Below are 144,179 nucleotides of genomic sequence, written 5' to 3'. Positions count from 1 at the left end.
TCAAAATGGTAACAAAATCGTTTTCGAAATGCAAAAGACAAATCGAAAATTCCCGTGAAGATTGAATACATGTAGTAATGTATATGATAAGAAACATGGACAATGTATCGTATGTTAACAACCAAAGCAAGCTAGCGTCAAGCATAAGTTGATATAGTAAATGGGGAACCAAGGCAAACGTTTACTATCATGGTTAATCAAGGATGGTCGAAATGAGCTTTGTGCAAGATTCGTTTTAAAGTTATTTTAGTGGCTGATCCGTCTAAGGTTATTTGTTTTTCAGCCATAAAATATTCCTATGATAAACGGTCTTCTTGTTAAGTTAATGATAGTCGTATTTGTTAGTCAGATTAATCAACCGGATTTACTTGATACATTATTCGCTATCAATGCATACATATTTGTAAATTTTGGTCAAGTAATATCTTACCAGTACTTGCAAGACACATCGAAACAAACAAGATCCCTGTTAGAATCGGAGTCATTATAATTGTCTTTGAAGTTGATAAGCTTATCTGCAAGAAAGAACATTACCTAAATAATATGTATATGATTCCTAAATAGATAAATGTCACAAGGAACACATCGTACATGCATATGTTTAAACATGCATTCATCTTATTCAGTAAAAAAGTATAAACAAAAATATCGAACTCAAAAATAAATTTCAAAATGAAAAGTTCGTAAAACCTAACCGAATCAAACCCTCGATTATATCAAACAATGGAACAAACGTAAACGATATTTCAACTCTTCGACTTAAGGCGTTCCAAATGAATATAAATCCAATCTATCAATGTCAATCTAATGTAAAGGAAAAACAGATAAAGGTCAACAAACTTTGTTTTATACAACTTATTTTCTGAAATAATTAGTTTTGCTAAATCACTGAATATGTACATGATGTAAGTCCTTTTAATTTCAACTTTAGCAATTATTGAAGGAAACACAAACACTTACCTTTATAATTAATATTAGGCTTTAATGCAACAACTCTGAAGTTGAAGTTTTGTCAATCAAAGGTGTATGGATATTTGTATAAGAAGCAACAGTTTATATACCCTAAATCAATGTCATTCTGTACATATTCATTTTTCTTAGACGTCAAATGAAAAAAAAAACCAGGATGCAATTATTTGAAATTAAAAAATGTAATAGATAGGTTAATGCGTAGGAAGGATTTTAAGATGTTTATCGGTAAGATTGTCTTTTCTTCTAAACCAAGTGAAAAGCATTGCTTTACACCAGAAGATGTTATCATGAATCATAAAAATGCATAAATGAACATTTAAAGGGATAGATGTTCTAACATAAAGTATATTTAGATTTTCAAATAGAGAAGGGGTATTAACTTTGATTGATATCTAAATGTACCCTGTTTAAATTTGTGGTAATGTTTTTTTTTATTTGAATTACAGTGTTTTTTCTGCTTTAACTTTATGTTCTTTTGAAAAAGACATCATCAAAACATCTCGATCAATGGAAACATTTTCTAAAATTAATGATACAATACAGTTTTTAATAATGACCAGTTTATACGATACAAAAATCCAAATCGTTGAGTCTCTCTTAAGATTTTCAAATTGAATGCGAATTTTAGCAATATAACATAATCGTTAACTTATTGATGATTTTTTTAATGATGGTTTGCTTGAAAATAATCAACGGTATATACCTTGAAAATATTTCAAACTTATAAACCGAGATAAACAGGGAACATAGCGACATACAAGTAACAGCGTCAAAAGCCCAAACAAGTTATAAAAAGTATAGAGGAAACTTAATATTCAGCAAAACAAACCCTACTAAGTAAAAGGCGGATGTGGATAAAGAGCCTGTTAATATTAAAAGACAACTAAATTAAAACAAATCTTTTTTTAAGTTTAAAGGTGTATCACTCATCAATCTGATCTGCGTTTTTAAAGGTCAAACTCAATTCTAAAATGCAGCTCCAGAATCGGGTGGCCCGCTCTGTATTGATTCATTTTTTTTTTTAAAATACAAACAATAACAATTGTCCATGTATAAGGTTTCAGTATTAATACTCATTTACATATACTTTGATCCTCGAAATTGAATACATATTATTATGATGATATTCATTTAACAAGAACTAAATTTAGATTATTTACTACTAGAATAAGTTTGAGTATTCCAAATGAGAATTTAGATTACAATTGCTTGTCAGTTAAGTAAGAACTTTCTATATGTTTGTTAAAATTAGAGCATATACATTTTGTAAATAAATCTACGTCATCGGGGTCCACCTATTTGTGAAGAGTTTTTTGTATAACACTGAAGTCATATGCTCCTCTTGTCTGTTTATAACGTTGGCAATATATATTGTTTGATAGATGGACAAACACTGATTAAAGGGCGAATTGAACGATGACCCTATGATAGTTATAAATATATTTAAGAGATTTTTGCCTTCTCCTCCCCACCTCCTCCTCCTTCTCCTCTCCTCTTCCACGTGCTACTCGTCATCATCTCAATGTAAGTATATATTATTATGATTATAAATATAATATTTAAAGTTGCGTTGATAAACTTGTTGGTACTCTTCTTATGTAAGCTATCATGCAAATATGCATTGATTTCAACGTGGACACCATTATAAGTACCTGTAGGTCTTACTACCCTTGAATTCTAGTTTGAACATATATTTTCCTATTTAAATATTTCCCAGGTTTTAATGAAACCCTCTCATCCGCCTAAAAAAACTTTCAAAAGAAAGGATACCTTATAACAACCTATATCTTTTTGTTGAGGATCATACATTTTTTATACCATTGGTGGTTTATGTTTATAATTGAAAAATATAGTCCCCTAAGCACATTATACTTTCGCACAATCAAACATGTACAATTCGTTTGTCAAAATATAATCATCAACAATCCTTTGAAGCAAATCATTACGTTAATTGGGCATTATTTAGTATCTTGTTAATAATATAAATACATTTATTTTATTACTTATATTGAATATATCACAAATTTTCTACTATGGTTGGTCATATAAAGAATTCGATCCTTGCTCAGATTAACGAATAGTTTTTCTGTGTGAAGAAACGAATGTTTGGAATACCTGAAGTAAAGGTATTATTATTATTGATGATTAATTGTAAATTTTAGAGAATTGTCCGCAGAACAGCTACGAAACAACAGTTAAAAACCCCAACCAACACGATACGATGAACTATCATTCAGACGTAAATCACCTAATGTTCTGTCTGTCATTACAATATTTTGATGTATAATAGGCACATTAATAACTATACCAATATTCATGTATAATCACCCAAATAGTTTATGTAATTTGTAACATTTGTTCATTTATAACAAAAACCAAAGCCGTTAATACACCTATGATGTAATTCAAGTCACGAAATACTAAGAACATATTACGAAAGCAATACACAGTACACAACTTTCCTTGGACAGTATGGTGGTTTAGTTGCGGATAATAGGTTGCACTCCACTAGATATAGAAAATGTCCTGAAGGAACTCGTTTTACTTCTAAGACATAAGACCGGTTTTATTAAAACATGAATTGTGTCAACGAGAATATACTTTTGTTTCAAACGATATTGAAAAGATATGTAATACCATTTCCTGCGCTCTTTGGTTATATTTATTTACATTCAAAATTTAACTTTACAACTTTACATTAAATCTCATATTTTTTACATTTATAGAAATGCCTAATCGACAATGAGCTATTGTATACTCATATGTGTTACATTTGAAGGTTAACTTTTTGCTGTTAGTAAGAGCGTTTATCATTTAGATACATGTATCAATAAACTTATTTTCCATTGATAATAAACATTCTATGTATATATGAGAGCTTTCTTGAAAACTTTGCACTTAATCACCCTCTTCTATTTTTTTTGGCACCGGATTGATACGTAACTCCGATATTCGATTCATAACTTTACACCCACCACCCTCCGCATCGCTATTTCCTTGCCACCTAAATACCATCCCCCATCCGTCGTAACTCTTAATTTATCATGCATGGATACTTGCCAATGTTAAAACATCACATATAAAGCCAATAGTAAACTTTGAATTGATAAACACTGCTATGTATGTAATATTTGTTTAGGGTGACGTGACTAAAATCAATTCAACTCCTTCAATTTCCATAAAATTTATACATAATATTTACTTTAACCCTTTGACAAAAATCGTTAAATTTCAAGAAAACTACATACTATAACGAGATGAAAATCAGGATTTAAGTAAACAAACATTTGTCAGGACTTTCTTTTATTTCAAAATAAAATTAAAGACCAAATCAAATAAGCATAATAAACTTAGCTGAGTATGAAATAGCATATTGTTATTGATTCCACGAGGGTATAATCATACTTGCACTATATATTTCTATATTTATGACAAAAACACAGTTATGCCCCATAGTGTAATTAAATTATGTAAGGACGAAGTACTGAGATATTATGGCATTATGTGTTTTTGAATCATTACATATATATTTATTGTTATTGTAAAGTTCATAATAAAATAGTGTTGACCAAGAGATGCAGGGCGATATCAATTTAACAATAAATCAAAAAAGAAATGTTCTTCTGAGAGTCAAAAAGAATATAACCAAATTCATAAGACAGAACTCACATCAAGAAATGACGCATGGATTTATAGTTAATGCAGTTACCCATTTCACATTTTCTTTTATATTTATCAAGAACCTTCGGTTAACTTCGATATTTTTTTTTACTAAAACTGTTATTCCCTCAAAATGATAGGCCATAATTTGTCATATTTTCCGATAATTAGTTACTAATTTAAATTGCAAAAAAAAACAACCTTATTCCAAAAATAAGTGAGCTATTCATTTAATCGTTATTTCAATAAAACCTCTTCTTTTGAAGGCTTTTGCAGAAATTCTACACAAATATGTATTCATAATACGTAGTAGATTATTTACTTATACGATCAAAACTTGACCGATTTTCTTTTGAATGACTAAGTTCTGTAAAATGAGGCAGTCATTAAAATAGTTTGTAATTGCAATCCAACTATACTGTCTCTGATACATGTCAAAAATGAGACTAGTACCAAAAACTTCTTCAGTCTTATTTTGATGTAATTTTCAATTTTTGTCTTAAAACTGATCGTATCACACGAAACCATACATGTAAAGAAAATGAAAAGAACATAAAAGTTTGTTTTTCTTTTAAGCAGATTATAAGTGTTAAAATGTACGTGTCATTTTGAATGTCTGGAAGTACCTATCAGCCACGTCTGCCTATTCTCCAGGACCCAACACATCGTGTTTCTGCAGTACAGAATAGGACAAACTCTATAATATTCCGTGGCTCATATGAAGAGTGGGTGCTTCATCAGGGGTCCTGACCCAATCCTTCATATTGTACTAAGCTTTGACTACCGATCTAGTCAGTATTTCTTTTAAGTTCCGATGTCTACTTTACGCCACCATTGGTGGTTTTGGAAATAGCTCCCTACATTTCACATTGCTAACTAGTTTTCTATAATGTTTTCGTAAAGCTTTATTTATATTTCATAACGAGAAGTGATATTTAGTTAGGTTTGGTGTAGCTCTTACATGTAATATCAAGGATACCGGTATTCCTGAACCTCAACCCTTTATGTACGACTGTATCGAGAAAAATTATTTCTTCGATTGAAATTTCAAACGTAAACTTTATTAAGGGTGATGATCATTTGCTATTTAAAAAAAACTCCTCAATTTCTTCTCGTGATGAATGAGCTATTATAAACGCATCATCCCTATACCTTCCGTAAAATAAGATTTTTTTTTATACTTATATAATTCAATAATTTCATTGATAAATTAGAATGCTCTAATATCGCAAATTTCTGGGCTGTATTTACTTCCCATACTTGCGTACATGTTTTATTATTTAAATATTTCTTTTACATTATAGTATATATTTTTTTCAGTTGAAAAAGGATGAAAGTGTCTCATATGTCTTAAAGGCATGAATCTAATATGGTTTTAAAGATTTTTTATATTGTATATGATGATATATATTGGATCGTGACACTATAATAAATTATTTGCTTACTTACTTACTTACTTACTGTATAATGTCAAGATAAGTGTTATGTTACATAATGTACATGTATCTACCCAAACAAGTGAAATATAAAAATTCTTGACTTCTGATCGTTATTTAAATCTTATCACTCTATGTCGATGCTGTGTGAAAAATAAAGTAATTTAACTTATCAGTATGCTTCCATCCATAGATGATTAGTTGATTTATTATTAATTATTGTGCTTTGCATACACCTTATTGCTATAATATGAATATCTCCGCCATTACTAACTGTACATCACAAATGTTCCATGTAAAAATTTATTTTATGATACAAAAAATCTGATGCAACACTGGAAAATTAATTGTTGTATAACGTCAACAGTTGAAGAGGGACAGACTCTTAGGTCAGCTGGGACAATTAGGGGGGGGGGGGGGGGCGACTTCTCCAGTAATGCTTTAGTTACTCCCTACATAATACATTAATCAACCAAAAAGTAATTATCATCACCAAAAAAAAAGAAAATTGTAGGACCTGATGATGTGAATAAATTGAAATCAGACATATCAAATGCAACTCTTAGTGCTGTTGATATATCAATTGATAATGACTGCTGATCGCCACTGTTTTCAAACTGGGACTCTTATACTATGATAGTCCCAGGTCCAACAACCAGTGGCAGATCAACCAAATATTCCCAGAAAAAGGGTGTGGGGCGGGGCCCTCTTAATTCGCCTCTGACTACAGAATCAATCATCATGTACGAGTACATCAAACTGTCTACCTCACATGCGAACATCTTTTTGGAGCTCGCTATATTTCAAGTATTTGGTTTTGAAGGAAATATATAAATTGCTGCCTTCAATAATAATATCATCTATAGTTGTGGACGTCCAGCTAGACATGCTAGAGGGGTCATGAACTGTACATTGTAAAAAGCTATTATTGAAACAGCTGACACTTTTGTGAATTGAAACCCTTACCAATAAATATACCGTGATACTTGGTGTAGGCTTCTTTGCATACAAGAAACCATATTGCTCACCTAGTAGGTTTTGTATTCTTCTAATCTGTCAGTTGTTTTGTATTGTAGGATTTGTTTATTTACACCAGAAATCAACCAAGCGGTGAAAGCGTAAGAAACGAATTGACATCTTCGGAAATTCCGTGATTTTAACATTTTCTAATCAATATGTCCAAGCAATAAAAATAAATGGTTATCATTTTTATTCATAGAGCATACGGTTTGTGTATTTTCTATTTTAAATCTGAGATAACGAGGAAAATCTAACACCAAAGTATCCCAATCATACAACCGTTTGAATACACATTGTTAAGTGTAGACAATGTGTATTAGTGTTTTATTTTTGCAGAATATCAATGATACATAAATATACAGACTCGTAACAAATTTACAACATAATTATAGAATATTGCATTATTTCATTATCGCACAGGTATATTGTTGTAATTAATTGCACCCACATTGACAGTGCTTCGTTAATTAACATTAAAGCTCTTTACGAGAGCAAATGAACACTTCTTTATAATTTATATACCCTTCCGGATTACCCTGCTTACCCTTCCGGAGCACCTGAGGTAACCCCTAGTTTCTGGTTGGGTTCGTGTTGATTATTCTTTAATGTATGTTGTGTCATGTTTACTATTGTTTTACTGTTTGTCTGTTTCATTTTTATTCATGGCGTTGTCAGTTTGTTTTGGATTTATGAGTTTGACTGTCCCTTTGGTATCTTTCGTCCCTCTTTTATATCGATGACCTACATCATGATTTGTATCCGACACGACATATGGACGCGTTGACATATAATGGATATCACTCAACAAAAGCCAATCAAACGTTAATAAGGCCTTCATTTCCCCCAGAATCATACTGGAAGGAACCACGAAGCAGTCATTAAATAGTATTTATAACCAATGAAATACCGTTAACAGATTTACCACATTGCACATGTCCAGTGTCTGACTAATCAGACTGTATCACCTTATATGATAAAGGGTATGATAAAGGGTGCGCATCAAAGTTGCGCGATATGGATTAAACAGCAGGCTATTTATCAAATATTCAAAACTACTGTATTTACTACTAAATGTATGATAAATGTATATATTATATGAACAAATTTCTTGAAATACAATTGTACAACATTTTATTGCATTATGTTTTAATCAATTCAACCGTCTAGACTTCTTTTTATCGACTACTATGGATTGTATTTCATTGTTCTGTTTTCGTTATATCTTTTAATGTATTATTGACGAAAAAAATTATCAACATTTATATTTATCAATTTCTGATTATATACACAGTATGATTTGTATATAGCAAAACCTAAAATTGTTAGTAAATAAATCAAACCAAAATAATTTTTGTCAATTTTTTTTAATCGTAGGGTTAGTTGCTTTGACGTTACTGTAACATTTAAATTTGATTTATCAAAAACTCATAAATTCTTTTCCAAATTTAGAAAAAAAACTTATAAGATATAAGATATCTTATAAACTTTATAGATATCTTCTAAAGATTAAAAGATATCTTAAAAAGTATTTGAGATATCTTATAGACAATTTCTATATACGATATCTTATATAGTTTATAAGATATCTTATATAGTTTATAAGATATCTAAAAAAGTTTATAAGATATCTTATATAGTTTATGAGATATCTTATAAAGACAACTATATAATTTATCTGATAAATCATATGAGATATCTTATGAATTATATAAGATATCTTATAAACTATATAAGATATCTTATAAAAATCAATATAAGATATCTTATAAACTATATAAGCTTTCTTATAAACTATATGAGATATCTCATAAACTATATAAGATATCTTATATATTATATGAGAAATCTTATATATTATATGAGATATCTTATATATTATATAAGATATCTTATAAACTATATAAGATATCTTATAAAGTTAATGAGATATCTTTAAGTACGAATAAATAACAAAACGGCTTGCCATGTACTTTACATAGACCGTATGTATTATTCTGTTTCCATTTAAAAAATAAGTGTTTTTGGTTATATGAATTGTTAAAGTTTACATCTATATATTTTCAACTTATATCTCGTAAATAAATTTGGTTAATACTAAGGTTCTCGTTAATTTGTAAACTACATATCCATTTACTAACAACATTTGATGGTTCAGTTTTATCTTTACTAATTGACTTATTCAATAAATGTGTTGGAAAGCTTGACCCCTCAATGTAATTACATTTCCAGATTAGTTTATGTTATGAATATTAACAATGCTTTTAATAGAACTTTCAGACTTACATCTGAAGCCAGTATTTTGGGAATACCTTTTTCAAAAATTTATTACTGCAATCAAATTAATCTTGCAGTCTAGTTTTTGCCAAACAAATGTTGAGATATATTATTAGTGACATTTTTTTATTTACAAATATCAAACAACTATCTTATCATTATTTCATACCATCCACACTACTATATTTTACATATAGTCATCAATCATAAATATAAAGTCGCCCTTGTATCATGTTGAACAATCGTACGTCCATTTTGCGTGCATATGTTTTCATCTCGAATGAAAAGTACATTTTAAACAATCATAAACAGCTTAAAAAAAACTGATATGCCCTTTTTATTTTCTTTGCTTCGTGTGATACGATCAGTTTTAAGATGCAAATGAATAAAACATAAAATTAAGAAGGAAGTAGTGTTTGGTAGTGGTATCTTTCGACAATTTTGTGTGATGGCATTTAACAACTTTATTTTTCATTACTTAGTCCTTCAAAGGTAAATCCGGTTATGATTTGTTCGTTAACATATTTTTATTCTAGAACTTGATGTGACTGTCGTTAAATTAAGATTTTTAGCGCTAAAAAAACAGGTACAATTCATCATTTTCTTTATTTGACCATCTCTGTACCTAGTCAGTAATATGACTATTGTTGTCAATTCGTTTCAAGTATATATCATTTGATTTTGCCATGGATTAGGGATATCCGATTGAATTTTCCTCGGAGTTTAGTATTTTTATATTTTTACTTTTTTCTTCATGCCTTAAATATATCAATGTTTTTTAACTTGCGTGAACGCCTTCAACATGATAGATTAAAACGAAATTATTACTTACATGAAAAGCTGACTTATTTTTGTAATAACTTTATTTTGCAATTTAAATTAGTTACTTCGGAAAACATGAAAAAATATGGCCTCCCCAATGTAATTCGTTATCTTCATTTCAAATGATTTTTCGAAAACCAGTCCTCAAAATTCTACTTGAATGGCAAGGAAATAGCGATGTGGAGGATGATTGGTGTAAAGTTATGAATCGCATATCGAATTAACGTAACAATCCTGTGTCAAAAACAAAAACAAAAGGGTGTGATTAAGTGCAAAGTATGCAAGAACTCTCATATACACATATAGTTTTTGTTACTAATTGAAAATAAGTTTATTGATACCTAAATGATAAACGTTCTTACATATACTACCGGCAAATAGTCAAATTTACCATTTATTTGTCTATAATAGCTCATTGTCGATAAGGGCATTTCTGTAAAAAATATGAGATGTGATGTAAAATTGTAAAATTATATTATGAATGTAAATAAATATTACCAAAAAGGGCAGGAAAGGGTATTATACAGATTTCCTTAGTTTTCAATATCATTTGAAACAAAAGTATATTTCGTTGACACACTTCATGTTTTAATAAAACCGGCCTTATATATTAGAAGTAAAACGAGTTCCTATCAGACATTTTCTATATCTAGTCGAATGCAACCTATAATCAGAAAATAAACCACCCTAAAGTCCAAGTAAAGTTGGGCACTGTGTATTGCTTTCGTAATATGTTCTTAGTATTCCGTGACGTGAATTATATCATAGGCGTATTAATCAGCTTTGGTTTTTGTTAAACATGCACAAATATTAAAAAACTATATACAATATTGGGGTGATAAAACATGTATGTTGGTATGGTTATTAATTGCCTCTAATACATCAAAATCTTGTAATGAAAGAAAGATAATTGGGAGGTTTATTTTTTTTTGAATGATAGTTCATCGAATCGTATGATTTTTTTTAACTGTTGTTTTGTAGCTGTTCTGCGGACAATTCTCTAAAATTTTCGTTTAATCATCAATAATAATAATGTTTTTACCTCAGTTATTCCAAACATTTGTTTCTTCACATAGAAACAACTGTTCGTTAATCTGAGCAACGAATTCTTTAAATGACGAACCATATTAGAAAATATGTGATATATTAATTAAATACAATCAATGTATTTAGAGTACACATAATAATATCCACTGAACATAATGATTTGCTTCAAAGGATTGCTTTTGTTTATTTTTTTAACAGAAGTATTGTTCATGTATGATTGTGCGAAAGTAAAATGTGTTTAGGGGACTATATTTTTCAGTTATAAACATAAACCACAATGATATAAAAATGTAAGATAATAAAAAAAAACATATAGGTTGTTATACGGGTATCCTTTCTTTTTTGAATTTTTTTTTGGGGGGAGTGAGAGGGTTTCATTTAACCTGAGGAATAATATGAAAATATTTGCCTTTGAGCACATCATGATTTTCAAGCTAGAATTCACAGGCAAGTAAAACCTACAAGTACTTATGATGGTGTTCACGTTGAAATCAATGCACATTTGCATAGCTTACATTAGGGGTACCAACAAGTTTATAAACAGAACTTTTAATTATTATATTCGTATTCAGATTAATATACTCTAACATTGCGATAATGACGAAGAAGAGTAGGAGCGGAGTAGGAGGTGGAGGTGGCGAAGAGGGGGAGAAAAAATCTCTTAAATATATTTATAACTATCATAGTGTCTTCGTTCAATTAGCCCTTTAATCAGTGTTGGTCCATCTATCAATCAATATATATTGCCAACGTTAAAAACCAATAAGAGGAGCATATGACTTTCGTGTTTTACAAAAAGCTCTTCACAAATAGGTGGTCCTTGATGAGGTAGATTGATTAAAATAATTTAACCCCTGTTGAAAGTGTTTTTATCCTACTTGCTCCAACTTCAACAAACGTATAGAAAGTTCTCACTTAATTGTCAAACAATTCTTATCTAAATTTTCATTTGTAATACTCACGATAAATCTTGAAGTAAATATTCTAAATTTAGTTCTTGCCATTTAAATATCATCATAATAATATGTGTTCATTTTTCGATGATTAAAGTATATATGAATGAGTAAACCCTTAATGCTGATACCTTATACATGGACAATTGTTATTGTTTGTATTTTTTTTAAATACTATGTTTAACTTTGAAAAATACTATACATTTCATAAAGGAATATTGCAAAAAGAAGACTTGAAGTATTGTTTAAGGAAATTTTTTTTTTTTTAATTTTTGTGTTTTTTTTTCATTTTTTTTAAATAAATCAAAACAAAAGGGGGCCATCCGTTTCTGGAGCTGCAGTTTAGAATTGAGGTTCACCTTTAAAAATAAAATGCGGATCAGATTGATGAGTGATAAACCTATAAATTTATGAATGTAGTTATCTTTTTATATTAACAGGCTCTTTACCCAGATCAGCCTTTTACTTAGTAGGGCTTGTTTTGCTCAGTCTTAAGTTTCCTCTATACTTTTTATAACTTGTTCGTGCTTTTGACGCTGTTAATTGTATGTCGCTAAGTTCCCTGTGTATCACGGTTTATGAGTTTGAAATGTCTTCAATTACCGTTGATTCTTTTTGAACAAATCATAATTAAAAAAAATCATCAATTAGTAAACGATATTGTTATATTGCTAAACTTCGCATTAAATTTGATAATCTAATTAGGTGAGACTCCACGACCTGGATTTTTGTATCGTATGAACTGGTCATTATTAAGAATTTTATTTTATCATTAACCATAAGAAAAGTGTTTATTGATCGAGATGTTTTGATGATGTCTTTTTCAAAAGAAGATAAAGGTAAAACAGGAAGAATACTGCGATTCAAAAAAACAACAACATTACTACAAATTAAACAGGGCACATTAAGATGTCAATCAAAGGTATTACCCCTTCTCTATTTGAAAATCTACATATAATTTATGTTAGAACATCTTTACCTTTAAATGTTCATTTGTGGTATTTTCAAGATACATGATAGCATCGTTTGGTGTAAAGCAATGCTTTTCACTTGGTTTAGAAGAAAAGACAACTTTACTGATAAACATCTTAAAATGCTTCCTATGCATTAACATTTCTATAACATTTTTTTAATTGTAAACAATTGCATCCTGTTTGTTTCATTTGATGTGTACGAAAAATGAATATTTATGACAGCGATTTAGGGTATATAAACTGTTGCTTCTTAAACATATTTCCATACACCTTTGATTGACAAAACTTCAACTTCAGAGTTGTAACAGCAGAGCCGTATATTCATCATAAAGGTAAGTGTTTGTGTTTCCTTTAATAGTTGCTACAGTTGAAATTACAAGGACTTACATATTGAGTGAGTATTTATTTCAGAAAATAAGTTGTATTAAACAATATTTTGTTCACCTTTACTTGTTTTTTCCTTTACATTAGATTTACATTGATAGATTTGGCACATCTATTTAAAATTTTGAATTAACTTCATTTCGAACGTCTTAAATCGAAGAGTTGACATATAGTTTACGCTTGTTCCGTTGTTTGATATAACCAAGTTTTTGATTTGGTAAGGTTTTACGAACTTCTTTATTTTTCTAAATTTATTTTTTAGTTCGATATTTGTGTTTATACTTTTTTACTGACTGTGATGAATGCATGTTTAAACATATGCATGTACGATGGTTTCCTTGTGACATTTATCTATTTAAGAATCATATACATATTATTTATGTAATTTTCTTTCTTGCAGATAAGTTATCAACTTCAAAGACAATTATAATGACTACTATTCTAACAGGGATCTTGTTTGTGTCGATGTGTCTTGCAAGTACTGGTAAGAATTTAATTGACAAAAATTTACAAATATGTATACATTGATAGCGAAAAGTGTTTCAAGAAGATCCAGTTGCTTAATCTGACTAAAAAATACGACTCTCATTAACGTAACAAGAAGACAGCTTGTCATAGGATTATTTTGTGGCTGCAAAACAAATAACTTTAGACGGATCAGCCACTAAAATAACTTTAAAACGAGTCTTGCACAAAGTTCACTTCGACCATCCTTGTTAAACCATGATAGTTAACGTTTGCCTTGGTTCACCATTTTCTCCATCAACTAATGCATGGCGCTAGATTTCATTGGTTGTTCATACGATAAATTGTTAATGTTTTTTAACATATACATTACTACATGTATTCAATCTTCACGGGAATATTCGATTTGTCTTTTGTATTTCGAAAACGGGTTTGTTACAAGTTTAAAATAAGTTTACGTACATTGCGTAATTAAACAAAGACCATATTATTCAAGTCATAAAATCTTTTGGTCGAAGGCAAAGGTCGAAACCGTTTTATCATGTAGCAGCCTGTAAATATTCATAAGCTTACAGTTTCGTTATGATAGCATCGAATAACAATGATGTCATACGTATTATAAATAGGAATATAGTTACGGCAATAATTAACATTTGATTACGGTGTTATATAAACAGCTAAATGACAGTAATGTAAATGTATAACAATAAAACTGATGGTCGTCTTTAATTTAGAGTCCTATTATTTCTTCTTGGTGTAAAAACAAAAATGAACCTGCATTAGGAATCCGTAGTTCTGATATGCCAGGATAGTTTTGTTCGCATTTATAAAAATCAAAAATGTATATGTCGGTATTACCAATCAACAAATATAGTATGATGTTTTGACTAATATACTAATTAGTTTATAATTACACAATTATGTCGACTTTAAGATCTAACTTTACACAATTATGTTGGCTTTACGATCTAACTTTACACAATTATGTCGGCTTTACGATCCAACTTTACACAATTATGTTGGCTTTACGATCTAACTTTACACAATTATGTTGGCTTTACGATCTAACTTTACACAATTATGTCGGCTTTACGATCCAACTTTACACAATTATGTTGGCTTTACGATCTAACTTTACACAATTATGTCGGCTTTACGATCCAACTTTACACAATTATGTTGGCTTTACGATCTAACTTTACACAATTATGTTGGCTTTACGATCTAACTTTACACAATTATGTCGGCTTTACGATCCAACTTTACACAATTATGTTGGCTTTACGATCTAACTTTACACAATTATGTCGGCTTTACGATCCAACTTTACACAATTATGTTGGCTTTACGATCTAACTTTACACAATTATGTCGACGTAAAGATCTAATTTTACATAATTATGTCGACGTAAAGATCTAACTTTACACAATCATGTCGACGTAAAGATCTAATTTTACATAATTATGTTGGCTTTACGATCTAACTTTACACAATTATGTCGGCTTTACAATCCAACTTTACACAATTATGTTGGCTTTACGATCTAACTTTACACAATTATGTCGTCTTTACGATCCAACTTTACACAATTATGTTGGCTTTACGATCTAACTTTACACAATTATGTCGACGTAAAGATCTAATTTTACATAATTATGTCGGCTTTACGATCCAACTTTACACAATTATGTTGGCTTTAAGATCTAACTTTACACAATTATGTTGGCTTTACGATCTAACTTTACACAATTATGTCGGCTTTACGATCCAACTTTACACAATTATGTTGGCTTTACGATCTAATTTTACACAATTATGTCGGCTTTACGATCCAACTTTACACAATTATGTTGGCTTTACGATCTAACTTTACACAATTATGTCGACGTAAAGATCTAATTTTACATAATTATGTCGGCGTAAAGATCTAACTCTACATAATTATGTCGGCGTAAAGATCTAATTTTACATAATTATGTTGACGTAAAGATCTAATTTTACACAATTATGTCGGCGTAAAGATCTAATTTAATAATTCAATTCATATTGCTGAATCGACACTAAAAATAGAAGTTTTGATATCTTAACTTGTTTTATAATGACAACGTTTGTCCCCCATAGACAAAATTTGTGCTCATAATTAAACTATATGCAATTATCATAAATTTATACATTTTGTAACTTAGATAGCCAAGCTTTCTTCCCAGAATATATAAAACATATATACTAAACAAATTGCCTGACGAGAGCTTCAAAGTTTTTCTTTTATCATTTTAAAGATTAACTTCGTCTATTGATCCTTATATTAGCATTACAAAAATGTAACGGTAACCAATTCCTTCTATACTTACTTTACAAACAGATTTTGAAATATTTGTTTTGAAGAGAAAGAATAAAGTTCATATTGCTAGCACAATCATGTACAACTCTAAACACAAAAGCTTTGAAATGCAGCAAAATGGATTTACTGTAATGAACTCGTTAAATATGTATATAATTTCAAAATTTCTTATAACGTGTTGCTAAATGGTATCAATCGGTAATTAATCTGACATGAAATAACAGATTTTGATTGGTTAATACGAAGGAGAACGTTTGCCCTACCTATAAGGGTTTACATGAATAACACACATCTCGTCACTTTTGTCACATTTCTTATTATTTTTAAAAGTAACGGATGAAAATATTGTCTATGTTGACTCGCCCTGGTTGACAATGCTATTTCGAAGCGGCTATCACACTCTCTCTGATTTATAAATTATTTAAGGTCAAATGATTTTTAAAAGGCATACTATATGTTCGTTAATGTATGTGTATACTTTTTCCTTTCTCATAATGTATTGTAAATCTTTTTCAGCTGCATTTTCGCTGTCATTACAATCAGGCATCATACCAGTGAGCGCAGGAACTAATGTGAAATACAACAAGGACATTAATCTTCCCGCAAATAGTGGATATGATAAGGCTACGGGTGTTTTTACTGTTCCAACTACTAACGGAGCTGGTACTTACATAATATCTGTTACCATGATGTCTGGCTTTAAATCCGCTCACCTTAATGTAATGAAGGGAACAACTATTTTGGGGTGGCTTTTCACTGATAAAACTTATAACATGGCATCACTAACTATCGACGCTGTTCTGGCAGCCAACGAGCAGATTTCTGTACAGATGAAGTTTGGATCGGAGTTGTTTGATGTTTATAACACTTTCAGCGTAACTAAGATAGCCTAAATATGAGACAATAGTTTACCATATCACCCTACAACATACCGTGGACCAAAACATATAATAAGCAGTGAATACTATTAATAAAAGTTTACCATTTTTATATTGTTATACTTTTTTTTATCGAGTTTTGGATATCAAGTGCATTTAAGGTGATATGGGTGTCTTCCTCCATCTTGGATTGTAAAAAAACAGAGAACCAAAGGTTCATATTTTCTATCAAGTTAGCAAAATTTGATGCAGGAATACAGATATTTATTGCGAATTTTCATTTAAAACAACCAATTTATAAGAATATAACTTATAAATATTAATATTTTTCCAGACGTTGATTATTTTCGGTTGTTTTTAATTTTTTTTTAAAATTGGCATTTTCAGGGAAGATAACTCTAAAACAGTGCATTTTCTGAAAGATTTATTCATGGAATATTTCTGTTTTGTATTTTAGCCTGAAAAAACTTACGGTGACCCTATCTTTTCTTTTGAAATTCTCAAAGCATTGTCTGAAAGCTATCTTTTCCAAAAGTATTTAACAATTCTATCATTTTGTTTAGTTTCTAATTACAAAATGATGTTTTTTTGCTGTATAATTCATACAAAAGGGGTAATTTTGTCACGTCCTGTATCTTGAGAAAATGCGCGGTGACTTAACCTTTTTTATTATATTTTTCAACAAATAGCAATAGATACTAAGTTTTGGAAAAGTATGAACAAATCAATCATTTTTATTTTAGACTCCCATACCACCTTAAGGATGTATTCTTCTGACTTTTCAGTCTCGTTCAGTCTCGTTGAAATCTCGTTCTTAAATTATTTCCAAAACATATGATAGAAGTGGAAAATATCAATGAACTTTAAAAATATTATAATCAAACATAACTCTGTGAAAAAATTGTGTATTTACCATGAACGGTTTTTGAATAATCCAGTTTTCAAATTTTACGACCATTCAAGTCAGTATTTTTAGTCAAAATTTTGAGAAAATGGATGAGGGATACAAAAAATGATTTTACAAGAATAATATACATCCCATCTCATTTTGGTCTTTTCTAATTTCTTAGATATGTATTTTTTCAATCATTTATAACAAAAAAGTTGAATTAATATGCATTTTGTTCTTTAAAATGAGAAAAATCATAAAAATACAAAATTGGCAGTATGGTAAATTTTACACAAAAAAGCATCAAAATATGATAAAACTTTCTTATATTAACACCTACCTATAGTTTTTGTAAGTTAAATTTATTCAGATTGGTCCACTTCATCTTTATGGAAAGTATGAAAAAAAGTTTAATTGTGGAACTGTGATTTTTTTCACGATAATAGCCCAAAAATAGGTAAAAATCAATGAAAAGTGAGAAAATCATCAAAATTGGGCATTTTCAAAGGGCCGTAGCAAAAAAAGAAGCACACCACCATATGATTTTTTCTTCACCAATTGTTTTGTTACAGTCTTATAAACCTAAAAATCAGGTTAAGAAAAAAAGTTTAATTCTAGAAATTTTTGGCTCCTCAGAGGTGTACATCCTTAAAGCAAAAAAAAATCTTCCAAGTATGTATTATTAATGAATTGTAACTTATTAATGAATTGTAACTTATTAAGTGATTTAAGTTTCCGCTTTGTAATAAATATATTTTTCTTATTCTCACACGATTCATCCTTTTTCTGGTTTTATCTCACTACTGCCTTAGTAAAAATTCGCTTATGTTGTCAAATTTTCTTGCCTTTTCTTTGAATTTTCTATTACCACAAAAAGAAAAAAGGCGACCATGCTTGTCGATGTCTCTATATAGAGAGAGGAAGGATTGAATTTGTCAGCATATTGTTTACAAATCATTAGTAAGTGCAGTACGATATTTATCCACTTTTTACAGTTAGTTTTAAAGTATTCAAAACGCTCGGAGACCCTTTTTGTACAATTATATAATCATCATGTACTAGCCTGCACCCGTGTACTATAATGCCGATGTGTTAAGGAGTGAATCCTACAGTTTTCACAATATAACAACACGAAAACCATACAACAACATTTCAACGTACAACTATACTATGAAATTTCGTGCACTTCATAGATATACACCGAGGGATAGGTATGCCTAGATAGGAATTACCGTCAGCCGGACGCCGGAGGTGTTTCTAATCCAGAAACGCCGTATCCCGAGGTGTATAACTCACTTACACCCCATCATTACCCCTATATTTGTAAACATTGATTTTGAAATAAAAACAAAACCGACTAACAGACACACTTTACATACAAAAATACAATTTAATATTTAAGAATTCCCTTTTTAGGAGCAATCATGTACTGATCCATCCGGGGGTTTCCAACTCGAAGGAAAGGGGGGTCCAACCATTCAAATACATTGGTCTTCCAAACAAAAGTCGGATCCAACACGCAGAACCCCCAATGTCGAATGGTCACTGGGTAACTGGGGTGGGGGTCTAGAAAGACCGCTCGTCACACCGTCAAAATCGTCAAAATCCATTGTTATTCGCAACAACAGATCAGTTCAATTTAATCTTGTTTCAGAGATAGAAACTATGAGGTATAACAAGAGAAGAGAACCTAGATGTAAGATACCGTTAAACGTCTGTCCAAACTAGCATCTATGATATAACGTGAAGCAATCTGAATAGACGAATTACCATCAGCTATTTGGACATTAAATTGGGCTTAACTACATTTATGATAGTTTGGACATTAAATTATCTAATTGTTTTTCTAATTGTTTTGTTTGATTAATAAATAATTCATTTCTTCTGACAGTTGATTATTTGCTCGTAAAAACAAACACTGAGAGACTTCTTTGTTCATACGTCCGTGACAATAACTATTTTCTAGCTTCATAAATTTGTCGTCTATTTTTACTGAATATGAACAAGAATATGAACAAGAAAATTGCCATTGAGACAACTTTCCACAAGAGACAAAATGACGCGGAAATTAGAAATATAGGTTACCCTACGAATTTAAACAATGATAAAACAAATACCCCATTGTCGGCTTTAAAAGGTACCAAAACGACACATGTAAAACAAGTCAGAAAGAGAATAACAACTACCTAATTTATGAAGGAAAAAAATTAACGAAAATCAAATATATGCCGCATGAACATACGGCAATCAGTGAATTACAGGCTCCTTACTTGAGACAGGCACACAAATCCATACATAATGTAGCGGGCTTAAGCATGTTAGCGGAACCCTAACCCTTTACTTACCCGGGACAGTGATATCAGAGTTGTTTATATCTTATTATAAACTATTTAATTTTTTTTTTGTTAGGAATATTCATGGCTGTATGTGGAAATTAATTCATCATAGAACCCAGGATTAAGATTTTATATTTTTCGTCTACAAAAAGTTAAAGAGCATTGAATTCCTAAAATAAAATTCAAAATACAGCTAAGGTAGTATATGGCTGACGTAGAAAAGCCTTAGTATTTTCAAAAAAATCAAATTTTAGTAAACAGTTGAGTTATAATTATGAATCAATGAAATGTCAAGTCAACACAGAAGTTCTGACTACTCGGCTGGTGATATATTCGGGGAACTGTACTAGCATTGACCTAGACCCAGTGGTTGTAAATAAAATCAGTATAGATATAAGGATTGAAAGTTTTGGTTTGGGACAGATGCGCGCTTCCATGTCTAGAAAAGACAGACGAAATTTATATATACCAGAGGGACAGTCACTCATATATCGAGAATAAACTGACAACGCCTAGGCTGAAAATGAACAAGACACATGTCATATCATAGAAAAACTAAAGACTTCACAACACGATCAACACCAAAAACTCGGTATGATCTCAGTTGCTCGGGAAGGGTAAACAGATAATGCTTCACATGTGGCACCTGAAGTGTTTTTTATGTTATAACAAACCCGGTAAAAAGTCTAATTTAGTAGGTTCATTGTAGTTTCGACGTAAGAAACACATACGATATCACCTGTGAAACGGTTATTCCATAACGTTCAATCAACCCGTGATGGCGTCCGTAAAATTTACGTTTGGAACTTCAACATTTGGAACTCTTGATTAAAAGCTTTCTTGTTAGCAGCAACCCTCTATCGATGAAATCATGATCTGAAATACAGGTACGGGAATATCGTATCAATTATGAGATAGATACTCCGTTTGAAGGCGCTGCTACTTAGACATGGAAAGTTAACAATTGGCAAGCTTAACTCATCTCTTATGTCGTAAAGTATACAAAGACCCCCCCAGTGAACCTAGAATAAAAAGAAGATCAAATAAAGTACGAAGTTGAAGAACATTTGGACCAAAAATTCCTAAAAGATTTGCCGATTCCAGCACATTAAAAATGTTAAAAATCCCTCAATAAATTGTGTTTTTAAGAACATCTCTTTATCCTATCAGGTTTTCGATACAGTGATAGAACATCTAGGATTGCACTTATTGTGAGTGTATATGGTGTTTGTTGCTATTGGCATTGTCCTTTTAATATCCATTTGCTTTGACATTACCATACAGTCGAGTACGGTTAAGACTGGGGTCAATTAATTCCTAGTAAAATTCAAACCAATTCAGACTGGTCGAGTGAAAACCAGAACGAACAGTCGAGTACGGATATAGGCCATTTTAGACTGTTACATTGTCCTTTTTTTTATTCACGTGCTTTGACATGCCAATCAAGGAAATGTCAGCTTGGTCAGAAGTCATGTTTCGAGACTTATTCAGTTGTTGAATTATTAAATGAATTGCAACAAGAGATTATAGTAAAGGTTATTGTCCGTCTCTGGACGTAGAAAGCAAATGTAAGTATTATTTACTACCGGATAGATCTTGTAGCCGGTCAATATCTACTCTTGTAGCTTTTCACCAGCACCATGTATCCAGTGATGACATTTTGCAAATGAGACCCCACTTGTAAGAACTTTGCTTTTACGTTTGAAGCAGTTTTTATTATGATATGATGTAAATAATCAACATCGTGCAGAGTGTTGGAGTTTTATCTAGCTTTGGCTTTAATGAACTAGCCATTTATACATGCATGTTTTTTTGTCAGATTAGTGGTAATGCTTTAGCATTTTACAGTCATTCATTTCTTTTTGTTACGTTTATAAAGGAGTTCTCTTTTATAAGGTTCAGTTTTTGGAGCTTGGCTTTGGTGTCCAATAAAACAAACTGATGATGGTTACGCCCGTTAGTTTCTTCTCTAAATGTTTTAGCATACAGATTATTTCTGTAGATTTTCCTTCGATTTTGTTCGTTTTTTTCATTAATTGATTTAGATGATTGTTCAAAAATTTTAAGTTGAAAACCTTGGTCTGAATTCTATCCCTCCTGACCTCAATGCTGTAAATGAATTCGATATGGATTTAGTCAGAGTTATCCACCAAAAGTCAGTCAAACTTAGGTTGTGATAGAGCTAAGAGAAACATTTTTGAGTCCAAACAGTAAAGGATGGTAAAACTACGGAATCCGATAAGGGCCATTCAAAAAAAAATAGCATGTCGTAATTTCGACATAACATGTCGTTACACATGTTATAACGACATAGCTTTGTCGTAATTTCGACATATCATGTCGTTATAACGACATCACTTTGTCGTTTTACCGACATAGTGTTGTCGTAATAACGACATCGCTATATATAAAAGAATATGTATTATGATTAGCAAAAAACTAAATGACACAAAAATTAACAACTATAGGTCAACATAATGCCCCCAATAATTAGAAAAGCCCCCGCATTGTCAGCTATAAAAGAGGGAGGAAAGATACCAGAGGGAGAGTCCCCGAAATGCTGTGTTGCAGACAGTGTTATTATTTAATTAATAGCTCCCTTGGTAAAACTCCAAATTTCATATTTAATGTATTTTATTGTTAAATGATTTACATGAAGCTTAATAAGTATATATTTGTTAATTGCATAGCTTTTGTTATTTGAATTCATTGGTTAAATATTTCTATTTATATTTTAAAGTTTAATATTTGCATCGTCGCAAAATCTTTGGGTACTTTCTTTGGTAACCTTCAGTGAGAAGCATATATATTTTATAGATCCCAATATCGGTCGTAAAAAAGATTTACTGCAAGACATGATAGATATATATGTGATTATACTTAAAACATTGCCTTGTGATATTTTTGTGTAATATGTAATATATCTGTTGTATATATATGTTGAAGAATTGAATACAGATAAAAAAAAAAATGATAGACACAAACATTGCCAAGTTGTCGATATTGAAATTTTATTAGAGAAGTGGACTCGTCCTTCCGAGGCAAGCCATTCTTTCTATCTCCTTATAAATAATCGTAAACTACATGGCTTCTTGTAATGAGGGTGAAATGAAGTATTGTTTGCTCTATTTCTACTTTCAAACGTAGGGCACGATGATTCTACAACCCCTAGGTTTTAATACAGAATCTTCTCAATTTCGTCCGCAAAAACAAAATAAAAATGTAAGAAAACACGAACCAATATTAAATCAAATTTAATATATGTTTTGAATTATGTTTTTACAGCTCTTGATCATATTCTAAGTAATATCTAGTATATTTGAGGATTAAAATAAGAAAGCAATCGTGAAAAAAACCCGGATGTCCAACGGTACATTTATGAAAAACTGTTTTAACTCTCATGTATTGTGATCCTATTTCTTATTCTCCGATCTTTTTTATTTTTGTCAGGATCAACGACATGTGTCGATTCTTTTTGGCGTTAAAGCACTTATTTTACCTAATTTCATTTGACTCGCTGGCTGCATATTAAGCTGGAATAAAACAAAAATGTCCGACGTTTTTCGTTAACTCAACGACTAAACGTAGATATAGCAGAAAATGAAAAAAAGAGTAAGACAATAATAATAACTAACAAAAGTACAAATATTTGCCTCATGTGAGTGCAAATATTGCTGATTCAATACAATCCTCTCTACATAGTCGTTTTTCAAAAGGTAGTCATTTTGTCCAAGTTAATATTTCATTTTTCAAAGCAAATATTGCGTATTTTTTTATAATTGATCAAAACAAAAGTTTGATACACGAGGAGTAAACAATGCCAAGTTATCAACTACATATTCGGGTCTTAAAGGAATAAAATGCTTCTATACATTACTAAACGGTAGCCAATTCGTCCAAACATCTTAAAACGTCTAAGATCCTAAAGACGCTAATTTCTGACGTTACATATGCATGTGCTTAAGTTTCAATTAAATGTTCATGAGAATTAAAAGAAATCGTTTATGAAATTCGGAAAAAGAGGTTGATGATTGCTGCCGGAAACAAAAGTGCATGTTGCTATAGACTCCGCCCGAGAACATAGGTTCGACACAGGTTAAATTTTGCATTTTTTATTAATCGAAAAACTATAAAGCTTTTAACGAGTTATTTAAAAAAAAATGAAATTGGGAAAAAATACCATTACATGAACTTCGTCCAACTTCTGCAAAGACAAATTTGAGACACCAAGACAGTCCTCTAAATGTAAAACGCGAAAGGAAATTTATGTTACGGAAGTACTCCGAAATAGATCATTTAAATGCGTCACTTCAGTAAGGTGCAATCATCAGTTTTAAAAGACTAAATACCAGTTAACGGAAATTCAATGATTTACCCCGCGATTTGTCCTGCTATTCATGGTATAAATGTCTTGATGAAAGCAATTCCTGTACTAGCGCAAGCCGGAACTTTTCGTCCGAATATAAACTTGTGAATGAAATGGAGGTAATTGAAAAACAAATCCCAAACAGCGACGAAAACCGTTTCATTGAATTAATAAAAACCCAGGATAATATTTGCCGTTTTCGCGGACGATCCAGGAGTTGATTTCTATATTTTAAAATGTATATATCTGGAGTCAAGATGACTAACTTGGGAAATAATTCTCAAGCTAAGGTTCAAGTAATCGAAGGGGTGTATTTCGACAACATATGTGCCAGGGAAATACAATTCTATTCAAATTTAACCAAGGGTAAAAATGTTCAATATATTTGTATTAGGGTTGAATTAAGATATAGAAAATATACAATGACAGATGATATCACACTGAATGCTATGCACCTTGAAAGTTAAACATCCTATGATAAAAAAAACCATGGAAAACCGTTTACATGTACTTCCATCCCATCTTTCCTTCTTGCATTAATTGCGACAGTACTGCATTTTTAGTTCAAAAAACTTTAAAAAGCGTAAACATTATCAAATCGATTTCCACAACCCGAGGTAATTTTTGATAAAATGACATCACAAAACGAACAGAACAAGAATTAACCAACAATGTAAAACCCTCTTCGACACCGCATTTTAAGTGTAACGTGTTGTAGGAGCATGGTGCCCAACGTTTGAAAGTAAATTAGAGCAATCAACACTTCAATTTACCCTAATTACAAAGAGACATGTAGTTTGCGCTTATTAAAAGGGAGATGAAATGCTTAGCTTGCAGTAGAGGTAAACTATAATAAAATAAACGGTACCAATTTTCTTGCACCAGATGCGCATTTCGACAATACATGTCTCTTCAGTGATGCTCGTGGCCAAAATATTTGCAATCCAAAGCTAATATAAAAGATGAAGAGCTATAATCCAAAAGGTCCAAAAAGTATAGCCAAATCCGTGAAAGGAATCAGAGCTTTGCATGAGGGAGATACATTCCTTAATTTATAATAATTTCTTATATTTTGTAACAGCAAATTTTAATAACACAGTAAATCCGTATTTTCATGCCAGTACTAATATTATTACTTATATTATAAATATTATCTATGTCGTTATAACGACATGTTATGTCGAAATTACGACATAGCGATGTCGTAATAACGACTTGATTCCAAAGAATTAGAATCGTAATAACGACATGATATGTCAAAATTACGACATGCTATGTCGTAATTACGACATAAATTGTTTTTTTGAATGGCCCTTATCGGCTTCCGTATAAAACGATGTACTACCACATTTACCATAGATATCTATGTATGTGTACATAAAGTTATGACGGAACTTAGCGATAATTTTTTTTCGTTACATATTTTAGGTAGTAAGATATGATACAGCGAGTTAACTCCCACACGGACAAGTTATCCGACTTGGTATATTGCTACTAAGTTTGAGTAAATTGTTTTTTTTACAAAATTGAAATCATCTCGTTTGACACAGATTCTGTGAGATGAATGCGTATGTCAAATTTGAGGTATAAGTGCTATAATGAGGCAGAGGAAGCCGTGACTATCTTTTCTATAATTTATTCTGAATGAGATATTAACAGAACCCAATCAGATCATTTTGGATTATTAATGGAAAAAAACATCATAAAGTTAAGTTGTTACGGAGCTCCCACATATACCAATTATCCAACCAGTTATAGTATAAAATGAATTGTAAAGGAGTCACTGATGATTCTCATGTAGACGAAACGCGCGTCTAGCGTACTAAATAACAATGGTTTCTTTGATAATTATGAACACCACTGGGTCGATGACAATGATTGTGGACATTTAGTCCCTGAGGGTATCACCAGCCAAGAAATCAGCACCCCGGTGTTGACATGAATATCAATTACAAGTTATGTTTGATAAATTTACGGTTAACAAAACTTTTTACAAAGTATTTTCTTATTCCAGGAATAAATTACTTTAGAAGTATTTGGCACAACTTTTTTGAAATTATGAGTTCTCAGTGCTCTTCAACTTTGTACTATTATTTCAAATAGTTATCAAAGGTACGAGGATTATAATTTAGTACGCCAGACGCGCGTTTCGTCTACATAAGACTCATCAGTGACGCTTATATCGAAATATGTATAAAGCCAAACAAGAACAAAGTTGAAGAGCATTTAAATCCAAAACATATTTTATTGTCTACAACATTGACAATAAAATAGTTACGGAGGTAAGATGTACAGATTTTGATAACAGGCAGGAAATAAACTCATCATAGATAAATCTCACCCAGAAGTGGCATCGACGCAGTGGTAGTGAATTAACTCACCAGAGATACCAAGACTAAATTTTGTATCTACGCCAGACGCACGTTTCGTCTACAAAAGACCAATCAGTGACGAAATCCAAAAAAGTTAAAAAGGTCAAATAAAGTATGAAGTTAAAAAGTATTTAGGACCGAAGTTCCTAAAATTAAGCTAAGGTAGTCTATGTCTGAGGTAGAAAAGCCTTAGTATGTCAAAAATTCAAAATGTTGTGAACAGTAAATTTATAGATATAACCATATCAATGATAATTCATGTCAGAACAAAAGTGCTGACTACTGGGCTGGTGATACCCTAATGGAAATAAATCTCAACCAGCAGTACCGTCACTCCAACACATACCAGGTGTATTCATCAAATGTCAATATAAATAAAATTGAACATGTATTATGCAGTACAGATGTTTGATTTTTTGGCAGTAAAAGATGGTTAGGTGTGGTCACTCCCATATATTTATCATAATTTCAGTATAAAAAAAGGAGTGAACGAGCAAATAATGAGTTGTATATCGTGATAACGCCCCTGCTTACTAGTAAATAATTCTTTTGGTACAGATGGGAGTTACAATCCTTCCAATCCTACTACTATGTACCATGGTATATTAATATATATATATATATACTAGAACACACCCGTCATATCGCAGGTCTGTGACTGAATTAAAAAAAAAGTATATAACTATGCGCAAGCCTTTTTTTAGTATTAGTACTATAGTATTGTAATCTGATAAAGTCATGCCGATTATAAGATACAGTTTTCTCTTCTTTCAAATCTTTTTGTTTGAATCCGTCGAACTGGAACTTATCAATTATTGGTAATATTAATTATTTGGAAAACAAAAACTCGCTGTTTTACGTCATACCCGCTAACAAATTGAAAACTGTACCTATACGCCTTATTTTTTGTCAAGATTTTTAGTATTCGTACTGTTATCTTAGAAAGTCTTACTGATTGAAATACTACAATAGGTAACAATTTTACAATTTAGTAGTGTCAACCCTGTGATTATGACCCGTTTATATAGCATATTAATTCTGAATACACTGTTTTGTGGTGCGCCTGTCAGATGCAACACGTACAAATAAGGTAAAAGGTAACAGGTGAATATACTATTGGTATCGGTATCGGACTCGACCCGGATTTTTAATTATTGGCAATATTAATTACATGGAAAATAAAAAGGCCTGGAGTGGTGTAATTTTTAATCTACATTAAATGTGCTGGTGAGTCTTTAGATATAGGAAGATGTGGTGTGAGTGCCAATGAGACAACTCTCCATCCAAATAACAATTTAAAAAATAAACCATTATAGGTTAAAGTTCGGCCTTCAACACGGAGCCTTGGCTCACAACGAACAACAAGCTATAAAGGGCCCCAAAATTATTAGTGTAAAACCATTCAAACGGGAAAACCAACGGTCTAATATATATAAACAAAACGAGAAACGAGAAACACGTATATATTACATAAACAAAAGACAACTACTGTACATCAGATTCCTGACTTTGTATACTTTATGACAAAAGAGATGATTTTAGCTTGCCAATTGTGAACTTACATATCTGAGAAGCAACATTGCAGCAGCGCCTACATACGGAGTATATATCTCCAGATTGATACGATATCCCCGTCTTTGTATTTCAAATCATGATTATCTTAATAGAGGTTTGCTACTTACAAGGAGACTGTTAAACAAGAGTTCCAAATTGTGAATTTCCCAACGTAATTGTTACGGACGCCATCATGGGTTGGTTGAACGTTATGGAATTACCGTTTCACAGATGATATCGTATGTGTTTCTAACGTCGTAAATACAATTGAACCTAACAAATTAGACTTTTTATACTGGGTTTGTCATAACATAAACAACACTTCAGGTGCCACATGTTGAGCAGGATCAGTTTATTATTCCCGAGCAAAAAGTAAAATCACAAAAATACTGAACTCAGAGGAAAATCAATACGGAAAGTCCATAATCACATGGCAAAATCAAATAACAAAACGCATCAAAAACGAACAGAGATCACCCCGAATTTTTGGTGTTGATCGTGTTGTGAAGTCTTTAGTTTTTCTATGATATGACATGTGTCTTGTTCATTTTCAACCTAGGCAGTGTCAGTTTATTCTCGATATATGAGTGACTGTCCCTCTGGTATATATATCTTTCGCCTGTCTTTTGTAGACAACAGAAACGCGTATCTGTCCCAAACATAAGATTTCAATCCTGATATCTATAATGATTTTCTTTACAACCACTTGGTCTATGTCAGTGTAAGTAGAGTTCACCGAGTGTATCACCTGCCGAGTAGTCAGAACTTTTGTGTTGACTTGAATTATCATCCATATATTCATAATTATAAATTAGCTGTTTACTAAACTTTGATTTTGTTTTGAAAATACTTTTCTACGTCAGCCATATATTGTCTTAGCTGTATTTGGAAAAAAAATTAGGAATTCAATGCTCTTCAATTTTTTTTGTAGACGAAACGTGCATCTGTTCCAAATATAAAAGTTTAACCCTGGTGTTTATTATGAGTTAATTTCCACATCCAGCCATGAATATTCATAACAACCAAAAAAAAATAAAATCAAATAGTTCAAAAAAAGAACTAAAAAAACTTTGACACCACTGTCCCAGAATAGTAGAGGGTTATGGTTCCGCTAACATGCTTAACCCCGCTGCATTCTGTATGGATTTGTGTGCCTGTCCCAAGTAAGGACAGTCTGAAACCAGGTTACAATAGAACAAAATAAATGAATTTTGTATTGTTTACTACTAAGCATAGTGACAACATTTTTAAAAGTTGATAGACACAAACAAAATTGCAGTTTTCTTCTCAATTACGAGGTGTTTTATTTTAAAAACACCATGTGCATAAGTTTTTAATTTATCTAGTACATAGTTAAGCAGAACAATTATATATCAAGTCGACGAAATGGGTATCTTTCAAGTTAGATGAAAAAAATGCATAACCTCCGATTTTCTTTGGAAAAAACTACCACGGACAGAAAACATATCAATCTATTAGTTCAGTAATTTTCGTGTCTGACCTGCCATTATGTGACTGAATTAAACAATCACAAATGGGTAACAATTGTATCGAAAAGAGAAAATCTAGTGCACCTTTTTATGTTACGGCGTGTTTGAGTTGAGTATTTTGTCTTGAAATCGTACAAAGTAAGAATATTTCATACATCGTCTCGCTTCAGATTCTATCATTTATTTATATTAAAGCTACAGGTTGGCTTTATAACACAAAAAAATCACAGCACTAAAAGATGAAGTATATGGGTCAAGTAAAATCCCTATCTAATGAGTCACAAAAACAGAGAAGGTGTGTTAGAAAAGCTATTTTTTACTGAAACTACTTGACGACAGTCTTTCAAGTTGGATGATGAAAATGCATATCTTCGAAAAATTCTATTTTTTTTGTGTGTGATAACTAGAGTTTATAGTCTTCATACACTAAACAAATCTAGTCTGCCCTTCCAGGAAATATTTAATTCCACCAGACAACCGATCAGACAAAAGTTTTAAGTTGAATAAATGCAGACAAGATTATTAACTGATGCTCATTAACTAGTTGATACATTTGTCTTTAAAAATACAACTGACATATAAGGATCGTAATGGTGCAATGTGGATAAATTTATCGGTTTCCAAAAGCAAAATTGGTAGCGCGTTATCCCTACAATGGCTTCCGTTTTAACGATTTTGAAAATGAACTTGCGTAATGGGGAGATAATTTTGACGAAGTAGAATCCTGACTGAGGAGCCTGTAATTAACTGATTGTCGTATGTTCATGCGGCACATATTTGATTTTCGTTCATTTTGTCCTTCATTAATTAGAAGTTGTTATTCTCTTTGTGACTTGTTTTGCTAGTGTCATTTTGGTGCCTTTTCGAGCCGACTATGGAGTATTAGTTTTATTATTGTTTAAAGCCGTAGAGTAAACTATATTTCCAATTTCCATGTCATTTTGTTTCTTGTGAAGAGTTGTCTAAATGGCAATGATACCGCATTTTATTGTTTATATTCAGTAAAAATAGACGACAAACTTATGATGCTATAAACTAGAAATTGAATATTGCGTATGGCATTGTCAAAGACGAACGGACGAAGAATTGTCTCAGTGATTTGTTCTTAATAACTAGCACATAATCAACTAAAAGAAGAAATAAATTATTTATTAATCAATAGAAAACAATAAGAAGAAAAAAACCAACAAACTATCAAAATGTATTTAAGCCCAAATAAATGTCCAAATAGCTGCTGGTAATTCGTCTATTCAGATTGCTTCACGTTATATCATAGATGCTAGAGTAAATTGAACTGATGCGTTGTTACGAATCAGCACCTGATTTCTCACAAAAAGAAAGTTCTCAAATATTAGATTTGCGTGTCTGTTAGTCGTTTTTTTTTAATTTCATAATCAATGTTTACAAATATAGGGTTAAGAATAGGGTTTAACCCCTCCACATTATTTATGTATGTTTCTGTCCCAAGTCGGGAGCCTGTAATTCAGTGGTTGTCGTTTTTTTATGTGTTACATATTTGTTTTTCATTCATTTTTTTTTACATAAATAAGGCCGTTAGTTTTCTCGTTTGAATTGTTTAAATTTGTCTTCTCGGGGCCTTTTATAGCTGACTGCGGTATGGGCTTTGCTCATTGTTGAAGAACGTACGGTGACCTATAGTTGTTCATGTTTGTGTCATTTTGGTCTTCATGTGGATAGTTGTCTCATATATGTAAGTAAGTTATACACCTCGTGATACGGCATTTCTTGATAAGAAACCATTCCGGCCTCCGGCTGACGGGAATTCTTATTTAGACATACCTATCCCTCGGTATATATCTATGATGTACACGACATTTCACAGCATAGTTGTACGTATATATGTTGCTGTATGGTATTCATGTTATTATATTGTTAAAACTGTAAGATTCACTTCTTCTCAAAGCAGCATTATGGTACTTGTGTGCAGGCTAGAACATGATAATTATTTAATTGTACCAAAAGAGTCGCCGAGCGTTTTGAATACTTTATAACTAACTGTCAAAAGTGGATAAACATCGTATTGCACTTACTAATGATTTTTAAACAATATGCAGACAAACTCAATCCTTCCTCTTTCTATGTGACATCATCAAGCATGGTCGCCTTTTTCTCTTTGTGGTAGTAGGAAATTTAAAGGAGGGGCAAGAAAATTTGACGACACAATCGAATATTTACTGAAACAGTAGTGAGATTAAACAAGGAAAAGGATGAATCGTGTAAGAATAAGAAAAATATTTGTATTACAAAACGGAAATTCAGATAACTAAATAAGTTACAATTCATTTATAATAAAATTGAGAATGGAAATGGGAAATGTGTCAAAGAGACAACAACCCGACTAAATAAAAAAAACAACAGCAGAAGGTCACCAACAGGTCTTTAATGTAGCGAGAAATTCCCGCACCCGGAGTCGTCCTTCAGCTGACCCCTAAACAAATATATACTAGTTCAGTGATAATCAACGCCATACTAATTTCCAAATTGTACACAAGAAACTAAAATTTAAATAATACAAGACTAACAAAGGCCAGACATACATGCAATATATTTTTTTGTTTTAGTCATAAGGTAATCAAAAGTCTAAATAGCGCTTTAAATGCATTTGATAGCTTATTACTCGATAAAAAACTGTAGCAATATAAAAATGGTAAACTTTGTTCAATAGTATTCACTTCAAATATGTTTTGGTCCACTGTATGGCGTAGGGTGATATTGCCTGATTGTAATGACAGTGAAAATGCAGCTGAAAAAAAGATTTAAAACATATTTTGAAACAGGTAAAATATACACATACATAAACGAACATACAGTTTGCCTTTTAAAAATAAATTGACTTTAAATAATTTTAATCAGAAAGGGTTGGATAGCAGCTTCTTTCTTCGAAATAAGATTGTCAACCAAGGCGAGGCAATATAGACAATATTTTCCGATGGGTGACCATTTGCTCTATCATCCGTTACTTTAAAATTGATAAGAAATGTGACAAAAGTGACGAGATGTATGTTATTTATGCTAACCCTCATGGCCAGCGAGAGAGAAAATGTTCTCCCCTCGTATTAACCAATCAGAATCTGGTATTTCATCGTAAGATTTATTACACAATTTATACCATTTAACATTTATACGTTATAAGAAATTTTGAACTTAGATAGCTATTTTGCGAGTTCTTCACAGTAATTAAATTTTCCTGCATTTCAAAGCTTTTTTGTTTAGAGTTGTACATGATTGTGCTAGCAATATGAACTTTATCCCTTCTCTTAAAAAAACCAATCAAAGTATGTGTTTAAAGTAAGTATACAATGAACTGGTTGCAGTTTTACTTTTGTAAGGCTAATTATATAATGATCAATAGATGAAGTTAATCTTTAAAACGATAAAAGAAAAATTACGAAGCTCTCGTTAGGCGATTTTTCTTTAGTATGGATGTTTTATATATTTCAGGGAAAAAATATTGGCCATCAAAGTAGCAAAATGTATTAATTAATGATATCGGCACATAGTTAAATTATGAGTACAAATTGTCTATGGGGGACAAACGTTGTCACTAAAAAACAAGTTAAAATATCAAAACTTCTATTTTGAGTATCGGTTCAGCATTATGAATTGAAATATGTAAAGTTAAATCTTAACGTCGACATAATTGTGTAAAGTTATATCGTAAAGACAACATAACTGTGTCAAAGTGGATCTTTTAGCCGACATAATTGTGTAATTTAAAACTAATTATTATATTAGTCAATACATCAAACTATATTTGTTGATTGGTAATACCAACATCTACATTTTTGTTTTTGATTAATGCGAGCAAAACTATCCTGACATATTAAAACTACGGAATCTTAATGCAGGTTCATTTTTGTTTTAATAACAAGAAGAAATAATAAGACTCTAAACCTAAGACGACCATCAGTTTTTTTGTTGTACATCCACATTACTGTCATTAAGCATGTTTATATCACCCCGTAAGTAAATGTTAAATATTGCCATAGATACATTTCTTTTTAGAATACGTACGATAACCTTGTTATGCGATGCTATTGTAATTAAACTGTAAGCTTATGAATATTTACGGACTGCTACATGATAGAACTGTTTAAAACTTTGCCTTTGACCAAAATCTTTTATGACTTGAAGAATATGGTCTTCGTTTCATTATGCAATGTACGTAAACTTATTTTTAAAGAGTAACAAAATCGTTTTCGATATGCAAAAGGCAAATCGGAAATTTCAGTTAAGATTGAATGCATATTGTAATGTATTTGAGAAGAAACATGGACAATTAATTGTATGTTTACAACCAATGCAAGCTAGCCCCAGACAGAAGTTGAAATAGTAAATGGTGGACCAAGGCAAATGTTAACTCTCATTGTTTAAACAAGGATGGTCGAAGTGAACTCTGTGCAAGACTCGTTTTAACATTATTTTAGTGGCTGATCTGTCTAAAGTTAAATGTTTTGCAATCATAAAATAATCCTATGACAAGCAATCTTTTTGTTTAGTAAATGATAGTCGTAATTTTTAGTCAGATTAAGCAACAGGATTTTCTTGAAACACTATTTATATAAATTAAAATCTGACCAGTACTATCAAGACACATCCACGCAAACAAGAACCCGGTTAGAATAGAAGTCATTATAATTGTCTTTGAAGTTGATAAGCGTATCTGCAAGAAAGAAAATTACCTGAATAATATGTATATACATATGATTCTTAAAGAGATAAAAATCCATAAGGGAACATCGTACATGCATACATTTAAACATATGTTTAAACATGCATTCATCTTTTTCAGTAAAAAAGTATCAACACAAATATAGGCCTCAAAAATAAATTTAAAAAATGAAAAAGTAAAACCTAACCAAATCAATCCCTCGATTATATCCAAGAAGTAAAAACACCATATGGCTTTGAACACTACGTGTGGTTAATAAACAGAAAAATATACCGGGAGTGAGTGTATCAATATTAGTTTATGTCAACGCGGGAGCTCTGACACTTTGCTTTAGACAAATCAAAACAATTTGAAAGCTTAGTATATTACATCATTAACGACATTTATGATGTAACAAAAGAAGATGTGGGATGTTTGCCAATGAGACAACTCTCCACAAGAGATGTTGGTTGATTATTTTATACTGAACTTACAAAATAAATGAATGTATGAAAAAGAATTCAGTATAATATTTGTGTAAACAAAACAGCGCAATACTACAAAATGTAAAGGAAAAAACAAAAAAGGTTGAACAATTTTTTGTTTTATACAACTTATTTTCTGAAAAGAATAGTTTTGCTAAATCACTTATGTAAGTCCTTTTAATTTCAACTGTAGCAATTATTGAAGAAAATACTTACGAAAACACAAACACTTACCTTTATAAATAATATAAGGCTCTGCTGCTACAACTCTGACGTTGAAGTTTTTTCAATCAAAGGTGTGTGGATAAATGTATAATGGAACAACAGTTTATATTCTCTAAATCAATGTCATGTATATTCATTTTTCTTCCACATCAAATGAAAAAAAGGACGCAATTGTTTGCAGTTAAAAATGTAATAGAAATGTTAATGCATAGAAAGCATTTTAAGATGTTTATCGGTAAAATTGTCTTTTTTTCTAAACCAAGTGAAAAGCATTGCTTTAGACCAACAGATGTTATCATGATCTTGAAAATACCAGAAATGAACATTTAAAGGTAAAGATGTTCTAACATAAAGTATATGTAGATTTTCAAATAGAGAAGGGGTAATAACTTTGATTGACATCTTAATGTGCACTGATTAAATTTGTGGTAATGTTTTCTTATTTGAATCGCAGTGTTCTTCCTGTTTTACCTATATCTCCTTTTGAAAAAGACATCCACAAAACATCTCGAGCTATGGCAACCTTTCTAATGTTAATGATACATTACGGTTTTTAATAATGACCAGTTCATACGATACAAAAATCCAAATCGTTGAGTCTCTCAAATTGAATGCGAATTTTAGCAATATAACATAGTCGTTTACTTATTGATGATTTTTTGTAATTATTATTTGCTTGAAAAGGATCAGCGGTATATACCTTGAAGACATTTCAAATTTATTAACCGAGATAAACAGGGAACAACGAGACACACAATAAACGGCGTCAAAAGCATGAACAAGTTTTACAAAGTATGTAGGACACTTAAGTCTATCAAAACAAACCCTACTAAGTAAAAAGCAATACATATTGTTGGATAGAGAATTGAATTATGACATAACGATAGTTATAGATATATTTATTCGTCATATAAAGAATTCGTTGCTCAGAGTAACGAATAGTTGTTTCTATGTGAAGAAACGAATGTTTGGAATACCAGAAGTAAAGGCATTATTTTTATTGATGATTAAACGAAAATTTAGATAATTGTCCGCAGAACAGCTACAAAACAACAGTTAAAAACCCGAGCTTATACGATACGATGAACTATCATTCAGACGTAAACCTTCCAATTTTCTTTCTGTCATTACAAGATTTTGATGTATAAGGGGCAAATGAATAACTATACCAACATTCATGTATAATCATCCCAATAGTGGTTGTAATATTTTAGTATTTGTGCATGCATAACAAAAACCAAAGCCGATTAATACACCTACGATGTAATTCAAGTCACGGAATACTAAGATAATATTACGAAAGCAATACACAGTGCACACATTTCCTTGGACATTAAGGTTTTTTATTTGCGGATAATAGGTTGCACTGCACTAGGTATAGAAAATGTCCTATAGGAACTCGTTTAACTTCTAAGATATAACACCGGTTTTATTAACACATGCAGTGTGTCAATGAGAATATACTTTTTTTTCATATGATAATGAGAAAATATGTAAATCTGTAATACCCTTTCCTTCCCTTTTTGGTTATATTTATTTATACATTCATAATATAATTGTAACATTTATATAAATGCCCTAATCGACAATGCGCTATTATAGACATGAGTATGGTTAATTAAAAGGTTAACTTTTTGCCGGTAGTAAAAGCGTTTATCATTTAGATATCAATAAACTTATTTTCAATTAATAACAAAAATTATGTGTTCATATGGGAGCTTTCTTGAATCATTTGCACTTAATCATCCCCTTTTTTTTGCTTTTGGCACAAGATTGAGCCGGAAATTCGATATGCGATTCATAACTCCACATCGACCACCCTCCGCATCGCTATTTCCTTGCCATCCAAACAGAATTTTGAGGGTTTTCGAGGATTATTTGAAATGAAAACAACACATTTCATTTTGGAGTTCGAAGTGTATTGCTTAAATTTCGCGCATTTAATTTTACCAATGATGCTTGACAAAATCAAATTAACAATAAATCAACAAGACATGTTGTGAGAGTCAAAAAGAAAAAAAAGATTTCATAAGGAAATAGAGGGGAATCTGGACATTTTGAGAGACGTCCGGATGGGGTGTTTTTTAAACTCGAGATTGATCCTTCGGGATTCGGAAAATCTTTTTTGCGAATTTCAGGATGTCGGATTTAAATTTTTTTAAATTCCAAACCTCGGGATTTCAAGTTTTTTAAGCTCAGGATTTCGAAACTAGGACTTGTTCTACTCCCCCCCTCCTCCCCCAAAAAATTGAAAAAATATATACACCACACACACACTGCAGAAATGATACCGGGATTTATAGTAAATGCATTTACCCATTTCACATTCTTTTATAATTATTTAGAACCTTACGTTAACTTGAAGTTCTTTCATAAAACATATTAAATATGTTGCCCCTAAAAAAATGAATTGTCATGTTTCCCGGTAAGTAACTAATTTAAATTGCAAAATAACTGTATTCCAAAAATAAGTAAGCTGTTCATCTAATTATCAATTTTGATCAAATCTATCATTTTGAAGGCGCTAAGGCATGATACAAAACACTGATATATTTAAGGTATGAAGTGGAAAGTAAATCACAATAATACTGAACTCCGAAGAAAATTCAATCGGATATCCCTAATCTAATGGCAAAATCAAATGAAAAAACATATCAATCGAATGGACAACATCAGTCATATTCCTTACTAGGGACAGACAATTTCAAATGTAGAAAATGGTGGATTGAACCTGATTTTATAGGGCTAATCCACTCAATTTAACGACAGTCTCATCAATCAAATTCTATAAAAATAGATTATTTAATATACGAACGAAACATAACCGGATTTACATTTGAAGGTCTAAGTAATGTAAAATAAAGCAGTAATTACAAAAATGTCAAGTGCCATCACAATAAAAAGTCGAAAGATTACACTACCAAACACTACTTCCTCCTTTATTTTATGTTTTATTTTGTTTGCGTCTTAAAACTGATCGTATCACACGAAGCAATAAACGTAAAAAATAAATAAAAAGGGCATAAAAGTTTTTTTTAATGCTGAGTATGATTGTTTTAAATGTACTTTTCATTAAGGGTGAAAACATATGCACCAAAAATGGACGTAAGATTGTCCAACATGATAACAAGGGCGACTTTATATTTATTATTGATGACTATATGCAATATATAGTAGTGTGTAGATGTGCACCCTATATCATACCCTTTATTACCGTATCACCATGGTGATACGGTCTGATTAGTCATAGGCTGGACGTCTGGAATGTGGTAAATCTGTAAACGGTATTTCATTGGTTATTAATACTATTTCATGACTGCTTAACTCAGTAGAATCAATTTGTGTAGACCTATTTGTCAATAATAGAAAATGGCTAATAACAGGGTTATATAGACCACCATCCCAGGACAAAGGGGAGGTTCCAACTATATGTCCCCATTCAATTGCATTGATCACCAAAAATAAAGGGGGTTTCATCCCCCCCCCATGGATCAGCCAATGATATAAGCTCTAATCTATAGAACTTCCATAAAAAATTGAAATTGAAAACGAAAACGAATGAACAAAATAAATTATGTAAAAACTATATATCTTTGAATGATGTTATGTTATTACAAATCATAACACTGAAAATGTAGACAGTAGAAAAAGGAAAATTGTAATTTCTGATGAAAATTGTTATAATGATAATGTTTAGGCTGTTTGTCAGACTGAAATGAATGATGTCATCTCTTTGTGTGAAGTAAATGATACAGGGAGAGATGAGCATATAGATCATAAAAAGGTGAGAAGAGAAGCCTCTCAATCTGGTGAAAAAATTGATACAGGAGGGGAGGATAATGACACTTGCGGTGATAACGCCTCGGCCTCTGTCTGTGATGAAGATGAAAGCTCGGACGGAGGAGGTTTTGTTAAGAATAATGAGGTAGAGGTAGTATAAAAACACAAAGGCCTTAACTGCCAAGCAATTATGAAGAGTTCGATTAAAAGCAAGATGGAAGGACAGGTTAAAGTCAAAATTAGATTGGAAACAAAATGCTGGTAAAAAGGCCTCAGATACTTAAAATGATGGCAATGTTTAAATTTATATTACTTATCTTACTTTGAAAAATGGTATTAATATGTACACATAATTGTAATGGTCTGAAAAATGTAAATAATTTTCAGAATTATATATCTGTATTATACGATAGGCATATTAGTTTTTCTCTGTTAGAGGAAACAATTCGGGAAGATGTCTATGTCAATGGAATTAGACATATTTATGAAGGTGTAATATATGAAAGTAATGGTAACAATTGTCGACAAGGTGTAGCTATTATGATAAGTAATAACTGTAAAGAAAGTGTTAAGTTAGTTTTTAAAGATGACAATGGTCGTTTTATACATGTTACATATTATTATCTATTAAAAGTGACTAATTTAGTTTCTTTATATGCTCCAAATAATTATTACGAAAGGACAGATTTTTTTATGTTTGTTAGAGAATATATATTAAGTTTAGAACACCTCATTGTTGGAGGTGATTTTAGTACCACTTTCCCTTTTGTATATTTCGTCACTCTTTTAAGTAGTTTAGATAGAGGTGGTTTATCAAAACATATTTGTGATGAAGCTTATAAAGAGTTATTTGAAAAATTCATTCATGTAATGTATATGTTGTATGGAGTAGTAGAAATGAAAATAAAAAGATATTTTCTTGGAAAAGAATTACAAATGGTATGTTACAACAAAGTCGTATTGACTATTTTCTTATTAGTCGAATATTGTCATCTAATTTACAAAATGTGACTTATAACGAAACTAGTTTTAGTGACCATAATATGTTATAATACATTTCAATGTTTGTACTGTTGAAAAAGGACATGGACTATGGGTTTTAAATAACATTTTAATACATAATGATGAACATGTTCAAAAAGCAAGGAATATAATTAATGAAGCTGTTCAAAGTTCATTGTATACTGTTTAACCTCTTGTATGATGGGATAATCTTAAGTTTAGAATCAAAAAGTTCTCACAAGTTTTTTCCGTTAATTTGGAAAAAGAAAAAAAGAAAGATTTTTTTAACTTGCAAAATAAAATCCAAAGTATATGTGCCATGCAAGCAGACGGTATTGCTATAGATTTTACGAAATTAGAAAACTTAAAGCGTGAGTTAAATAATTATGAATTAGAAAAATTCAGTTCTATGATCCAAAGCAATATGGGCTTCTGAAAGTGATAAGAATACTAATTTTTTTTCAACTTAGAAAAATACAAGCAAGAAAATAATGCTGTAAAAGAGCTTATAAATGACAAGGGTGATGTCATTAGTGATCCTGATGATATACTAGATATTGAATATTCTTTTTATAAGAATTTATATTCTTGTGTTAAAGTAGATAATGTGAAAATGGAAGAATTCATTAGTTCTATTGATGTAAAAATAAATCAGTACGATAAAGACATGTGTGATGCAGAATTATTATATGATGAAATTACTGATGCTTTGGTGGATATGTCAAAAAACAAAAGTCCCGGTACAGATGGGCTTACAACGGAGTTTTACAGTAACTTTTATGATTGTTTAAGAAATATATAATGTCATGTTTATAATAGTATTTATGATGAAAATATTTTGTCAAGGTCTATGAGAGCAGGTGTTTTAAGCCTAATTTATAAGAAAGAAGGTGATAGAAGAATTTTGAAAAATTATAAACCAATATCTTTGTTAGAAGTTGACTATAAAATAATGGCAAGAATAATGGCAAATAGATTTAAAAAAGTATTACCAACTATTATAGCAGAAAACCAAACTTGCTGTATTATTGGTAGAGATATTAGTAATAATATTGCTAATGTAAGAGATATAATTACTTTAGTTGAAAATGATGAACTTGAAGGCTATATTGTTAAAATTGACCAAGAGAAAGCTTTTGACAGAGACAGTCATGAGTTTAATTTTTAAAACATTTAAGCAATTTAGGTTTGGTGATGTATTGATCAAGTGGATAGAGATTTTCTATACAAGAATTAATAACTGTGTAAAATGCAATGGATTTTTGACACCCTATTTTGTGTTGATAATGGGATAAGACAAGGATGTCCAATAAGTGCCCTTCTCTATGTTTTAGCAGCTGGAACTGGAAAAAATGTGAATATATCTGGTATTCAAATTCCAAATACTTCTGATGAAGCTCTTTTTTTTTTCAGCACGCAGATGACACTACTTTAACTGTGTCTGACAAATGTTCTGTTGATGCAATTTTACGAGTTTTTGAAATGAATGAGGCCAGTTTAGGCGCCAAAATAAATAGGCAAAAATCAGAGACATTGCCAATTGGCAAAGGTAGCATTACTGATAATGAAAAAACAAATATAATTTGCAAGTTTGTGTAAACAATATTTTATTGTTAGGAGTGTATGTTGGAAAAGACAAAACTGTTTGTGATCATTTAAATTGGAGTGGCAAAGTTATTAAAATTAAGTCCTTATTAAATATGTGGATGCAGAGGCAATTGAAAATACAGGGTAGAGTGAATGTGGTGATTTCCTCATTATTTAAGTCAATATTGTGGTATTCTTTGTTTGTAACATCGATGCCAGATCATGTTTTACGAGATATTAAAAATGCATGTGTTAGTTTTGTGTGGAATAATGGTGCACACTTAATAAAATATAACACCATCATTGATCAAAACTATCATGGAGGTTTACATTTACCTGATATTGAATTAAAGATGTATGCATTTAGATTAAAATTTGTTGCCAGGTTTTAAGACAAGAATTATAAAGTGCTATGAAAGTCTACATTTAGATATTTTATTTCAAAAATTTTAAATATGAACTTATCAGAAGGTATGATTTTATAAATGCTGGAATTGTTCAAGTAAAAGATATATGTTATGAAGTTATGGGGTTGGTTTTCTTTACCAGAAATGGCTATAGTTGAGATGATACAAAATGTAACTAATCGTTGTGATATTAACAGTATTGTAAAGAGATATAATACTTTAAAAGTTGTTTTGCCTAAATAATGGACAGAAATTATTCATAAAATTATTCATAGGAAACATGTTTCTCGCTCTACAAATATTAATGACATTTTCAAAGTTTTCTATGTGTTCCACTGAAGAATTGTATTTATAACTTACTAGTAAACTATTTCAGCATCCTATTTGCTATCAAAGTGGACGGAAGTTTTTGCGATTGAAGAGAATATTATTTATAAAGTATGGAAAAACGTGAATTTTTATTGGAAACCATCTATATTAATGGATCTTGATTTCAAAATAGCAAAAAATTGTATTTTCACAGATTCTAAACTTATGACTATGAAACTTATGAATTACAAAGTATGTGATGTATGTGAAAAGAAAGTTCTTTTATGTTCTGAAGTAGTAGAATTTCATCTGTTTATGCAACAAAAGTTGTCAGTTTTATTTGATTATGTTGATTCTGACAAAATTGATAATTTAGTGTATAAAGAGGTACTTATGTTTGGTTTATTTGGATCTATCAAAGACCTAAATGTAAGTTTTGTCAATTTTATATTATCTATAGCCAGTCAAAGTTGTTAAAAACTTCCATTTGTTGTTATAGAATTGATGATGTATTAGAGTGTTGTACAAAATAATTCCATATCACAAACAATGAAAAGAAGATGCAAGGGCCAGCTTTTTTTTTAAATAAAACAACTCTGGCACATGTATGCTTAACTATGAGATGTTTGGTTTATGTTGTTACTTTGGAATAAATGGGAAGGGAATAGTAAGTTTATTTTGCATCTTTTCGTTAATAGTGATGTGATGTATGCAAATTTTAGGGAATAAATAATCAAAACAATAACTTATGCATCTTTATTAACAACAAATATAGTAAAAGAAAAAGAATGTGAACTCGTGATACACACAGAAACGAAGACAAACGAAACGAGTAGTACCTTTTCCACTCATAAAAGGTGCCCTGCCTCCAATGGCACCCTGCCCCTTTTGATTACTAGCTGGAGCACTGTACAGTATATCAACTTTATGTGGTAGTTTGTATATATATATATATATATATAAACGAGTCTAAATTGAAAACTACGTTCAAACCTATGACTGCGTTGGATAAAAACCGCAGTTTTTATACGTGTGCATGTCAAACAAATTTCGTTGTAGAAGGGTCTAAAAACAGCACAAACAACATTTTCCAAAAGACCAAAAGAGTGAAAAAGTATATTTAAACAAAACGCATTTGACTAACAGGTCGAACAACTGATGTTCTTTAACCCTGCTGACTGCCATTGGCGATTGCCAAATAAAATTGATCACAAGATGTTACAAAATGGATCCTAATATAAATTTAATACGTCACAGAAAAAAAAAAATTGTTAACTTGTGGACAGGATGTTGTGCCACAAACATTCGGTGTCAATATTTCTTTAGTACACCATATCCGGATTTCGACAATAAATGTCTCTTCAGTGATGTTAGGGATCGAAACGGTATTTGGAAGGCCATATAAAAAGTACCCTCATTTTTATGATCCGTTCATCCTATATATTGACTCTTAAAATTCAAGAGTTAATCTAAAAATGAGGGTACTTTCTCTAAAAATGAGGGTACTTTTTATATGGCCTTCCAAATACCGTTTCGATCCCTAACATCACTGAAGAGACATTTATTGTCGAAATCCGGATATGGTGTACTAAAGAAATATTGACACCGAATGTTTGTGGCACAACATCCTGTCCACAAGTTAACAATTTTTTTTTTCTGTGACGTATTAAATTTATATTAGGATCCATTTTGTAACATCTTGTGATCAATTTTATTTGGCAATCGCCAATGGCAGTCAGCAGGGTTAAAGAACATCAGTTGTTCGACCTGTTAGTCAAATGCGTTTTGTTTAAATATACTTTTTCACTCTTTTGGTCTTTTGGAAAATGTTATATATATATATATATATAAACATTCAACACTGACCATATCCAACTTAAAATAACGGGTAGCTATCACTCAAATGTTTATCTTCTTACAAAGATTTTATTTTATTTTAAGTATTATAATTGCATCTTTTAAGCACTTCTTTTGGACTTTTTTGTGGCTGCCAGTTGGAGAAACCAATGTGCCTGAAGAACACCTTCGATTGGAAAACTGACAATACTTGTCAATTAAGATTGTAGTCAAGTGCACCCTTCACGACCACTCGTCAACCTAGGCAGACCCCTAATCTTACAAATAATAGTGATCGCTATGATGTAAGTAACAACATATTTTTAGCTCACCTGACCCGAAGGTGTCCATCTTCTGTCGTCGTCCGTCGTCTTTCATTGTTCGTCGTCCTTCGTCGTCAACTTTTACAAAAATCTTCTCATCTGAAACTGCTGGGCAAAATTTAACCAATCTTGGTGGGGGTATCTAGTTTAACAAATGTGTTAAAAATAGAACATTGTGTGTACAGTGTGTTACGATTCTGTCAAAAAAATTCAAGACTCCCTAACCATAAAATTGTCCATATTTTGAGTTCGAGCAGATGAGGTTTTCTATAACTTTGATATAATTTGTCCCAAAAATAGTACAACACAATAAACAAATATTATTGAAAAAGTGCTGTGTGGTGCTGAGATGTTTTTAAATTTTCATTTAATGTATCAAAGAAATGCACTACAAAATAACTGTGCAATAGGGCCTTAAATTTTATTTCTCATTAACTACAAATTACATAGTTACAGAACATATATATGTATTAACAATTACATTAAATAATAAAGCACATGTGAACAATACAAACATACACATTAAATTACAAAGTAACCAGGAGGAGTGTCCCTCACATTTATATTTTTTATAAATCTACAAAGTTTTTCAAGAACAATATAATTATTAGAGCTCAACAATTGATGATATCTATAGATATTCGGACGTGTTTGGATGTTAAACAAGCTTATTACAATTAAATGAGAACACTGAAATAAATTACATTTATAAACAAATACTAATATTCAGATAGGAATCAAAAAAATCTGATTTTGAAAAAATATTTATTAAATATCTTTGCCCAATTTTGTAAACAGATGGTATTAAGTTGCAGGGATATACAAAAAATAATTTTGAATTTTATATTGATTTTGTCTTTTTTTCACAGCATCAGAGTGCTGTTGGAGAACAGTAATGTTATAATTTGTACCCTACATAATTTATTAGATACGCTAAAAGGTTCTATGCACACAATTATCGTCCCTTAATTTTCTACAAATATAGTAGGGGTCAATCATACTCGAGACTATATTATATATAGTGAGAATATCGATTGTAGATAAAAAAAAAATAATGCACAATTGTTTATTTCCCTGACAGTGATCATGACGGCGTGGCAATTTCTATAAACATCATCGAACCAGAAAGAGGCCCGGGTTATTGGAAAATGAACAAACGTGTAATTAAAACCGACATTTTCAAAAATGCTTTTGAAACATTCTGGAAATCTTGGAAACAGAAATAAGTTTAAAGATAACTAGAGGCTCTAAAGAGCCTGTGTCGCTCACCTTGTTGGTCTATGTGAATATTAAACAAGGAAGCAGATGTATTCATGACAAAATTGTGCTTTGGTGATGGTGATGGGATTGTACATCTTTCTTTACTAAACAGTCTTGCTGCTCACAATTATCTCTATCTATAATGAACTTGGCCCAGTAGTTTCAGTGGAAAATGTTGATAAAATTTTTTAAAATTTACGAAAATTGTTAAAAATTTACTATAAAGGACACTAACTCCTTTGGGGGTCGATTGACCATTTCGGTCGTATTGACAAATTTGTTAATCTTACTTTGCTGAACATTATTGCTGTTTACAGTTTATCTTTATCTATAAAAGTATTCAAGATAATAACCAAAAACGGCAAAATTTCCTTAAAATTACCGATTCAGGGGCAGCAACCCAACAACCGATTCTCCTATTCATCTGAAAATTGTAGGGCAGATAGATGTTGACCTGATAAACAATTAAATCTGTCATATTTGTTCTAAATGCTTTGGTTTTTGAGTTATAAGCCAAAAACTGCATTTACCCCATATGTTCTTTTTTTGGCTGTAGCGGCCATCTTGATTTGATGGCCGGGTCACCGGACACATTTTTTAAATTAGATACCCCCAAACATGATTGTTGCCAAGTTTGGATTAATTTGGCCCAGTAGTTTCAGAGGAGAAGATTTTTGTAAAAGATAACTAAGATTTACGAAAAATTATTAAAAATGGACTATAAAGGGCAATAACTCCGAAAGAGGTCAACTGACAATTTCGGTCATGTTGACTTATTTGTAAATCCTACTTTGCTGAACATTATTGCTGTTGACAGTTTATCTCTATCTATAATAATATTTAAGATAATAACCAAAAACAGCAAAATTTCCTTAAAATTACCAATTCAGGGGCAGCAACCCAGCAACGGATTGTCTGATTTGTCTGAAAATTTCAGGGCAGATAGATCTTGACCTGATTAACAATGTTTCCGCTGTCAGATTTGCCCTTAATGCTTTGGTTTTTGAGTTATAAGCCAAAAACTGTAGTTTACCCTTATGTCCTATTTTAGCCATGGCGGTCATCTTGGTTGGTTAGTCGGGTCACCGGACACATTTTGTAAACTAAATACCCCAATGATGATTGTGGCAAAGTTTGGTTTAATTTGGCCAAGTAGTTTCAGAGGAGAATATTGTTGTAAAAGTTAACGACGACGGACGGATTTCTAAAATAATGCAAAGCTCTGATTAATTGTCTGAATTTGATTTACTTCAGGTTTGTTTACTACTATCTTTTCTTCAACGTTTGTGTTAGATTTTGGACTTTTTAAATATCTTGGCCTCAATAATAAGTTAAGGTGCAGTAAAACTTATTCCCTTTATTTAACTACTACAATTAGAATATATTCTCTGTAAGTAAGGTTAATCCCTGAGGGTATCACAACCCAATAGCCGGAGTCTCGGTTATGGCACGACAATAATGCTACTAATTGATTGTATTCTGCTGTTTTTGAAATTTTTGGAAATCGTTGTTGCTTAAGAAATATTTCTCCCTAATCTAACAATTTTACCACTGTCAGATTTGCCCTTAATGCTTTGGTTTTTGAGTTATAAGCCAAAAACTGTAGTTTACCCTTATGTTCTATTTTATCCATGGCGGTCATCTTGGTTGGTTAGTTGGGTCACCGGACACATTTTGTAAACTAAATACCCCAATGATGATTGTGGCAAAGTTTGGTTTAATTTGGCCAAGTAGTTTCAGAGGAGAATATTGTTGTAAAAGTTAACGACGACGGACGACGACGACGACAGACGACAAAGGACGACGACGACGACGGAGGACGACGATGATGGACGACGACGATGACGGACGACGATGGACGACGACGATGACGGACGACGACGGACGACGACGACGGACGACGCCGGACGCCGGACGCCAAGTGATAGGAAAAGCTCACTTGGCCCTTTGGGCTAGGTGAGCTAAAAAGGAGTTCTGGGACTTAACAAGAACTAAAATAAAGGACATTACATTAACTCTTTAAAAAAAGCTAAGGTTCAATAAAAATAATGCTAGTGGATGCTAAAATGTAAATGCAGGGTTGTCATTTCTATTTATCATGACTGCACGATCTCTATATCTAAGAAGTAATTATAAGTAGTAGCTTTTACTTTAATATTTACAATTTTATTTCATGTGCTTCTTTTTTTCAGTTTTTATTTCACTCACAGTGCTTTTATGTTCAGACTCCATACCCCTACCCTTTTATCACCAGGGCTCTTAAATTATAATATGTCAATAACATTATCTAAATAATGAACAATATTGAATTACTTTATTGTTATTGTCATTTTGATTGCTTTATTTCTATGATGAGAGAAAAAAATATTTTATCATTCATTATCAGTGATTATATGTGTTCTCTTATTTAGAATATAGTATAAAGGGGCATAACTCTGACGGGAAATTTAAAACCGGCAGAGGAAGAATCATATAAAGCTTAAAGTGCTGGAGTGACGCTTTTGAAATTTTCACACTAAATTGTCTATCTTAATGGCTCATTAGACATCCATGGATAAGGATAACTTTAACACCTCTTTATATTAAAAAAAATATATTTCAGTGAAAGGTCGCTTTTGCCATGTTTAATATTTACTTAAAATAAATAAATGCATGGTTCTTTTAATACATAGATTTCAAAATAATACATATTTGGTATGTACGTTTTTATTTCTACCAATCTCTTAATTTCTTCTTCGTTACAAAACGTAATATAGCAGCACCACTTGTCAATTTCTTCTTGGTATCGTGCAGCACACAACCGAATCACACTTCCGGTATACATAAGAGTTATCTTTTCTTTTCCGGCAATCGTCAAGTAGAAACGATACAATGTATGACTGATCGACAGGTGTAGTTGTGTCTCAGTTTTGTGAACAAGAATATTTGAAGATTTAAGCGTAGCCAATAATTGATGTTATTTTCGATATATGTTTAATATGAAGTCGAATATATGAATACAGTATAATAAATTCATGAATCTAACATTTGTGCTTTCGTAAGCCAGTTTTATTGTTTTCGGAGGTTACAAAAATGGCGTCATCGACAGGATAACTAAATATATATATAAAATTGGCAACGTTGGTTAGTCAATATTTTCTAGGGTATAGAAATAACAAGCAAGATTTAAACTAAAGAAGATAAGTTACAGAAAGTAGACGAATTGAGTAAGAAATTATACCATATGCACAAAGAAAAAGGTAAAAACTTACAATTAAAGCAATACCAGAAGAAAAAGCCTAAATTGATTTGCTTATGCAAAATCTAATATCTCCAGCAAAAGATGAGATAAAACTAAGACCGTCATTAGAAAGAGATTATGTTGCCAAAATTTTGCTTGTGATTAAAAGTATATATGATGGTTATGATTCAGTAAGTCAATTACAACAGCTATTTTTTCACAAAGAAACCAAAAAGATGATGAAACTTTGCAAGACTATTCTATGAATCTGATGGCAATTGAAAAGAGAAGTAAAACGATTCAGTTATGAGCACAAAACAATGAAATTTCTTGAGTTTAGACATGAAGTGTTACTTTGAGTGATTGAAAATGCACAAAGTTGGAAATTAAAACTACAAATACAAGATGCTGAACTTGTTAGCAATCAAGCAATAAAATCCGAACACACATCGAAAGATAACTCCGAGATATTTAAACTTCTTACAAACAGGAAATGTTAGAAAAGCAACAACAGCAAATTGATAGGTTGTCCAACAGGTATAATGTTAAAACATATAGTGATTCAACAAACAATGATGTATATTATAGCCATAAACCAATTAATTGTTATAATTGTGGTGGTAAGGGTCATAAACGTCCGGAATGTCCATCAACTTTTCAAGCACAAAGAATTGACAAAGATACACAGAAAACGCATACGCGTGGACAGTTTAGAGGTAGAGGAAGAGGTTTTCGTGGTAGATATAACCAAAGAGGTAACATATATCAAGGTCGAGTTGGTGTTGTTCCTAATGACATTGAGGTAAAAGGGTAGCTTCTACTGCGGTGAGTCGATCAGTAGAAGATACTACAGTACAAGTAGACGCCAATTCATTTCATAGTAATATATTAAAAACATTGCTAGTAAAAGTCCAGAGACAGAAATTGTTGTTGAAAATCAATCAGTTATAGATCTTATAGATACTGGTTCTCAGGTTTCAACAGTTACTGAAACATATTTTAAAACATTATTACAAAAGAAACCAATACTACATGATAAAACAAAATGGACGAAAGACACAGAGCCAATGATTTACCAATCCCCTATTTAGGTTATATTGAACTCAATATTTCAGTAGCAAAAACAATGATTCCGAATGTTGGGTTTCTTGTTGTGAAAGACACTGATAACATTAGTAAATTACCATTTTTACTAGGAAATTATTTATTTATGAAGATGAAAGAAGCTTTTAGAAGATTATAATGGAAGCGAAACAAACAGACTTATTGGGAAGCAATTTTAAGGTATCTTAACTGTATACAATAATTCTTTTGACTGTGAAATAGATTCTCGAAAAATGTCTTTTGTAAAGATAGCAGGTAGCAATCCAGTACATATACCGGGAAATTCAATGAAGACAGTAATGTGTACAACCAGAAAAAAAGACAATAATAAAAGTATTGTGCAGTTGTTCAGCCATTACAAGGTAACCAAGGCTCTTTACCGAGAGAAACATTATGGTAGTTGATAGTTATGCTGAGATAAGTCAAGGACCAGTACCGGTACGTATGATTAATATAGGATTAGAAGATGTATGGATTAATCAGAAAACAAGAGTTGGTACATTACATTCAGCTTCACTGATACACGAGGTGTCACAAGACAATATTGACATTAATATAGATCAGACTCAAATTAATGTTTAGATAAAGAAAATAGATATTGCTGTTGGTAAGCAAACTACAACAAATACAGAGAACAATAAGAAAATACAATTGAGTGACCTCGACATACAAAAGAAAAACCTTACCGATGAACAAATAGAAAAAGTTAAAGATTCGTTAAACAAGAACACCGATATATTTTGTAAAAACGATTTAGATTTAGGATACACAGACATTGTAAAGCATAGATTTCTTACAACAGACGAGACACCAATTGCGATTCCGCATAGACGTATTCCACCTAATCAAATGGAAGAAGTTGGAGCACACATCAAACAATTGTTAAATCAAAACATTATTCGTACGAGTATTAGTCCTTATGCAGCGCCCGTAGTAACAGTTCGTAAGCATGACAAGTCTATTAGACTTTGTGTAGAATACAGATTCCTGAATAAAAAGACAATACGTGACGCTTATCCACTTCAAAGAATCGAGGAGGCATTAGACACCTTGCACGGAACGACGTTTGATACCACGCTAGACTCATCCCAAGGTTATTATCAGGTAGCGACCGATGAAAAAGATATACATAAGACTGCATTTCGCGTTGGAACGGGAGGTCTGTATGAGTACATTAGAATTCCAATGGGATTTTCTAATAGTGCGGCTTCATTCCAAAAAATAATGGAATCATGTTTAATGACAAAATTTTTGAAATATAACTGATTTATTTAGATGATATTTTTATCTTTTCAAAGACAGCAGAAGAACAGTTAGAACGCCTGGAGTTTTTATTTCAACGACTAAGACAGCATGGTTTGAAATTAAAATTGTCAAAATGTCATTTCTTCAAGAAGGAGGTAAGATATTTAGGACATAAAAAAACAAACCCAGACAAAACAAAATCAATCCAAGATTGGAAAGTACTTACCACAGAAAAAGAACTCCGGTCATTCCTTGGACTATGTAGAAACGTTACTATAGGAAGTTTGATCCAAAGTTCATGCACTCATTACAAAAACAAATGGAAAGGATGGGAAATCCAAGCAATTTAAATTACTAAGTGCTAAAGAATTTCAAGAAAAATGGGATGCGAAGTGTTCAGAGTCGTTTGAAGAGCTAAAACAGAAGTTAGTAAGTTCACCAATTTTAGGCTTTCCTGATTTCAAAAAGCTATTTCGTTTAGAAACCGATGCGTGTATTCAATGTTTAGGCGCTGTTCTATCGCAAGACCAAGAACAGGAACTGTTGTAATAGCGTACGCATCACGCAGCTTATATCCGAATGAAAAGAACATGGAAAACTACAGTTCTATGAAACTTGAATTATTGGCTCTAAAATGGGCTGTGACCGAAAAATTCAGAGACTATTTGATAGGAAGAAAATTCATAGTTTATACCGATAACAATCCTTTATGTTACCTGCAAACTGCAAAACTGAGTGCGACTGAAATGACATAGGTTTCTCAACTTGCACAATTTGACTATGAGGTCAAATATAGATCCGGACGATCTAATGTCAAAGCAGATGTATTGAGCAGGAATGCATTAGATGTTGAGCAACTTGCGAATGTTTTAAAAACAATGATGTACAAAACATGCATATAAACTAAATAAATTTGACTGATCAGATAGAAACAATGTCAACATTTCCAGAGTATACTGCAGACGATATAAACAATTGCAAAGTAGTGATAATGTTCTCTCTGTTGTTTTAAATTTTGTAGAGCAGGGTTAACTGTCAACACATGTACAGATGATGACGAGACAAACGAAACAAGTGAAGAAGTTACTGAGGAAATTTGATTCATTGGTGATAGACAATGGTATTTTATACAGAAAGATAAATGACATAGAATGTGGTGAGTGTAAACAGTTAGTAATACCAGAAACATTCTAACACCACGTTCTTGAAACACTACACAATTTATCCGGACATCAAGGTACAGAACGAACATTAGCACTATTGCATAAACAATGTTACTAGTCAGATATGGTAAACGATGTAAAACATTGTATCAAAACATGTGAACGTTGTTCAGTTGCTAAAAATCCGTTACCAACAGTTGTTCGTCCATCAATAGGTTCGTTAATAGCATGTAAACCATTAGATGTTTTAGCTATGGATTTTACAGTTTTGGAGAAATCTTCAGATGGTAGAGATTTAAATACTAAAGTTTTAGTTAAGGATTGGTTTTTGAAACTAAGGATACCTAAACGGTTACACGGTGAACAGGGTAGGAATTTCGAGGATGTAGTGATACGTGAACTCTGTAGAATATATGACATTAAAAAATCACGGACAACACCGTACAAACCAGAAGGAAACGCCCAAACTGAAAGATTAAATAGGACCATGCATGACAGATTAAGAACATTGATGCCCGAAAGGAAAGCTGAATGGCCGGAATATATGCCAGAACTAACTTTTATATACAATGCAACTCCGCATTCTTCAACTGGATATACTCCATATTTTGTTATGTTTGGTCATGAGCCGAGCCTCCCTATTAACAATCTTTTTCATATAATGGAATGACGGAGATAGACACCGATTTAGACACTTATTCAGCTTACCATCAGAAGCGAATGACCGAAGCCTTGAGTTAATTAAGACAGTTAATGAGAACTTTTACAAGAAAGCGTGTGAAAGACAAGAAATTATGAACAGAGGAATAGATGACAAGTCTATAGAAATTGGTTCCAACATCTTACTGAAGAAACATGTACAAGGACGAAACAAAAGGCAGGAAAATTGGCATCCAACGAGGTACAGAGTTGTTCACCGTTTAAGGACAATGTGTACGGAATTCAGTTAGCGGATGGTAGTGGCCAGGTTAGGAATGTTTTCTGTGACACAGGATAAGTAGAAATGATGCAAAACTCAAGTTCAGATATTACTGAGGACAGCATTCGAGTTTTGGAGGATTGAATGTGACCATAGTCAACCCGAATTTGTTACCAGTTTAAATTGACCATCAGGAATCTGGCGAAGATGAACAAGATGTAACTACAGCTAGCGTAGATGATGACAATTCAAAAAGGAGATCAAAACGAACAAACGCTGGAAAACATTCAAATCCTTTTAACTTGCCAAAGTCTGTCTTGTTAAAAGAAACATCTGTTCATGGAAACAAAGAACTAGTGCAATTTTAACAATTGGGCAAAGCAATAGCTGCATTAGGAACTAGTCTTGGACAGAGTTTAGGACAAACACTCCAAGAAGGATGGTTTAAGCATAATATGACTAACAATTAGATTTATGTTGAAAATGTTAATTATGCGAGAAAGTTTATTTTATTTGTATAGTCAAATGATCAGAATATTTTCATGTACATCATTATAATAACAAAGATGATGATATTGCATAAATTGTTGTGTAGTTGTGTATTTTTATTTTGTTTGTTGAGGGCAAATAAAGAAAACATGCCAAAAATTGTAACATTTGAAATTTTTGAATTATCTCTCTTTGTATAGAGTTCAGCGATTGAAATTTTGTAACATGTCAAATTTTACATTAACAATTCTTGAGTAATCTTTCTTTGGATAGAGTAAGGCAAATGAAGTGAAATTTGGAAATTAAATAAAATTGAAAAAAAAAGAGAAAAGATAATTTTTATATTAGCATTTATATATTTTATTAAATCATATGTATGATACAGTTTGATTATTTTGTCTAAATATTATCTAAAGGTATTTCAAAAGAGTATTTACTTAATTCTAGTTATTAGTGTACAAGTAAAAACTGTTCACTACATTGTACGCTTTTACTATTGATAAATGACTGATCGACAGGTGTTGTTGTGTCTCAGAATATTTCAAAATTTAAGCGTTGCCAATAATCAATGTTATTTTCGATATATGTATAATGTGAATTCGAATATATGAATACAGTATAATAAATTTATGAACTTAACATGTGTGCTTTCGTAAGCCAGTTTTATCGTTTTTGGAGGTTACAAGTATACCAATCATGGGCCCTTGTCAGGCAAGATACAAAAACATCATAATACAATGATTATATAAACATTATTGAAAAACACAATACGTAATACACAAATAATAAATTGATAAAATGAGCAATGTAGGATACAATTATGGTAAGAGGCATTGAGTTTAATGAGGCCAATTTAATATTAAAAGAATATGATATAAAGTTTATGAATAGGAAAACGTAAGAAGTAAAAATAGAACCAGGAATGTAGTATCTCATTCTGCAGTAGTTCTCCTCATGACCAGTGCACAGTAGTGAGGGACTTTTACATCACAACAATGCAAAGGTCATCAAGGGGAGATCCTTCAGAACTAGCTACATATACATGAGATTACATGTACATCAATAGTGATTCTCCTCATGAGTAATGCACAGCAGCAAGGGTTGACATTGCTACTGGGCAATATTCATCAAGGGACGGTGCTCTAGAACTCACTATAGAGAAAACATAAAGTTCAAATTACAAGTAGTAGAGGGAGATAAATCCCATTAAACCTTTTCATATTTTTTAATGAACATGCATAATTCTGATAATAAATTCTCATGTCTGACATTATTCATTCACCATATCAGTTTTTGGTTAGGGTCAAGATTTTTTTTAAATTTGCAGCAATTATTTATCATTGATATCATGTCTTTCCTTTGGTCCGATAAACTATCACAGTTGAAAAGAAAATGTGTTTCATCTTCAACCTCATTACTACAACATCTCTTAAATATTCTATTGTGTCAGGGAGTATTACTATATCTACTTCTCTCTATAAGTAAATGGTGAGCAGATATGCGAAATCTTGTTAGACTCCGTCTATCTTCAAATTATGTGGTCATTTTTTTGATACAAAACTTTGATTTTTCGAAAAACTAAAGATTTTCTTGTCCCAGGAATAGATTACCTTAACCGTATTTGGCACAACTTTTTTTGGAATTTTGGATCCTCAATGCTCTTCAACTTTGTACTTGTTTGGCTTTATAACTATCTTGATTCGAGCGTCACTGATGAGTCTTATGTAAACGAAACGCGCGTCTGGTGTACTAAATTGTAATCCTGGTACTTTTGATAACTATTTTACAATATTAAGATATTTTTCATAACCAAATTTGATTTAAAGGTAACATCTGTGCATAGTTTTCCTTCTGAGAAAGTTTTGAGATTTTTCCCGATCTTTCAACATAACATTTCTTAGTTTTTTGTTGTCAATTGGTTTAGCCGTGTCTGAGGATATTTGATAATTATTAATCAGTGAAAGAAGTTTTTCAGATGACATATACGAAACGCGCGTCTGGCGTACTGAATTATAATCCTGGTACCTTTGATAACTGTTTACACCACTGGGTCGATGCCACTGCTGGTGGACGTTTCGTCCCCGAGGGTATCACCAGCCCAGTATAGTCAACACTTCGGTGTTGACATGAATATCATTAATGTGGTCATTTTTATAAATTTCCTGTTTACAAAAGTTTGAATTTTTCGAAAAACTTATGATTTTCTTATCCCAGGCATAGATTACCTTAGCCGTATTTGGCACAACTGTTTGGAGTTTTGGGTCCTCAATGCTCTTCAACTTTGTACTTGTTTGGCATTATAAATATTTTGATAGGAGCGTCACTGATGAGTCTTATGTAGACGAAACGCGCGTCTGGCGTACTAAATTATAATCCTGGTACCTTTGATAACTATACCACGATGGTTTCTTTGATTCATACAATTTCTTTGATTATGTAAATGCATTATATAACAATGGAAAGTTAGTGTCTGATTTTTCTAGTCTGTAATAGTATTTAGCCATTGCTTTAATCATGTTAAAATATATTGATAGTCTTCCCAACTCAGTTAGTACTGCAAAATTGGTGCTTTTTTTTGGAGCTCCAAGAATAAATTTACAGAATTTAGTATAAAGATTTTCAGCAGGTAATCTAGAGTAAATATGATCAAATCAAAAAATCTCATTTCTATAATTAGACCACATTTTGGGTTAAAGACACCCCATATCTCACAGCTGTATAATAGGATGGATTTGATGGTATGATCCAAAACATGCATGCTTGTTTTGACTAAAGGATACAAGGATAAAAAATCTTTAGATAACTTATAATAGGCTTTTAGTGCCTTTTTATACAATTCATCCTGGGCAACTGTAAAGGAGCCAGATGCACAAAAATGTTTACCGAAATATTTATATGTATTAGCACACTCTAGTTTTACACCATTTAGCATAAAATCATATTGTATATCAATATACCTGTCTTGTTGAATATAAGAACCTTTGTTTTGTTTGTTTTCACACTTAAGGTGGTATGGGTGTCTTCCTCCATCTTGGATTGTAAAAAATTGAGAACCAAAGGTCCAGATTTTCTATCAAGTCAGCAAAATTTGATACAGAATGCAAATATTTAATGTGAATTTTCGTTTAAAAGAACCAATTTATAAGAATATACCTCATAAATATTAATAATTTGGCAAATGTTGTTTAATTTTGGTTTTTTTTATTTTTTAAATTGGCATTTTAAGGAGAGTTAACTCTAAAACAGTGCATTTTTTTAAGGAATCTACATGGAATTTTCCTATTTTGAATTTTAGCCGGGAAAAACGTACGGTGACCATATCTTTTCTATTGATATTCTCAAAGCATTGTCTGAAATAAACTCATCATAGATACCAGGACTAAATTTAGTAAATACGCCAGACGCGCGGAAAGCTATCTTTTCCTTAAGTATTTAACAATTCTATCATTTGGTTTAGTTTCTAATCTGAAAACGGTGTTTTTTTCTGTATAATCCATACAAAATGTGTCATTTTTTCACGTCCTGTAGCTTGAGAAAATGCGCGGTGACCTATCATTTTTATTATATTTTTCAACATGTATCAATTATAGATACTACGTTTGGGTTAAAGGCACCCCATATCTCACAGCTGTATAATAGGATGGATTTGATGGTATGATCCAAAACATGCATGCTTGTTTTGACTAAAGGATACAAGGATAAAAAATCTTTAGATAACTTATAATAGGCTTTTAGTGCCTTTTTATACAATTCATCCTGGGCATTGTTATATTATTGTTCGTTTCTCTGTGTATTGCATTTTAACGTTGAGTCGTTTGTGTTTTCTCTTATTTTTGAGATATTGAGATAAGACGTGGCACGGTACTTGTCTATCCCAAATTCATGTATTTGGTTTTCATGTTATATTTGTTATTCTCGTGGTGTTTTGTCTGATGATTGGTCAGTTTCTGTGTATGTTGCGTTTCGGTGTTGTGTCGTTGTTCTCCTCTTATATTTAATGCGTTTCGCTCGGTTTTGGTTTGTTACCCCGATTTTGTTTTTTGTCCATGGATTTATGAGTTTTGAACAGCGGTATACTACTGTTGCCTTTATTTGTCAAAGTATGAACAAATTCTATCATTTCTATTTTAGACTACTATACCACCTTAAGTACCAATCCTTGCAGTAATTTTGCAAATGTCCATTTTTTTTTTGTAAACCATTCGGAGAGCTTAGAAATTAACTTTCATGAACAGAAAGGGCTTTATCTTTGGCAATATTATCGAAACTCTAAAAACCAATGAAAAAGTCGTGCGTGTCCTTCAAAGTCTGTTGGATAGTTTGTTTACCTACTCCAAGCAGAGAGAAAGTTGTGTTGCATCCGGTAGGGCATGTACAGCAGTTAGTAGTTTACAAATTGTTGGGAAAACATACACATAGTTAGTGAATGGGTGAAAATCGCCGTTCATCCTTTACACTGCTAATGCTCCCCATCTGCACCCACAATTCGCTTGAATGTGTCATATATTTATAGTAGTGAACACATAGAACAAACACATTTAAATAAGATGTTTGTATACATATTCTTCCGATCTTACCAATTTCTCTAAACTTCGCGTCAAAGTTTAAGGCATTAAGTATCAGCCTAGGTCTCCTCTTGAGTGCTAAGCAAGTTACAACAGCCATTAACAGTGTTGGTATAAATAACTTGGACAATTTCGAAATTTACATTTAAAAAAAACCGTTCTGGCTATGTAAAGCTCACATCAGGGGGAATCATAAGGGATTTGTCAAGGTATTGCCATCAGGAGTACTTCTCACCTCAATAATCTTATACACTTTGGTGGAAGCTGTAGTCTTTGTGCAGCGTTCCCTTTCGTCAGACGTTATAGAGTTGTTCATGTCGTAGCGGTCAAAACATCTGCTACTGTGTGCGCTATAGAAATTCATCAGAACATATGTTTTAATAGTCAGAATTTGGAATGGAACCTACAGAGTGCGACAGCACACGTTCTATGGTAACAGCATCTCTACATTTTGCCAAAATCAGTTCACGTCTAAATACAAGTTATGGATTTATGTGAGATAAAAGTATTTCCCCCGATTTATATCTTTTGTTTGCTTTTGTGGTCATGTTGTAAAACTTTTTTAGTTTTGACTTTGATATTGGACTATAAAGACTCCTTGCCTGGATCTAAAGACAGAGCACTAGTGATAAAATGTTTAGACATTCTCAAGCCTTCAAGACATGGAGGATGTGATTCCACATCAAACGGATTATTCATGGATCATTCAGATCAACAATGGCAATAACATGTTCTTCATCTCTTTTCATTGCTTTTAGCTTTATTTCCCCTTGTGATAATGCATTATTTGCAGCAGTTCCAGCCCTTTTCTGCGTTACACGTCTAAGAGATTCTTAGAAATGTCTAGAAAAGGTCCATCTTACAAGCGCAGACTTTTGATTTGTTATGCCTACAGTGCCACCTGATCCACGCGAGGCTTCTAGAATGGTCTTTCTGTTGCCATGTCTTTCCATGAACCGCTGAAATGCCAAGGAGTCTGTCTGAAGGTAACGTAACAATCTATCAAATTCTCAGAAGGTTGAAGCATACCGAGTATGTAAACTGGCGTACGCCTTCAGTAATTAGTACGGTTGGTTACAAAAACATGAGGTTACATTTGAGATGACGATCTCAAGGAAGTGACCAATTTCCCTTTCGTTCTACTCTAACATTTGACAGTAAATATCAACTGCTTCAAGGAACACATCCTAGTTTTTGAAGGCAGTTGATACAGCACATTCCCAATTGCTTATATGTATCTATAATAGGCTGTACATTATCTTCGACTAGCTCCGTCGTATGAGGGTTACAACTTATATTTGGCTTGAATTGCTAAAATAATGCTTCTGATATAAATGAATTTGATATTATTGATAAATAAAGGTATTAAATATCATAAAACTGTGAATTATTTTACAATTTGTGTTAAAAAAAATGATGAAATTAAATTGAAACGTACTCTGTTCAATGCAAAATATTCGTAGTGTTAATCTTTTACATAAACTCTAAATATCGCATTAATTTTGCTAAACTTTATTTGAAATCGTTGAAATAAGGTGTAACAACAAAGTATATAATAACAGAAATCATATCACGGATGTTATTTTACAATTTAGAGCTAAAAACATTTCTACGTCGATTTTGCGTTCAAGTTAACTAACGTATTTCAAAGCCCAATTTACAAAAATTGCACTGTACGATTTTTTGCCGACAAGTCATAATGTTTAGAATAATATTTCAACTACCAATACTGTGATTTATAGCCGCTTACTCCGAATGACAATTAAACTCCTTAAATAAGCGACTTTTCCTTACTCGGTCACCGTACTAAAGCACTGACTACTAAAAATACCCGTACTTGTACTATATGCAGTTCCATGTCCAAAAATCAATCTGCTATATATAACTAAACCTCCTATACTCACTGATTCAATACATGAAGGTGATGTTGCTGTAAACGCAGCTGAAAAGTATTTGATATAATGTTTTTAAAGTATCATTTGCATATACACATATATGGGGGGGGGGGGGTCGAACCTGGTATTACAGCTAGCTAAACCTCTGACTTGTATGACAGTCGCATCAAATTCCATTATATTGGCAACGATGAGTGAACAAGTCAAATAGACAAAATTGTCAAATATAGGGGAACAGCAGTCAATATTATATCATAATCTTAACCACTTTGCAGCAGCACCTGCATACGGGGTATATATCTCCCAATTGATAAGATATTTTCGTGATTGCATTTTCTATCATGATTTTCTTGATAGAGAGTTGCTGCTCACAAGGAAGCTATCAAACCAAGAGTTCCAAATGGTGAAGATGAAATCATCCCTTCGTAAATTTTACGGACGCAATCACGAGTTGGTTAACCATTTTGAAATAACCGTTTCACAAATGATATCGAATTTGTTCCTTACGTCGAAACTATATTCCCTTCCCTTTCATGAATGTGATCTACCTAATAAGACTATTTTCCGGATTTGTTATGTTGTCATGTGGAGCAGAATCTGCTGACCCTGTCCGATGCATCCCTAGTTTTTCGAGGGGTTCGTGTTGTTTATTTTTTAGTTTTCTATTTTGTGTCATGTGTACTATTGTTTGTCTGTTTGTTCTTTTCATTTTAGCAATGACGTTATCAGTTTATTATCGATTAATGAGTTTGACTGTCCCTCTGGTATCTTTTGTCCCTCTTTCTTAAGTTCACTGATAAAGGATTGAACTATTTTAAGCACCGGAACTGAATCTATACCCTGACCGGCACATGGTAAAGTTAACATTAACTCTGACGAAGAATCGCGCATTTGACGTCACACAGGTAGATATCTACTAAATTTGTCGTTTAAAGTAAAAAACAGGCTATAGTCTATTTCTTTTAGGCATATTCTTTGCAAAATCTAAATTAGAAGTTTCCCTTGTCCTTCTTGTCGCTTGTCTATATGCTAATTGTGGGTTTTTTTTCTATGAAAGAGCCAAGAAACACAAAAGGGCTTATTATAAACAAAGCAGATCAGCAAAAATGAAAGACAATAATACAAAAATTATCATAGAAAATAACACAACGGCGGACTGTACAGAGCCACGTCATATGTATCAAAGAAACAAAACAAAAGCCATTTAGACGAAGCACATTAACATATATAAAAGATAAGAAGACAAAAAAATTTAAGAACAATAACACGTCAAACATTGTCAAATGGATATCACCAAAAACAGACTTAACATTTAAAAATACTATAACACGTTATTAAGATGATAAACCACGTTAGTACACAGAATCTATACTTTAAGACCATCGTGTAATATTTGTGAGATTGATATGGAATATCTATCAACAAGGTCTTGGTACCTTCCGATGAATTTTTTTTTAGAAAAAAATGTACAGTCGTCTTATCTATAACATTACTCACATAACCAACCGACATTGTGTGATGGTAATGACAATGTTAATTTAAACAAAAATTAACAGAAAACGTGTGTAGTATTATGTTTTTTTCCCCTCATAATTCGATGTTGTTTTCTAAAACACGAGTTAGAAAAGTGATCCGTTAAAGGGATATTTAAATGTACTTGGGATGAGTCTGTAAGAATATAGATTCGATCTTAAGCAATAACAGAACGAAAGAAATGATAGAAATAAGAAGATGTGGTTTTAGTGGATGAGTGCCAATACAAAAATCTCCATCCAAGTCACAATGTTTAAAAAGTTGATAATTTTTGGTTTGAGAACGATGATATATGGTTTCTCCAAAAGAAAGGCAAGGGGTACTAGATACGAATTGCTGCACAATTCAACCTTTTTAACATGCTTCACAAATACGACGAAAAATATCGAGTCCAGTCGTTTGATGTGTCTGAGTTTTTGGTTTTGTCATTTGATTAGGGATTTTTCGATTCTCTTTTTATATCTTCTATACTTGCTGTGCTTGCCAACACCGCTCTTTTCGTTATCGTGTAAAAACGAAGTTTCCGAATAATATAACCAAAATTATCTTAAATATAATGGAATACTTTTTATATCCATATAAAACCAATATACATTCTAGGTTTGATTACTTCATTAAATTACTATATCGGCGCAAATAAAAGTTCGATTTTTTTTTAAATCAACGCAAATCTGTACGCCCATGGAACTTTATACTGAAAAATTCTAATGACTTGCACTAAGGATTTGAACTTATGTGATTTTAAAAGTCGAGTTGTTAGAAGTTTAGGCCAGCAAATAATACTTTCGAGAAGTTTCGATATACTGGCAACGTATGCATGTTTAGATAAACGTATGGAGCTGGCATGTCGGTTAACTGCTAATAGTCTGTTGTTATTTTTGTATTATTGTCATTTTATTATTTTATTTATTTTCTTTTGATACATCTTCTGACATTATGGATATCAGATTCGGACTTCTCTTAAATTGAATTTTAATGTGCGTATTGTTAAGCGTTTACTTTTCTACATTGACTTGAGGTATAGAAGGAGGGTTAAGACCTCATAAACATGTTTAACCCCGTCGCAATTTTGAGTCTGTCCTAAATCATGAGCCTCTAGCCTTTGTTAGTCTTATACAATTTTTAGTTTTAATTTCTTGTGTATAATTCCTAGTTTAGTATGACGTCCATGATCACTGTACTACTAGTATACATATTTTTAAGGGACCAGCTGAAGGACGCCTACGGGTTTGAGCGTTTCTCGCTGCATTGAAGACCCATTCGTGCCCTTCGGCTGTTGTCTGCTCTATGGTCGAGATGTTGTCGCTTTGACACATTCCCCATTTTTTTTCTCAATTTTGTATTTCTGGATGATTCTCGTCAGCTTTTTATATAATAAGATAAAAATTATAAGTAATCAATACTTCGTGATTGTGAATTGAAATAAAAAATTACAGTGTTTAAAACTAAAGTATTTGTAAATTTAAGTTATGACAAAAATAATTGCTTAAAGAATAAGATCCAACATAAAATTTCTCACTATCAAGAAACTACAATAACCAAAACAAATTTCAATGTTCAATGCCGGCAATCTATACAACATGTACAAACCATATAATGATATAAATATGTCCGTCCATGCTAGTGTCTATATGTCTGTCAATAGTGACAAAAACTGCAATAGGGCAAACTTCTGAAATTGCCGAGACCAAACAAAATCTTCACATCTAGTCTAGTATAGTCAAATAGTCTATAAGTTAGCCAGTGTCATCTCTCATTTCACATTATATTTTCAATGATTTTGCATATGACAGGGTGTGGACAAAAAACAGACTTTCCTTTCGAAAGCGGCATAAATGGTTATTTCGAACAGATTTTAATGTGAATATGGTTGTTATTCTTGAAAATTGGAATATGGGTTAACATCGTCCAATGTGCCATTTTTTTCTCGAGTATTGCGCTTGTAAGGACAACTTTTACTGTGACGTCAGATTCAATGTTCTGAAGTTCTGAAGAAAGACAACTATTCTCCCAAAAACGAGAGAGAGAGAGAGAGAGAAAAAAAAACCATGAGAATCACTCAGAACTTTTCGGAATGGTCGGTGACAAATACTTTTTTGTTTTATGTTAATGAGAATACATGCCACTTTCCATCTTGAAATTATTATAAAGAAATCACTCGTAAATACCAGAAACATTTTTCATTCTTACATTTTTGTTTGCGGGAATGAAATAAATCATCTTTTTTTTAAGATCGAAATAATAAGTCTCAGATTCTAAAACTCTTGAATCTGTATTTAATAGGCGCAAATCTACACTTTAACGTGAAACAAGAATTACTCTATATGCTTGTAGGTTTGATATAGTGGAATTATTTAATTGTTTGTATAACAAGCAAATATCATGTGAATTTTTGGGAAAAAAAGAAACTTAGGTTGCTATTGTGACAAAACTAGGTCGCCCCCCCCCCCCCATTTTTATACGACCGCAAAACTCATTTTTTCTTATTGTAAATTGTATTACAATGTCGTTGTCGTCGTCAGCTTCGTCCGAAGACAGGAAGATTGTGATTGATTTTCGTATTTATAGTCCCAACTGTCTAAGAATTACGGGCCAAAAAAGGGGCCCATATAAGCATTGTTTTAGTTTCAAGACAATAACTTGTGTTAAAGTGTATCAATCTCTCTGAAATTATACCACAAGTGTCCATACTACACAGGGATGGTTAGGATCGGGATTATGGCGCAAACCATTATGAAATTATGGGGGAAAGGAAAACAAGAGGTTTTCTGGTTAAAGGACAATTGAGACAATTTAAAAGCAGTGTAAGGGAGGTAATCAAAATCAATTAAAAGAACACTGTTTGATTACCTCCCTTATACTGCTTGTTAATTATATTTTAATTAACGATGATTATCTTCAGATGATAAGCTGTTAATTTATTTCTATTAATTACTATTAATTAATATTAATTTTAGCCATGATTATGTATGTCATTTTATATTTAAAAACTTTTATGATGTATTTAAATGTGTAATTGTGGTTGCGAACACCATTACAATTTGAATAGCGATACTATCCATATCATGAGGGAAAGAGATTTCTTTTGGGAATCAGGGAAAGTGGATAGGGGTAAAAATAAAATGGGGACACATTTTTTTATATCAGATTTCAGAAATTAAAGGAAAATTTCTTCAAATATTTGTTTTTGGTGTTTCATATTCAACAGCGAAATGTATTACACAAAAGCAAAGAAAAATGGGATAAAAAACGTTTTTCTACATTGGCTACAGGTATAGGGGGAGGGTTGAGATCTCATAAACATGGTTAACCCCGCCGCATTGTTGCGCCTGTCCCAAGTCAGGAGCCTCTGGTCTTGTATTTTTTTTAATTTTAGTTTCTTGTGTACAATTTGGAAATTAGTATGGCGTTATTATCACTGAATTAGTATATATTTGTTTAGGGGCCAGCTGAAGGACGCCTCCGGGAGCGGGAATTTCTCGTTACATTGAAGACCTGTTGGTGACCTTCTGCTGTTGTTTTTTTCTATTGTCGGGTTGTTGTCTCTTTGATACATTCTCCATTTCCATTCTTATTTTTATTGCAACCGAATAGTGTATTGCACAAAAGCAAAAGGTTGAATATAAATCGAAATCATATAACTAATTTGAAGTTCTTTGAGTACAGTTTTATTTGTCACAAACCTATTATGTGTCAAAACTTAAAATACATTCCAAATTCAGACCTGCATCAAACGTGAATTTTGTGTCCAGTTTAGCCCCAACTTTTCAAGGTTGGACTTCTGCAGTCGTATCCAGCTACGCTCAGCAAAGCAATTTATTATCTTTTTATTTGTTCCAGAAATTTTGAAATACCTTCACACAAACAGGAAAATTCACTTGTAGAATTGAATAGACTGTTTGGTTTTTAACATGTTGTCGTAAGGAATCTTGTTGTATTTCAAACTGATATGCAACAATATGAGTTGACCATTATTTTGTTTAGATATTTAAGATCAGTATGTTGTATGTGTCGTTTTGTTCTCTTATTCACGAATTCCTCATTTTCTTATATATATCATATCCGTCTTAGATATAGATATTATACTACTGTATCGAGTGTGAAACGATATTTATCCAGTCAAGACAATTAAATTTTCAAAATTGTAAACGAGACGATCGCCGAGCGTTTTGAATACTTCAAAACAAACTGTCAAGGGTGGATAAGTATCGTTTTGCACAATATTTGGTGTTTCGCTAATAATTTTTATTTTAAACAATATGCAGACACATTTTATCATTCCTTTCAAAAAATGTGTAGAAAGGTGTGTCCTTTCTATGTGACATCATCAGGTCTGGTCTACTTTTAACTCGTGATAACAGGATACTAGTATTCAGAAGAAAGGCATGAAAACTTAACGACATTGTCGAATTTTGATCAAGGAAGTAGTGTGATCTATGAAACAAAATCAACATGCCAGGGTAAAGATAAATCATGTAATAATTAGAAAATAAAACTAAGAAAAGAAATGGGGAATGTGTCAAAGCGACAACAACCCGACCATATAGCAGACAACAGTCGAAGGCCTTTATTCCTAAAGTATTGAACATAGAGATGTTCTCGGTCGGACACAAATTCCATAATCTAGTATAATATAAGATTATATGTTTATCGCAAAGTTAAGGTTGTGATAAAATGCATAACAATATACTAATAATACAATAATGGAATACTTTTTTTGTTTTACGTATAAAGTCTAAACAATACTTTGAATGTGTTTGGTAGCTTATTACTCGATCAAAAAAGTGTAACAATATAAGAATGGTAAACTTTATTTGACAGCATTCACTGCTTACATTTTTAGTCCATTTTATGTTTTAGGCTGATTCGATAAATTTGTTCTCTCATATTTATGCTACCTTAGCTACGCTGAAAGTATTGTAAACATCAAACAGGTCTGCCCCGCTATTCATTTGTACAGAAATCATATCACCTGCTACCAAATTAACATTTACAGTTTGAGATGCCATGTTATAATCTTTATTAGTGTATAGCCATGCCAAAACTGTTGTACCCTTCCTTAGAGTGAGGTGAGCGGATTGAGTACCAGACATCATGGACACAGACAGTGAGTAAACACCATTTCCAGCTCCAGTTCCAGTTGCTGGTACAGTAAAAATACCCGTAGTGGTACTATATCCGCTAGTTGCGGGGTTGTCGACGGCCGTGTTGTATTTGACTTTATTTCCTACACCCACTGTTGTTTTACCTGAAGGTAATGTGACTGTAAAGTGAGCTGAAAAAAAGATTTGAAAAAAAGATTTAAAAAAATGATAAATACGTACGTACAAACGCATACATAAACAAACATAAAGTATGCAATTAAAAATCCTGTGACATTGAATAATGTATAAATAGGACATATGAAGACGATCTCACACGTTATTTTCCTTAGAAATGTAACAAAAGTGACGAGAAGATTGATACTTAAGCTGTATTTGGTAAATATTTTAGGCATTTTTGATCCTCAATGCTCTTTAGCTTTGTGCCTTATTTGTCCTTTTAAACATTTTTTTGATTCGAGACTTTTGTAGACGACTCGCGCGTCTGGTGTAAGTGTAATTTTATTCCTGGTATCTATGATGAGTTTATTAATGTAAAACAGTCTATGAAAAAGACCTGAGGTCAAAACGATAAACTTTAAAGTCACAAGAAACATCAAATTAAAAACAATTATGCATATGTTTTTTTTATAACTAAATAGATAGTTTTCATTATACAACTTATGTACATATACTTTTTTCTGATGAACATTCTTTACTTTATCCACATTTAGAAGAAGTTTTCTTATTTTTAATTGCTTTCTTCCAGGAAGCAATTCGCTGACATAATTTCCGTATGCATAGTGACTTGAGCGTAACCCTCCTAGTAAATATCCAGTGATCGCAATACGCATGGATCTGTCATTGAAATAAACAATTATCTGATTGTACATGATAAACACGTACTCAATACCCATGCTTTTTGTTATTTGTTTACTATAAGGTGACAATCGGTGAACATCGGCTTCAAAACACGGCATTTAATGAGCAGCCATATTTGTTAAATCATCACAGACAGAGAGAAACAAATTGACAATTAAACGATATATTTGCGTAAAAAATGATAAATTCGTGCACCGAGGACTAAGTTTAAGATATATACATGCATTGGTTCACGAATTGGATAAACATTATTTTTCACCACTCACTCGTTTCATATGACTTTAAAATGTGTTATAGAATTATGTACAATGTATGTAGATTCAATTCATTGTCTCCAAAACATTGATTTTTTATTAGTCTGAATAATAGGGTGACATTCAAAATCCTCAAAGTCAGAAATAAGGCAAACGGTCTCTCTCGTTATAACCAATCAAAAACTGGCATTTCATCATAAGCTTATTACACATACTTATAACATGACTTAATATACAAATATGTAACAAACTGTTTTTCTCTTAGAATATATGCATATGCGTATGCAATTTTGAAATTTGACGTTGCGCACGATGTTGGTACTATTTACACGACGTTCCTCAAATTAAGCCGATTTCGACGATTATAAAGAACGCTTTAGGCGTTCAAGTGTATAAGTGACGATGTTAATTTACGGTCGTGAATATGGTAACCGATTTTGGTTTGTCTGAAAATGCATAGTTTTACAAATAAAAATCAAAGTGGTCGTATAGACATTTTTAATGAATATTCATTTACAGGCGTTGTCAGTCTTTCCAGGCCAAAATTGATAACTCTCTTTTGCAGATGTTCGCATTGTTGAAGCATACATTCATTACTCATTTACACAGATTCTAATATAGATTAGATTTTGAATATTATCTTAATAGTTATCAAAGGTACCAGGATTATAATTTAGTACGCCAGGGGAGTATTTCGTCTACATACATGTAAGACTCATCCGTGACGCTCAATTCTTACATTTTTGTCATTTATACATACTCCTTTTGTTCATTTCTTTCCGCTTTAGTTTCCTTTTTATTTTGTAGCATTTCCCGATGATTTCTTTATCGCAAAATATCATGGTAGTTTAACATTTGGGATTGTTTTTCTCATTTCCGTATTTTGTGGCAATATGTATATCCTTTATTAAAAGGAAGATATGGTATGATTGCCAATGAGACAACTGTCCACAAGAGACCAAAATGACACAGACATTAACAACTATTGGTCACTGTACGGCCTTCAACAATGTGCAAATCCCTTATCACACAGTCAGCTATAAAAGGCCCCGATAAGACAATGTTAAACAATTCAAACGAGAAAACTAACAGCCTTATTTATATAAAAAAACAAATATGTAACACATTAACAAACGACAACCACTAAATTACAGGCTCCTGACTTGGAACAGGCACATATATAAATAATGTGGCGGGGTTAAACGTGTTAGCGGGATCCCAACCCTCCCCTAACGTGTAACAGTGGTATAACAGTACAACATAAGAACGAACTATAGGAATCGGTTGAAAAAGGCTTAATTCATCAGATGGACAAAAATACAAGTGGACATGGCCGTGTTCTTATACATCCCGACATAAAAAGACACAATGGACGGATCTGAGAGTACTCGGAGTTATCTGACAGCTAGTTCAAAGCCATAAACAACTAATAAAAAACATCGTGCATCTAAGACTAAACTATCAATCCGTACATTCAATATCCAATGGAATTAATATAAAGACGTCATAAACAGCCAGAGAAAAACATGACCTTGTGCACTGCCAAGTTACAGGTATCGACAGATTGTAGATCCATGAATATGTATATGTAGATAACATACTAGTTATATTTAGTTAGCTTTTGATTAACTGACAACAAAATCAATATCTATACCAATAAAAACAATATTCAATGATCTTAGTACAGTGTTGAATAGGTACAACCAAACTTCAAAACCAAATCTTTAAATCTATGGAAAAATTTAGTAAAGGTTTTAAGTAATTTATGGTAACGATATCCCTGGTTTAATAATTTACATGGCCAGTAATACATAGACTACGTTCTTTAAAATCAAAAACGTCACAACAGACACGAGTATAGCACATGAGCTGTGAAATATAAACACCGTAAGATGGTGTCAAAGGAACATCACCATCTTGAAATGGAAAATTAACAATAGGGAACGAAAAATCGTCTCTTTTGTCGTTAACTTTAGGTTGGAGTTTCCCGTTCAAAACCGAAATATCTAAATCCAGGAAAGGACAGTTATAACCGATTAGATTTGATGTATTCAAAGTAAGTTCCTTGGGGTAAATTTCAGTAGTATATTGAGAAAATTCTTGATTATTTAACAAAAAAATATCATCAAGATACATTGTAACGGTAAGTGTTGTTGAATATATCAATTAAATGCAATTTCGACGGGTCTTTACTGATTTAAGTAATAAACTTTGAATCGTAACAGTACAAAAAAAGTCTTCTATTAAAGAGGCACAATTTTAGGGCCCATGGGGATACCTACAACCTGTCGCTAAGCTTTGTTGCCGAAACGTACATACATATTATCAAGGAGAAAATTAACAGCTTCAATCATCTCATCACACCTCCAGTAAGTATATCTAGCATATTTACCTTTCTCATTAGAGAAGAAGGCTTCAAATGAGTTTCAGCAAATAGTTTGTATTCACCTGAACCAAACGATCATTTAATTTAATCGGAAAACCTTTTTTTAATAAAATATAGTGTGGAAGTGTAGTGTAAAGAGTAGAAAAATCAAAATTGTCAACAGTGTCAAAAGGACCATGAAAAGCACGTAATTTATGTAAAACATAGTTTAGGTAGTCAGTATATAGTAGAAACCTTCAAATTTGCAGAAGAATCTTTAAGCATTATTTTTTTGTTATAATTGCCAGTAATGCCTTTTCTCTATTTTATTCTTTTACGAAAAAAAATATACATGCTGCTGTTTTTAAAAAAAAAACAAGAACTAAAGCCATTCCCAATCCCTTCTCTTCTAAACATAATATATCAAAATCTGAGTGTAAAGTAATATGGAATAACTTGATTTCAGTTACACGTTTGTAATTCTTAGATAATGATCAATAAATGAAGATATTCTTTAAAACCTTTGAAGCTCTTGTCCGGCAATTGTCATGAGTCTTGGTGATTTGTATATTTTGAGGGGAAATTATTGGAACTTAAGTCATCTTACGTAACCATTTATACTGATTTATGATAACGGCATATAGTTTAAACTACGAAGTGAAAATATTGCCTTTCGTTCGTACAAACTTTGGCTTCATAAAACAAGATAAGATATCAAACTACTTTTTTTTAGTGTCGGTTTAGCAATTTGAACTAAAAGATATAAAGTCACATCTTAAAGCCGACATAATTGTGTTATCATTATATTTGTCAATCTATCATGCGTAACTTTATTTTTTGATGAGTAATTCCGACATAAATTTTTCTGGTTTTTTTTAGAAATGCGGGGGAATTAGATTGTTTTACTAACAATAGTGGTGTATCAAAACTACGGATTAATAATGCAAGTAAATAACACGAAGTTATATAAGTTATCTGAAATAAAGACGACCATAAGTTTTGTTGTTCAATAATATTGCTGTCATATAGCATTTTTATATTACCCTGACCAAATGTTTAATATCATCAATATATTTCTATTTAAAATACGTATGTTATCATTGGTTATAGATGCCATTATAACCAATTTGTAAACTGATGAATATTTACGGGCTGGTACACCAAAAACGGATTTGAACTTTGCCTTCAATTAAAACGTTGTATGACTTGCAGAATATTGTTTCCGTATATAAGTACACTATACGTACATTTTTGTCATTCAAATGTGCAACCAAGTCGATTTCGATTTGCAATATACAAATCTGAAATATTTCTAGTCCAGTGAAATTGAATACCTATTGTAATATTTATAACAGAAAAGGACATTCTATCATAACTTAAAATCGTGATTAGCATTTAATCTTACCAGTACATGCTCGGCACATCAACACAAACAAAATGGATGTAATAATAGGTTTCATAATCATTGCTATTGACAGGTGATAAGCGTATCTGAAATTAAGAAAAATACTCAAATATAATATATATGTATACCTTTCGAATAAATGCAAACAAATCGTACACATATACATTTATTTCTGTAAAAAGGTATCAACAGAAACACAGATATCAAATATAAATTTAAAAAGGGGGTATCATAAAACATGACCAAATCTAAACAATATATAAAAAAAAAACAGACAAAGAAGTGTCAAATGTTCAGTGTGAACGTTCAAAATGAAGCTAAACCTAGAACGACATTTAAAACGAATGTTTTCTTTTATTTGCAATAAAATTACGTAGAACACTATCACGAAATAATGATATCGTAATGTCATAAAATACTAAAATTTATTTTAGAACATGAGTTCTACATTATAAATGATAACAATACTCTTTTAGACATTTGATAGTCTGACACATCTTTTGTCTGTTTCTATGATTCAACTTGCGGTCTGTTGAAGAAGATGTTTGATTTTCATATTGCTTTTTTCTCGTTCAAATATGTCCGGATTAACTAAATAATTTTTGTCTGTCTATGATATAATATACAAGCATTCCAAACCAATTTTAAAGTTAAAAGATAGCAAAGAGGTTTAAATCAATAACAGTTTGCAGCAACACGCAAAACTACGACATATTTTTACTGTATTATCAAAACCTTAACGTAGAATTTGATTGTAGAAAAAATATTTAATTTTCCTTCTTTATTTAAATTGGTAACGTGCAACACTCATCGAAGACATAAGACTAATAATATTAAACCTAATGGATTTGTCATTCCTGTACAACACTTACCATTTATACATAAAACAAAAGAGTTGCAAAAAATACATTCGAAGATGAAGCTGAACAAACAAATTTAGAGAGATGTGCAACATCTAGCAAATTGAATCAGAGACCAGGGGTACAATAACAAAAATCCTTGCAATACATAAACACTCACCATGCTAACTGTTGGTAATAATTTATTCAATTCCTACTAAAACACTAACACTTACTAGTGTCTATAGTTTATGGAATTTTTATCAACACTCAAACACTCACCTTTGTCAGTAATCAATGCCGCTGTGTGCTGTACAACTATGAAGTTGAAGTTTCGTCAATCAAATGGATGTTGATATATGTTAAAAGGATCAACAGTTTATATATCCTAAATCCCTGTCATGCATATTCATTTTTCAAACACATCAAACGAATAAAAAAAGGACGTAAATGTAAGCAATTAAAAAAACTGTAATTTATATTTTAATGGATAGGAAGTATTTCAGATTTTTATCTGTAAATTTTGTCACTTAAAAAACAAGTGCAAAAACATTGCTTTTCGCCAAAAGATGTAATCATGAACACACGAAAATGCATAAATGAACATTAAAAGAGTTTGATGTATGAACATCAAGTATATGTTGATTTTCAATTTTAAAAGGGGTAATAAAGTTGATTGATATCTTAATTTTCGCTGACTTATGAAAATGTTTCTCTCATGAATTGCACCTATTAAAAGACAAAAATCGTATTGAGTGTTACTCCTGGTTCAACTATGTCTTCTTTTGAAAAGGACATCATCAAATACTCTCAATCATTGGATCCTTGTTCCAAGTGTAATAAGAACTATCCATTTTTATGATAATAGCCATAATCAAAATAACCAGTATAATCAGGTGTCACATTTCTGGATTTTTTTTTAATGAAATCTCTCTTTAAAACATGAGAAATGAAAATGCGAATTTTTGGCAATATTAGAATTAATTAATTACATAATCATTTGATTGATGACTTTTGATTTTGGTCTGCTGAAACAAATAAAAAGGGAGATATATTGAAAATATTTCAAACTTATGAACCATGATGGGTATTCAGTCGATAGTAATAGTAAATGTGGATGATATTACAAAACCATCACCGATAAAAGTAATACACAATATCAGAATGTTTAGGCTTAATCTTAATCTGCATTTGGATAAGTTGATGCAAGCATACGATCTGTATTGCGTCTTTTACTATGAGAAGCAAATATTTTTTAATTAATATATCATATTTTTGCGTAAATAGTTATCAAAAGTACCAGGATTATAATTTTATACGCCAGACGCGCGTTTCGTCAACATAAGACTCATCAGTGACGCTCAGATCAAAATGGTTAAAAAGCCAAAACAAATACAAAGTTTAGGAGCATTGAGGACCAAAAATTCCAAAAAGTTGTGCCAAATACGGCTAAGGTAATCTACTCCTGGGGTAAGAAAATCCTTAGTTTTTCGAAAAATTCAATGTTTTGTAAACAGAAAATCTATAAAAATTACCATATAATATTCATGTCAACACCGAAGTATAATATTCATGTCAACACCGAAGTGCTGACTACTGGGTTGGTGATACCCTCGGGGACGAAAACACATTAATTTTTACCTATGGAAGTCAAGTAATTCGAGCTTTATTCTGCGTTAGTATGAAAAAGTTTCAAACAAGTATTATTAACTGTTGCCATCTAATGTAATTCCGTTTCAGCATATCAACATTCGGTTTTACTTTTTTAACAAATTCGAAGTTCAGAATAAAAAAGGTATATAAGTAACTTTTTTAATGTAGATGTTATTATTATAGATCATCGACCATTTTATTTAATGAAGTTTGTAATAATAAGTCTTTGGTCTGTTTTATCTTTCCTCATAACATGTAAGTGTTTTTTGATACCATTCATTTTATGTCACTATGTTACCTGTATATCACGGTTTATGAGTTTGGAATTTCTGCAATGTATCTCCCGTTGTTTTTGTTTTAGCGAATCACAATCAAAATTCATCAATCAGTAAACGATAGTAAAATTGCTTAATTGTAATATTGGTAAAATTTGCCTTTACATTTTACAGAGAGATTTCATGGCTTTTATTATGAAAATTGATTGTTTTAATTACCCTTGGAACAAGGATCCCATGATTGAGATTATTTGATGATGTTCTCTTCATGTTATTACATCGGAGCCTTTGCTGACAAAACTTCAAACTTCAGAGTTGTAGAGTTATAGAGCACACAGCGCAGTTCATACATTATTGACAAAGGTAAGTGTTGGGTATTTCATACAGTATTTGCTAGCAGTTGAAACTAAAAGGACATTTGTAATGAAGCAAAACTAACTATTGAACAATATGTAAAAGACAAAAATTATATTGACTTTGCAAGATATGACACCTCTCTTTGATTTTTTTTGTTTTGAGTGATCTTTCTCTTCGTAAGTAATTGTGTCTTGTAATGATGCGTCTTGAACAAAGATGACTCATGCATTGTGTACTATAAGCCCGATATTTTCTATGAGTGGTACACGTAAAAAAATTGAAAACAAAAGGAAAGGGATATGTGTTTTCCATGATCGTTCACCTTTTTGTTTATCCTTTACATTTTATATCATCGCTCAATCTTTTTTTTAAATAATGTTTTTATCATACATAAGTTTAGTAGAAGATGGTAATCAACAAGTATCATCGACAAGGTAACATTTTTCTATTTATAATTATGCATTTAAAAGACTTTCAATTGTTGTTTAAAATGCCTTTGTAATACATTTAGCTTTCACACTGTTTTGATTTGTCTCAAGCAAAATGTCAGAGCTTCTACGTTGACATGAAATATCATTGATACGCTCATTGCTGGTATATTTTCTGTTGATAAATCGCACGTAGTTGTCAAAACCATATCGTGTTTGTACCCTTGGCTTAAATTGACCTTGCCACATTTGGCACATCTCTTTGAAATATTTGGATTTCGTTGCTTTTTATCTTCGTAAGTAATTTTGTCTAACACTGATGAGTCTTGTACAGAGATGACGCATGCGTTGTGTATTATAAGCCTGGTATCTTCGATGAGTGTGACAAATTTGAATAAATAGGAAAAGGATATGTTTTTCCATTATCCAAATCCCAGTCAAGGTATATGATTATACTGGTTAAAATAAGTCGTAATTGTGTAACTTATATTTTTCACATTTTTGTTCTTTCATTTATCATTTTTAAAAATTGGTTTAGAATGCCAGTATATTTAACTTATGCCATTACGCTGGATATATTTGTATTGAAACAAGACAGAAATATGAATGTAAAACATATTTTTTCAAAAGACCGCAATATAAATTATAGGAGCAGTCATAAGATGTGTTAGAATTTGAAATTTCTAATAAAATATTAACTAAGTTAAACTCATGGCCTTAATAAATGTCAACTTCTTTTTAAATACCGATATTTGTATTTCGTGAGATTGTTCGAAATAATTTTATTTTAAATACAGAAAAAACTTCATGCGTCGGAAACGTTCTTGATTTAATTTCAATTGTAATGCCAAAAGTCGAAAGTTGACATTTCATTTACGTTTGTTACTTTGGTTGATATAATCATGAGTTTGATTTGGTTACGTTTTATGGACTTCTCATTTTTTAAATTTGTTTTTGATTTCGTTGCTTTTGTATAAAACGTTTTACCGATAAGATGAATGCATGTTTGAATATATTCATGTACAATGCTTTCCATATGTCATTTATTTATATTAGAACTATATACATACCATTTTGGGTAATTTTCTTTCTTGCAGATACGCTTATCAACTGTCAAAGCAATTAAAATGATACCTATTTTAACCAGCATCTTGTTTGTGTTGATGTGCCGTGCAAGTTCTGGTAAGTTTTTACGTTCAACACGATTTTTAATTACCAAAAAATACAAATACGTATGTAATGATAGCGCATTGTATTTCTAGAAAATTGTGATCATCAGTCTGACTAAACAAATAACACTATCATGGACTTAAAACAAGCAGACTGCCGAAAAAGTTAACCTAGGTGGTTAAGCTACCAAAGTAATACAAAAACCACTTCTGCAAACAGTTCACTTCGATCATTTTTTTTAAACCTTATAATACTTGTTAACTTTTTGCGTAGTCAACCCTATACGAATTAAACTTTTGCCAGGTTCTGGCTTGCATCGGTTGAATGATAACAAATGATAAATTGTCCATGTTTCTTATTATACACATTACAATAAGTATTCAATTTCACGGGAATAAAAATATTTTAGCCTTGCAATTTGCAAATCGACATCGATTACGCTTTTGAATGACAAATACGTACATTGCATATTTAAACGAAGACCATATTCTGCAAATCCTATAACGTTGTGGTCGAAGCCAAAGTTCTAAAAGTTTTATAATGTAGCAGCCCGTAAAATTCATAAGCCTACACATTGGTTATGATAGCATCGATTAACAATGGTTACATACGCAATTTAAATAGAAATATGTTTATAACGGTATTTAACATTTGGTCTCTCATGGTAATATAAAACTGCTAAATGACAGCAATATTGGTGTACAATAAAAAGTAAAATCACAAAAATCCTGAACTTAGAGGAAAATCAATTCGAAAAGTCCATAATCACATGGCAAAATTAAAAAAACCAAAACACATAAATAACGAATGGACAAGCACTGTCATATTCCTGACTTGGTACAGTCATTGATAACAGTCTCATCAAATTCCGTTTTATTTTTAATGATGCGTGAACTAAACAGAGACAATAATTAAAATAGTCAAAATATGGGTACAGCAGCCATCATCGTGTAACAATTGTAAAAGGGACAATCTAACAGAACACAAAAACATCTATCTACAAATGCGTATCTGACGTCAGAACATTGTATACGTCACATATAATTGTCGTTCAATGTACATACAAACCATTTTAAAATTTCACATAGGCAATGTTAGCACAAAGGTTTAAGATCAAAAGTATGGATCAATTAATTTCAGAAATAGACCGAGATTTAAAATAGTCCAAAAGTTATAAAGAATTTATTTAAATCCACAAAAATTTAATAGCTGGGGATCGGTTTTTGTTGAGAGTGCCAATTGATTACAAAGAATGTAACGTAAGGGTACCCAAATTGCACCGAGTACCCAAATTGCACCTATTTAGAAAAAATAGCAACGGTAATCTTACAAGATTTCCTAGAGACTAAACAATTTGTATTTTTATGATTTGATACTATGCACGTCTTTTAACATACTAGGTAAACATATTTAGATATACACAAAACGTTCACAGTATTTATCAACAGATGGACTGTTTACTGAAAAAGCAAAACGTACGAAAACGTCACCATGCGACGTCATCAAAACATCATCTTTTTAAAATTAGAAAATACAACATATTATGAGTATCCATTATGTAAGATATGAAGAGTTAGCATGGACTAATATCCAATCGTTCAAAATATTTGAAGAAATTAAACAAAAGCTCGGTTATTAGACTTTTGACGATGTGAATTTAAGCATGGATGCAATTTGGGTACTCCTCATTACAGAATCATGGACAGTTTGGAGTGTTATTCAAACCCATTTTTTTATGACTCAATATGGATTAAAAATTAAATTGGTGTACCTATACAATAACGAAGGATAGTGCTACAAAATAAACACACAGTATGAACTTTTTTTTCTTGATCATAAAAAAAGTAGGTAAAAAAACTGTCAAAATAGGTGCAATTTGGGTATCGTCACGTTACCTGTATTATAAAGTATTATAAAACCCTGGTTTTGAAATACTAGGAAGGTTACTATAGCAAATAAATAAGCCCGTATTGATTAAAAATACATTGAATTGTCAGTATTACCAATCAACAGATATAGTAACGCATGCAGGAATGACTAACTTGATGATTAACTAAATATATCGGCTTAAAGATATGACTTTACATCTTTTAATTCAAAATAATAACGGCACTAAAAACAGTAGTTTCGATATCGCATAAACTATAAACAACAGAGTATTAACGTCTTAATATACATATCTTTGAAATAAGATTAAACACTTTTTATCTTCATTTCGAATGCAAAGTTTAAGTTTGAAAACGACAGAAAATTCTTGTAAAAATTGTCACTGAAATGAACGCAGTTTTATTCTGTTTGAATTTTATTATACATCATAAAAGTTTTTCATTAACGTGTCATTTTCTCGCTAGATTTTTGTGGTAATGTGGCATTTTATGAAAAAAAAACAGATTTTTCATTTTAATTAAAAGATTTGTATCATTCATCATCAATTGGAATATTTTGACAAAATCGGTTGATTTGACTTGCAGCCAATACAACATATGCATCTATACGAACAGAACATATAAAGTAAATATTTAAGAATTAGGATTTTTTTACAGTGAACATTTAATTTACAATAGATAGCTGACCGCAAGATAACGTGTCCTAGAGATTCAGTCGTTTCTATTAATTCTGAAGAACTGTATTGATGTTTATATATGTGCATGGGTATATTATTATACATTTTTAAAAACTTGTTTACAATCTTTTTTCAGCTTCATTTACAGTGACATTATCTGCAGTTACCACAACAGTGGGTGTAGGAAATAAAGTAAAATACAACACGGTCGTTGACAATCCTGGAGGTAGTGGATATGATATCACTACGGGTATTTTTACTGTTCCAACAGGTCAAGGTGGTGTTTATTCACTATCTGTTTCCATGATGTCAGGCCTTACAAAAACCTCGCACCTTACTTTAAGGAAGAATGGGGTAATTTTGGTGTGGCTATTCACTAATAAAGATTATGATATGGCATCTCAAACTATCAATGTTAATCTGGCACAGGACGACCTAATTTTTGTACAAATGAACAGCGGGTCGAGCCTGTTTAGTGTTTATAACACTTTCAGCGCAGCTAAGGTAGCCTAAACATATAGGTTGGCCCAAAAATATAGGCAGTGAATGCTCTTAAATAAAGTTTACCATTTTGATATTGTCATTCTTTTTTTTATCAAGTAATAAGATAACAATCGCATTCTAAGAGTTGTTTAGACTTGTGTGTACTTTATATCATAAACAAACAGTGTATTCGATGTATGTATCATTAGTATAAGGTAATACTTTCTGTTATGACTTCAAAGTTGTCATAAATATATATCTAAGACGGATTGGATTAAGATATGAGGTTGTACTACCAATTTGGAAATACAACATAAAGATTCATTTCGATAGCAAGCTAATATGATATGAAACTGCCTTGATAAGTATTAAAGAGTAAAATCGAAAAAAATTGGAACTCCGAGGAAAATTGATAACAGAAAGTTCAAAATAAAATGGCAAAACCAAAAAGGTACGATAAAAGAATGGACCCAAAATGTTTCTTCGTGTTTTTGAAGCAGTTTCAAATGGTCCAATTGTGCAACCAAATGTAACAAGTTATATTTTGACTTTAGTTTGAAGAAATATCTGTTATCCTACTCACACCTATAATTGTTTACATTTTACAAATTATGACTTGGATGGATAAAGTTTTCATTGCCATTCGTACCTCATCTTCTTATTTCTATTCTTTCTTTATAAAGAATAAAAAGGTATTGCTTAAGATCAAACCAACCATCTTACAGACTCCATTCAAATACATTGAAATATCCACCAAAGAGATCACTTCTTTCGGTAGTGCGTTAAAACACAAATGTTGTTGTGTTTAGTTGCTTAATATATATTTTAAAACTAGCTTTGTTATTACCATCACACAATGGCCGTTTGTTATCAGAGTAGTGTAATATATTACCTTCACACAATAACCGGCTGTTATCAGAATTGTTTCATAGATTACCATCACACAGTGGCCGTTTGTTATCAGAGAAGTGTAATATATGTAATATATTACCTTCACACAATGACCAGCTGTTATCAGAGTTGTCTCATAGATTACCATCACAAAATGGACGTTTGTTATCAGAGTAGTATCATATATTACCATCAAACAATAACCGTGTCTTATCAGAGTAGTGTCATATATTTCCTTTACAAAATGGCCGTTAGTTATCAACGTAGTGTCATATATTACTTTAACACAAAGGCCGTTTGTTATCAAAGTAGTGTCATATATTACCTTCACAAAATGACCGTTAGTTATCAAAGTAGTGTCATATATTACCTTCACCAAATGACCGTTAGTTATCAAAGTAGTGTCATATATTACCTTCACAAAATGACCGTTAGTTATCAAAGTAGTGTCATATATTACCTTCACAAAATGACCGTTAGTTATCAAAGAAGTGTCATATATTACCTTCTCTAATTCTCCGTGAATTGATACCTTTCTGCACCCGTTGTATAAAAAAATGTAATCAACGTGTGGTTGCCGGTGATCTCAACAGATGATTGGTTAAGCTAAAGGTCACAACCCGCCGGGACTACTTTTCAGTTCGGATTTCTCGGAATTTATCAATAACAACATAGCAACATATAAACAAACTCACGAAATCGTCTGCTTCAACAATAAAAATAAATATGGCTTCAGAAATCAACAATGACCCGCATATAGGTGCTAGAGTAAATCTTGTAGGCGGGATAAAAGGGGTAATTTTAAGAAAAACTACAAATTTCGATTTCCCACTTTGGGAAATTAAATTTGATTCTGGGAAAGTTGTCACAGAGGCCAGATATCGTTTTGATATTTTAGAAGACGGTTTTCAAACATTGAACCAGAAATAATTGTAACAAAAACTAACACTAAACAGAAAATGTCATCTCTAGCTCCAGCAAAAGACATTGCCACACTGATGAGTTCAGTGATAGTAATTTTATGTATTTAGCTGAACCTATACATGAATCTAACAAAGATTTGACCCTCCCTAAACTGTCTTCCAAAACCAAAAAAAGACAGTGTGTGACCATTACTGAAGACTGTATCGACACATTTGTACTAGACCAGGAAAATAAGAATATCGCTAGAAAAACACAAAGTGACATACAATCATTACAGCAATTCTTGATTACAAAATTGGAAACAAGAGAAATATATTCAATCCCACCCCCTGAAATAATCAAATTTTATGTCAATTCCTCATATCCGTACGAAAAGATTATGGAAACCAATATGAACCAGCATCCCTTAATGGTATGCTCTAAAGTTTTGATAGATACTTAAGACACCATAACTATGGCTACCAAATTAGTAAAAGTGCAGAGTTTTCCAAAGTCAAAGATGTCCTGACAGCAAAGCAATTGGAACTTAAAAATATGGGAAAAGGGAACGGTCATAAAAAGGCAGAGCCACTTTGTGGTGAGGATATCGAGAAGCTATTTTAGTCGGGAGAAATTGGAGATGATAATCCTACAACACTTCTACACACCGTATGGGTTTTAACACTATATATTTTGGTCTAAGGGGAGTCACAGATAATAACCAAATGACATGGGGTGATGTCAACATTGTAAGGGACACTTCGTTCGGACTATAATATCTCCAAATGAATGAAAGAAACACAAAGACCAGAACAGGCAAAATAGTCCAGTCAATCTAGCACAAATTTGACCATAACCCGAAAGTAATTGCAACAGAAGATTTTAAAGTTTTAATCTTTAGCATTATGCCCCAAATATACACAGAAAAAAGTCCCATAAAATCTAACTTGAAGACAACTAAAAATATCACAATTTAAAATTCCTATGGAGATTTATATTGAAAAGGGAGATAACTCTTGCAAAAAAGACAGAAATATCAATAAAATTTGTTAAAAAATTATAACTGTACCGCTTCTAACCATCAGAATATATTGATTCTTGATTTTTTAGCGGTCTGCAGAGTATAACAAACAACTCTAAAGGTGTTTTCATATCTTTTATCAAGCTGTAATCTAGATTTCGTAATTCATTAGTTGACCTTTTTTTTTTATTTTTCAACATGTCAAGGTAAAGAATCTCAAATTTAATAAAAATACAGCATGTATTCTTCTTTTTGTGTTTTAAAGTTTCTTTGGATTAGTAAGTTGCTGAAAAAATATAATATACAGATATAAACAATACCAAATTTTCACATTATTTTTTCAAAATGGTTACAAAGCTTCAAAGCAATTTCTTTTAAGAAAAATGCATGAAAAAAATAAAACTACCCATAACAATTCGGTTTTGTACATTTCATGACCAGAAGATTATATAATTTAATCAAATATAAACTTATAACCCCATCAAAGTATCATACTTTACATATATTTCAAGAAAAACAAACAAAAACTGACCAAAAAAGACTATTTTTTGCAAGAGTCATCTCCCATTCCAATGTTAATTTCCATAGGAAATTAAAAATGTTGATTTTGAGTTTTCCTCAAGTTAGATTTTATGGGACTTTTTTCTGTGTATATAAAGTGTATAATGCTATAGATTAGAACTTAAACATTTTCTGTTGCAATTAGTTTGAGGTTAAATCTTAGTTTGACTGGACTAAAAGCCTAAGAGACCAGAGAGACATCCCACAAATGGCATGGGCAAATCAAGAAAACAAGTTAAAATGTCCTGTACATGCATATAAACTGTATGAATCAAAACGCTCACTCAAGTATTCAAATCCAAGTGATCCCTTTTATATTCAAGAAAAAGTAAATATAGCGAAACTGGCCTTTGGTACAAGAGCCAACCCATAGGCATAAACAAATTGGGAAAATTTATGGAAAAGATGGCAACTGCTGCAGATAAATTTATTTGCATTCGTGTATTAAACTGGTCATTTTATATTACTGCATGTACATGTACATTGTATTATACTGAATTTACCTACTTTTCATACAAATTATATATCAATTCCACCACTACATTGAGTTCGATAAAATATTTATTTACTGAAGACAGTAAAATTTTTAAATTCAAAACATGAGCCTTGCCGAGTGTTTAAAACATTTGAAATTTAACTGTCGAGAGGGAAGAATTATCAAACATGTATTTATTAACATATATTAACAACATTATCTGGCATTGTCTGTTTATGAAATGATATTTTGTGACATAACACACAGAGAAAATCTGTATTTCTTTTACATTCTGTAAAAATAAGTGTACTTTCTATATGGTTTTCTCTTTTTATGACGTCACAATAGATAAATAAAAAAAATGAACTTTATAATACCTGTATTGAATTTTCACCAATCAAAAAATGAGTGCACATACCATATTGATAAATAACTACATATCTTGCATATATATTTGCACACTTTAAGACTTTAGATATTAATATAATAATATTAGATATTAGACTGTATTAGACTGTTAAATTATAAATAAAATTTAAATAAATTAACATGATTAAAGCACTGTTATATATTAATAAAACATTTATCACATTTAAAAAGTAAAAATTTGTTCTCAGCTTAACAGAAGCAGGATCTCATATAAAGTCTTAACTTTTTGATTTCAAAAACAATCAGTTGAAAATATTAACAAAAAGGTTAAGGTAATGAATAAAACAATTATTGTAAGTACATGTATAGAACATGTATTTGTTTCAAATTTTTATATGTTTTTGATCATACATGTATAATAGTGATAATTCAAAGTAAAGAAGATGATGACAATGATGAAAGTGAAAATCACTCAGGAAATAGACGCCTTACAAACCATTCTACAAGAAGATGTGTGCTACAAAAAACTTGACGACGCAGGATTTGAGCATAATCACATTAAACAGGTTAATACTAAATATGTATGTCTATGATACGACATAATACATGTACATTGTACTTAAAACTGCAAATTCTCTGATGTACAATATAGATAAAATTGAGAATGGAAATGGGGAATGTGTCAAGGAGACAACAACCCGACCAAACAAAACAAAAGCAGAAGGTCACCAACAGGTATTGTTAAAATTCTGATGAAAGCAAGTGCTCCAAAACAGCACATTATATGTACTGGCATGTAAATAAAACGCGCAGCACAATATGACATACCAGACAGGTACACCCTTTTTTCTTTTATCATCTGAGAAATATTTCTATAATATGTATTAAAAATAAATTGAAGTTAGTTAATATCCTACACATCAATATACAATAAAATTCAGAAACATAAATACATGAAATATATACAATACAAACGTAAATATAAAATTTATTAATACCATTTTAAAAACAGACAAAACGCAAGGATGGTTAAACTTTTCCATTGTTTCGTAGCGAAGTATACATACCTTTGTACATGTGCAGATATTGTTTTTATCCTTAATGTGTATTGACAAGTACTTGAGCCTTAATTCATTGAATTCAATTCATCGCCTCTGAATACAAATAAATTGAAACGAAACGGGACCGTGAGAACCCCAATATATACTGTTGCCAACAAAAAATATCCATATTACTGCTTGATCAACATTGTCCTTTTGAATGTTGGCAGCACAAACAGAACTTTATTTGTACATGTTGTAAATGTTGCAAATATTTATCTGTGCACCCATTACTTCAACAATAGTTGGCCGTTAGCAGGATAAAAAAAAATATAAAGAGAAGTGATATGATATCAACGAGATAGCGATGCAAGGCTCCGACTTTATAAAAATTCAATTTTTCAACTATTTCGATTGAATAAATCCGATAATTCACTGGTTTCAATGTAATAATCTATATATAGTCAATTGTACAGCCTCCAATGATGAGAAGAATCAAAACCATACAGCCTACCATTATTTAAAAAATGGTCCAGACAAGAAAAATATACAAAGATTCAATTGAAAAATTATGGCCTTATTTATATTAAAAACAATTAACTAAAAAAAATATGTGATGAACTGTAACGGCTTGTACAGAAACCTATTCCTATAAGATGTGATTTGTAACCTCTGGTTATTAATACGACAGCTTAGTAATAGTGCACTCACCTCTATACAATGGGATGGTCTTTCTTTTGAAGCATTCATTATACAACTAGGAGTTAGACGGGTGATATTTTCAGTACTTAACTGTAAAAGCTGGAGGAATTGGTTTAGGAAAGTATATTGGAGATATTTACTGTGGAGCACCCACATGTACTAACGATAATGCCTTGATAGCCAACTCACCAACAGAATTCAAACTACTGATCTCGTCTGTGAAAAGTTATAACAAATGCGAAAAATATATTTTCTGACCAACACCGTGTTATCCTTAAAAAAAATTTATCAAAGATACCAGGACTAAATTTAGTATATAAGCCAGACGCGCGTTTCGTCTACAAAAGACTCACCAGTGACGTTCGAATTAAAAAAAGTTAAAAAGGCAAAATAAAGTACGAAATTGAAGATCATTGAGGACCAAAATTCCTACAGGTTTTGCCAAATACAGCTCAGGTAATCCATGCCTGAGGTAGAAAAGCCTTAGTTTGCAAACAATTCAAAATTTTGTAAACAGTAAATTTATAAATATATTCATATCAATGGCAAGTCTACAAAAGACTCATCAGTGACGCTCGAATCCAAAAAAAATAAAAAGGCCAAATAAAGTACGAGATTGAAGTAAAGGACGGTAGTGCCACGCATATATGATAACATCAACAAAGGAACACTAAGTATATATGTATAATTCAGTTAGAGGAAAAACGCAATGATATAACTAATCTGCATCGAAGCATAATGAAATAAAGTTCAATGCAACTGTCATACAAGTGGGAGGTTTAGAGCTATAACACCAGGTTCGATTCATCATTTTCTACATTTAAAAATTTATGTACCAAGTCAGGAATACGACAGCTGTTTGATGTTTTTTCTCATTGATTTTGCCATTTGATGAGGGACTTTCTGTTTTGAATTTTCTTCGGAGCTCAGTTTTTTTTGGATTGGAACTGCAACATGTACATACAAAATGATAAAAGTTATCTAAAATCAATGAGACTGTTACCTGTACACTTTTTACAGAAGTGTGTATATATGCAAAGAGGGTGTGTTAATATCTGCAGTTTTAAGATAGTAAGCAAGCCCTGTCAACTGATATCTTGTGTTATACAGACATTTCCATTTTCAATTTTATTTGTAATAATTGTTAATGTATCAATTAGTATTAACTGGACAAACAAACCTATGCCAGTGATTAATATATCTAGTCTTCGGAATTTTTATTGGTAGTACAGGCATAGCACGAAAATGAAAATTGTTTATTCATTGGGTAATATAAATAAGAAATCAAATGATGTATAGTTTAGGATTCATGTTCACATTACACGGACTTTATAAATAGGGGTTAGCTCCGGACACAAAATCTTCTCAAAATGGGTCACGCTGAAGAACGACAGAAGAAGAAACTATATAAATATACAACATCATCATGAATTGGTCTCCCGATACAGAGGTGCAGCAGTCAATATTGCGTTTCAATCTTAATCACTATAAAAACAAACAAATATGTAACAAAAAAGTACAAAAAACCATATATCAAATTTAACGTAAAGCTGGTTTTTTTCGCAATCTTAGACTTTAAAAAAGAACAAACACAAAAATACTGAACACCGACGAAAACTAACGGGAAATCCTTAATCAAATGGTAAAATCAAAAGCTCAAAAAAATGGGGGGGGGGTGTCGATCCTGGTTTTATAGCTAGCTAAACCTCTGACTTTTATGACAGCCGCATCAAATTCCATTATATTGGCAACGATGAGTGTACAAATCAAATAGACAAAATTGTCAAAAATAGGGGAACAGCAGTCAATATTATATTACAATCTTAACCACTATGAAAACAAATTAAACAAATATGAAACAAAGAAGTACAACATGTACAAAAAGTTATAGATCAAATTTAATTTGTTTTTTTATTGTACGATTTTTTTTATCTATGTTATATTCATTTCTAATTAAGTAGCAACTTTCAAGCAGCACCTGCATACGTGGTATATATCTCCCAATTGATACGATATTTTCGTGATTGCATTTTCTATCATGATTTTCTTGATAGAGGGTTGCTGCTCACAAGGAAGCTATCAAACCAAGAGTTCCAACATGGTGAAGATGAAATCACCCCTTCGTAAATTTTACGGACGCAATCACGAGTTGGTTAACCATTTTGAAATAACCGTTTCACAAATGATATCGGATTTGTTCCTTACGTCGAAACTATATTTCCTTCCCTTTCATTGATGTAATCTACCGAATAAGACTATTTACCGGATTTGTTATGTTGTTGCCACATGTGGAGCAGAATCTGCTGACCCTTTCCGATGCATCCCTAGTTTTTCGAGGGGTTCGTGTTGTTTATTTTTTAGTTTTCTAAGTTGTGTCATGTGTCCTATTGTTTGTCTGTTTGTTCTTTTCATTTTAGCTATGGCGTTGTCAGTTTATTATCGATTAATGAGTTTGACTGTCCCTCTGGTATCTTTTGTCCCTATTTCTTAAGTTCACTTGTAAAGGATTGAACGAATTTAAGCACCGGAACTGAATCTATACCCTGACTGGCACATGGTTAAGTTAATATTAACGAAAACAGATATGGTATACCGGAAATTTTAACATGAAGTGCACAAATTAGTACACCATATCCAAATTTCGATAATTATTGTCTCGTCAGCGATGTTAATAATCGAAACGGTATTTGGAATGCCGTGGCAATATAGTTTACCTCAATTTAGGGTACATTCTGGAATTAAGAAAGAGCTGAAATAGGATAGATGAATAATGTAAACCCGTAGGAAAATATAATACAAGCCCAAACGAAAACATATCAACAAGTCTTAACTGCAAACAACGTTCAAACATATGATTGCGTTGGATATATATAGACTGCAATTTTTATAAGTGAGCATGCCAAAAAAAATCTTGGTAGAGGGTTCGAAATACATCACAAACAACATTTTCCGTAAGACAAAAAAGGGAAAAAGTATATTCAAATAAAACGAATTTGACTAGCATGTCGAAAATAGATGTTCACCAGATTTTACAAAATGAATCATAATCATTGATCAAATACCAAACAGAAAAAAATATTCTTGCAGAAAGGATGGTATACGTAATATTTTCCACAAGATCTAAAGAATGAAAAGGTATTTTTCAGCAAAACGAATTTGACTAGCAGGTCGAAAGTATGTAGTATACCATCTTTTCCGCAAGAATGCTGTTTTCTGTTGGTAACCAATTGATAATGATTCATTTTGTTAAATCTGCTGACTGTCATTGCGATTACAAACAAGGATCTTAATCATTTATTTATCGGGGATCGCGGGTTCAAATTTTCGCGCCAACTGCGCATGAAGTTGCGCATCGATATCGCCAGTCATCCAATTGTCGTAATTGTCAGTGAGAATTAATATTGATTATTATAAATAATCTATTTGATTTTAAAAATATATAAAAAAAAGAATGTTATTATTGAAAACTGTAATTCTAGAATTTTATAGAATTTGTTATTGCTATTTTCATTGTTGCAAATGCACTTCCGTTTTGTGTTAATGGCATGTCCTTGCCGGCGAGAGGAGATAAACACAAGATCTAACACAATAATCAAAAACGTGGGCTGTTTTTCATGAATACTGAAACGCAGATCGTAAATATTAGAACATGATCTTCATTTTAGTAGCTGATGAAGCAGTTTCACACTTGTTTTACACTAGAAAAGGACCCGGAAATATGCGTAAAATGTATGTTATATTTTTTAAACAAATGAATAATATGAGTAATTTTTCTTTAAGTTTCTAGCGATCCTTCATCTATTGAAGATTCTTCGCCATATATTTTATATCGTCTGCGAATGGTCCCAGCACAACAGTGAATAATAACATAAAATCCACAAGGGGGGGGGGAGTCTCAAAATGGGTTTTTGGGTACAGATGTGAAGCTAGAATTTCAAAAACAGCCCCATTCATATATTCAGATAATACAGTATTTATACAAAAATATAATCAAAAGATGAAAAGTATTGACCCATTGACATATTACCTTGGTGAAATAGCAACACATTGATATATTTGATGTGAGAAAAAGGGACCCATTTCACCAGCACTTCTAGATATACCTTCATATAGGAAGAGACTCCCCCTCTCCCCCGTGATAAAATCATTTTAAAGTTAGTTTTCTAAACAAAATAGAACAAAAAAGCAAAAACAGGCACACACATTAATGTGTATTCTAAATTTTGTAAAATTGAGAATGAAAACGGGGAAAACATATGTCAGGACGTCAATGAAACCAAATAGCCGAAAATGACCCAATTCCAACCATGGGCATGATGGGTCTTCAACACAGCAAGACAATCTAGCCCCTGAAGGCAAATTCCAGATGACCCCTTAACAAGAATGTATTATCCAGGGAAATTGTTCGTCACACTTAATGTCAAAACTTGTAAATGACTCAAAAAATAAAATACTGAAAAGACTAAAAAACAGAATTTCACGACTTAGGACAGGGTGAAGCGCAAACAATATTTCAGCGAGGTTTAACATATTACCAATATGGAATCAGCCAACACACAGCAATACCCACACTAAAATGAGTGATGTTCATTGTACAATTGTACTTAGGGTAAATGTTAGGATACGTTATTTACAGACCACTTAGGGTCTAGAAGTCGCTTTCACATTAATCTTACATTAGACATTAGACATTAATGTTGTATGTAACATGCCAAAAGTTATTACATTTGAAATTTTGGAATTATCTCTCTTTGTATACAGTTCAGCGATTGAAATTTTGTAACATTTCAAACTTTACATTAGAAATTCTTGAGTGATCTTTCTTTGTATAAATTAAATAAAATTGGAAAAAAAGAGAAAACTTAAAGATAATTTTTATATTAGCATTTATATATTTTATCAAATCATATGTATGATACAGTTTGATTATTTTGTCTAAATATTATTTAAAAGTATTTCAAAATATTATTCACTTCATTCTTGTGATTAGTGTACAGGTAAAAACTGTTCACTGCATTGTATGTTTGTACTATTTATAAATGACTGATCGACAAGTGTGGTGTGTCTCAGTTTTGTGAACAAGGATATTTGAAGATTTAAGCGTTGCCAAAATTAATGTTATCTTCGATATATGTATAATATGAAGTCGAATATATGAATGCAGTATAATAAATTTATGAATCTAACATTTGTGCTTTCGTAAGCCAGTTTTATCGTTTTCGGAGGTTACAAAAATGGCGTCATCGACAGGATAACTAAATATATATATAAAATTGGCAACGTTGGTTAGACAATATTTTCTAGGGTTAAAGTACTAGAAATAACAAGCAAGATTGAAACTAAAGAAGAAAAGTTAGAGAAAGAAGTAGACGAATTGAATAAGAAATTATACCATATGCACAAAGAAAAAGGTGAAAACTTACATTTAAAGCATCAATTAGAACATAATAACAAAATCATTGAACAATTACAAAAATCAGCAAAAAACTGTATATTAAAGAGAGACCGTTTATACAATTATCCGGTAGACCCGAAAAAGACAAAGATCCGGTAATAAGTTATTGGTTGGAAGATTCCCGAGAACATTTCGTTACAATACCAGAAGAAAAAGCCAAAATTGACCTACTTATGCAAAATCTAATATCTCCAGCAAAAGATGAGATAAAACTAAGACCGTCATTAGAAAAACATTTGCTTTTGATTAAAAGTATTTATGATGGTTATGATTCAGTAAGTTAATTACAACAGCTATTTTTTCAAAGAAACCAAAAAGATGATAAAACTTTGCAAGACTATTCTTTGAATCTGATTAAAATTGAAAAGAGAAGTAAAACGATTCAGTTATGAGCACAAAACAATGAAATTTCTTGAGTTTAGAAATGAAGTGTTTCTTTGAGTGATTGAAAATGCACAAAGTTGGAAAGTAAAACTACAAAAACAAGATGCTGAAGTTGTTAGCAATCAAGCAATTAAATCCGAACACACATTGAAAGACAACTCCGAGATATTAAAACTTCTCACAAAACATCAGTAAATGTTAGAAAAGCAACAACAGCAAATTGATAGGTTGTCTAACAGGTCTAATGTTAAAACATATAGTGATTCAACAAACAATGATGTATAGTATAGCCATAAACCAATTAATTGTTATAATTGTGGTGGTAAGGGTCATAAACGTCCGGAATTTCCATCAACTTTTCAAGCACAAAGAATTGACGAAGATACACAGAAAACGTATACGCGTGGACAGTTTAGAAGTAGAGGAAGAGATTTTCGTTGTAGATATGACCAAAGAGGTAACATATATCAATGTCGAGTTGGTGTTGTTCCTAATGACTCCGACGAGGTAATAGGGTAGTTTCTACTGCGGTGAGTCGATCAGTAGAAGATACTACAGTACAAGTAGGCTACAATTCATTTCAGAGTAATATTTTTTAAAACATTGCTAGTAAAAGTCCAAAGACAGAAATTGTTGTTGAAAATCAATCAGTTATAGATCTTACAGATACTGGTTCTCAGGTTTCAACAGTTACTGAAACATATTTTAAAACATTATTACAAAAGAAACCAATACTGCATGATATATCAAAATGGATGAAAGTCACTAGAGCCTATGATTTACCAATCCCATATTTAGGTTATATTGAATTCAATATTTCAGTAGCAAAAACAATAATTCAGAATGTTGGTTTTCTTGTTGTGAAAGACACTGATAACATTAGTAAATTACCATTTTCACTAGAAAGTAATTTTTTTATGAAGATGAAAGAAGCTTTAGAAGTTTATAATGGAACCGAAGCAAACAGTCTTATTGGGAGGCAATTGTCAGGTATCTTAACTGTATACGATAATTCTTTTGACTGTGAAATATATTCTCAAAAAATATCTTTTGTTAATATAGCAGGTTGCAATCCAGTACATATACCGGGAAATTCAATGAAGACAGTTATGTGTACAACCTGACAAAAAGACAATAATAAAAAGTATTGTGCAGTTGTTCAGTTATTACAATGTAACCAAGGCTCTTTACCGATAAACATTATGGTAGTTGATAGTTATGCTGAGATAAGCCAAGGAACAGTACCAGTACGTATGATTAATATAGGATTAGAAGATGTATTGATTTATGAGAAAACAAGAGTTGGTACATTACATTCAGCTTCACTGATACACGAGGTGTTACAAGACACTATTGACATTGATATAAATCAGACTCAAATTAATGTTTTGATAAAGAACATAGATATTGCTGTTTGTAAGCAAACTACAACAAATACAGAGAGCAATAAGAAAATACAATTGAGTGACCTCGACATAGAAAGGAAAAAACCTTACCGATGAACAAATAGAAAAAGTTAAAGATTCTTTAAACAAGAACACCGATATATTTTGTAAAAACGATTTAGATTTAGGATACACAGACATTGTAAAGCATAGAATTCTTACAACAGACGAGAAACCAATTGCGATTCCGCATAGACGTATTCCACCTAATCAAATGGAAGAAGTTAGAGCACACATCAAACAATTGTTAAATCAAAACATTATTCGTATTAGTCCTTATGCTGCGTCCGTAGTAACAGTTCGTAAGCATGACAAGTCTATTAGACTGTGTGTAGAATACAGATTACTGAATAAAAAGACAATACGTGACGCTTATCCTCTTCCAAGAATTGAGGAGGCATTAGACACCTTGCACGGAACGACGTTTTATACCACGCTAGACTCATCCAAGGTTATTATCAGGTAGCGATGAAAGAGATACATATAAGACTGCATTTTGCTTTGGAACGGGAGTCTGTATGAGTACATTAGAATTCCAATGGGATTTTCTAAAAGTGCGGCTTCATTCCAAAAAATAATGGAAGCATGTTTAATGACAAAATTTTTGAAATATTACTGATTTATTTAGATGATATTTTTATCTTTTCAAAGACAGTAGAAGAACAGTTAGAAAGCCTGGAGTTTTATTTCAACGACTAAGACAGCATGGTTTGAAATTAAAATTGTCAAAATGTCATTTCTTCAAGAAGGAGGTAAGATATTTAGGACAAAAAAAAACAAACCCAGACAAAACAAAATCAATCAAAGATTGGAAAGTACTTACCACAGAAAAAGAACTCCGGTCATTCCTAGGACTATGTAGAAACGTTACTATAGGAAGTTTGATCCAAAGTTCATGCACTCATATCAAAAACAAATGGAAAGGATGGGAAATCAAAGCAATTTAAATTACGAAGTGCTAAAGAATTTCAAGAAAAATGGGATGCGAAGTGTTTAGAGTCGTTTGAAGAACTAAAATAGAAGTTAGTAAGTTCACCAATTTTAGGCTTTCCTGATTTCAAAAGCTATTTCGTTTAGAAACCGATGCGTGTATATAATGTTTAGGCGCTGTTCTATCACAAGACCAAGAACAAGGAACTGTTGTAATAGCGTACGCATCACGCAGCTTACACCCGAATGAAAAGAACAAGGAAAACTACAGTTCTATGAAACTTGAATTATTGGCTCTTAAATGGGCTCTGACCGATTTGATAGGAAGTAAATTCATAGTTTATACCGATAACAATCCTTTATGCTACCTACAAACTGCAAAACTGGGTGCAACTGAAATGAGATAGGTTTCTCAACTTGCACAATTTGACTATGAGGTCAAATATAGATCCGGACGATCTAATGTCAATGCAGATGTATTGAGCAGGAATGCATAAGATGTTGAGCAAATTGCGAATGTGTAAAAACAATGCTGTACAAAACATGCATATAAACTAAATAAACTTGACTGATCAGATAGAAACAATGTCAACATTTCCAGAGTATACTGCAGACGATATAAAACAATTACAAAGTAGTGATAATGTTCTATCTGTTGTTATTTTGTAGAGCAGGGTTAACTGACAACACATGTACAGATGATGACGAGACAAACGAAACCAGTAGAGAAGCTACTAAGGAAATTTGATTCATTGGTGATAGACAATGGTATTTTATACAGAAAGATAAATGACATAGAATGTGGTGAGTGTAAACAGTTAGTAATACCAGAAGCATTCTAACACCACGTTTTTGAAACACTACACAGGACACCAAGATATAGTAAGAACATTAGCACTATTGCATAAACGATGTTACTAATCAGATATGGTAAATGATGTAAAAATTGGATTAAAACCTGTGAACGTTGTTTAGTTGCTAAAAATCCGTTACCAAAATTTGTTCGTCCATCAATAGGTTCGTTAATAGCATGAAAACCATTAGATATTTTAGCTATGGATTTTACACTTTTGGAGAAATCTTCAGATGGTAGAGATGTGTTTCCTTAATTCACACAAGCAACATGCAACAACTGTCGCTAAAGTATTAGTTAAGGATTGGTTTTTGAAACTAGGGATACCAAAACGGTTACACAGTGATCAGGGTAGGAATTTCGAGGATGTAGTGATACGTGAACTCTGTAGAATATATGACATTAAAAAATCACGGACAACACCGTACAAACCAGAAGGAAACGCCCAAACTGAGAGATTCAATAGGACCATGCATGACAGATTAAGAACATTGATGCCCGAAAGGAAAGCTGAATGGCCCGAATATATGCCAGAACTAACTTTTATATACAATGCAACTCCGCATTCTTCAACTGGATATACTCCATATTTTGTTATGTTTGGTCATGAGCCGATTCTCCCTATTGACAATCTTTTTCATAATGGAATGACGGAAATAGACACCGATTTAGACACTTATTCAGCTAACCATCAGAAGCGAATGACCGAAGCCTTGAAGACAGCTAATGAGAACATTCACAAGAAAGCGAGTGAAAGACAAAAAATTATGAACAGAGGAACAGATGACAAGTCTATAGAAATTGGTTCCAACATCTTTCTGAAGAAACATGTACAAGGACGAAACAAAAGGCAGGACAATTGACATCCAGCACCGTACAGAGTTGTTCACCGTCTAAGGACAATGTGTATGGAATTCGGTTAGCGGATTGTAGTGACCTCGTTAGGAATGTCACTAGAAGAGAAATCTGTGACACAGGAAAAGTAGACATGATGCAAAACTCAAGTCTAGATATTACTGAGGACAGCATTCGAGTTTTGGAGGATTGAATGTGACCATTGTCAACCCGAATTCGTTACTAGTTTAAATTGACCATCAGGAATCTGGCGAAGATGAACAAGATGTAACTACAGCTAGCGTAGATGATGACAATTCAAAAAGGAGATCAAAACGAACAAACGCTGGAAAACATTCAAATCCTTTTAACTTGCCAAAGTCTGTCTTGTTAAAAGAAACATCTGTTCATGGAAACAAAGAACTGGTGCAATTTTAACAATTGGGCAAAGCAATAGCTGCATTAGGAACTAGTCTTGGACAGAGTTTAGGACAAACACTCCAAGAAGGATGGTTAAAGCATAATATGACTAACAATTAGATTTATGTTGAAAATGTTAATTATGCGAGAAAGTTTATTTTATTTGTATAGTCAAATGATCAGAATATTTTCATGTACATCATTATAATAACAAAGATGATGATATTGCATAAATTGTTGTGTAGTTGTGTATTTTTATTTTGTTTGTTGAGGGCAAATAAAGAAAACATGCCAGAAATTGTTACATTTGAAATTTTTGAATTATCTCTCTTTGTATAGAGTTCAGCGATTGAAATTTTGTAACATGTCAAATTTTACATTAACAATTCTTGAGTAATCTTTCTTTGGATAGAGTAAGGCAAATGAAGTGAAATTTGGAAATTAAATAAAATTGAAAAAAAAGAGAAAAGATAATTTTTATATTAGCATTTATATATTTTATCAAATCATATGTATGATACAGTTTGATTATTTTGTCTAAATATTATCTAAAGGTATTTCAAAATAGTATTTACTTAATTCTAGTTATTAGTGTACAAGTAAAAACTGTTCACTACATTGTACGCTTTTACTATTGATAAATGACTGATCGACAGGTGTAGTTGTGTCTCAGAATATTTCAAAATTTAAGCGTTGCCAATAATCAATGTTATTTTCGATATATGTATAATGTGAATTCGAATATATGAATACAGTATAATAAATTTATGAACTTAACATGTGTGCTTTCGTAAGCCAGTTTTATTGTTTTTGGAGGTTACAAGTATACCAATCATGGGCCCTTGTCAGGCAAGATACAAAAACATCATAATACATTGATTATATAAACATTATTGAAAAACACAATACGTAATTAATACACAAATAATTAATTGATAAAATGAGCAATGTAGGATACAATTATGGTAAGAGGCATTGAGTTTAATGAGGCCAATTTAATATTAAAAGAATATGATATAAAGTTTATGAATAGGGAAACGTAAGAAGTAAAAATAGAACCAGGAATATAGTATCTCATTCTGCAGTAGTTCTCCTCATGACCAGTGCACAGTAGTGAGGGACTTTTACATCACAACAATGCAAAGGTCATCAAGGGGAGATCCTTCAGAACTAGCTACATATACAAGACATTACATCAATAGTGATTCTCCTCATGAGTAATGCACAGCAGCAAGGGTTGACATTGCTACTGGGCAATATTCATCAAGGGACGGTGCTCTAGAACTCACTATAGAGAAAACATAAAGTTCAAATTACAAGTAGTAGAGGGAGATAAATCCCATTAAACCTTTTCATATTTTTTAATGAACATGCATAATTCTGATAATGAATTCTCATGTCTGACATTATTCATTAACCATATCAGTTTTTGGTTAGGGTCAAGATTTTTGTTAAATTTGCAGCAATTATTTATCATTGATATCATGTCTTTCCTTTGGTCCGATAAACTATCACAGTTGAAAAGAAAATGTGTTTCATCTTCAACCTCATTACTACAACATCTCTTAAATATTCTATTGTGTCAGGGAGTATTACTATATCTACTTCTCTCTATAAGTAAATGGTGAGCAGATATGCGAAATCTTGTTAGACTCCGTCTATCTTCAAATTATGTGGTCATTTTTTTGTATAAATTTTCTGATACAAAACTTTGATTTTTCGAAAAACTAAAGATTTTCTTGTCCCAGGAATAGATTACCTTAACCGTATTTGGCACAACTTTTTTTGGAATTTTGGATCCTCAATGCTCTTCAACTTTGTACTTGTTTGGCTTTATAACTATCTTGATTTGAGCGTCACTGATGAGTCTTATGTAAACGAAACGCGCGTCTGGTGTACTAAATTGTAATCCTGGTACTTTTGATAACTATTTTACAATATTAAGATATTTTTCATAACCAAATTTGATTTAAAGGTAACATCTGTGCATAGTTTTCCTTCTGAGAAAGTTTTGAAATTTTTCCCGATCTTTCAACATAACATTTCTTAGTTTTTTGTTGTCAATTGGTTTAGCCGTGTCTGAGGATATTTGATAATTATTAATCAGTGAAAGAAGTTTTTCAGATGACATATACGAAACGCGCGTCTGGCGTACTGAATTATAATCCTGGTACCTTTGATAACTGTTTACACCACTGGGTCGATGCCACTGCTGGTGGACGTTTCGACCCCGAGGGTATCACCAGCCCAGTAGTCAACACTTCGGTGTTGACATGAATATCGTTAATGTGGTCATTTTTATAAATTTCCTGTTTACAAAAGTTTGAATTTTTCGAAAAACTTATGATTTTCTTATCCCAGGCATAGATTACCTTACCCGTATTTGGCACAACTGTTTGGAGTTTTGGATCCTCAATGCTCTTCAACTTTGTACTTGTTTGGCATTATAAATATTTTGATAGGAGCGTCACTGATGAGTCTTATGTAGACGAAACGCGCGTCTGGCGTACTAAATTATAATCCTGGTTCCTTTGATAACTATACCACGATGGTTTCTTTGATTCATACAATTTCTTTGATTATGTAAATGCATTATATAACAATGGAAAGTTAGTGTCTGATTTTTCTAGTCTGTGATAGTATTTAGCCATTGCTTTAATCATGTTAAAATATATTGATAGTCTTCCCAACTCAGTTAGTACTGCAAAATTGGTGCATTTTTTTTGGAGCTCCAAGAATAAATTTACAGAATTTAGTATAAAGATTTTCAGCAGGTAAATCTCATTTCTATAATTAGACCACATTTTGGGTTAAAGGCACCCCATATCTCACAGCTGTATAATAGGATGGATTTGATGGTATGATCCAAAACATGCATGCTTGTTTTGACTGAAGGATACAAGGATAAAAAATCTTTAGATAACTTATAATAGGCTTTTAGTGCCTTTTTATACAATTCATCCTGGGCAACTGTAAAGAAGCCAGATGCACAAAAATGTTTACCGAAATATTTATATGTATTAGCACACTCTAGTTTTACACCATTTAGCATAAAATCATATTGTATATCAATATACCTGCCTTGTTGAATATAAGAACCTTTGTTTTGTTTGTTTTCACACTTAAGGTGGTATGGGTGTCTTCCTCCATCTTGGATTGTAAAAAATAGAGAACCAAAGGTCCAGATTTTCTATCAAGTCAGCAAAATTTGATACAGAATGCAGATATTTAATGTGAATTTTCGTTTAAAAGAACCAATTTATAAGAATATACCTCATAAATATTAATAATTTGGCAAATGTTGTTTAATTTTGGTTTTTTTTATTTTTTAAATTGGCATTTTAAGGAGAGTTAACTCTAAAACAGTGCATTTTCTGAAGGAATCTACATGGAATTTTCCTATTTTGAATTTTAGCCGGGAAAATTTTCTATTGATATTCTCAAAGCATTGTCTGAAATAAACTCATCATAGATACCAGGACTAAATTTAGTAAATACGCCAGACGCGCGGAAAGCTATCTTTTCCTTAAGTATTTAACAATTCTATCATTTGGTTTAGTTTCTAATCTGAAAACGGTGTTTTTTTCTGTATAATCCATACAAAATGTGTCATTTTGTCACGTCCTGTAGCTTGAGAAAATGCGCGGTGACCTATCATTTTTATTATATTTTTCAACATGTATCAATAGATACTACGTTTTGTCAAAGTATGAACAAATTCTATCATTTCTATTTTAGACTCCTATACCACCTTAAGTACCAATCCTTGCAGTAATTTTGCAAATGTCCATTTTTTTTTTGTAAACCATTCGGAGAGCTTAGAAATTAACTTTCATGAACAGAAAGGGCTTTATCTTTGGCAATATTATCGAAACTCTAAAAACCAATAAAAAAGTCGTGCGTGTCCTTCAAAGTCTGTTAGATAGTTTGTTTACCTACTCCAAGCAGAGAGAAAGTTGTGTCGCATCCGGTAGGGCATGTGCAGCAGTTAGTAGTTTACCAATTGTTGGGAAAACATACACATAGTTAGTGAATGGGTGAAAATCTCCGTTCATCCTTTACACTGCTAATGCTCCCCATCTGCACCCACAATTCGCTTGAATGTGTCATATATTTATAGTAGTGAAGACATAGAACAAACACATTTAAATAAGATGTATGTATACATATTCTTCCGATCTTTCCAATTTCTCTAAACTTCGTGTCAAAGTTTAAGGCATTAAGTATCAGCCTAGGTCTCCTCTTGAGTGCTAAGCAAGTTACAACAGCCATTAACAGTGTTGGTATAAATAACTTGGACAATTTCGAAATTTACAAACGTTCTGGCTATGTAAAGCTCACATCAGGGGGAATCATAAGGGATTTGTCAAGGTATTGCCATCAGGAGTACTTCTCACCTCAATAATCTTATACACTTTGGTGGAAGCTGTAGTCTTTGTGCAGCGTTCCCTTTCGTCAGACGTTATAGAGTTGTTCATGTCGTAGCGGTCAAAACATCTGCTACTGTGTGCGCTATAGAAATTCATCAGAACATATGTTTTAATAGTCAGAATTTGGAATGGAACCTACAGAGTGCGACAGCACACGTTCTATGGTAACAGCATCTCTACATTTTGCCAAAATCAGTTCACGTCTAAATACAAGTTATGGATTTATGTGAGATAAAAGTATTTCCCCCGATTTATATCTTTTGTTTGCTTTTGTGGTCATGTTGTAAAACTTTTTTAGTTTTGACTTTGATATTGGACTATAAAGACTCCTTGCCTGGATCTAAAGACAGAGCACTAGTGATAAAATGTTTAGGCATTCTCAAGCCTTCAAGACATGAAGGATGTGATTCCACATCAAACGGATTATTCATGGATCATTCAGATCAACAATGGCAATAACATGTTCTTCATCTCTTTTCATTGCTTTTAGCTTTATTTCCCCTTGTGATAATGCATTATTTGCAGCAGTTCCAGCCCTTTTCTGCGTTACACGTCTAAGAGATTCTTAGAAATGTATAGAAAAGGTCCATCTTACAAGCGCAGACTTTTGATTTGTTATGCCTACAGTGCCACCTGATCCACGTGAGGCTTCTAGAACGGTCTTTCTGTTGGCATGTCTTTCCATGAACCGCTGAAATGCCAAGGAGTCTGTCTGAAAGTAACGTAACAATCTATCAAATTCTCAGAAGGTTGAAGCATACCGAGTATGTAAACTGGCGTACGCCTTCAGTAATTAGTACGGTTGGTTACAAAAACATGAGGTTACATTTGAGATGACGATCTCAAGGAAGTGACCAATTTCCCTTTGGTTCTACTCTAACATTTGACAGTAAATATCAACTGCTTCAAGGAACACATCCTAGTTTTTGAAGGCAGTTGATACAGCACATTCCCAATTGCTTATATGTATCTATAATAGGCTGTACATTATCTTCGACTAGCTCCGTCGTCTGAGGGTTACAACTTATATTTGGCTTGAATTGCTAAAATAATGCTTCTGATATAAATGAATTTGATATAATTGATAAATAAAGGTATTAAATATCATAAAAATGTGAATTATTTTACAATTTGTGTTAAAAAAAATGATTAAATTAAATTGAAACGTACTCTATTCAATGCAAAATATTCGTAGTGTTAATCTTTTACATAAACTCTAAATATCGCATTAATTTTGCTAAACTTTATTTGAAATCGTTGTAACAACAAAGTATATAATAACAGAAATCATATCAGTGATGTTATTTTACAATTTAGAGCTAAAAACTTTTCTACGTCGATTTTGCGTTCAAGTTAACTAACGTATTTCAAAGCCCAATTTACAAAAATTGCACTGTACGATTTTTTGCCGACAAGTCATAATGTTAAGAATAATAATTCAACTACCAATACTGTGATTTATAGCCGCTTAGTCCGAATGACAATTAAACTCCTTAAATAATCGACTTTTCCTTACTCGGTCACCGTACTAAAGCACTGACTACTAAAAATACCCGTACCTGTACTATATGCAGTTCCTTGTCCAAAAATCAATCTGCTATATATAACTGCTATATATAACTAAACCTCCTATACTCACTGATTCAATACATGAAGGTAATGTTGCTGTAAACGCAGCTGAAAAGTATTTGATATAATGTTTTTAAAGTATCATTTGCATATACACATACATGATAAGTGGCCAAAACGTTATTCGGAATGAAATGAAAAATGAAAATATCCTGCTGAATCTATGATATACGTTATCGTTAAAGTCTATTGTAATTTAAATGATCAAAGTAGGCTGCAAGTCATGTCATCGGATTATGTCCAATATTTACAATTTATGTTAAAGCGAAAGATTATGAAACAAATATTGATAATAAAAATAAATAGTCTGTTGTTTTCATTTAGAATACAAAGTAAAACAATCAACACTAAATTCTATCAAAAATTGTATTTGAAATTAGGCAGTTTTATTCCATTTGAAATCCATTTTACATTTTTAGAGCTGTATTTTTTTTTACTGTCTTTTTGTTAAGAAGATATCAGTGTGTACAATGTAGCTATACACTTATATTTACTATATAAATACACCTTCTATCAGAATGCCGGATTTTCATTGGTTGTTAGCCAGTTTTTTTGGCATATTCTAACATTTTTGCCTAATTTTAAACGAATTTGCCTGTTTTTCACCATTACTGGTGAATTTGCCTCAAAGTCCTCTCTCTGCCATGATATTTACCATTTTGAATATTAATTTTTTACCCTCGCCTCTTTCCGTCTATATTATTCGGAACCTTTCTCACTTGATCAAGACAACTTGGGTAAGCACTATTGATTGAGGTAAATCGAAAACTGTAAAAAAGATTGTCAGAGATATAAGTGAAGCTTTAATGATGGAATAAAAATGACGTTTACACATAGATACCTTGACGTTTCAAAACAACAGCACTAAGAACATGTATATTTCCGGCGGTACTACGATTTCTCCTCACCTGTACAGAAGGTTTCAATCAAAATATATTCGGTGTAATTAAACAGATATATCATGTTTATATGGAGGAGTATTTACAGCTTGAGACATTTTTTAGTTGTTTTCGTACAATAATATCAGGCGGTGATGTCAACAAAACCGGCATTTAACAAAGAAGCTGTTAAACTAAGAGTTCCAAACGGTGAAGATGATATCATCTATTTGTAAATTTTACGTACGCCATCGCCGTTGGGTACCGTGACGTAATATATATAATTTACATGCGTTTACACCGTACAAGTATACATTGTTTTCTGTAAAACGCGAGTTGGTTAACCTTTATGGAATAACCGTTTCACAGATGATATTGGATATGTTTCGTACATCGTAACGACAATCCTCTTCCCTTTTAATGAATTTGACCTACCGAATTAGACTTTTTAAAAGGTTTGTAATAACAAGAGCAACACTTCGGGTGCAACATGTGGAGCTGGATCTTACCCTTCCGAAGAACCTGAGATCACCTCTAGTGGTTATTGGGGTTGGTGGTGCTCATGCTTAAGTTTGCTATGTTGTTTTATGTGTACTATTATTTGTCTGTTTGTCTTTTTCATTTTTAGCCATGGCTTTTTAGTTTATTTTCGATTTATGAGTTTGACTGTTCATCTGGTATCTTTCGTCCCTCCTAAGTCATACAATACTTGCAGTAAGTCAGAATATGTCCATTTCATAAAAATACAGATTTTTATCAACTTAAAGACGAATTGTATTATTCCTTCACACGTGTCTACTTTTTATTATAAACTGTATAAAAGTAACCAAAGATTAGCATAACTTTTTACCAGAACTTGCTCGACATATCAACACAAAACAAGATGGATGTGAAAATAATTTTCATTATGATTGCTATTGACAGGCGATAAGCATATCTCCAATAAAATAAATAACTCAAATAATATATATGTATAATCCAATTGCACCTACTTTGAGGCTCTTTCATCTACGTTAATTTATGATCCAGACAAAAGTTCCCAATCTGTGTTTATGTTGTAGATGTATCATTATTCCCTTTATGGTTACATCAATTTGATTCAGAATCCATACTGCATCTTAAAAAATGGGTTTGAACAGACCTCCAAACCATCCATTTTTCTGTAACGAAGAGAAACCAAATTGCATCCATGCTTAAATTCCCATTCATAAAGATCGAATTACGGTTAATTTGTTTTATTTCTTTAAATATTTAAAACATTTTGACATTAATTTATGTTTTCTCTTAATTTCTAAAGAAATGGAGGCCAGAAAAATATTTGTTGCTGCTTTTAAAAAGATGACCTTTTTGTGGACGTTTCCGTACATTTTACCTTTTCCAGTGATACTTCATCTATTGATGAATACTGCCAACGATTTGTGCATATTTGAAAATATTCAATTATTGAATTTCTTTCAAAACACAACTCACCGTTGTCAATAACTTATTGATTTCTACTAAAACACGAACACTTACCCTTATTAATAATGTATAGACTTCCTTTCAAAACACAAAGTCTTACTGTTGTCAATAACGTATGGAATTTCTACCAAAACACAAACACTTGTCATGGTCAATAATGTATGAAATTCTTCCAAACACAAACACTTACCGTTATAATTGTTTATTGAATTTCTACCAAAACACAAACACTTATCATGGTCAATAATGTATGAAATTCTTCCAAACACAAACACTTACCGTTATAATTGTTTATTGAATTTCTACCAAAACACAAACACTTATCATGGTCAATAATGTATGAAATTCTTCCAAACACAAACACTTACCGTTATAATTGTTTATTGAATTTCTACCAAAACACAAACACTTATCATGGTCAATAATGTATGAAATTCTTCCAAACACAAACACTTACCGTTATAATTGTTTATTGAATTTCTACCAAAACACAAACACTTATCATGGTCAATAATGTATGAAATTCTTCCAAACACAAACACTTACCGTTATAATTGTTTATTGAATTTCTACCAAAACACAAACACTTATCATGGTCAATAATGTATGAAATTCTTCCAAACACAAACACTTACCGTTATAATTGTTTATTGAATTTCTACCAAAACACAAACACTTATCATGGTCAATAATGTATGAAATTCTTCCAAACACAAACACTTACCGTTATAATTGTTTATTGAATTTCTACCAAAACACAAACACTTATCATGGTCAATAATGTATGAAATTCTTCCAAACACAAACACTTACCGTTATAATTGTTTATTGAATTTCTACCAAAACACAAACACTTACTATTGCCAATGATTTATGAAATTTCTACCAAAACGCAAACCAAAACACAAACACTTACCGTTATTATTATTAATGGAATTTCTACCAAAACTCAAACACTTATCTTTGTCAAAAACTTATGACGCTGTGTAGTCGACAACTCTAAACATGAAGTTTTATCAATCAAAATGTTCATATTTGTTAAAGGGAACAACCAGTAATATACCATAAAACAGTATCATGCATAATCATTTTTCAAACACATTAAAATAATAAAAAACAAGACGCAAATGTAAGCAATTAAATAAATGTAATGGATATCTTAATGCATAGGAAGTATTTCAAGATTTTTAATTGTAAAATTCCTTTACCTCTAAAACAAGTGAGAAGCATTTCTTTAAACTAACAGATGAAATCATTAACCCATGAACATGCATTAATGGACATATGCAGACTCAGGTGTAATAACATGAAGTATAAGTGGATTTTAAAATAGAGAAGGGGTTATAGAGTTGATTGATATCTTAGTTTGAACTGTCTGATTCTATGAAAATGTTTCTTAACTGAATTGAAATTATAATAGACAAATATTGTATTACGTGTTATAATTGTTGCAACTATATCTTCTTTTGAAAAAGACATCATCAAATAATCTCGATCATTTGATCCTTTTTCAAAGGGTAATTACAAGAAGTACAATCCATATTTATAATAATAACCATAATCAGTGTTATCAGGTGTGACTTTTCTGGTTTTTGTTTTTAAATCTCTCTGTAAAATATAACTGCAAATTTTAGCAATATTAGAATCAATTAACAACATAGTCGTTAAGTGATTGATGAATTTTGATTTTGGTTTTCGAAAACAAAAAAAACGGGAAAACCGTTATAAACAGGCAACAGAGTGACATAAAATAAATTGCAACATAAACAAATACATGTTATAAATAAAAGAAACCTAACTTAAACATGTTAAAACTTAGCAACATTAAAATAAAATAAAATGATCGATCAGCTATTATAATAACCTCTGCATTAACAAAAAGGTATTTTAGAATTTCAATATTTTTACTGCAATGAATTATTATTCTGAACTGTCAAATATAATAAAAGAACACCATCATTTTGATATGTTGCACCGGAATTAGATGTCCCTACTGTTTTGATATAATAAAAAGATATATATAAAATCCCTTCATCAATACTTCGGTTTTGTTGTTTTACCTTAATGTTTGCCTATTTAAGACTATTGCACTAAATTTAATGTCGTGTGTTTAGATAGATTTGTGAGATAAAGGAATTCGGGACGTTCTTACGTTGAAAATATAATACCAACATGGAACACATCCCTCTCCTATTATGTTCATATACTTGCAGTATTGAACCCTAGGTAATAACAAGATAACTACTTTGGCTCCCTTATTACACCAAAACTAATATACAATAAAAAAAAATACTTTTAAAGTTCAAAAAGTCTGCATGCGCAGTCATGGTTGATATAAGTAAAGTATTAGACGTAAGTGTATTTGAAACTATTTTTCTTTATTTCTAGGTATTAAAAGCGTGTTTACCTGTGATATGATTATATTTTAAGAAAAACTTCTTTTTTTTTCCAAAATTACAAAAAGAAATACGTTCATCGAAATTTAAGAAAATTACTGTATTTACCTGATGCTATCAGGCTATGGGTTTTTAGTCGGATCTTACTAGGGAATTTTAATTATACTACAAAACCGTCACCAATAAAAATAATACACAATTTCAGAATGTTCAGGCTCTAATTAAATATGTATATTTTAGCAATCCAAAAGGGGGCCTCTATCCCTGTATTCTCGAATGAACGTTTAGGTTTACAAGGACAAAACCCTCGTCCCATACATTCGGATAGGTAAAGACGAAGCAATACTTTTTATAAATTATATAAATTTCTGCTCACATCTAATTATCTTCAATAAATTATTTAATATTGAAAACAAATAGTCGAGTACACCTTTTACACTCGGGTTTGTTGGTATCTACTTTAAACGTGAAACCGTTTAATAACAAACACAAAAGACAACCTGCTCGGTTCGGAATTCATCATTTTAATATTTTCGTGCTTAATTTTGTCTTGGCAGTTTATAAAATTCATAAAATGAGAAGAATTGAATTAAGGGTCAAGTGAAATTACAAGAAATGATGGGTGTATTTGTTTACAAGTTGCGAACTTACTTATTCCATAATAATATTTGTGTCAATAAAATCATTTAAAGTTTAATGACAAAATATTCAAAGATTTAAAAGATAAGTTTGGGTTGATTTTTGCATAAAGTATATTCCTGCAAAAACTGTGTGTTCAAAGAGCAAAACATGCATGCAGTGTATTATCCTCTCCGTCATGCTTCAATGCAATAGGACGAAAAACGTTGAGTTGTGTCGGTTATGTCTAGTAAAATAAGTCTATTGGAAATCTCTAATATCTTTTTCCTTAAATATATAAAGCATCCAGAAAATTGCCTGACAAGAGCTTCAAAGTTTTTTGTTTAAATCATTTTAAAGATACTTATTTTGATCATTGTCTTAATGTGGTAGAGTGTTTAGCATAATTATCATTTTCTTTCAGAATAATTAGTATTAATAAGTAGTTGTATGATATGTATATTAAGAGTTCATCAATTCTTCTTTTCTCTTGTATCTTCTTAGTACAGTTTTACTCTATTTTTCTGGTTCATTAGTCAATCAGTCATATGTCATATTATCTTGTCTACTATTGGTCACAGTTATTGAGTTCATAGTTTTGCCACTCTTTCTGTGTACCTTAAGAGAAAGCTTTACATACAGCAGCCTAATTTAAAATAGTTATATAGCTTAATATTCTAGACACTAAGTTCATTCGTAAATCTATGGTTGGATATAATGAAGTACTTAATCCTGACTTGGTTTAAAGTTGAGTTTGATTGAATTCATATATTTATAATACATACACTTAAGTAGTATTGGTTGTATACTTACAGAAAAAAACTATTTTATCGTATTTTATACAGATTCTTTCCGTTTTATGATTTAGAGTTATATCCCTTTGTACCGTCTATGTTTACGTTTTGTTATTTGTGTAGTTTTAGGGTTATTTACTTATGTCGTATGAATAAAACATCTTACACTTGACGAGTCCTTTTATTCTGTCCAAGAACCCTGTTACATTAGCATAACAAACGTGTAACAGCAACCGATTCATTTTATACTACTTTACAAATAGCTGTTGATATATTTTGTTTAGAAGAGAAGGGCATGAGTTCATACTGTTAATCAATTGTGTACAAATGCAATTAGAAAAGCTTTGAAATGCAGCAAAATTGAATTACTGTATAAAACTCGTTAAATATCTATCAGATTTGAAAATTTGCTATTCTAACATAACGATGAATTACCAGATGTAAAGTGGTGAATACGAGGGAAACAGTTTGCTCTGGCTTTGAGGTTTTTCATAGACTGTTTTACATAAATAACATACATATTTTGTCACTTTTGTTACATTTCTAATGAAAGTAACGAATGATAGATCAAACTGTCAACCGACGAAAAGCATTGTCAATTTGACTCGCCTCGATTGACAAGATGAAACAAGCACATTATTTGCTATCCTTTTTTTCGACCTCTTTTTCTCGTTTTTTTTTTTAATTTATCAATTTTCTTTAATGTTATAACCCCATATACTCTCTTTCCTATAAACAGACCTAATATAGCTTTTTTTTAATTACAGGACCATTCAGCAATTTGTTTCTATTCATTAATGATGAATTAATAAATCGATGCATTAACAAGAATCGGTTAATGCATATGTATCCATAGTATGTCAATCCCCGCTCGCACTTTTATGTATAATTCATGTTTATTTTGCATATTTGTTAAACAGTTCTCTGAATAATGGTCATACGCACTAAGTTTTATCTTGATGTGATCACAAAGTAACTTAAAACCAAATATTTAACAACATACACGTTTTAACAGACATTTCCTTGAACACTGACCACGTAATAGTTATACACCGAGGGAAAAGTGTATCTGGATAAGAAATCCCGTCGGATGTATTTTACCAATGGCAATGTTGTTTTGCATATTCCTATTAAATCCATGTTTTTTTTTTGGCAAGCGTTGAATTTGGTAGAAAAGTCTAAAGATAAAGGCAATATAATAACCCAAAGTACTTACCTGTATCCGTTCAATAAAGGTAATCATAACTATATTTTTTATCTTACTCTTTTATAGAAAAAAAACCCTCTTTTTCATGAGAATACATAAACATTCATATTCGGACTACAAAGGGATAAGTGTGTCTGCAGTAGAAACCCGACTACCAGACACACTCAGCATACAAAGATACTGTAACAAAATGGGGGTTCCTTGAAATGGAACTTGTCACAGTTTCCCTAAAATTGTGTGATGATGTTGTTAAAACCTTACCGTTAATTGACTGTTTTTATTTTATATGTCTTGTACAACTTTGTGTGAACATTGTAAACATTGTTAACTTTTTATTATTCTCGTCCATGTTTTTACTATCGGAATAGCTGTGAATTGTTTACTTCATTTTAAGTACACCAATGAAGTCATAACCTAATTTTTCTATGACGTCGGCTCTGGGTTTGGTAATTTAGGTAAATGATAAGCGGAAATGGTAAGCCGAAATGGTTAATGTTAAACCATTTTGGTAATGGTTTACCAAAGTATAAATACAGTGGAGTAAGCCAAAAAGGCTTCAGTACGACTTTACCCTGGGCAAGTGACACACGCTAATTCCAAGCGATTGAATAACCAGAAATAACCAGACTATTTCCGTATAATGTTGGCTTGTTAGTTCCATAACAAGTTGTATTTAGAGAATTACTTCTCGAGAGAAACGTTATCTTTTGACATTGAATTTCCGTTACCATTTGCCGATTACCAAACTATCTTGTTCGTAAACTTTCTAGGTATTTATGTATTATAGTTCCGCTATCCATTTTCTTTACGATATTCTAATAAAGTAAGGTATTTATTTGTTAAACTAGAATACTGTTACTTAAGTTATTTATTATGTGTACGAATTGCTGATATTTATTGCACGTAAATACAAGTTGATTTTTATTCGACGAGTCTGTTATTCTTACAAAAACCTAAACGGAACCAAACCAAGATCTATCAGAATACCACAACGTACCACAAAACCGATACTATACAGAACCAACTGTAGATCTACTCGAATACCACGATACCAGAGAAGCACGATACCAGAGAACCACGTTACCAAATAAGAGTTGCCGGTTATAACTTTAGTTCATATACCCCATTCTTATAGCAACACGCTAAGGGTTCCAATATTTATAGTTAACAACAAAGCCTGACCGCTCGGTTATCGTTACAATACATATTTTTTATTTGGTAGCACTCTCTTTTGGGGCAGGGGCTGATCCAGCTGGAGTCTCAACTCATCAGAAAGGGTTGGGGTTCCAATCAGTTAAAAACATTGATCTTTATATCGGGTATAGCCCGCGTAACTCCTACCCATGATCGGCCACTGGATAACGAGGGGTTGGTTGGTCCGAGAGTTAGGATCCCCAATTTTTTTAAAAACATCAATGCTTTAGAATAGACATATGACTGGAAAACAAAAATATTACTTTCAGCAGAAAAGTAATTAAAGAATTATTTTTGTATTCAGAAGATATGATTTTTTTTTTTTCGCTATTGGAATTTCCTAAAGAGTTTTTTTTAATATCATGAAACAATTTGTAGTGAACACTATTAGTAATTTCTTATGTTCATTCTATTTAAAAAGTAATCAATTTCTATTGTTACGAATAACAATGAACTTTGTTTGCGGAATGTGGAAGCAGGGGTTTCCAAAATCCCCGCTCGTAACAGACTGTGGTCAAAATCCATTGTTATTCGTAACAGTAGATCTAGTAAAATTTACTCTTGTTTCATAAATAGAACCTGTGAAGTAGAACAATAGAGCTGGGGTGTAATGTTCAAGATAATGATAGTAGGAAATGCAAGTGCTGGAATACTGTATCAATTGGTAGATAAATACTCCGTATGCAGGCGCTTCTTGAATGTTGCTATAACGAAACGGAAAGTTCACAACTAGGAAACTGAAATCATCTCGTTTGTCGTAACGTTTTGTTTTCAACCGACCCTCATTGTCCATTTCTTGGCATTAGTCAAGATAGAAGGCCTCATAATAATAAAGAAACAAGCCGACAAGAAGAGGGAAACAATATGTTTTCCATCGGTATGGCGACAGTATGTTGAAAAACACGTCCTCAAAAAGTAACAAATATGTTGTCAATCAAGATCTAGAAAATCAAGCATCTCGATAATTTCAGGTTCAGAGAATTTTTTGAAGCTGTATTGTCATTTGATGATAAAGATGCCGGTGGGTGTTTCATTGGAGAGTAATCGAATTCATTTTTGAGAGTGTTTTCGGCTGCGTGCACGATTGCTTTTGAGAGGATTCCCGGTGATGAACTTTGATGGAGAAGTGTGAAGGTTGACTGTTAGTGGCCTCGGCCAAATCTTATATGGAGGTCTGCTCTATGATTTGTCTATATATTTCGAGCTTTGAGCAACAGCTGTGACTTTTCTCTGACCATGATAGTGACTGAAAGGGAAAACAAATATTTTTTCAGTTAAAAAAACAAAATATTTTGAGTCAAAAAGAAGTACCTGCAGTCTTTAATTATATAATATGTAATCATAATATAGTAAATATCTTTGAGTTAAAAAGTATCAGATAAAGACAAGTGTATATGCAAATCTATTCTATTTTTTATTTAAAGCCTCTAACCCTTGAAATGTCAATTCCGACACCCCGAGCGAAACTTTATATTTTGATGGAAACTAATGTTAGAGCCAATTAATCTAAAGTAAGAAGCTGGTTTTTGAATAACTTCCATGATATAAATTCAATTGTATATACATGATAGGGGAGGGGAGTCGTCTAAAGTAGTTTTTTATCTAGAAATTTGAAGCCTCAAAATCTGCAACACGGTAAACAAGGGAGAGGTGTTTGAGAAAACAGAGCCCTGAAATCGACTGCTTCTGCTTGCAGGAAATAGATTGTGTTTCGGTTCCTTCCGTGCAATACATTGTTGTCTGTTCTATGGTCGGGTTGTTGTCTCTTTGACCCATTGCCCATTTCCATTCTCAATTTTATTATATGGTACAAAGAATTTTAAAAACGAAATTTGATACTTGAACTTAGTTTGATAGATTTTCGTAGCTTCACAATTGCCACCCCGTGTCAAACATGGCGGACATCCCACATTTGGCGTTCTACACGGTGCATTTGTCTACCTTATACAGAAAACTAAACAGGTATTCCAAGTATGTATTATTAGTATATTGTATTTTATTTTATTATAACGTTAGCTTTGTAATAAATTATTTTTTTCTTATTATTAAGCGATTTATCCTATTCCTGGCATGTTGATGTGTAGTTTGTTTGATCTCGCTACTTTCTGAGTAAAAATTCGATTATGTCGTCAAATTGTCTTTGCATTCCTCTAAATTACCTATAACCACAATAAAAGAAAAAAGGCGACCATGCTTGATGATGTCACATAGATTGAGAGCGCGAGACGCCTTTTTCATAGTTTGTTTTATGCATAGTGTTATCATACGCTTATATGGGCCGTGTTCACACCGAACGCCATGCACAGTAAAAACATGTTTACAATTAGTTTAATGTAATGTACACTGGTTTCACATTAAATTTGTTCACAACTATACACATTGTTAATTACCTGTGCATAAGGTTTGTTCACACTTGTAAACTATATATCTTTTAAATGTTCATGACGTAAAACCGATTGCAAATTTTTCGGATATCTTTTCTTGCAGTTAGTGACCAACCATTAGACTGGGGGACCTTATGTGGCATAACATCGTGGTCACAAGTTATGTATCCGGATGTAGTGTACCAATAAAATATTGACACCTTATGTTTGTGGCATAACATCGTGGCCACAAGTCAAATTGTTTGCTGTTTAGTATTAATTTTATATTAAGATCAATTTTGGTACATCATGTGATCAATTTTATTTAACAAACGCCAATGGCAGTCAACAGGGTTAAAAAACATCAGTTGTTCGACCTGTTAGTCAAATGCGTTTGGTTTAAATATCCTTTTTCACTTTTTTGATCTTTTGGAAAATGTTGTTTGTGCTGTATTTAGACCCTTCTACAACGAAATTTGTTTTACATGTACATGTATAAAAATTGCGGTTTACAACTCGTCTAAACATCAACCTAACAATGTTAGATCGGTAAATTTGCTTTCACAAAATGTATGTTCTTCCCTCCTTGGGATTTGAACCCATGCTACTGAGAGATCGTGACACCATATCGCCTGCACTGTTACTGGCGCGCTAGACCACACGACCACCACCTGGGCTTTATAAAATGAAGCTATCGGTGGCCGCGTGTTACCTTTCCACGTCAGATTTAATATAGCGTCGTACTACAGTACATGGTATATAAGACATGATGATGTTATTTGTACAGATCAGCTAAATTATCTATATGAAAGGATTTTACAAAGTAATGTAAGATACAGTCAAAGAAACAATTATATTAATAAGTACGTCTGAACCAGTGACAACTCTACAACAGACTTATCCATCTATATATATATTTACGTTTGGCCTAAGTTGGGTTCACCTGTTGTTAACACACTGATTATGCATGACCTTGTTAAATACCTGATACGTGAAACTATCATGCATAATATGATATTCATTAGGGTATGTCACATTTGCTACATTTAAAATCTATGCGCGTATTTTTCTTCGTACTTAAGAAAATACTGTGTACATTATATGAACGTGAACTATAGAGTTAATTTTTAAGTTACATGAACGTGCGAGTAAAATGCATATCTTAAATTGACAATCGTTCTAAAATGTGTGTACAATTATATTATTATAAGGTTCTAGTCTACACCCAATTACTATAATGCTGCTGTGTTAAGGAGTGAATCCTACAGTTTTTACAACATAAATAACATAAATACCATACAACAACATATCTTACGTACAACTACAGTCAAGGTTGTCATTCGGCTTAACGAGACAATTGATCGTGAAAGAATATCTAACGACGGTCAAGTATTGAGAGACGATCGTGAAAGCATTGGTAACGGATCGTGAAAGACATTTAGTGTAAATTCTAGATCAGAATCTTTGGTAAAAATTGCTTAATTTTCAAAACGCAGAACAAATCCGAATAAAAAAAATATGTCTGTCAAAATAGTTTAACTTCCTTTACATAACTGTGAAAAAAGATAAAGAAAATATCCAGTACTATATGAAAAAACACAAACGGCGCAATGCATGTCTATGAAATAAATTTTAAAAAAACACGCTTTTTGTACCTATGAATAAAGGCAACAGTAGTATACTGCTGTTCAAAACTCATAAATCCATGGACAAAAAACAAAATCGGGGTATCAAACTAAAACCGAGGGAAACGCATTAAATATAAGAGGAGAACAACGACATAACACCGAAACGTAACACACACAGAAACGGACCAAGCATCAGACAAAACACCACGAGAATAACAAATATAACATGAAAACCAAATACATGAATTTGGGATAGACAAGTACCGTGCCACGTCTTATCTAATATCTCAAAAAATAAGAGAAAACACAAACGACTCAACGTTAAGATGCAACACACACATAAACGAACAATAATATAACAAGGGTCATTATTCAGTATATCATGATACATTTGAAATTTAATCTTTGGTGTATCTGATATTACAGTAAAAATAAAGTATAGTATTCCCTTCAAAGCATTAATTTGTTTATGAAATCTTGAATTTGTTGAGTTTACATCAAACTTGATCGTGAACGATCAGGCAACGCATTTTTTTGAACGTGAAAGATAATGCGTGACCAGACTTATTACTAGTAATCAGAAATGAGTATTTCTTTATCCATTTGATAAACCGGCAACTGGTTGAAGCCTCTAACTATTTTGATAAAGATGAACATTAAAGCTATTAATTTTTTTCAATTCAACAATTTACCTCGAAAGTTAAAAAAAACAACAACTAAAAACGTTTCCCAAAAAGTATAAAAGATTTAGCTCTGAAAATCGGTATAGTGCAATTCAGACAGACCGACACTACTTAAGAATTTTTGTTCCCCAATGCTCTTCAACTTCATACTTTATTTGGCCTCTTTCACATTTATTTTTATTCCAGCGTCACTGATGAGTCTTTGTAAACTTTACGACAAAAGAGATGATTTCAGCTTCCCAACTGTGAACTTTCTATGTCTCAATAGCAACATTCTAGCATCATGGAGTATATATATATCCCGATTGATACGATATTACCGTGCTTGTATTTAAAATCATGATTTCCTAGTAGAGTGTTGCTACTCATTAGGAAGCTCTTAACCAAGAATTCCAAATGGTGATGTTGAAATCATCCAATGTAAATGTTACGACCGCCATCACGAGTTGGTTGACTCCGTTAAGAAATAACCGTTTAACAGATGATATTGTATATGTTCCTTACGTCGTAATTACAATCCCTTTCCCTTTTCATGAATGTGACCTACCGAATTACAATTTTTACCGAATTTGTGATAACATGAGCAACACAACAGTTTCCACGGGTGGGGCAGGATCTGTTTACCCTTCCGGAGCACATGTGATCACCCTCAGTTTTTGTGAGGATCATGTTGTTTAGTCTTTAGTTTTTATGTTGTGTTATGTCTACTAGTATTTGTTTGTTGGGTTTTTTTTTTTAACCATGGCGTTGTCAGTATTATTTTCCATCTATGAGTGACTGTCCCTCTGACATCTTTCGCCCCTCTTTTGTAGACGAAACGCTACCTGCCGCAAATATAAAATTTCAATCCTGATATCTATAATAAGTTTATTTTACAACCACTGGGTCGATGCCACTGCTGGTAGAGTTTTAATTTCGCGAGTGTATCACCAGCCGAGTAGTCATCACTTCTGTGCTGACTTGAGTTATTATTAATATGTTTGTAATTATTAATTAACTGTTTACAAAACTCTGATGTTGTTTTTTTAATAACTAAGACTTTCAACCCTTTTCCGTGCTTTTGACCAGACTTTTGTTAATAAAAAATCAATGCATTTAAATGGTTTGACCCTTTTTTTGTTTTGAGTTCCATACCTTGGCTGGTTAAGCACCTGAATGCCCCCAATAAGGGAGTTCCAAAATACTTTGGGTTATGATATCGCTTTTTATCTTTAGTCTCTTCTGCCAAATACAACGTTTGCCATAAAATGTCGTCCGTCTTATACCCTTTCATATTGACAACTAAACACAAGGAGTGTTTGTAATTAGAATACACGACACCGTTATCATATGGATGTAACAAGAATTTGCCAAACATCTTTTACATTTGTAAAATATACCCACTTGTCAAAGTTAGAACGAGAATAACCAAAGAAAGGTTACTAGTGGGGTTTCTTGAATAAAAAATAAAAACTTCCTATAGACCATGGTTTATTTTGTCAATAAATATGTTATTGGTTCTTTTTTTCATTTCATAATAAATGTTAACAAATTTAGGGTTAAGAATGGGGTGTAAGTTAGTTATACACCTCGAGATCCAGACACACCTATTCCTCGGTCTTTTACAATAACGTGTTCGACAGTTTCACACTATAGTTGTACGTAGATATGTTGTTGTATTGTATTCATGTGATTCATGTTGTTAAAACTACAGGATTCACACCTGAACACAGAATCATTATAGAACTCGGGTGCAGGCTAGAACCTCATTATAATATAATTGTGCAAATTCTTTAGTACGATTGTGATTTTCAGATATGCATGTTACTCGCACGTTCATGTAACATAAACATGACCTCTCACGTTCATGTAACATACACATGACCTCTCACGTTCATGTAACATAAACATGACCTCTCACGTTCATGTAACATAAACATGACCTCTCACGTTCATGTAACATAAACATGACCTCTCACGTTCATGTAACATAAACATGACCTCTAACGTTCATGTAACATAAACATGACCTCTCACGTTCATTTAATGTACACATGTGTTCTATTAATGTACGAAGATAAATAAGCGCATACATTTTAAATGTAGCAAATGTGTCATACTTTGATAAATATCATATTCTGCATGATATTTTCACGTATCAGGTATGTAAAGATGCCATGCCTAAACAGTGTGTGTTTTACACAGGTGAACTCAACTTAGGCCAAACGTGAATATATATATACAAGTAAATGATAAAACTATGTATAAAACAAACTGTGAAAATGGAGTCTCGCGCATACACCGCAAGTGCAATGCTTTGTTATTGACGACCACTTCACAAATTATATTATTTATATACATGTCTGAATGAATAACTATCTGTATACATCTATACAATTCAACTGGATTGTAACAAGCATTCGTTGGCTCTAAAAACAAGCTTCATTGCAATCTGCAGATGTATCTATAGGAAATAGAAAAGACAGCTGGCAATTGAAAATCTTAAACGGAGTGATAAAACTCATGTAAAAATCTCCATATAACATTATTGTTAAAGGATAGAATAGCACTTATAAAAAATACTTGAACTTTATATAGACAGATGCAAAACATGGAAACACAATATATCCAAAATAGAAAATAGACTTTTTAAACCTGGAAATGGCGTTTGAACTCTTACATCGGTTATCAAACATAACAAACTCCTCGTGTAATCCAAAATCAACCAGCATTTTCCATGTATAACCTTTCCGCTATTTACCCACAGTTCCATCAACTCCCTACTCCGGTGTATGGTTGTGTGCCGATCAGGGCATTTTATGTGGTCAAAGATATATATTTCATATATATCTCATAAAAACATTATATATGTTCTTTGAAAGAAGTGATTAATCGATCATTGGACTAAAAATATTTCTTTCATGTAGTACCATCACCTTACCATTGTTCTTTTCGTGTTTAACCTCCAGATAAAAAAGAATTATACCCAAATAAATGTACATAAGTTCTTCATTAACTCTCCATTCGCCTTATTTCCTAAACTAGAAATAGCTTCGATATCATCTATCCTGTGACAGAAGAGACCACATTCTCATAATTGATTCCTGCCGGAAATATACCTCATATGCTTCATATTTTTTTAGAACAAAAGTACTATTTCGACAATAACAATTTTTACAATAAACTTTATTCAGTTTTGAAATTGAAGTTATTAGTTAATCATTTCTTTCTCAATGTATTTGAATAGAAAATATTATGTTTATAAACAAATGACATTGTGATTGCAAATTACGACAAAACTCGCGAAATACGAAATCATTGCGCAACTTTATGTGCAGACGGCGCGCAAATTTAACCCCCCAAACTACAATGTACCTTAATATTTGTAAGTTGTATGTGTCGTTTGGTTCTCCTTTTTTCCCAATGTGCTCATTCATATCCGTCTAAGATATATAGATTATACTACTGTATCGAGTGTAATACGATAATTATCCAGTCGAAACAGATATATTTAAATTTTAATACGTGAGGACTGCCGAGCATTTTGAATACTTTAAAACTAACTGTCAAAAGTTTATAGATATCGTATTGCACAATATTTGGTTGTGTTATACACAATATGCAGACAAATTCAATCCTTCCTTACGAATTATCTGAAGAAAGATTTTTCTTCTACTAATAGATGTGACATCATCAAGCATGTATTTTAATAACAATCGAATTTTTACTTAGAAAGTAGCGAGATCAAACAAACTACACATTGATTAATTACAAATAATCAACATGCCAGGAAAAGGATAAATCGTCTAAAGATTAGAAAAATATGTTTATTACAAAGTTGAAGTTACAATAAAATACATTACATACAATGTACTAATAATACATACATGGAATACATTTTTTGTTTTAGGTATAAGGTACACAAATCTCTAAACAACACTTTGAATCAATTTGTTAGCCAATTACTCGATAAAAAATTGTACCAATATAAAAAAAATGGTAAACTTTATTTAATAGAATTCACTGCTTATATGTTTTGTTCCATTATATGTTTTAGGCTGATATGAGGAACTATTATATTATATTTAGGCGGCTATCTTTGCTACGCTGAAAGTGTTATAAACATCAAAAAGTTCCGTTCCAGTGGTAATTTCTACCCAAATCGTGTCGCCGTCTGCCAGAGCATAGTCGATAGATAGTGATGCTATGTTAAAGGTTTTATCAGTGAATAGCCACCCCAAAATAAGTCCTTTCGTCCCCGGTGGTGCGGGACCCTTCCTTACAGTAAGATGGGCGGATTTAAAGCCAGACATCAAGGTAACAGATATTAAGTAAGTACCACCTGTAGCTGGAGTAGTAAATACACCCGTCAAGGGGTTATATGCAGCAACACCAGCAGCGCCACCGTTGTAAATTGGCTTGTTGTATTTGACTATATCTCCTGTAATGAATTCGTGTTTTCCTGATTCTAATGAATATGACAATGCAGCTGAAAAAATAAATAAAAATATATTGAAATAGTATAATATACACATGTATACACGAACATATAGTATGCCTTTTACAAATCATTTTACATTGAACAATGTATTATTAGAGATGGTGGTAGATCAGCTTGTTTCTCCGAAATAACATTGTCAACCGAGGCGAGTTAAGATTGACAATGTTTATCGACGGGTGACGATTTGCTCTATCATCCGTTACATTCATTTGAAATGTAACAAAAGTGACGAGATGTATGTTAATTATGTAAAACAGTATATGAAAAACCTCATAGCCAGAGATAGAGCAAACTGTATTTCTCGTATTATCCAATCAAAATTTGGTATTTCATCGTAAGTTTAATAACACATATTTATAACATATAACAACACGTTATTCTCCTACGACGTGCATTAGAAATTTTGAAATTTGATAGCTATTTAACTACTTTTATGCAGTAATTCCATTTTGCTGCATTTCAAAATCTTTTCTGTTTAGATTTGCACACAATGTGCTAACAATATGAACTCAATCCCTTCTCTTCTTAACAAAATATATCAAAATCTTTTTGTAAAGTAAGTAAAGAATGAATTGGTTCCAGTTACACTTTTGTCATGTTCATATACTGATCAATAGATGAAGTTACTCTTTAAAATGATAAATGAAAAAAGTTGAATCTCTCGTCAGGCATATAGTTTAATTATGAGTACAAAATTTTGTCTATAAGGGAACAAACATTGTCATTATAAACCAAGATGAGATATCAAAACTTCTATTTTTAGTGTCGGTGCAGCAATATAAATTGAAATATTTAAAGTTAGATCTTTAAACCGACGTATCTGTGTAAAGTTAGATCTTAAGGGCATCCGATACAGTTTCAAGGGAGTTTACTCTTGGCGCGACGTTAAGCGTTTGAAATCCCGCTAAACGTCACTTTTTGCGGGACGCAATGCGTGTAATGTTCCGTAATAAGAAACGTAATGTGGAATTTTTATGCTCCAATTTCTGTTTCTCCCGCATGCTAACTTCTACGCCATTAATATTTGTGCATTCGATTCTAACAGGATAACAGTCTAATAACATTATAAGAAATAAAAAAATACTGTTTCTTTGAGCTCTTCTACAAAATATCGCATAGTGAGCAATCTCAAGACGACTGACCCTTTTGTTGTATGTCAATTATCATTTTTGTTATCATTCATTATCAATGATTGATATTTTATTACATCACAAGAAACCAATGATATTTTAAAACTAATACAGAAAATGTAGGTTAACGCCGCTAACAACTTTTATAAAAGAACAAAGTTTTTGAGGACTCTCAGGAAGATTAGTTCAAACTAATGGGATCGTCCTCTTGAAATAAAGATTATTTATTTATTTTATTTTATTTAAGTTCCTATTTCTTCCACGTTGCACGTATTTTATCTAACAAGAGGCAATAGCCAAGAATTAATATGTGTATACATCCGTAAAAAATTTGAAGGGACATATTATAGTATACAAATACCCGCGTCCGTCTGTCCGTCGTAAACATGGTACAGCATATTATCCAAAATCATAAGACGACGGGCGTATCATGAGTTCGTAGAGCAACTGTTTATTATTTATTTTTTTATATTTTTTATATTTTTTATAAATATATTAGAGAAATGACGAAATGACAGCAAATACAGTGCAATTTCCAATATAATCAATATTTCCGAATGGCATAACTCTTTTAAAGAATAGTTGATATGCAGTGATTTTCGAGCGTGTCCATACGATATCAGTTTTATAGAAAGTTAACAAGAATTGTACACTTGAAAAATTTAATTAACCAGAAGGACAGACAGAGGAATGGACGTGCGATATTTTATGTACGCGCTATATGGTGGAAAAAAATATATAGTTATTGACCAACGCCATGAGAGAAGGATTTTAATCGCAACTAATCCAATCGTATTTGCCAAATAAAAAAAATCACAGTTGTAGTTTCATTGTTTGGACAAAAGCATTCTTTAGCAAATTGGAAACTTCTCCTTTATAAGATTTTGCTTTTGTTTTCTGACCACATTAAACAGAAGATGTGTTATAATTGCCAATGAGACAACTCTCAACAAGAGACAAACATGATACAGAAATTAATAACTATAGGTCACCGTACGGTCTTCAACAATGAGCAAATCCCATATCACATAGTCGGCTATAAAAGATCACGAAATGACAACGTAAAACAATTCAAACGAGAAAAGTAACGGCCTACTTTATGTGCTACAATTTTTGTACAAAAAAAAGTTCCGTTTACAGGATAATGCTGAGTTCACACGTAATTCGAATTCGATTCGCATTAACTAATTCGAATTAGTTTAAGTTCGCATTCAAAATATTTTACGTACTAACGTAAATTCTAATTCGAATTGCAATGCGCGTTAAATTTGATTTACTGTCCAAACGACGTTAACTTTTAATTTGTATCAACAAAACCGGATTTCTCAGTGAGTAAAACGTGAATAAAAGGATTTTAGGGAATATTTGTTAAGCTGGGGTCACACATTCACGATTTTTACTACCGTCCTCGAACGGGACCATTCCCGATTAAAATTTATCAAAAGTCTGATCAAGATCCTGTGAATCGTGGATGGAAATTCAAACGTAAATCAAAACTTGTAAAAAAAAAATAATTTGATCACGACAACAATCAGATAGTGTTCAGGAAGCGACGATATTCAACCGTTTCTAAGCGAATTAGTCCCGATAATCCCGTTCTGAATCCGCTTCTAACCCGATTTGTATTTTTCGCCAGATAAAATTCGACCTTTAACGACCGAGTATGTCACGACTTCGTCCCGCCTCTACCGAACGTGATCCGACAGAGATCAGACAGTGACCAGACCGTGAACCGACGCTGACGGAAGATATCTGTTAGAAAACTGTCGGCATATTCGGGATGATCAGGTACTGTCGGAACGGAATTCTATCACGGTCCGCTCTATAGCATTGCAAACGGCTTTGTCTGGTCTCAGTCGTATTGTATTCTGTAATTATCGGGACTCTGACGTGGGTATCATTGATTAATTTCGTATTAATAACGGGACTGTTTCTGAACGGTTTCGGCAAAAAACGGTTCGCAATCGACAAGATCTGGATGCAATCTGGACTCAATCGACAGAAAACCAACTATGCAAAATTACTCCAAATCATTCCCGTTCCACAAGACACCGTCCAGAATACACAAGACATTGTTCGGAATTCGATCCGATACAGCAGAATCTGTCACGACATAGCCACGATTGTAATCCGACTAGACAAAATCGGCTGAGTTGTCCCGAATGTTACGGGACGCACCTAACTGTCGTGGTGCTTTGCCGAACTATTCGGACCCTTCCCGACCCGTAAGAATCTGTTACGAACTAAAACGACTGTGTTCAGACAATGATAGGACATTCCAGATAATTGAGGATACTAATCCGACTTTTTCACTTTTCGTGTGGTATTGCTGTCTGATCTCAAACGGGAGCAATAATCGGCAATGTGTGAACCCCGCATTATGAAACTGCAGCCCACCAAACAAAACAAAAGAAATCTAGAGGTCAACATACGGTATGAAATAATATACGAGTGTGTACAGTAAATGTATCTGTATGTCAAGTTCTAAATTGCCGAGTCTTTAATTTTAAAAGCCGTAAAAATTATCAACAGTCCGTAATAACTGTTTTTGAGATCTTTCTCACTTAGACCACAAACGGAGAGAGGGATTTGTTATTCACATGATTTTATTTCCAGAAAAAATATTACCAATTTATAGATAGTAATTTACACATGTTACAAGCAATATTTATATATCTGAAAAATGTCTCCGGTCATTTGCAGAGATAACGTCGAAATTGTCTGCCAGCGACGTCGTGCACTTTAGCGCTAACGTTGAGGTTACAAAGGGGGGACGCAATTTTTAGGATAAATCGCGTTTATCATGGAATCAAGCACGGTGACCTATATTTTTTATTTGGGATTTGGAGAAAGCATGACAAAATACAATGTATGCAGAAAAATTATAAAAATGACATTTTCAGAAACAGTTTATTTCTATTTTTTTATGTTTAAAAAAATACCACTTTGAGCATATAGTCCGCAATGACAAGCAAGGCTTGAATAATTGTATAGTTATTCATGTAGTGATTTATTTTTTCCCTTTTTGTCATTTATCACAGCTTCAGATTGAACCCGATCTTAACTTAATTTACGACCAAAAATATCTGCTCCAAATTTTTTTAACATTGCCTAACTTTTTTACAAAATTGCACAAATCCCCAATTTTCAGCCTCAATTTCCTCGAAATCAAGCACGGTGACCTATGTTTTATTTTGTGTTTTATTTTATAACTCGCCAAGGCCTACAACATATTACAAATTTATAAAAATGACATTTAAACGAGAAACTGTATCGGATGCCCTTAAAGCCGAAATAATTGTGTAAAGTTGGATCTCAAAGCCGACATAATTGTGTAATCATTATATTAGTCAATACATCATTATACGTTACTATATTTATTGATTGGTAATACTGACATACCCATTCTTTTGTTTGATTAATGTGAGCAAATTAATTTGATTTCCTAACTATCCTTGCATATCAAAACTACGGATTCCTAATGCAGGTTCATTTTTGTTTTAATAACAAAACGAAATAATAGGACCCTTCATTAAAGACAATCAGTGTTATTGTTGTACACCAACATTACTGTCATTTAGCATGTTTATATTACCCTGTAACCAAATGTTAGATATTGTCATAAATATATTTCTATTTAGAATACGTATAAAACCCTTGTTATTCGATGCTATCATTACCAAACTGTAAGCTTATGAATATTTACGGGCTGCTACATTATTAAACGGGTTAGAACTTTGCCTTCGACCAAAACCTTTTATGATTTGAAGAATATGGTCTTCGTTTATTTATGCAATGTACGTAAACTTATTTTAAAGGGTTACAAAAGCGTTTTCGATATGCAAAAGGCAAATCGAAAATTCCCTTGAAGATTGAATACATGTAGTAATGTATATGATAAGAAACATGGACAATTTATCGTATGTTTACAGCCAATGCAAGCGAGCGCCAGGCATAAGTTGAAATAGTAAATGGTGGACCAAGGCAAACGTTAACTACTATGGTTTAAGCAAGAGTGATCGAAGTGAGCTTTGTGCAAGACTCGTTTTAAAGTTGTTTTGGTGGCTGATCCGTCTAAGTTGATTTTTTTGGCAGTCACAAAATAGTCTTACTACAAGCAGTCTTCTTGTTAAGTTAATGGTTGTCGTATTTGTTAGTCAAATTAAGCAACACGATGTTCTTGAAACACTTTTCGCTATCAATACATTACATATTTGTACATTTTGGAAAATATAGAATAATAGGTAGTTGAGTTTTCGATACTGACTATATCATGTGGAATATCTAGACGAGCCCTTTAGGGCGAGTTAAAATATTCAACATGATATGGTCAGTATCAAAAAATCAACTACCTATTATTCTGTTTATCGGTTATTATGACGTCACGCAATGATATGACGTCACGCAATGTATTGCCTAATATTTTCAGTGATACAGCCAGTACGTCGATACTCGAAAATATTTGTCAGTAAGATCAAAGAGAAAATATACGAATTATCGATAAATTAAAATCTTACCAGTACTTGCAAGACACATCGACACAAACAAGATCCCTGTTAGAATAGTAGTCATTATAATTGCCTTTGAAGTTGATGAGCGTATCTGCAAGAGAATATTACCTAAATAATATTTATATGATTCGTAAATAAATACATGCCATAAGGAAAACATCGTACATGCATGTGTTTAAACATGCATTCATCTTATTCAGTAAAAAAGTATAAACACAAATATCGAACTCAAAAAAAAATTAAAAAAAGAAAAGTTCGTAAAACCTAACCAAATCAAACACTCTATTTTATAAAACAACAGAACAAACGTAAACGATATTTCAACTCTTCAACTTAAGGCGATCCAAATGAAGTTAAATCAAAATTTAAAGAGATGTGCCATATCTTGCAAAAGTCAATATAAGCCAAGTAGTACAAACACCACACCATATGGCTTTGAACGATCCGTGTGGTTAATTAACAGAAAAACGTACCGGGAGTGAGTGTATCAATAATAGTTTATTTCAACGCAGGAACTCTGAAACTTTGCTTGAGACAAACCATAACAATGCGAAACCATAGTATATTACAAAAGCATTTTCATTCAACAATTGAAAATATATTAAATAAATAGTTAAAGATAGATTTTTTTACGACATTTATGAACAAGCTATTGTATAATTGCCAATGAGACAACTCTCCACAAGAGATGTTAGTTGATTATCTTTTTCTACTGAACTAACAACATGTATGCATAAAAAAAGAATTCAGTATACTTGTAGTATTTGTGTTAACAAAACAGCGCGATGATATAAAATGTAAAGGAAAAAACAAATAAAGATAAACAATCGTTTTTTTTATACAACTTATTTTCTGAAATAATTAGTTTTGCTAAATCACTTATGTAAGTCCTTTTAATTTCAACTGTTAGCAATTATTGAAGAAAATACAAACACAAACACTTACCTTTATAAATAATATAAGGCTCTGCTGCTACAACTCTGAAGTTGAAGTTGTCAATCAAAGGTGTATGGATATATGTATAAGGGAACAACAGTTTATATATCCTAAGTCACTGTTATGCATATTCATTTTTCTAACACATCAAACGAAAACAAAACAGGCTGCAAATGTTTTCAATTAAAAGATATAATAGAAGTTTTAATGCATAGGAAGCATTTTAAGATGTTTATCTGTAAAATTGTCTTTTCTTCTTAACCAAGTGAAAAGCATTGCTTTACACCAAAGATGTTATCATGAATCATGAAAATGCATAAATGCACATTTAAAGGGAGAGATGTTCTAACATGAAGTATATGTGGATTTTTAAAAAGAGAAGGGGTAATAACTTTGATTGATATCTTAATGTGCCCTGTTTAAATTTTTCTTATGTTAATGATACAATACAGTTTTTAATAATAACCAGTTCATGCGATACAAATATCCAAATCGTGGAGTCTCTCTTAAGATTATCAATGCGAATTTTAGCAAGTATTAAATTATCGTTTACTTATTGGTATTTATTTTTTATTTATGATTTTCTTAAAAAGAATCAAAAATATTGTTTTTATAATTTTAAGGTTTATCACCCATTATTCTGATCTGCCAATTCTTGAAAGGTGAACCTCAATTCTAAAATCCAGCTCCGGAATCCTTATACCGTAAACAAGTTTTCAAGTCTTCTTTTCCCAATATACCTCTGTGAAATTTAAAGTATTATTTAAGGTTAAGTCGTAGTCTTTAAAAAAAAGTACACACAAAAACTAATGTTTGAATAGACATAAATAATAACAATTGTCCGTGTATAAGGTATCATCATTAAGGATGTACTCATTTATATATACTTTAATCCTCAAAATTGAATACATATTATTTTGATGATATTCAACTAGCAAGAACTTAATTTAGATTATTTACTTCAAGATTTAGCGTGAGTATTCCAAATGAGAATTTAAATAAGAATTGTTTGTCAATTAAGTGAGAACTTTTTATAAGTTTGTTAAAGTTGGAGCAAGTAGGAAGAAAAACTTTCAACAGGGGTTAAATTCTGTAAATAAATCTACGTCATTAGGGACAACCTATCTGGGGAAAGCTGTTTGAATAAAACGGGAGCCATATGTCGGTTTATAACGTTGGCATACATATTGTTTGATAAATGGGTCATAACTGATTGAAAGTGAATTTAATCTACAGTTTGATAGTTATAAATATATCTAACAGTTTTTGTCTCCTCCTCCTCCTCCCCCACCTCCACCTCCTTCCCCTCCGTTTTCCTTCGCTCCTTCTCCTTGTCATCATCCAAATGGAAGTATATATTACTCTGATTATGAATTTGATAATTAAAGTTGTGCTTATAAACTTGTAAGTAACCCTTATGTAACCTATGCAAAAATGCATTGATTTCAATGTGGAAACCATTATTAGTACTTGACGTTTTCACTACCTTGTGAATTCTAGCTTGAAAATCACTATGCGCTCAGAGGCAAATAATTTTATATTAATACCAAGGTTTTAATGAAACCCTCTCAACTAAAATAAATGCAACTTTCAAAGGAAAGGATTTCCTCATAACAACATTACTTTTTTGTTGATCATCTTTCAGTTTTCATACTATCGTGGTTTATGTTTATAATTAAAATGATATAGTCCCCTACACACATTATACTTTTGCACGATCATACATGTACAATACTTCTGTTAAAATAAAAACTTCAACAATCCTTTGAAGCAAATCGTTATGTTCATTAGACATTATTATGTATCCTATTAATACTCTAAATACATTTATTTAAATACTGAAATATCACATGTTTTTTCTATTTTAAGGTGTTGACAAACAAAAAGACAATGAATAAACCACAAGGTATATTTTTTGTGTTTAACCATTGCTTTTGTAATTGAATTTGCTTGTTATTCCGGTTTTGACAATACTAATTCGATACTTTAAGTTTGGATGCAAACCTAAAGGCATACGATACAGTTTCAGGGGAGTTAATGACGTTGCTAAGGTTAACTGTAATTTTTGGTGACCTCGAACTTCGATTTTATGGGGGAAAGATGCATTTTTCGAATGATTTTAATAATAAGCTTGAAAACAGGCACATGGTTTAAAATTACATTCAACTTGACACTGTACATAGGTCATTTGTTCCAATTTTTATGAAAAAAATTAACAACTAATTTTCTTTAAAGTAGATAAATATGAAGCCAAAAATTTTTTTTTCTTCTTCTATAATCACGAAAGGTTAATACCAATGAATAATTTGTATAAAAAAAAATTACACAAATTAAGTGAAAACTTTGGAAAAGAGATATCAACAGCCCAGTAGTCAGCACTTCGGTGTTGACATGAATATCAATTTTATGGTCATTTTTATCAATTTCCTGTTTATAAAACTTAACATTTTTCGAAAAACTAAGGATTTTCTTACCCCAGGAAGAGATTACCTTAGCCGTATTTGGCACACTTTTTTGGAATTTTGGGTCCTCAATGCTCTTTAACTTTGTACTTGTTTGGATTTATAACTATTTTGATCTGAGCGTCTGGTGTATTAAATTATAATCCTGGTACCTTTGATAACTATTCTTATCTGTTTACAAAATACTGCAAGTGTTTATCTGTTTTATCAACAATAATGTCTGATAGATAGAAATATCAAAGAAATTCAAATCTAAAGTAAAATTCTAAATTTCAACCTCATTTATCACTTAGTTTAGCATATGGAATTAGATTTTTTATTACATATTTGAATTCACTAAATGACAAATAGCTTTACTGTATTATTGATTTTTGTAATGAAACAATCACCATGGGATCAAAACTATATCGTATGCTTTATTTAACATAATGCTAAAAAAGCAAGCTCGAAATATTAAACTAGAAATTCAATTTAAAACATTGTGTGTGGTTTACAAGTAAACTGCTTCCTTCAAGCTTTATTGTTTGCGGATATAATATAAATAGGAACAAAGTTCTTATGACTCAAACTGTCATGGATTACTCGAAGAATTAAACAGAAAGGTCGAAATTTTTATGGGATTCTGTAATAAAAAGATGCAAAAGTCTTTTAAATTTTTCCTCTTCTTCATAAACATACACAAAAATACACTACATGAATAGAATCAAATATTGCCAATGAATTTGTTAGACGAATTCGAAACCTCTAAATTTTGTTTCTGTCATTACACGATTTCGATGTCCTACATTCATCATATATCTATACTTCTTTACATCAACTCTCATATTCGTTACAATTGTCCTTTGCTATTGTTAATTATCTGTTTTTAGATGCTGACGTTCCTTTGTCACCATCATATGGTGTTTATGTATCTCAACTTGTACGATTCGCTCGTGCATGTAACAATGTATTAGATTTTAGCGAAGGAAATTTATTACACCAGGGTTTTCGATATCACAAACTAGTCAAAACATTAAATAAATTTTATCATCGGTATAAGGAAATCATTCGTAAATATAACTCAACATGCAGGCATCTTATACGTTCAGGTATTTCACATCCAATCTTTTATGGTAATGTTCTTTACAACGCACACAAATGTCAGTACTCACTTTAAATATACTTATTAAGAAGTGATATAGTTACAATATTGTTGTTATTAACGATTGCATATGTTGGCTTTAATATTGATTCACTTATAGGGTCTGTGCATCGGAATAAAACACATTTATTCTAAACCCATTTGTTGGCATGACACGGGTTATGTTCTTTTCATATATTTCATTATGGTATAATACTTAACCCTTAACAGGAGAGGTTGTGCCTAATATTCATATGATGAAGACATAATCTGTCAATCAGTTTGATTAAGGTCTAGATCTGGAGCTGGCATGTAAGTAACTGCTAGTAGTCTGTTGGTATTTATGTATTATTGTCATTTTGTTTATTTTCATATCCGGACATCGTACTCGTTCTCAAAAACTGAGTTTAGCTGTGCGTATTGTTGCGCGTTTGTTTTTTCTACATTGGCTAGAGATGAGGGAGAGTTGAGTTCTCAAAGGTCACGTTTAACCCCGCCTGAATTTTGCGACTGTCCCAAGTCAGGAGCCTCTGTCCTATGTTAGTCTTGTAAATTTTTATTTAAGTGTCTTGTGTGTATTTCGGATTTTATTATGAAGTCCATTATCTCTGAATTAGTATTCCTTATTTGTTTAGGGGACAACTGAAGTGAGTTTCTCTCGATACATTTAAGACCCATTGGTTGGCTTCGGCTGTTGCCTGCTTTATAGTCGGGTTGTTGTCTCTTTGACACATTCACCATTTCCATTCTCAATTTTATAGAAACACCCTGATAAAATAATTGAGATATTAAGACGAATATATGGTTAATTTGAGGGTCAACTTCTTGCAGGTAGGTTGAGCTTTGATCATTAAAGAGATAACAATAAACTGATTTTTTTTAATAATAGCCAAAGGTAGATGTATATATGAGAGCTAATGACTAATGGGTAGTAATAAATTACTACGTATCTACGATGAACCGAGAACATGTGTTATGGTATAGAACCACTAATTCAGGCCCGGTAGGAAAGAACATACAAGAAAGTAGTACATATTTTAAACAAAATAGTTCCTACGCATAGCTTTTTCAATAGTGGGAATATTTAAATGGTTTCAGTATCAAATGAAAGCTTGGGGACTTGTTGACAGTTTTACTTGAATAATAAAGAAGGCTATGAAATTTTAAAAGGAGGGCACGTTTTGCCTGTTGTTCAGATCAGGAGTTCCTGTTTTTGTACTATCAAACTTCCGTGGACCAGTACGCTCTAATATGCAATTAAAGGTATGCTGATTTTTTTCAGCACAAGTCAGGATAAGGTACAGTTTTGACATGAATTAACTGCCACTTTATTTGAACTTAAAACAAAGTAGCCATTAATGCTTGAAATTGCAGAATTTAACATTGAAAGCAATGGGGCGATACATTAGTGGGTTTATACCCTATTTGCTGAAAAAACACCTCTTTTTTCGTGCATTGTGGGATGGCTTATTTCGCTTAGTTTTCTTCTTTTGTATTTTCATTTATAGTTCGTCATAAAAAGAATTCGTTCCATGCTCAGATTAACGAATAGTTGTTTCTATGTAAAGAAATAAGTGTTTGGTTTACATGAAAAGTAGGCATAATTTTTAGTGATGAGTGATCACAGATTTCAAAGAATTGTAAAAAAAAAAAATTTACCAATACGCTGAACTATCATTCAGACGTAAACCTCTCAATTTACCTTCTGTCATTACAAAATACTGATGTATTACAGGCCGAATAATAACTATATCAACATTCATGTATAATCACCCTCATAGTGTATGTAATATTTGTTCATGTATAACATAAATCAAAGCCGATTAATACACCCACGATGTCATTCAAGTCAAGGAGTACCAAGAACATGTTACGAAAGCAATACACAGAGCACATCGTTTCCTGGACATTACGGTTGTTCATTTACGGATTATAGGTTTTACTCCACTAAATATAGACAATGCAATTTCCTATAGAAATTCGTTTTACTTCTAAGATATAAGACCGGTTTTTATCAAAACACGAACTTCTAAGTGTGTCAACTAGAATTTACTTTTGTTTCAAATGATATTGAAAAGATAAGTAAATCTGTAATTCTGTTTCCTGCTCTTTTTAGTTATACTTATTTACATTCATAATATATTTTTACAATTTATAAATCAAAAAACTTATTTTCAATTAATAACAAAAGGTATATATATATATATATATGAGAGCGTTCTTGAATACTTTACACTAAATCACCTCTCTTTTGTCTTTGTTTCTGAGGCGGTAATTCGATATGCAATTTATAACTTCAACCCCCCCCCCCCCCCAAAAAAAAAAATCCTCCATATCGCTATTCCCTTGCCATGCAAATAGTGGCTTTTTGTCTTAACTCTTATATTATCATGCATGGATAACCACCAACGTTAAAACATCGCATATAAAGCCAATATTAACCTTTAGTATTCATCTACACTAATAGTTATGTAATATTTGTTTAAGATGGTACCAATTAATTATCAAATTAATTCGGCTCGTTTAATTTTCATAATTTTTTTACATAGTATTTACCTTGACCCTTTAACAAAAAAAGTAAAATTTCAAAAAACTTGATCAAGACACATCATCGGAAAAAACTGGTTGGATATATATAGCTGTTTGGCAAACACTGGTTTTGATCATTGATAAGCTACATATTTTCCAACGTGATTAAAACGTTCTGTTGATTTTACAGAGTAAAAATCTCTGTAGTATTATGTACCACCTTAACTATTTTCATTAAATCCCAGCGTTTGTCGTCCGTAGCAGATTTGTTTTAGTATACGAGATGGATCTGTGTCTAGCAGGTCTTTCCTTTATGTCATTAAAAGATACTTTGTTCAAGGCTTACCGACAAGACAAAATTAAATCTCTTAAAATAGGTCGTAAACACTAGCTTATATGGATATGCATAAATTATCATATTTATGTCTCTGCAAATACAAGTCTTTACTTACGCATGACAAAATGTTTTAAACTTGTGATTTATACAAATCTACTAAATTGACAAATTGACCTATATCATATATTTGTTTAAAAGCTTGACGCCTCAATGTATTTACAGTTTCCAGATCAGTTTCTGTGTAGCAACATTCCAGCGGCACCAGTATGGAGTACATGTTTCTCAATTGATACGTTACTCTAGAGCTAGCTCAACATACGTTGATTTTGTTGAACGAGGAATACTTCTTTCTCAAAAGTTGCTAAGACAGGGCTATGAACCAATCAAATTAAGGTCATCACTCAAGAAATTTTACGGTCGCCATCATGAGCTGATGGTCATTATGACAAAAGTGTGTAAAAAGTAAAATCACAAAAATACTGAACTCAGAGGAAAATCAATACGGAAAGTCCATTATCACATGGCAAAATCAAATAACAAAACGCATCAAAAACGAATAGACAAGAACTGTCATAAGAAATCATATCTGATATTCTTTCTCAGTCATAATAACCTTCCATCATTACCGAACTGAACAAAGAAAAAACACGATGAGTGCGGTATACGGTGCGGAAAATGCTTACCCTTCCGGAGCATATGATTTCACTCCCGGTTTTAATTGGAGTTCGTGTTGTTCCTTATTTAATATGAGGAAGGCGCTACCTTAAATGCCAGCTTTATACCAAGACAATGTCCTATATATATTGATTGGTTGTTGGCTGCTTAACGTCCAATGGCAAATATTTCATGCATGTTCAGGACGAATGTTCTAGGCTACATTAACATATAGTTTTTTTCTTAAATAGAATAAAAAGTGCAAATTGAAAATGTTATGGAAATGATAAATGTTTCAATGTTTCAAAAGGCAGGAGTAGGTATGGTACTTTTTTTTTCTTATCAAAAAATATTCAATTTCCAAATTGATGAAAAAAATATCTGTTCAGGAAGAGGACAAACATTTTTTTTCAGATCTTCACCAAAAACGATTTTATCTTTCAGACATGCAAAATAAATTTATCTTTTATATATCTAAAACATTTAAAACATCCCAAACCGCACAGGTAAGTCTGTACACATCACAGGTATTTGGGGAATGGACCCCCCTTTTTTTTGGACCTCACTAAAATAAAATTTTGGCGTTTGTTTTATTCATTTACAATTTTCTACAATGTATAAACATATATCATGTCTCAACAAGCTGCTTTTTTCACTTGGGGCTCGTATGGATAGTAAAAAAATATTGTAGTCGACTAGCAATGGATTGTTGAGACTTGATATATGTTTATACATTGTAGAAAATTGTAAATGAATAAAAAAAACGCCAACATTTTATTTTAGTGAGGTCCAAAAAAAAAGGGGGGTCCATTCCCCAAATACCTGTGGTACACATTAGTTTTTTAGGTGAAAATACGGTCGTACATGTATTTGTCAATTTGTTACAATGAACCTTAATACTAGTGTTAGATTTTGACCAAATGATTTATATTGATAGCGCTGTCAGAATGGCTTTAATAAAAAAAAATCCGACTCAAACAAAAAAAACATTTGTATTCCTGATCATTTCAGTTTATGGGTTCTACATCAATTTCATGTACTAATTCAGAGTCAGTTTTATGTCATTTCTTGCATATATTTTTTTTGCTAGCTTACTTTTCAAGTTTTTATTATATGAGTTTTGACAGCAAATTAAAATTGAGAATGGAAATGGGAAATATACAATAGCTTTCGAGTAATGCTTGATAATGTCATAGTTGTTTTCAAGAAGACACATTTGGTTTCCAGACAATAACTTTAGTATAAGTGAATAGATCTCTATGAAATTGTGCTAGAAGGTTCAATACTCAAAAGGAAGATTAGAAATGATTTTGGGGTTATGGTACAACATTTTTGGGGTGGTTTTTACCAAAACTTTTGGTTTTTCTTAAAACAATTACCATATTTTATATAATTTACATTGATTATTACTCATCTTGTATATATATAGATTCTTACATTGATACCAGTGGATTAGCGGATTTATCTAATCGAGATGGTTAAATTATCAATTTTAAAGTCCGAGCCGCGCGGCGAGGACTTTAAAATTTATAATTTAACTATCGAGATTTGATAAATCCGATAATCCACGAGTAATTATGTAAGAATCTGTTTCTCTAATGATTAAAAAAACATTTTCTTTTTTTGTTAACCGAAAATCCCCTTCGAGTGCCTTTCAAATTGCACGAAGTTGTCAATTTCATTAACACCTGCTATCAAATTTTGATTCATCCAGTTAGCTAAAAAGTTCATGACCCTTTAAATCATCCAATGATCTTTTGAGATCACCAGCAACCACACGTTGATTAAATGTTTTTATACAATGGGTTCGGAAAGGGATAAATTTCGATAGAATTAGAGAAATATATATATAGATTCAACTAATACTGGTTTTGCAGGAGATGCACACAAAAAAGGGTGGTTTAATTATTTCATCTGTAATTTGTGCATGTTTTCCTACGATTTGTAATTGATAGTATCATAATAAAAAAAATATATCTGGTAAGTATATTCACAATTGGAATGCGCCAGTGCGCGTCAAAAAGATTTTTTCCAAGTTAATTCCAAAAATTGCACTTTATTTTTTTTTCTCACAGAAACACATGAGTTATTTGTAAACAAAACACTTGCCATTGTTTGAAACTTTCAGTAATCAAAATTTAGGACCTATATCTAACATATTGTCCATGCTATTTTGATCTGAGTTTTTATTCATACATATACTGGCATGGCTGGTGCTGTTCCCAGTTGTCTTCTTTTTCTGTTTCTTGAGAAGTATTTGTTTAACCTGTTCAGTCACTATAAAGTGTTACAATTCTTATTTAGACGCAACACATAAATAGTGACCAAAAAGGTGCTGCTTTCACATGAGAGAAGCTAGAAAGAAAAAAATCTACACATTTTCAATATTTTTGTAGGACTATCATATAAAATTAAGGAGATATATAGTTAGAGACTGCTGCTGAATAGAAATGTTTGGGTTGATCACCTGCAGCGATATTGCTGGCTTTTTTCAAAACTACCTGTGCCCTTTTTTATTGGGAAAATATGCGTCATTTTCATCAAATTGGGAAATTTAAGATAAACCATGAATTTGACTGAAGCTTCAATTTACAGACCAATTTTCAAGAGTCAAACCCTGTTTTAAAATAATACCCAAATTTTTCAGTGATGATACATAAATAGACCCTACAATGTGGACATATAGGTATTTTAGGCAAGAAATTGTTTAAATGAGAGTTTTTCAGTTTGTATTCATGCACAATTACCAATGAGACTGCACTGTTTGGGAAAGAAGTTTTCTTTTGGGGAATTATTTTAAGCCATTTTTTTTCAAATTGGGATAATTCTCCAGAGAAAAAGCCTTTATAACTCTCCACTAATTTAAGGCAAACAATATTACTAACCGTATACCGGTTTTCAAATTAGTCCATATCGAAGTTTGAAGGGTCAAAAATATAAAATATGCTTGATTTCATCTGACATAAACAAAAATTGTATTTTTTATAAGCTAAATATACATCTGTTCTGCTGTTGTATCAGGCTGTGCACGGGGAAGCATTTTATTGTATTTAGGTTTGAACTTTTTTTTGTTTTGGTCCTAAAAATAAATTTGTAGTTGTAAAGTTGCTAACATGAGAGTACCCAAATTGCACCTACATTGTCAGTTTTTTTTTATATAGAAAAAGATGCTGGTTACAAATTAATTTTTGTTTTACATTGTCATATCAGGGCCTTTTATAGCTGACTATGCGGTATGGATTTTTCTCATTGTTGAAGGCTGTACGATGACCTATAGTTGCTAATTTCTGTGTTATTTTGGTTTCTTGTGGACAGTTGTCTCATTGGCAATCATACCACATCTTGCTCTTAATTCGCTCTTTTTAGAAATATGATAATTATATAACTTCACATGGTGAAAGAAAGCTTGAAAGATTTCTGCAGCTTTTTTTGTTGAATACATGTAGGTGCAATTTTGGTACTATGATGTCATATAACCAAAGTGATAAATAGGTTGAAATGTAAACCTGAAATTGATATAGTGATAAAGTACTTGGTATATTGAAAATGTTATGATCAGGCCACTGCTGCAGCTTGAATTTTAAAGGATGTAGCCCACATACTTCCAAGTAATCTGCCCTGTATATACCTTTCAAAGTCATGGTATTCTCATGGGTTATCATAATAATTCCATCTTCCAATAAAATCTAATTTTGGACAATATGGGAGCATACAAGATACAAATGTATACAAAATGTATACAGTACTAAATCTGAGACTACTATAACACTGTGTACGGTTTTATAGGGAAATTGAGAGTGACCAATCTCTGTGTTATAGTAGTCTCAGACTAAATGTACTACTCAAACTCAAGTCGCAATTTTTTTTTATTAAACTTAGAGAGAGAAAACAAAACAGTGTCCATCTCCTGGGACTTTTAAGGTAGATATCTGATATGTGACATACTCAATTAAAAGATTTGTTGAGAGTTTAGTTTGCCAAAGGAAGTATCAAGCAGATTAGAATTGTCAATTATTTGAATATTTTTTTTCTGTGTTTTAAACTTTTGTTAAGTTTTGAATTAGTTTGTGGCCATATGCGGATCAAGGGGTGTGCCCCTCCTTTTCGTGGAAAAAAAACCTGGTGATTATGAAGGGCATGACTGGATCCCCCCCCATTTTCATGTTAGTCAGCGGGATTATTATTGGCCTCCTTGAAAAGTAATGTATTCGCCACTGACTACATGAATAAAAGTGATCACATTCAAAAGAATAACCTACGTCATTATCACTGGTCCTTGATGTGGGGAATTGTGCGGCATATGAACATAAGTAGTCAACCAGTGCACCAAAATTTATCCCGCATGCCGCATGGCCATTTAAAAAAATCGAAATGTATTGCTTGCGGAAGTTTTATCTGTGATCCCATGGCTGGACGGAACTTTTACGCTAAATATGTTATCGTTAATTATGATTTTGTGACTTTTAAATGAAGTACCTGTGGTTATTTGGGTTATTTGTTTTGGCTTCACTGATATTATAATGGAAAGTCGAAGCAGACGAAACATGGCGTCAGATGTTGTTGTCCTAACTTCGGTAATTTCCGTGGTCATGGTGGTACAATAGAATTTAAATTAACTACACAAGTTACGAAAATTTCTGAATTCTTGTTTTTGTAAACAAATAAAAATTCATGTCGTATTTAACATCGAATTTGTTCCGTTCTGCCTGTTTTTTACAAGATCGCGATTGAACGAGAATTTTGGCAGCCATTACAAAAAAATAATCGTACGAGATTTAACGAGAGTGACGAAACTTTTCAGATGGGTCGTCTAGCAAGAGTTATCGTTCTTTGTCCCAAAACGATGCTTCTACCATAAGTGCCAGCATAGCTGGCATATTATTTATAACTGTTGATGTAAATATCCTTTGGTTGTTGTTTTTTTTAGTCTTTTTTTACTCCTTGGTCTTGATTATTATTGTCTCTGTCTATGAATATTCACAATGCTTTTAATAGAACTTTCAAACTAACTAACATCTGAAGCCAGACTTTTGAGATGACATTGTTTTAAAAATTTATTTCTGCAATCCAATTATTTTTCAAGTCTAATTTTGGCAAAAACTTTTGAAATATATTATCAGTGACATATTTTAATTTACAAATATCAAGTTACTATTTTATTATTATTTCTATCCATCAAAACTACTATATATTGCACATAGTCACAAATCAAAAATGTAAAGTCGCCCTTGTTAACTTGTTGAACAATTATGCGTCCATTACGCGTGCATATGTTTTCACCTCGAATGACAAGTACATTTCAAACAATTATACACAGCTTTAATAAAAGCTTTTATGCCCTTTTTATTTTTTTTACGTTTATTGCTTCTTATGAAACGATCAGTTTTAAGACACAAACGCAATAAAAAATAAAAATAAGGAGGAAGTAGTGTTTGGTAGTGGCATCTTTAAGAGACCCTTAATATTTTTTTATGAACAAACTTCAAGTTAACCGAAGTTCCTCAATAAGTATGAAAAATGTGACATATGTAACTGCATTTACTATAAACCCACGTGTCATTTATGTGTGTCAGTGCTTCCTTGAGGTATCGTCCAGCATCAATTGTGAAATCAAATGAACGAAACTTAGGAAACAAGCAAAGCACTTCGAACGCCTAATTGTAATTTATTTTGAAGCCGAAAACCTGTCCTCAAAATATTGTTATATTCTCTTGCTATAACCACATTTACTTTTTATGATTTAAGTTCAAATAGGGTCACTGGATTCATCTTAAATCATCCGGATTTTAAATGAAATAGATTGAAAAAGAATCCGTTGAAATAATGCGATTAATATGGAAATATTTGTGTAAGTAGTTTAAACAAAATTTTAAAAATGTTCTCTCTACAATCTATATGAAAGAGAAAAATATAAAGTCGCCCTCGTTATCATGTCGAACAATCTTCCGACGTCCATTACGCGTGCTTTAGTTTACACCTCGAGTGACACGTGCATTTCCAACAATTAAAGTAAGCTTCAAAGAAAAACAAAAATTTATGCCATTTTTATTGTCTTCACATATATGGTTTCGTGTGATATGATCAATTTTAAGACAAAAATAGAAAAAATACATTAAAATAAGAATGAAGTGTTTGGTACTGGTCTCTTTATTACAGAGACACTTTAGTGGGATAGCACTAAAAACTTTTGTAATAACTGCTTCATTTAACATAAATTAGTCCTTCAAAAGAAAATCGGTTATGTTTTGCTCGTATAAATAATCTACTACGTATCATAGATAAATATTTATGTAGAATTTCTGCAAAAGCCTTCAAAAGAAGAGGAGATTTATTGAAAGGAGTAAATTCAGTATGACCCCTTTTTGGCCCCAAAATATAGCAGTTTTACAAAATTGTTTAAATGTACACTTTTGGTGTTTTTTTTGGGATAGAATAATGCCTCTGCTACATAAATAAGGGCTGGTTTATTTGGCATTCAAATGCACATATATCGGGTACTTGCATTATTAAGTCATGCTAAATTACTGAAATTTTCACAATTTCAGTATTTTAGTTAAATTTTAGACGGTGTCTGTCTAAAACGGAAGTGGCCGCATTCAAGTTCATTCTTGATATTGAAATGTAAGTTGTGTTTAATGCTCATTCATAACATATATAAAGGTCGAGGATGAACACGGATGCGGCCACTTTCATTTTTGACAAAAAAAACATCTAAAAAGTGACAGTTTTTGGCATATTTGATAGATTTTTCATATTTAAACTAGAATCGGAGCGTTTTTAATGAGTGAATCAGTTAAAATCTTTCACAAAAATAGCTGAATCAATTAAAAAAGTGTTTAAAATGTGTCCAAAATCTTTCGTCAGATGAACTTGAAATTTGAGGCCAAAACCGGCCCTTACCGGACCTTTTATTTTCACGATTAAATGAATAGCTTACTTATTTTTGGAATAAATTTGTTTTGCAATTTAAATTATTTACACTTATCGAAAACTGGACAAATTGTGGCCTATCAATTGGGGGGGAAGAACAGTTTTGATATTTTTAATCGAACAAACTTATAAATTCTAAACAATTAAGTTAACCGTAGGTTCTTTATAAGTACAAAAAAAATGTGAAATTGGTAACTGCATTTACTATAAATCCAGGTGTCATTTTTGTATGTAATTTCTTGATTGTAAAATCTTTTTATTTTTTTTGACTCACAGAAAAAACATTTCTTTTTTATTTATTTTTAAATTGATATCGCCCTGCATCTCTTGGTCAACACTTTTTTAATATGAACTTTACAATAACAATGAATATATATATATATTTAGAGTTATCACAAATTGGATTCAAAAACAAGTGCTTATTGAATCGGTCTCCTGTTTTCCATTGGTGTTGTTAGCATGTTTCCGAAATGTAAGCGCGTTTTATATTTCAACGAACTTTAAACAAACAAAAATTAACCAATCCATCATATGGGAAAATAGTAAAAATCACACAAATACTGAACCCTAAGGAAAATTCAAAACGGAAAGTCTCATCAAATGGCAAAATAAAAAGCTCAAACACATCAATCGAATGGATATTTCTGTCAGTAGGATTTATACATAACGCACCAACATCTCAGTATTCAGTAGACATACACAATGTTGTCCTTACAAAATTTAATTACAATATGAGGCATAACTGTGTTTTTATCATACATGTAGAAATATATAATGCACCTATGATTATTCTTGTAAGTCCTGACTAATGTTTTCTTAAATCCTGATTACTAACTTGTTTTAGTTATAAGTTTTGACTTCCCCAAGACAATTTTTTTTCCCCCATCATTTGAGATCAAGTTCTTACAAACAAGTGTATCATACTGGATGAGATACGTAAGTATTAATGGAATTCGAAGATGGTTAAGACTTATTTCTGACTATGGAGAACTATAATAAGTACCGTTTGAATGGTTTTACACTAGTAATTTTGGAGCCCTTTATAGCTTGTTGTTCGGTGTGAGCCAAGGCTCCGTGTTGAAGGCCGTACTTTAACCTATAATGGTTTAATTTGTAAATTGTTATTTGGATGGAGAGTTGTCTCATTGGCACTCTCACCACATCTTCCTATATCTACTTACGACTTGCCGATACGAATAAGAATATTTATGGAGTCACATTAAAGGGCCTGTGTCGGAGCATAAAAATACATTGAAGACAAAGTTCAAACCTATGACTGAGTTGGATAAAAAAAATGTATACGCCTGCGTGCAAAGCAAACTAGTGGTCTAAACTAAATACAGCACAAACAACATTTTCCAAAAGAAACAAAAAAGTGAATAGCGAAATTTTTGCAATACGTTTTTGACTAGCAGGTCGATCAACTGATGCTCTTAAACCATGCTGACTGTTATTGGCGATTGCCAGAAAAGCTGATTACCAGATGTTACCAATTGGTATTATTATTGATTTATTACCATACAGAAAACAGATATGGTATACCGGAAATTCTAACATGAAATGCACAAATTAGTACACCATATCTAAATTTCGATAATTATTGTCTCGTCAGCGATGTAAATAATCGAAACGGTATTTGGAATGCCGTGGCAATATAGTTTACCTCAATTTAGGGTACATTCTGGAATAAAGAAAGAGCTAAAACAGGATAAATGGATTATGTAAACCCGTAGGAAAATATAATACAAGCCTAAACGAAAACATATCAACAAGTCTTAACTGCAAACAACGTTCAAACATTTGATTGCGTTGGATATATATAGACTGCAATTTTTATACGTGAACATGCAAAAACAAATCTTTGTAGAGGGTTCGAAATACATCACAAACAACATTTTCCGTAAGACAAAAAAGGGAAAAAGTATATTCCAACAAAACGAATGTGACTAGCATGTCGAAAATAGATGTTCACCAGATTTTACAAAATGAATCATAATCATTGATCAAATACCAAACAGAAAAAAATATTCTTGCAGAAAAGATGGTATACGTAATATTTTCCACAAGATCTAAAGAGTGAAAAGGTATATTTCAGCAAAACGAATTTGACTAGCAGGTCGAAAGTATGTAGTATACCATCTTTTCCGCAAGAATGCTGTTTTCTGTTTGGTAACCAACTAATAATGATTCATTTTGTTAAATCTGCTGACTGTCATAGCGATTACCAAAACAAGGATCTTAATCATTTATTTATCGGGGCTCGCGGGTTCAAATTTTCGCGCCAACTGCGCATCTATATCGCCAGTCATCCTATTGTCGTAATTGTCAGTGAGAATTAATATTGATTATTATAAATAATATATTTGATTTTAAAAATATATAAAAAAAGAATGTTATTATTGAAAACTGAAATTCTAGAATTTTATAGAATTTGTTATTGCTATTTTCATTGTTGCAAATGCACTTCCGTTTTGTGTTAATGGCATGTTCTTGCCGGCGAGAGGAGATAAACCCAAGATCTAACACAATAATCGAAAACGTGGGCTGTTTTTCATGAATACTGAAACGCAGATCGTAAATATTAGAACATGATCTTCATTTTAGTAGCTTATGAAGCAGTTTCACACTTGTTTTTCACTAGAAAAGGACCCGGAAATATGCGTAAAATGTATGTTATATTTTGTAAACAAATGAATAATATGAGTAATTTTTCTTTAAGTTTCTAGCGATCCTTCATCTATTGAAGATTCTTCGCCATATATTTTATATCGTCTGCGAATGGTCCCAGCACAAGAGTGAATAATAACATAAAATCCACAAGGGGAGGGTCTCAAAATGAGTTTTTGGGTACAGATGTGAAGCTAGAATTTCAAAAACACCCCCATTCATATATTCAGATAATACAGTATTTTAACAAAAATATAATAAAAAGATGAAAAGTATTGACCCATTGACATATTACCTTGGTGAAATAGCAACACATTGATATATTTGATGTGAGAAAAAGGGACACATTTCACCAGCACTTCTAGATATACCTTCATATAGGAAGAGACTCCCCCTCTCCCCCGCGATAAAATCATTTTAAAGTTATTTTTCTAAATAGAAATAGAACAAAAAAGCAAAAACAGGCACACACATTAATGTGTATTCTAAATTATGTAAAATTGAGAATGAAAACGGGGACAACATATGTCAGGACGTCAATCAAACCAAATAGCCGAAAATGACCCAATTCCAACCATGGATATGATGGGTCTTCAACACAGCAAGACAATCTAGCCCCTGAAGGCAAATTCCAGATGACCCCTTAACAAGAATGTATTGTCCAGGGAAATTGTTCGTCACACTTAATGTCAAAACATGTAAATGAAAAAATAAAATACTTAAAAGACTAAAAAACAGAATTTCACGACTTAGGACAGGGTGAAGCGCAAACAATATTTCAGCGAGGTTTAACATATTACCAATATGGAATCAGCAAACACACAGCAATACCCACACTAAAATGAGTGATG

At 31.9% G+C, this 144,179-nt stretch overlaps 4 protein-coding genes across 5 annotated transcripts in view; 1 reads left to right on the top strand and 3 right to left on the bottom strand.

Annotated features, from left to right (window-relative positions):
• The window catches only part of LOC134697607 (uncharacterized), a 4,275-nt gene extending 1,788 nt beyond the window's left edge, over window positions 1-2,487 (bottom strand). Inside the window, exons 1-2 of the mRNA XM_063559890.1 lie at window positions 2,431-2,487; window positions 431-515 (exon numbers count right to left, since the gene is read on the bottom strand). Of these exons, the coding sequence (XP_063415960.1) occupies window positions 431-515; window positions 2,431-2,487 (142 nt within the window). The remainder of the gene's footprint in view (window positions 1-430; window positions 516-2,430) is intronic.
• A 10,920-nt stretch (window positions 2,488-13,407) lies between these two features.
• Window positions 13,408-17,339, top strand: LOC134695849 (uncharacterized). Its single transcript, XM_063557292.1, has 3 exons — window positions 13,408-13,490; window positions 13,943-14,026; window positions 16,866-17,339. The coding sequence occupies exons 2-3, from the start codon at window positions 13,972-13,974 to the stop codon at window positions 17,240-17,242; spliced, it is 432 nt and encodes a 143-aa protein (XP_063413362.1). The 5' UTR covers window positions 13,408-13,490; window positions 13,943-13,971; the 3' UTR covers window positions 17,243-17,339.
• Window positions 17,340-32,968: 15,629 nt separating this feature from the next.
• On the bottom strand, window positions 32,969-126,724 carry LOC134697276 (uncharacterized). Of its 2 annotated transcripts, none has more exons than XR_010103092.1 (3): window positions 126,639-126,724; window positions 125,700-125,784; window positions 32,969-32,998 (listed from the first exon to the last, which is right to left on the bottom strand). XR_010103092.1 is itself a non-coding variant. In XM_063559449.1 (3 exons), exons 2-3 carry the CDS (start codon window positions 125,752-125,754, stop codon window positions 119,637-119,639), a joined length of 459 nt encoding a protein of 152 aa, XP_063415519.1. In that variant the 5' UTR covers window positions 125,755-125,784; window positions 126,639-126,724; the 3' UTR covers window positions 119,543-119,636. The 2 variants fall into 2 exon arrangements, 1 of the variants encoding a protein (XP_063415519.1); XM_063559449.1 differs by lacking the exon at window positions 32,969-32,998 and adding an exon at window positions 119,543-120,040.
• On the bottom strand, window positions 67,049-73,416 carry LOC134695586 (uncharacterized). Its single transcript, XM_063556856.1, has 3 exons — window positions 73,362-73,416; window positions 72,241-72,326; window positions 67,049-67,528 (listed from the first exon to the last, which is right to left on the bottom strand). Exons 2-3 carry the CDS (start codon window positions 72,299-72,301, stop codon window positions 67,143-67,145), a joined length of 447 nt encoding a protein of 148 aa, XP_063412926.1. The 5' UTR covers window positions 72,302-72,326; window positions 73,362-73,416; the 3' UTR covers window positions 67,049-67,142.
• Window positions 126,725-144,179: the final 17,455 nt, after the last annotated feature.

The sequence above is a fragment of the Mytilus trossulus genome, chromosome 14, assembly GCF_036588685.1.
Source record: "Mytilus trossulus isolate FHL-02 chromosome 14, PNRI_Mtr1.1.1.hap1, whole genome shotgun sequence".
Lineage (NCBI taxonomy): Eukaryota > Metazoa > Mollusca > Bivalvia > Mytilida > Mytilidae > Mytilus > Mytilus trossulus.
The sequence above is the reverse complement of the archived record's forward strand: the minus strand, read 5'-3'. Positions and strand labels throughout refer to the sequence as shown.

What these genes read in the sequence shown, in the direction of transcription:
- LOC134695586 (XM_063556856.1), bottom strand. Translation starts at nt 72,301, where the DNA reads ATGATTATGAAACCTATTATTACATCCATTTTGTTTGTGTTGATGTGC. An exon ending in GATGTGCCGAGCATGTACTG is followed by an intron (nt 67,529 to 72,240) that starts GTAAGATTAAAT and finishes TCTTTTTTTCAG; the next exon opens with CTCACTTTACAGTCACATTA.
- LOC134697276 (XM_063559449.1), bottom strand. Translation starts at nt 125,754, where the DNA reads ATGACTACTATTCTAACAGGGATCTTGTTTGTGTCGATGTGTCTTGCA. An exon ending in GATGTGTCTTGCAAGTACTG is followed by an intron (nt 120,041 to 125,699) that starts GTAAGATTTTAA and finishes TTATTTTTTCAG; the next exon opens with CTGCATTGTCATATTCATTA.
- LOC134695849 (XM_063557292.1), top strand. Translation starts at nt 13,972, where the DNA reads ATGACTACTATTCTAACAGGGATCTTGTTTGTGTCGATGTGTCTTGCA. An exon ending in GATGTGTCTTGCAAGTACTG is followed by an intron (nt 14,027 to 16,865) that starts GTAAGAATTTAA and finishes AATCTTTTTCAG; the next exon opens with CTGCATTTTCGCTGTCATTA.